The sequence below is a fragment of the Acinonyx jubatus genome, chromosome B2, assembly GCF_027475565.1.
Source record: "Acinonyx jubatus isolate Ajub_Pintada_27869175 chromosome B2, VMU_Ajub_asm_v1.0, whole genome shotgun sequence".
NCBI lineage: Eukaryota > Metazoa > Chordata > Mammalia > Carnivora > Felidae > Acinonyx > Acinonyx jubatus.
Window position 1 is genome coordinate 101,951,789 of NC_069385.1, and position 144,179 is coordinate 102,095,967.

The 144,179-nt window shown below is 38.6% G+C and overlaps 1 protein-coding gene across 1 annotated transcript; it reads right to left on the reverse strand.

Annotated features, from left to right (window-relative positions):
* Positions 1–41,939: 41,939 nt before the first annotated feature.
* Positions 41,940–99,981, reverse strand: TFAP2D (transcription factor AP-2 delta). Its single transcript, XM_027057587.2, has 7 exons — positions 99,115–99,981; positions 95,420–95,480; positions 85,242–85,407; positions 84,965–85,083; positions 68,798–68,939; positions 62,473–62,586; positions 41,940–43,809 (listed from the first exon to the last, which is right to left on the reverse strand). The coding sequence occupies exons 1-7, from the start codon at positions 99,661–99,663 to the stop codon at positions 43,590–43,592; spliced, it is 1,371 nt and encodes a 456-aa protein (XP_026913388.2). The 5' UTR covers positions 99,664–99,981; the 3' UTR covers positions 41,940–43,589.
* Between the last annotated feature and the right edge of the window lie 44,198 nt (positions 99,982–144,179).

Consider the following 144,179-nt stretch of genomic DNA (forward strand, 5'->3'; position numbering starts at 1 on the left):
TGTGTTCAGCAGGAGGGTATTTTGAAAGCTGGATTTGGGGATTTTTTAGGGCAATTTCTCTGTATTGATGTCTACAAACTTTTTTTTTTTTTTAAACTGTATCTCTGTCCAAATAGAACCAAAAAAGCCAGCTCACCACAGTGACCATTTCTAATATTTTTTGGTCATTTTGTCCTACATGTTTGGAAGCTTAAATACTGTATGAACACCTCAATCTGTCTTGTTTGTCATTTTAAGGGTTATTTGTGTGCATTTTCAACGAATTCCATGTGCCATTCTTTTCTTGGCTAGAGTCTCCACATTATGAAGTTTTGGTTTTTTTTCAGATGTTGGGAACAACACATGCAGACATTCACACAATCTTAATTTCGAGCCTTCTTTGTAGAGACATAGGACATTATATCTGCATCTGTTGTCTGTAACTTTTAAGAGGTTTTAATCATGGACAGTCAACAAATGGTCACCTGAACCTTTGGAAGATTTAAGCAGGATGTTCTTAAAAGAAATAGTGAAAAATATTTTAGTATGTATGGATTTTGTTTGTTTTTGTTCTGAGTGGTTTTTTTTTCCTTAGTGAGGTGAATTGTCTAGTTTTTTTTTTTTTCCAGAAGGAAAACATAAACAACAACAATAACAAAGTTAACCAAACCTTGAAAACGGGAGCCCTAAAAAGGCACAAGGTTTACGAATTTCATCCCGAAGCGAATACTCACCTCATTCCTTTTTCCCACCCCCTCTATTTTTCTACTCCCTCTCAGGGTACGGAAGGATTCCCACAGCCAGAAGGGAAATCCAGTGGAGGATCCCTGCCCCCGGGCAGAAAATAAATGACAGGAGGGAATGAGGAGGGACGGGGCAATTTGGGGTGGAAGTTATTAAACCTGATAAGAGTGAATCTGCAAAGGGCGATTGTCTGTAAATCTCACGACTGCTGAGCGCTACCGTGTGCGCGCGGGGAAGGACGCTCTTCCAGGAGAGGGCTCCGGACAACCGCGGTGGATTCGATAAAAACCAAGGACAAGCTCCATACAATCCAGACCCAACAATTCTGTAGGTTTTAAATTTAATTTCTTAACGATAAGTCAAATGAAAGGAACACCAAAAAAAGGTGCTTCAGAAAGAACTTCAGGAAATAAACCCTTTCTTCATTTCCAGTTGTAATTTTCATGTTCGGTCTTTCCTTTTCTCCCTCCTTCCTTTCCTCCCTCCCTCCCTCCCTCCTCTCTTCCTTCCACCCTGTTACTCTTCCTTCCGTCCCTCCTTCCTTCTTCTTTTCCTCTACTTTAAATATTAACACCTTAAACCATACAAAATCTATACCGATTTCCCGCTGGGAGCATGAGCCAAGATTTTCTTCTTTGCCCCCAGAGCTGGTTTGGACATGGGAAGGCATTCTTTCTAATTTTATTGTGTGGTAGGACTTGAAACAGGTTTGACCATTCCTTCCCACCCTTTCCATAACTAAAATCAGTCCCAGATCAATATTTTGCAAGACAAATATTATAGATTTGGAAATTCACGTGCTTTAGACACAAATTTATTAATGAGAATAATTGTCTTCTTCCTTCAAGTCAATAACTCCATTATCTATTTAAGTCTAAAGATCATTTCAACCCAAATAGAAAGCATTTGAAAAAAATCTTAATTTTTTCCTCTGAAACCTTTTAAATATTTTTTTGGTATGTCATTGATTAGTCTAAAGTAAATAAACTCTATAGCTTAAAACAAAACAAAACAAAAACCCAAGAAAGATACTTTATATGCAGAACTACTAAAAATATATGTTAGTGTATTTCATAGCCTTATATATGTCTAATTTCAACATTTGCATATGTAATTTTATTTTATGCTAATATTAGATATTTTTAAGATTAGGAACATCTTTAAATATTTGGTTAAAATTTATATAAATTCTTTAGGAAAACTGAAAGAAGCCAAATCTGGTTTATTAAGAATGAAGCATAAATTTAATAAATAATAAAGAATGAAGCATAAATATAAAGGGATACGCAAAGAAGTACATAACGATAATTAAAACCCGAGTCAATTTTTCAACATGGGCATTATTCAAAAAATCCTAGAAATTGCAAGGGAAATTTTTCCTTCGGAGTCTTCCGTAGGTCATCGAACGGGCAACAGCGCCCTCTGTCGGGATTTTATACAAGCAAATCCTGCGTGGCCGCTCGATTTCTTTTTTAGCGATTTCTTTCCATTCTTGAAAACCTGTTATCGCTTAAAGCATTTTTAAAGTTCAACTCTTAATATATCTACTAATTTTTGAAACCACTGTTTCAGGATCTAAAAAGTTCAAACGCCTCAAGAAATGTACAACTGAAAGCTCTATCACTGCTGAGACAATTTTCCTTACTTGAGCTTGCTTTTCTTGCTCTTAACTGTCTGTTGCATTTCGCTTTAACTTCCAGTCACATGGTGTAGGAAAAGATCTCCTTTTAATAAATGCAAAACAAAGCAAACGTAAAAGCAAAACACTCTGTTTTGGAATGGGAGATAAACGAGTAAAATATGCATTTTCATCATTTCACTTTTCATTTCGTCTTGCCTTATGCCTATATTTCTTTTTCAGGGCGCGCACACGCTCGCTTAGGTAAAAAGCTTGCTGGAGACATCCAAAATAGCTATATTCGTATTTTACCCTTTCACTTATATTTATTTCCGTTTATAACAGCGGAAAGGACAGTTAATAACGCCCTCCTCTTCTCAGCCTCAAACGGAGGATTATCCATAAATGTAGGAGGCGCTAAGGGAAAGCTAATGCACCTAGGATAGAGCCCTCTGCTGGCGGTTTTCGGAGTAGGTTTAAAACTTTTTTTTTTAATGTTGTTACCTAAAAACATCATTATATTAAATCAAGATCAACTATTAGTACTCTCATATTTTCTTTTTTCTAAAAACATAATTATGTATTATCTAATTTTCATAGACTTCCTTCGTTCCCTTATTCCTCACCTTGGCACCTACAGTTTAAGGTTCATAAACTATCTCCCTTTGCAGCTGCCTGATGGGCTACTTTTTCTTTTACACATTACATGGGCTGCCTGGGTTTCCTTTATTTTTATCTTCCACAAACACAAAAAATAATAAAATGGAAAAAGCAAAGACGTAGAATTAGGATTATTGTTTCAAGTCAAGACGCTGACCCTTATTCTAGGTGGTGGGGCCTTGCATAAGCTCCCTGTTGGAAAGCGGAGGTGGGAATCCCAATTCAGGTCTTCAACTATGTCCTCAGCACTTTGCTAACAGCACCATGATGCTGTCTTCCTTCCTTCCAACATTCCTTCTGAAATTAAGAAGACTTTATTTTTGGATTAAGTTTTTGCAGTTATTCTTGTCCTGGATTTACAAACAAGCAAAGGAAGAGAAAAGGGAGCATTGACTTACTCTGACATACCAGATTCTACCCCCACTTATTACCCATCAGAACCATTATTGTCCACTGAGTGGATTAATAAGACATGACAGTTGCACTGTTCATTAGTGACAGTCTGACTCTATTTTTCTAACATGTTTCTAGAAGTTTTTTCATGATCATATTCTTTCAAGAATCTTGCTTTTCTGTGTATGTGTATATATATATATTATGTATGTGTATATTATATATATATAATATATATAATATATAAAATATATATAATATATATAATATATATATATATATATATATATATATATATATATATATATTGAGAGGAAGAGAGTCAGAAGGTGAGTGAAGAAGGGGCAGAGAGATAGGGAGACACAGAATCTGGAGCAGGCTCCAGGCTCTGAGCTGTCAGCACAGAGCCCCACTCGGGGCTCAAACTCACAAACCATGAGATCATGACCTGAGCTGAAGTCAGATGCTTAGCCGACTGAGCCACCCAGGTGACCTTGATCATATATTTTAACATTGATTTGGAAAAATTACTGTCAAATGTGTGAAAACACAATTTAAGCACCTGCCTTTGGTTTATAGGACTTGGATACCACATAGGTTTCCATGATCTGAGTATGAGGAAACAAAATCGGAGGAGCTAATTCTTCCATAAGTGTTTTAAAAAATTAAATGAGGATGAACTTATCTGTAGATTGACTTTTCATGATCATACAGACTGAGGTAAGCATTGGAAAGGAAATAGTATTTCTTATTTTAATCATAATAGTAAGTCAGCGGTGCTCTTATGAATTTGTAAAGCGATATTTAGTTGAAATCACTTGTAAGGATGGAAATAACTGTGGCTGTGGAAACTCCTACTTTCTCGTGGACTTTTGAGGAGTAGTAGTAAATTCATCACATATTTTAGATGTTCTGAGTTTCTTTGGTTTTTCTGTATAATTGTGGGGGTATGAAGTTGCTGAGGGGACAGTTTTCAAATGTCTATCTCCTGGAGATAAAGAGGTTAAGAAATGGAAGGTGGGGAGCGGGGCAGGGGGGGGGGTTGGGGGTTGGAGTAAATGATGCAAATAGACACAGCACAGTTGTTCCCAATACCAATGGATATTTCATATACAAAATGTGAGAGGTGCGCGCTTTCGCTGGCGTGACTAATGCAGGAGGACAGGTATTTCCATCATTGTGGACATTTTTCATATTATTGCTTTAAGAAGGAGCAATCTCAAAGGGTGAGAACACTAAACAATTTGGTTTCAAAATGCAACCAATAGACCAATACATATCTGTGAGTAAAAATTTGCAAATAAAGACGTGGAAAGATGTAGAGCAGAAATATAACCTTTAAAGCATGAATAAACACATACAATGTATAACATCAGGGCTGAAATGTCTCTTAAGTACAAGGGACATTTGGGAGAAATTAACATTACCATGGAACTACTTCCTAAAATTCACATTTATGCATTTTTATAAAAATAGAAAATGATATTCATTTTATGACTTTTTATTTCCTTAACATAAGATGCTTCTTCCACTTACCATGTCACCTTGGGCATGTCCTTTGACCTTTCCAGATCTCAGTTTTCTTATCTATGAAATTAGACAAATTTATAGGGTGATATTCAAATTTCTTCTTTAGAAATGGACTTTATGAGATTTATGAAAGCATCTAATAGTAATTAATGAAAAGTTTAAAATAAAAGTGATCCTTTTTTTTAAGTTTATTCATTTATTTATTTTGAGAGATAGAGTGTGAGTGGGGGGGAAGGGAGAGAGAGAATCCCAGGCAGGCTCTGCGATGTCAGCGAAGAGCCCAATGCGGGGCTCGAATTCATGAACTGCGAGATCATGACCTGAATTGAAATCAAGAGTGGGGCGCTTAACCAACTAAACCACCCATGTGCTCCAAAATTGTTCCTTTTTTAACACATTACAGCAAAATCTCAACTCTCTAGAACTATATGTGGAGATAGAGAGTTAAGAGTTAGAGAGTTAAGAGAATTGACCCAGATCTTTTGATAAATACTAATTACACACATATACACTCACACACAGTTTTTAGGAATATCTGAGAAGAGAGAAAGCAAAGAAAGGATAAGAATATAGCTCTAGGGAAGAGGATATAATTTTAATAGTACCTAACAGGCACTTTGAAAGAGGTCAAGCATCTAAGTCTAGAGGAATTACATCCTAATGTACAAAAAGAGTTTGTGGTTTTGATATTGAAATTATGGTCACTAACCTTTGATAAAATATGCAAAAGGGAAGCAATGCCTAATAGCAGAGGCTGGAAAGCACTTAATTTTTCAGAAAGAGGGGAAAGGGTGGGAACCAGAAACCACAGGTGGAGACTCATACTATGTGTACCCAGAGAAATGATAGTTTGGGTTGTCAGAGTGGTTAGTCATGTACTCTGGAAGGGAAAAAGGAAATCCCTAGGAACCAAGATAGATTCAGGAAGAACAGATCATTCCATGTGTTCCCATTTCCTTTGGTTATAGGTTTACTAGAGTATCAGGGACATAAGGTATCTGGAGCTCACATAGACATTTCAAAAATTTCTCATTAGCTCCTGAGTTGAGCGATGCCATGGTATTTGAAAGCAGTTTGTCTTTTGACTAAGGACATGAGGTTCGGAGTGGGACAGATGTGTGTGAATTCCAGATCTGCCCCTTACTCTCTTGGGTAGTAGGAAAATTACTTAACCTCCCTCAGTCTCAATTTCCTTATATGAAACATTTGAAACATACTTCCATATATGAGACTTATTAATTATATGAAACATGTACATAGCAATAACCATTGCCTGGAGGTGGTCATGATGACTAAATGAGATAATACGTATAAAGTATTTATCACAGCTTCCAGAATAAGGAAAGCACTTGGTATGTTCTATCTACTGTTACCATCACAGATTTATAGCTGTTTGAATAATTCTTTCCAAAGCGGTTGATTGATTAATTGAAATCATTTGAGGCAGCCGTTTCAATGAGACTTTGTCCTTAATCTTATTCTAATATTTAAAAAAATATATATTGGAAGAAGAAATAGAAGACATGTTTGTTATTTTTCAGGTGCTAAACATGGTGGAGAATAGTCAATACATTTGACTACAGGATAAGGAATAAAAAATATTTTGACAGGCTAATAATATGGAGCTAATCCCCAAATCTGTAATTTTAACAAACGTAAAAGTGGCAAAAATGTAAGTGTAAAGTGGAAATCAGAAACTGACACAGGAAGGTAAGAAAATTGCCATAGTTTTCCACTGCTCAGGGTCCTTATGGTTTCCAGAGCACAATAATCACATCAGAATTCTATCCAACAACTTATTGAGACTGATAAACACAGATAGTGAGTGCTCCCAGGTTGCATTAGTAAAGTTCACGTGTTCGGTTCTGGAGAAGTTGCAATCCCACAGCCCTATATCCTGGTCAAACTGCATTTCAGGCATTGGATTCAACTCAAGTGCCTGGCTTTGAGATTGGCACTGGTAAATCAAAAGGTCTCTAAAAGAAAGCAATCAGATTCTAAAAAGTCCTGGAAGCTAGGTCATAGGACAAGGAGTTGAGCAAACTGGGGCAGTCCTCTTAGAACAGAGAAAACATAAGGATGCGAATTTTATATTCCAGTATTTGGGATTGGTCTTGAGGAAGAAGGGGTAGACAGAGGGGAAAGGAGAAAGTTGGTATTTGTCTTGTTCACTGCTATACAGCCAGCATATAGCAAAGTGGCTGGCCCAAATGTGCTCAGAGCATTTTAGGTGAAATAATTCTCTTCCTCTAATGATACAGGACAAAGATCAGCAGAGAGATGTTACTCCAGGAGGCTGATTTAACTCAGCGTGAGTAAAAAAAAAAAAATTCTAAAAATTGGAAGTACTTGACAAAGCAGCTTTGGTTGTGTTGAACTGACAGTCCCTGCAGGATTTGGACAGAGCCTGGATGACCTCTGTCAGGGATGGGGTAGTGCTGGGCAGGAGGTCTGCCTGTATAGCACTGGGCGGGAGGTCCATTACAAGGCCACAATCTTGTGATTCTACTCCATGTGCTCAGCTTGATACTGTGTTTCAAGTTTAGCAGATTAATAATTGTAAAGGACTGGCATTGAGAGATATATGTGGAAGATCCCATTATTTCTGCATCTGTATAAGTATTATCTGATTGGGGAATTGTACACATTTACTGAGCCCATGTTTCCATGTACTGCATATGTTATCTGATTTCTATTAGTAGAAATAACATCACAGTAATGATACTCAATAGCCTTATTGGTCTGTCAGTCTCTGTTTTGCTTCCGTCATTATCACTTTTTCCTCATATTTAATAGAGTTTCTGTGGGTGGCTTGATAGAATGAAAAAAAAGAAATTTATTTATTTAGAGTATGGATGAAGGGCCTTTTAGGCTTTCATTTGCAATCACTTTTTAGAAACATTTGTTTGATCCCTAAAAGAAATAAACCCTTTGTGGAAGATTTATCCAATGATCACACTCCAAGCCAGACTCCCTTTGAGCAATTTTCAAAAATCTTTAAACTATTATAGCTTTGTTGCTCTAAACAATGTACAGTAACTTTTACTTCTGGGTTCGTTTGTATAAACAAATCGTTTGCTCTCCATATTATAGTTACACTGAGTCATCTTAACTCATGGAAATGTATATTAAAAGAATAAATAATTTAAAAACAGCAATAACAACAAAAAAATCTTTAGGTGATTTAATAAACATGTGACACATAGAAAAATAATCCTTTCCAAAATTTCTCCTAACTGTAGGGAAATGTGAAGATTCTTCACAAAACTTTCACTATTATTTACAAAGAAATTATGAAGTATGTTCTTTTCCTGCTGTATGGTTAATTATTTTTATTAACTCCACTGTTACGACCTAAACAAAATGCAAAAAAATATTTTAAGGTCTAACTAAGAATGGGCAGTTTTTAATCCCTTTTCTCTCACTGATTTCCTTTAGAATTTTGGTCAGTACATGAAAGATGGACTTTTCAGTGTGAAAACTACCGGACAGCTTCCAGGGAATTGAAATGGGGACTAGAGTTAGGTCATATTTGCAGTTTCTGGAGTCATATGATGCTTTTCTGGGGCTCATTCTTTCAACAAATATGTCTTAAGTACCTATTTTCTTTGTAATGCATTACGTAGATCTAAAGATAAATCAGAGAAGGAACTTGCTTAGAATTAGTAAAGAAAATGAAATGGGATGGATGAGGATTTTTGATCTCAACTATGAAACTATATACATTAATTGGTATTTTGTTTCTAAGTTAAAGTTTCTAAGTAACTTATCACATTCTACCTAGTATTTAGATGTCCTATTTTTGACAAATTTTACTTTTTTTTCTTTTGTTTAGGAGTCTTGTTTTATTTTATTTATTTACATTTTTTTTAACATTTATTTATTTTTGAGAGAGAGAGAGACAGAGCATGATTTGGGGGTGGGCAGAGAGAGGGAGACACAGAATCGGAAGCAGGCTCCAGACTCTGAGCTGTCAGCACAGAGCCCAATATGGAGCTCAAACTCAAGAACCATGAGATAATGATCTGAGCCAAAGTCAGATGCTCAACCGACTGAGCCACCCAGGCACCCCAGACTTTTGTTTTGTTTTGTTTTGTTTTTAATTTTTTAATGTTAATTCTTTTTAAAAAATTTTTTTTAAGGTTTATTCATTTTTCAGAGACAGAGCATGAGCAGGGGAGGGGCAGAGAGAGGGAGACACAGAATCTAAAGCAGGCTCCAGACTCTGAGCTGTCAGCATAGAGCCCAACGCAGGGCTTGAACCCACAAACTTCAAGATCATGACCTGAGCCGAAGTTGGACGCCTAACTGATTGAGTCACCCAGGCACCCCTTGTTTTATTTTCACTAAAAATCACAATTAGTGATTAATAAGTGAAGTGTGTGTGTGTGTGTGTGTGTGTGTGTCTGTGTGAGTGAGGGAGGGGGGGAAGGAGGGTCTATTTGTTCCCTATCAGGTGCTAAGACCCAGACTCTTCCATTTTTTAATAGGAGAAACTTCCATATTCTGCCAGTGGTGACTTTGGCCTATAAAGTTTCATCCTGAGTGTTCCCAGGTCTTGATTTATGCACTTACCAGTGGAAGCCTATCTTTAGGACCACATCTCTATCACCCTCATAGCTTTTGGCCCTTGGCCCTTAGAAAACAAAGAGCATTAGAATGTGTACCCATAAGGAGGCAAGTCTTGGTCTGCACACCAATATATTATCTGGCTTTGGCTGGTCTTTTTATCTCTTTGGGTCTCAGAATCCAGGAGTGAGATTCTGTGACTGAGTGTGCTGGCATGTTGAATGACAGCTCATGGAGACATCTGGATTAGGCAGTGGTTAATCAGATACTTGGAGATGCTAAAAAAAAAAAAATGTTTTAGGACTTATGGCTTTATCTGGCAGAAACCCTTCTGGTTTTCACAAATCTGTAATGCAAGTCTGACCACTGTTTATTCTTAACCTGGTATCTTGGGGGAAATGGCTTTTTTTTTTCTTTTTGAATCAGTGAGCTTGATGGTATTTTTGCAAATACTTTTCATTTCAGATCTAGTCATGAGAACAGTCCCAGAAACTGGGAAACACAATTTTAGAGAACATGATGATAATGAAAAGTAGCCTTTTTTACCCAAGTGATTCCAATTAAAAACTGACTTTGGCTATAGAGACTGGTCTAAGGCCTTCCAAGCCATATTAGATCTGAAGGGTAGGAGCATAGCAGCTCTAGCATTTTGAAACCAGGGTGTTTCAAAAATTTTCTCTGAACATCATTTGGTGAGTTCAGTTATTGTTTCCAGCCAGTGTTTAATTTTATTTTTTCTTCAACAGAGGAAGGGAGCCATTGCTTTTGGAATGATTATTATATTAATAAATTCTAGTAACACCAGCTTACATTTGAGAATAAATGCAGGTTTTCCTATGTGAAATGGTCACATTACAGACAAATTAAATTAGCAATTTGTGGATTTAACTGGGCAGAAAGACTCAAAGGAGCACCATCATTAACTTTGCCCTTTTATGTTTATTTTCTTCAGACTGATTAGATACTACATACTTGAGGACTGACAATAATGTTTTAGTTTCTCTTATGAGCCATTCTACTCTTAAAATCTCTTCACTGTGATCAAAGTACAGCTCCCTTCTTTCTGGTAACCTAATATTACTAAATAATAGCTGCCATCTATTGAAACCTCACACTGTCCCATGCCTTAAGCTAAGCACATTTAAGTCTTTGAGCTAACTTAATCTTCCCAAGGCCCATGAGAAAGGCATTATTTCTGTAGTTTTTCAGATGAGGAAACTAAAGCCCAAAGAGATTAAGCAACTTTCCCAAATTGTCATAAAACGGGTAAATGACAGAAACAGGATTTGAGCCTAACTTTGACTTCAGGACTATCCCTTTAGCCTGACAGCTAAAGGGTGCTCATCAAGGCCCAGCGTCAGTTTTCTCTGACTTGCCCGGGGCCAGTGGTTTAGATAATTGCAAAACTAAATCACACGTATTAGAGACAGAAAAGAGAAAGGAGAAGAAAAAAAGGAGGAGAAAAAAGAAATCAAATAGAGAAAATGAAAGAAAGATGAATGGAGAAAGAAAGTAAGAAAATGGACAGAAAGGAAAGAAAACAGATACAGCATGTGGTAGGCTGTTGGCTTCCTGTCTGCGCCATGATCCTCAATGTGGGGGTGGGCTTCATCCCCAGGAGACATTGGGAAACATAGGGAGATGTTATTTACTTACTTATTCATTTATTTATTTAACTTAAACTCAAGGTAGTTAACATACAGTGTAGAACTGGTTTCCAGAGTAGAACCAAGTGACTCATTACTTACATATAACACCTAGTGTTCATCCCAGCAAGTGCCGTCCTTAACGCCTTTCAGCCATTTAACCTGTCCCTCCAACCACCCCCTCCTTCAGCAACCCTCAGTTTGTTCTCAGTGTTTAAGAGTCTCTTATGGTTTGCCTCCCTCTCTTTTCTTTTTTTCTTATTTTTCCTTCTCTTCCCCTATGTTCATCTGGTTTGTTTCTTAAATTCCACATATGAGTCAAATCATGCGATATTTGTCTTTCTCTGATGGACTTATTCACTTAACATAATACTCTAGTTCCAGGGGTGCCTGGGTGGCTCAGTCAGCTGGGCGTCCGACTTCGGCTCAGGTCACGATCTCGCAGTTTGTGGGTTCGAGCCCCGCGTTGGGCTCTGTGCTGACAGCTCAGGGCCTGGAGCCTGTTTCAGATTCTGTGTCTCCCTCTCTCTCTGACCCACCCCATTCATGCTCTATCTCTCTCTCTCTCAAAAATAAATAAACATTAAAAAAAAAAGACTGGGATCATAATACTCTAGTTCCATCTGTGTTGTTGCAAATGACAAGATTTCATTCTTTTTAATCACTGACTACTATTCCATTGTATACATATACCACATCTTCTTCATGCATTCATCAGTCGATGGACATTTGGGTTCTTTCCATAATTTGGCTATTGTTGACAGAGCTGCTATAAACATTGGGGTGTATGTGCCCTTTGAATCGGCATTTTTGTATCCTTTGGATAAATACCTAGTAGTGCAATTGCTGAGTCATAAGGTAGTTCTATTTTTAATTTTTGAGGAACCTTCATACTGTTTTAGAGACATTTTTTAAGTGTCACAATGCAGGGTATGGGGTGCCGGTGCTCTAGTGGGTAGAGACCAGGAATGCTGGTAAACATTAAACAATGCATAGGACAGCTTCCAGAACAAAGACCTAGCAAAATGCCAATAGTGCTGAGGTTGAGAAACCCTGCCTTAGAGTTTCACGGTCCAATCATTAAGATGGGACATTTTAATTCTCTAAATGATCTTTAATCATAATCTTCAAACAATCCTGGGGTACACAAAAACATGAGAGAAGCCTTAGTATTGTTAATCTTATTTCCCTGGAGGTCCAAGAAAGAAAATTCTATAATGTAGTTTTAGAGCAATATATTTTATATCTTTATAATGTTATGTAATATAAATTGCAATTCAGCTAAATTCACTCAACTGTAAGGAAGCAGAACTGGATTGAACAGTGTTCTACGTGTTCTTTGTGAGGACTTTAGAAGCCTAGCATTAGAACTGGGAGGAACATAGGAGCATTATGCCTGGCCCATCATTTTACAGAGGAGGAAGTTAGGGCTCAGAAAGGTGAATCACTTGCCTAAGGTCATAAGTGGCTGGGCTGGGACAAAACTCTAGTCCTTCTACCTTCCAATTCTTAGTTCTTCCCCTCCACCGAATTTGCTCCTGCAATTCATTAACACTCACTGTGGAAATGGCTGAAGCATCTTTCCCTTTAGCTCCCCAGGTCTGTTAGTAAGGAGAATGCAAGGACACGAACACATCCCTAACACACACACATTAACATTTACAGACTCTCATGAAATTTTTGTGATGATTGATAAAACATTTGCTCTTTCTTCTGAGGAATATAATAATAATAATAAAGTCCTGTACTGTTTTTGATTGAACCAGATTACAGTTTTGCAGTGATGGTAGTTTGTTAAGTTTTATAACTCACACTAATTGACAAAAACACTACTAATTCACTGCTGTTCTTCATTTAATGCAGTCTTCAAATGCATGTAACTTCCTTACAGTGTAACTTAACCATGGGAGAATGGAGCTTAAAATCTAGGGGTGCCTGGGTGGCTCAGTCAGTTAAGCGTGTGACTTCAGCTCAGGTCATGATCTCGCAGTTTGTGAGTTTGAGCCCTGCATCAGATTCTGTGCTAAAAGCTTGGAGCCTGGAACCTGCTTCAGATTCTGTGTCTCCCTCTCTCTCTGCCCCTCCCCAACTTGCGCTCTATCCCTCTCTCTCTCTCAAAAATAAATAAACACACACACAAAAATTAGATCTAATACATGAATGAACTGTGCACTGATACACAGATATTTGTTTGTTGCCTGTTACTTGCCTTCACACTTAGGTAATGATGATGGCTAATACTTATCAGGTGCTTCTCTGTGCCAGGCAAAGTTCTAAATGTATGTATTATATGTGTTGTCTCACATCTTGCACTAGCCACTGTACAATCTGGAGATGAGAAGACATTGCAGTAGGATTCCCCTGTCCTTTGGGAATATGTATTTAATTAGGGAAGCAATACATATGAGGATGAAACCCACTTATATATGTAAGCACTTGACCCTGTCTAAAAGGAAAATTGATAGGAGAGAAGGCAAGTACTAGTCACAATATGATCTTAATCGGAGAGAATTGCTGGGAAAAGGTGGATGCAAAGCTAAAACCTAAGGGAGGCAGCGGAGAAGAAAAAACAAAAAGAGGGACACAGGAGGAATGTGTGCTAGACATTGTGAAAGCATAAAGAAACCCCCTCCAAACTGCAAGCCTGAGAAACCAAGCTAATGATATTAGAATGTGCATTTGATAGATTGATATTTTTTTATGGTTGTATTTGAAGGTGGAGTTCTAAAGCTAATGAAATGACTCAAGGTGACTTGGATTCAAGCTGGCCTCCCTGAACGTGAGACCTGAAGCTTTTGTGTGCAAGGCCAGAGGGAAGCTGGCCAGAACTAGGAGAGCTTCTGAATAGAGACGCTCCAGATCTTTGGGGATGCAGACATAAATGGAGTTTTCTTAACAGGATTATGCTATGGAGTCAATCCACACCTCCAAAGTGCATCTAATAATTTGTTTCTTCATCTAGCCAACAATCTCACTCAATGGGAGTAAAAAAAAAAAAAAAGCCACTATTCAATTATCTAGGGCACCAGAAATGTGCATAGGATGATGGTGTAATTGGCTCACTGATGTAGTTGAATATTTTTGTTCTGCAGAGTAACTCACTCAAATATTATATACAGTGAATTGATTTAAAAAAAAGAACAGTAATAACACTACCTTTGTTTTAATAACACTACTTAATTAGTTTAAAACAACGTTCCAGGGAAATTGTAGCAAAATACTAAAGCCTAGGTATGAAATTTCATTATGTGGTTCATTAAAAATATGTTTAAAACACAATAATGGGAGGGAAGGAGACTACCTGAAGTTGACCTAATATGAGAGGGGTCTGGTTATCATCTCGTTCTGTAGGGAAAACAGCAGGAGTGGCAAAGTTAAGGGACAATCCTGAGCCCATGCTGTGAGTGAGAAGCATCATTTGGGTCATTAGGGAGGAGACCATTCTGTTTTGAAAGTAAATCTGGCTCTATTTTTACTTACTGATTTATGTTTGCTTTTACCTCTTTGATTTTTTTTTCCCAGTGGTTCTCATTTGCCCCATTCCCTAGATCATTACTCATGTAATCTTTAAAAGGAAGTTATTAGAAGCTGTTGACATTCTCTGTCCACAGGATTTGAAGTCAGGAAAAAATTATATTAAAAATCATATTTAAAAAGTTCTGTATAAAAGGACTTTATAATTAAAATCAGACATTGCAGATTAACTCCTGATATAAAATGAAAGAAACAAAATGAATGAAATATGGTGAAGGAAGATAAATAACAAATGCTGATAAAGAAAACATGTTTCTTTTCATTTCCATGTAGCTTGGGTTTCAAGAGGCATGAAACTTCATATGTCTCTGAAAATTTGAATTTTGGCACACTTTGCTATTAGACAATGGGAAAAAGATAGCTTTCCTTCTCTATGCAAATAATAGCAATATTATACTTGGGCACTCGTGGGAAAAAGAGACAGAAACTTCATTTTAACAAATACTTTAAGGTCTTTTTAAAATATTTTGATCCGAGTAAGAAGCCTAAACCAACTTCAGGAGTTGGTTCAAAAATAACACGCTGAGCAATATTCTGTCTTTCTAATTTTGAAACATTGGATGGGAACTAAATTTTCCCTTCAACTTCCCAGATTCTGTATCTACATATTTATATACAAAGAAATAGTGAGGACATAATTGGTTGGATACAAAGGGTGGAGGACATTTTGGAAGCTCTGAAACCCATATGTGAACATGAGTGAAAAGACATACTTGGCATTCTTTTTGTAGCACTCACCCTTCTTTTGCAAGTGATCTAGATATTAAAGCAAAGAAGGTAGTTCAACTCAGTATTTGTGACATAATTTCACATGGTTCATCATGCAATTACAACAGAGACAAGGGGAGCATGGAAAAGAAGTCATTTTGCTTCAATGGTTTTGGCATATTACAAGAAATAAAAGAATGACATTAGATTCAGCTAATGCATTTTTCGAAGGAATAGCACAGAAATTATGTGTTCTCATTGCATCATATCAGAAAGCAAATGATGTCAATCTGTGCTATGACTGGTGATATTAATGTTGATTGTTTGGCTCAAACGGTGTCTGCTGGGTATCTCTGCTGTAAGTCATGCTTTTTCACTTATGAGGGGGGAACACTGGACAAAATTTAAAGCCATACTACAAAACAATTGCTAATATCATAAAAGAAAGACTGAGGACCTATTCCATAGTAAAAGAGATTAAAGAGATATGACCACTGAATGCAATGTGAGATCTGATACTTTTCTTTTAGTATAAAAGACGTTGTCAGTGTAATTGCCAAAATCTAAATAAGGTGTAGAATTTAAATAGTATTCTATCAGCACTAAGTTCCTGATTTTGAGAACTGTGTTGTGGCTATATAAAACAATGTCTTTGAATTTAGGTAATACACACTGGGACAAAGCATTATGTATGCAATTTATTATCAAATGGATATATATAATACATAGATATCTATCTATCTATCCATCTCTCTAGCACATGAAGTACAGTGTTAATATTTGAAAAATATGAGTATACACATTAACACACACTTTAGCAATCTATAAGGCAGAAGAAAAGGCCCAGTTTTGGTAGGTGGTCCTTGTTTTGAATTCTTATCTAATCATAGGAAAAATACATAGACATCTTGTTCTTTACTCAGTGATCACTCTCATTATTTTTCACTGTGTTCTATTCCCATTGGTAAAGACTTTTTCAGACTTTCAAATGCAGCTACTTTATAGTCTTGGTGAGCTCAGTTTTTCTAGGAATAAACCTAACTGAAAGGCTATCTTTCGCAGGCTCAACTGATCATAGAGTCATATGATTAGTGAACCATTAGCACAGTGTGGTGTGACACCTCAGGAAGGGTGCTCAAAGATAGCTGACTTTCAGCCAAGGAGGGCACATTTAGTCTTTTCGCTCTCCCCCATCCCTCTTGCCTGCAGGGTGGGTAGGATGGCAGTCATCTTGGACCATGAATTGAATTGGGGCTCAGATGGTGGAGGAGAAGGATGGAAGGAGCCTGGCCATTGATGATCAGAATTACCATACCAACTCTGAACTGCTTACCTCTGAATTTCTTTTATATGAGAGAAACAAAATTTTATCTCACATAAGCCATTGATATTTTGGATTTTCTATCAAATCCTTTACCAACTGATGGACCACATTACTCTGAGATTATCAAGAAGATAATTTCTCCAGGCACGTACTATATTAAGATATCAAACCTATGTTAATAATATTTTCTGTAGGCTTTCAAATTTGGAATGCCTTATAGAAAGAGTGTATGCTGAAGACTAAGTTATTGCTCTTTAACTTTAGTGGAGGAAGATTGAGTTAAAACTTTTGCTTTACCTTTTGGATCTGCCCATGTAGGCACAGATAGAGGACCCAGAGGTGTAGTGATGATGGCTTTCTTCTGGTATGTAGGTAGTACATATGTTTCTCCTCTTATCCCAAGGCTTTAGAACCTCATTATATCTGGAAAATGAAGACTTCTGATCAATGGGAGAGGCTGACAATGTCAGGACAGGCCTGTTCTTTTTTTTTTTTTTCCCAATGTTTATTTATTTTTGAGACACGGAGACAGAGTGCGAGTGGGGGTGGGCAGAGAGAGAGGGAGACACAGAATCTGAAGCAGTCTCCAGGCTCCAAGCTGTCAACACAGAGCCTGATGTGGGGCTCAAACTCATGAACGGTGAGATCATGACCTGAGCTGAAGTTGGACGTTTAACCTTCTGAGCCACCCAGGCACCCCAAAGGTATTAAAAAAAAGCAATCATTTAGTAGGAAAGAAAGCTGGGAGGCTAAAAGAAGTGAAATAATTAATAGAAAATAAATTGGAAAATAGTAATTAGTACTTGTTTCCTGGATCTTCCTCTTCCATTAGGTAACACATGTTTGAATGCTAGCTCCATGAGTGCAGGGAGATTAGTTTGTTTCATGTGCTGATAGATCCCCAGTGCCTACAAGCGTCTCTGGAACACAGTAGGTCCTCAATAAACATTTATTGATTAACTGAGTGGGGGCCTTTGAGCCTAGACAAAAATTTGGCTCATTATTAAAAAGGACCATGGACATATCTTCAAGGAGGTGCTAGAAGAAGTTTAGTCTATTTGACAGTGAGAAGCAAATAGAAAAGGAAGGTGTAATTTATAACAAAGAAAACTAGGCATAAGTATCTATTAAGCACCTATGTCTTTCGTGTTCTTAGCTGATTTAATGAGGCCTCAATAAATAGGTTAGCAAAATTGTTATTTTTTTGTATTTGTGAAACAAAGCATATTTTTGAAACTCTAAAAGAAATCATTTTATAAAAAGGGAAACTAATAATTTATTTTAAGAAGTGAAGAATTCTGTATAAATGTGACTTTATCTCTCTATAAATTTGAAAAATCACATGACAGGTTTGCTTGAAGTGCTGTGAACTGATAATGCAGGAATGGGGACCAGATGATTTTACCTATTAACCATCCACAAACATCACACCTATATTAATAACATCCTTATTGATAGATGATGGGAATCTTGGAATTATTTACAAGGGTAGGAATTTAGAATATTTTTACAAATAGAGATATTGGGGTGCTTGGGTGGCTCAGTCAAACATCTGGTTCTTGATTTTGGCTCAGGTCATGATCTCATGGTTCTTGAAGATGAAGCCCTGCATGGGGCTCTGTGTTGAGTATGGAGCCTGCTTGGGATTCTTCTCTCCTTCTCTCTCTGCCCCTCCCCACTCATGCTGCTCTCTCTCTCTCTTTTGCTGTCTCTCTGTCTCTCTCTCCATCTCTGTCTCTGTCTGTCTCTCTCCCTCTCAAAATAAATGGATAAATTTTTTAAAAATAAAAAAAAAATAGAGATATCACATGCAGCTGGAATGTCTTGATTAGTATCATGGAAATTAACCTGAAGTTAAATGGAAACCCCTCAAATTTTCCCAACCTAGAGTTGTAAAAGCCTATTTCACCAGAGGGTTTATAAATGAACCATATAATATGTAGCTCACAAGTAAGGTATTAGTAACAACACCTTCCTGAGCAGCAGACACATGAGGAAAGATCTGAAGATTAATGTTTTGATCCTTTGGAGGAACCACATCAAATGGTGGAGGCAACCAAGGAGTGCAAATATTCTGTATAGGAGGAGACATTATGGAATGGTTACTGGAGTAACCAGGGCTGGAGACTTGATGCCAGGAAACAACAGATATCTCTCCTAATACCACAGAAACTGCAGGGAGAACACCTGTGTTGCCCAAGAGTGCTCTGTGAGTCAGGAATGGGAACTAATATATCTGTACTGTGGGCTCTGGATCTTACATGACTTCTAAACAAGCACTTGTGAGAATAAATGGATTCTCACTTGTTCAATGCATTTGGGACATGTAGGGTTTTTTTTGTTTTTTGTTTTTGTTTGTTTGTTTGTTTGTTTGTTTTGAGAGAGAGAGGGCACAAGTGAGCAAAGGGGCAGAGAGAGAGAGAGAAGTGGAGCCCACCCAGGGCTTGTGTTTTACCTAAAACAGGACTTGTGCTCACCCGATGCAGGGTTTGGGTTCACCCAAGGTGGGGCTTGAGCTCACCTGATGTGGGACTTGAAGTCTTGAACTGTGAGGTCATGACCTGAGCCAAAGTCAGATGCTTAACAAATGAGCCACCCAGGGGTCTGGGACATGTAGATTCTTAGATAAATAATTAGTAGGATTAGAGTGAACTTTCCCAGTCTAAGAGAATCATTGGATTGCCCTATTAGTTAAGAGGTGCGTGCTGGAAGTAGAAAAGTGTGATCTTCTGGTTGCATACAGAATTTCAGGTAGGGGAAGGAGATACCATCTTAGGGCTGTGTTTAACCATCTTGGTCACAGACAGGTGAGGGGAAAAGAAGAGCCAGGGATGTCATGGCACATGTGAAGTGTAGGGAATTTGTCTCTCCCTTCCCAATGCTCCATGGGGACTCCATCTTCTCTCAGCTTGTCACATTCTCATGGACCTCCACCACCCTCTCAATTAACCCTCCCATTTCTTGCTCCCCATCTTTTTGTTGGGTTGGATTCTCCGGCAGTGCTTGAGCTACTTGAGGGAGATTGGTGTGCTTTTATATGCTTCTTTCTGTCTTCTGATCCATTTTCTCAGCAGACTGCCCAGAGAGGAGTCCTTGAAACCCCCTAACCCTACAAAGTCCTGAGATGGCCTCATTCTATGTGATTAACTCGCCCCAAACTGCCTAGTGGTTTCCATGGAGATTTTGCCAGTGTTGGAAATGAATTATGATATTGAATCTAAATACGTTGTAATAAATGAAGAAATGTGATTAAAACCAACAGTCCTTAGCACACACTCATACACATTCATAAATACTGCTCTGAAAGTCATAGGGGTTTTCTAGCTTACACAGTTCTGATTTTTACCAAGGAAAGAAAAGGCAAAAAGGAGAGAAAGAAAGAGAGGGTTAAGGAGAGAGATATTATAGTGGATGGGGGTGGAGGGATGGTGGGAGAAGAGAAGAAAATTAGGAAATCAAAACAGACCCAGTCCTGGGGATGCAGGCATCAGAGGTGAACTTTGCTGCCTTCCCCGTTCTAACCTTAGTTCCCTATTCTAAGATAGTAGTTTTCAAACATGACGGTGCTTTAATGGGGAGCACACTGTTAATACTCAGGTTCACCCCTAAATGTCATGATTATGTAAATCTGGAGTAGCGCCTAGGAATTTTCTTTTTAACAAAGACTTCAGAACATTCAGATTCAGGCTGTCCTTTGAAAGCTGTGGGAGGGTCCGTGTGTGTGTGTGTGTGTGTGTGTGTGTGTGTGTGTGTGTGAAAGAGGGAGAGAGGAAGAGAGAGAGAGAGGGAGACAGAGAAAGATTATTTTAAATAAATGTGACCATACTGGAAATTCAGGGCTAAGTTATTTTGACAAAAAAGAAAGGATGTCCAAATGAAAGGAGGGAAGATGTACTGTAATTCTTTTTCTTTTTCTTTTTTAAGCTTATTTATTTATTTATTTTGAGAGAGAGATAACAATCGTGAAGTGAGGATGGGCAGAGAGAGAGAGAGAATCTCAAGCAAGCTCCACACTAACAGTACGGAGCCCAATGTGGGGCTTGAACCCACGAATCTTGAGATCATGACCTGAGCTGCAACCAAGAGTCGGACGCTCAATGGACTGAGCCACCCAGACGCCCCGGTAATTATTTTTCTGTTGACATCTGTGATGTGAGTAGATGTAGGGTCTTAGGTTACAAAAACCACAGCCTAGGCTTCCTCATAAAACTTTCAGAAAGTGGGGCCATTCAGACAACAAGCTATATTAGGAGAAAACAGAGTGATAGAAATAACCCGCCAATCTGACAATGAGGAGTTCTCGCTCCAACTTTGGTGCTGCTTGGGGCAAATTTTCTAAGTTCTCTAGATCATTATTCTTACCTCTAAAGTGAGTCTGGGAAAGAGGGTCTTTTGATTCTTTTCTAGCACTGAATTCTTCAGGAAGACTCTGCAGTGTTCTTACTGAGTGATCCATCACTATTAAAAACTGGCTGTCAGGTTAGTCCATAAGCACCAAGTTGTTAAAAGACAAAATACCAGCAACGATTTTACTCAGCATCTACCTGGTACCAGGATCACTGCGTCACCCTTAATGTGTATTTTCCTCATTCTTCCTCAAATCCAGCAACCTGGGTTTCTTTACTATCATTTTATAAATGAGGAAAATATGACTCAGGGAAAAGAGGTGGCACAATGTAGGTCTTGAGAGCAAGGATTCTAGAACCTTGAGCCCTGGTCTTCAATCCTGACTCCACCACCTATTAACTCAGTGACTTAAGTATGTAAAAGTTACTTAACACTCTCTGTGCCTTAGTTTCCTCATTCGTGAGTGGGGATTATAATCTCGCTTCCCTCAGGGGGCTCTTATTCATGGTACATACTATGCAAGTATTTGTTTTAACAGTTATTAAATGTTTTGTTAGAGCTGAGATTCAAACCCACACTTGTCTGAATCTGAAACCCATTCTGGTTTCTCGCCTAGGGATTGGAATAACACGGACATGCCACTGTCCAAGCCCAAACACAGCCCCAGTGAGTCAAGATGCATGATTCAAAAGTGAATGTCAACAGTAGCTCGCAAGGAAATGTACAACATGACCCCAAACTAGGACTGATTAAAATTTTAAGCCATTATGTTTCAAATAAACCTTCTGGAAACTTTGAATTACATCCATGGCTCAGATAAAATTATGGGATTAAATCTAACAACCGTATTTTAAGAAAATTCTCACATACACACAAACACACAGTGTTTGTCACCCTTGGTATGCTTGTAATGTTGGAGTAAAAATTTTAGAGGTGGGTGAACTAAGGCACAAAACCATGCAATTATTTACAGAATGTTCTGTTAAGTGCTCTCTAGGACTTTACATTCCAGTAGGGCTCATAAGTAAATAAAGAAATGTATTAAAAATTATGATGTTTTGATAAGGTCTTTACCCATTCATTTATTTATTACTTGACACCAATTTTCCTGTGTTCTAAACTAGATCTTTTCCCTTGACAGAGAATCTTCAGTTTATCAGTTATCTGGAAATTGTTTAGAATCATCTCCTTCTGCATTCCCTACCCATCAAATGCTTATCATTTTAAGTGTTATCCCAGTTTTATTTTGCTGGTTTGTAGAAGTTTAGTCTAGTTCTGTAAAGAGGCCTAATACGGTTGCAGTACATAGATACTCAGGATTGTCTCTCAAAATATTCTATCTATCTTTCTATAATCTATATCAGTTGAAACAATGGCTGGCAGGTGATAAATAATTTGTTGTTATATGAAATAAAGAGAGAGCAGCCATTTCTTCCACCGGCTCTAGCAATCTAGTTGATGGGTAATAACTCCCTTAATCTTCCAGCAGAGGGCAGTAGAATACGCTCTCTAGCTTGTCAAGGCCTTGGGAGCTACTGCCGATATTTTAAAAGGAAGCACTGTGTTCAGATAAATTTGAAGAGTGAGAATTTTTGCTGAAAACAGATTTATAGGAAAAGTGGGGGTTATAAATCTGAATAAAAAATTATTTCTCATTGTAACTTTCTTCTTCTTTAGGGAATTGGTCATTGGTACGGTGTTCAAAAGCATTCAGCACCACAAAATTCTGTACTTTTCAAGTATTTTTGTTAATTATCTTCTATATTCAAATAATATTTTATCTGTATTATATTTCCTTGTGAAATAGATTATAGGGAATATAAATCTGCCCCTAGAGTTACTAGTTTATTTAATAAGGTAAAGCTGCCTTACAGTTACTAAAATATTTAGTCAGATAAGTTCATTCATTCATTTGTTTATTTATCAGTTTACTTATTAGTTATTTAAGAAACTTTTAAAAATATCTTTAAAAATGTTTTCAGGCAGAGGTCATTTTCTAGAGCCCCACTCTATAGATAGTTTTGTTTTGTTTTGTTTTTCCCAAACTTTGTTCATGCCAAACCCATAGATGTGTTAAGATCTGGAGAAAGTTTTCTCAGGCTTCGCCTTTTGATCTCACTGCCTGTTTGATCATATTTTCATATTCTGCCGCTCACATGTACATATCTCTATCATCCACAAATACTCATACCTCCCTTGTCCTTCCTTCCACTGTGGTTATCGCTGACTGTGCAATTTTCAGTTAGGAAGATAAAGAGTAAAAGCAGTAAGACCATCCAAATGTTCCTGCAGACAATAGCTCCTTGAGGTATCCTGGGGTTGGAGACACTTAGCTGCTTCTTGGACATGATGAAGGTGGCACTGGAATTTGGGGAAAGATAGGGGTGGGGAAAGAGTGGTTCATAAAGAAGAGAAGGAAGGATTTGCTGAGCAAAGTCACACACAGCAGCTTGTGTCCTGGATAAGATTTAAAGGCTATTAGCTTCTCAAATATTGTATTAATTCTTTTTTTGTAAAGGACTAAGAGACTGGGTTGTATTCCATCGATGCTTCATTCCAGTGTCAAATTCTCTAAATAGCTTCTCTTACCTGAAAGTTTGTCTGAGTGGTCTCATGTAACAATCTTCATCAACAACTTTTTCTTCTGTCCCAGGCACTATAGGAATAAGATACATTAGGTCTCTGCTCTCTCGCAGACTTTACAGTCCAGTAGCGATCATAAGTGAATAGAGAACAGATAAAGAATAAAGAATTATGTGATAACAGATGGTAACTTAGACTTATTGTGGTGACCATTTCATAATGTATATGTGTCAAATCACTATGTTGTACATATGAAACGAATGTAATATTGTATATGAACTTTACTTTTACTTAAAAGTAAAATAAACTGCAAATACCCTTGGGTTTCCTCTCTTATAACACAACTCACTGCATGTATAGTTATCAAAGAATGATGCTGCCCCTCCATTTAACCTTTATTTATTTGACTAATGTTTATTGATGACATACTCTGTGTCAGGTACCTCACTTCCATGAAGACAGGAAATCAATCAGTAAACAAATAAACAAAACTTCACATAGTGATAAGTGCTATGAAAAAAGTAAATATAATAATATAATATGGATTGGATGGGAAAAGAGTGTGTTTGATTGGATCTAACTTTGGTTTAGAGGGTAGTTTTGGTATTAGTGAAGGATATCACAGAATACTTACCAAAGGATATGATGTGTAAACAAAAGTCCAAAGGATTCACAGGTAGGAGAGGGAAAGGGAACCTGAGGGAAAGGGAAAGAGGGCATTCCAGTGTGTGCAAGATCTAGGTACACGATTGCTAAAAAATGGTCAGCATCTTCCCATCTCTGAATGAGTGTGGTGGGTGGTGGGGCTCGAGAAGCTGGAAGGGCAAAACCAATGAAGGGTCTCTATGCCTTGTTAAGATATTTGGACTTGTCACAAGAGTAGTGGGAAACTAATATTCATTTAAATAGAATTGCTTCAAGTTTTGAGAAATATTTTCCAAATATGCTTTGGTACAGGGTGCCATTTTCTACCTTGTGAACTCTTACTTTGGGATTGGCAGTTTGTTTTTTTGTTTTTTTGTTTTTTTGTAAGAACCCTGTATTAATCCTGTATTAAACATGAGTTTTCCAACAAACGCTTTTTTTAAAGTAGGGTTTACCCCACCATGGACCCCAATGCGGGGCTTGAACTCACAACCCCGAGATCAAGACCTGAGCTGAGATCGTGTCAGATGCTTAACTGACTGAGCCACCCAGGCACCCCTCAAAAAACACTTTTAATTTCATTCATCTATTCATCAGTATTTAAGTGAATACTTCACATAAGGCACTGTTTTGTGTGATGGGGATACATCAGTGAAGAAAACATTAAATTTCTCCCCATCTGGAGCTTCATTTGAAGGTATAAATTGGAAGAGAATTCCTTAGGGAATAGTTTTGTCAAGAACTGCAAATGGTCTGAAATTTTACTTTGCTTGGAAACTAATAATTTAATCTGTGACAGTTTCACAGAAGCTGGCAGAAGACATGGGACTCCTAGGTCAGAGACTAAAGACTTTATTATTTATGGTAATAGCAGTAGCCAGAATATAAGTATGTAGGCCAGTTTCTAGTTCCCAGAGGACAATGTGAAGAGGGCCAGTTGATAACTATACATGCAGTGAGTTGTGTTATAAGAGAGGAAACCCAAGTTTATGAAACATAAACCTTTTATAAAGGGCAGTTTAAAAAAAAAAAAAAGTATGACTATCCTGTCCCCTAGCAGGACATTGTGGGTTCGGCTTTTGCCTTTGCCAGCAAAGCCGAGGACGGCAGAAAGGATTACTCAAGATTCCAAGAGAGGTGAGAGGGAGGCTAAGGGAAGTCTCCTGGATCTGTTGTCAAGCTTCCATATTTATTAAGCATATATTCAGGGAAACATTGCTCAATAGGTCAGTGGGCTACACCATTAAGAATGTATAGAAAGTGTGCAGAAAAACAAGGTGTTCCCAAGACTACAAAAGAGCAGATGCAGAAAAGCAGGGTGGAGAACAAGATAAGATATTCCATAGATAACATGGTTGAAGGAATTCTTGAGCACAGGCAGAGACCCAACCCCTACATACGCATTAACTAGATACTGGCCTGCTGTTTTCAGCAAGGCCAGAAAGCAGTGTTCTGCTTTGCAATATGTTCCCTATAATCTCCTAACCCAGGATATAGCTATTTCATTTCCCACGAGAGATATCATCTCTATTTGCCAAGGCTGTCGGCAAACCTGCTCTTGGTTCCAGAGGGAGACACTATCTCTGTTTTCCAGGCCTGTTCACAATATAAACATCCTTGAGGACCTAGTTCAGATGAAAGCAGTTAGTGCAAAAGACATGTGGAAATTCAAGGGAACTGTGCAGAATTGTCTCCCAACAGGTTTGTCTTTATTTTAGTCAACTTAAAGCATGGGCCACAAAATTATCATATGGCCAAAATAAGACTGAAAGTTTAACTGCTTCTTTTATTAGAGACAGTATAACTAGATATATCCTTAGTGAGTCTCTATAGGTGAGCTGCATAGCTGCCTCATTGCATTAGATCTGTACAGTTTAGTCCTGTCTACAGACATGGTCTCAGGGAGGCTGAGAGGTTTGAGGGTTCTATATACTCCTTTTCATGTCTCTTTTTACCCCTTTTAGCACACTTCAAGGGTGCCTTTTATGTTTATGTTGAATTTGTGTGCTTGTGTAAAATGATAAGAACTAGGTGTGATAAAAGGTATTCAGAAATAAATTTCTCCTCAAAAATTAATTTGTAAAATGGTCAAGGTGGTAGCTCTTAAGAAACTGTCATGAAGGATTTTCTGGCCAAATTTTTAATAGACATTTAAGATTGGGGATCCTCTTGATGGATTTTGCCAGTGCCTTTAAGTGATTTTCAGTCTTATGTATAATATTTTAATTATGGCTTATTATTTTTAACTCTAGAAGTCTAGTTAATTTGACATTTAATTTTACAATTTTTCCATGGAACATATTTAGTTCTTTATGCAACAAGAATTATGAATTTTTAAAATAAGAAATGCTATACTTGTGAAACACACAGAAACGTCTAAATTTTTGGGGTGCCTGAATCAAAGTATGTTTGAAATACTGTAGAAGACAAGACCAATGGCTTATTTAGGTAGTCATAGGATATTTTAGAAAATATATTTTAGAATATTTTAGAAAAGAGAAATCACACTTGAAAGATACATTTTGTTTAAAACCGTTGCTCAATCCAAAACAACATTTAACTCTACATGCTCTCTTTTTTGGAAAAACAATTGCATGGTAAATCTAGAAGACTTTTACCTCAAGGATTAAATGGGCATACTTTTCCATTTTTTTCTCTCAAAGATGATAGGGTTGGCATTTTATGCTGATGCTATGAATGCTTATATTTCTTGGTATCGGAGAAATACTCATAGTTTTAAAAACTAACACATCATAGGCTGGAGTTCCTCAGGCCAGTCTTAGGATTTAACTGCTTATTTTGTGCATCAATTTTGGTAACAATCTCTTACATGTGACACTATTAAACTTGGCGTGAGCCCCATGTTCTTAAAAAACAGCAATGGTTAAGAAATCCTCCCACTCTTTTGTGTTTGTGAACATGGCTTAATGGCAAGAAACACCCTTCTCCAAATGACTTAGATGCCCCCTAGTTGATCTCTGACAATGCCTGACACACACCCTCCAAATACCCATTCTTTGTCTTATTAATGATTCCTTGAACTGCTTATACCACTGACTAATCTGAACAAAGTACCTGCCTTGACCAAGCTAATCTCCTTCTCCAGGCCCCCAATTCCACCCCCCACCAACAGCCCTTTGAGAATCAGCTGACCCAAAGGAAAGACATTCCTGGAACAACTGTCCTGTGACTCCAGCCACTCTCCCACACCAGACTCTCTCTCCAGCCTGGTTACCATTCATATTGAAAACAAGTCCTTATTGGCTTGACCATTGACGCTCTGCAGACTTTGCAGGTGGAATGTTCTCTCTATTGCAACAGGACCCCCTTTCCTTCTTGCAATGATGCCTTTGAATTAAGATTTCCCTAAGCCCAGATTAGTTTTTTTTTTTTTAACACATGTTTAGTCTCCAATACTGTTCTCCTTTTCACTGCTCTGCAAGGACATTATGGACCTTGTCTATATGGAAAATTAAGTTCAGTTAAGACATATAGCCCATGTATGGTGATGGATATAACTAGGCTTATCATCGTGATCATTTTACAATATATACAAATATGGAATCATGATGCTGTATACCTGAAACTAATATAATGTTATATGTCAATTATATCTCAAATGAAAATAAAACAAAAACAAAACACAACTATTATTTCTAGAAATATTTGGAATGTGTCTAAAATGTCAAATTCATTTTTAAATAATTTTTAAAAATGTTTATTTATTTTTGAGAGAGAGAGAGAGAGAGACAGAACATGAGTGGGGGGAGGGGCAGAGAGAGAGGGAGACACAGAAACTGAAGCAGGCTCCAGACCCTGAGCTGTCAGCACAGAGCCCGACATGGGACTCGACCCATGGATTGGGGGCTCGAACACACAGATAGGGAGATCATGACCTGAGCCAAAGCTAGACACTTAACAGACTGATCCACCCAGGCGTGCCCTTCAAGTTCACTTTTCAAGGAATCTACACTGAAGATAAAAGATGTTGTAGCTTATGTTTGCAAATCAATTGGTTGTCAGAGCCACTATTAACAAGCCTCCTTCCAAGGAATTAGAAACCTTGGACACCAAAAGGAGTGGTTCTATGATGATCTTTCGTTGGGTGTCTTCACTGAAGTCTTCAGCGACCCTGATTTTTGAAGATGAGCATCATCTTGATCACATGTGTATCTCTGTGCCTGAGGGCTAGGGTGGGTGCTGAGGGCTGGGCAAATACTAGAGTGTCCCCTTGGGATCTTGCCAATGCTCCCTGTCCATCTGGTCCCATGGGCACACACATGCTTTCCTAATAAAATGTTATTTTATTTTTTAACAGTTTCAGGTGTATACAATTTCTATTTTGAGTTTTAGAATATTGCAATTTGTTTGGACTCGATGTGAATTACATTTACATCACAACCAATTCAAAATCCATTTCTACTCCACAGATTTTTTCAATTTGGTACAAACATTGCTTTTAGTATGATGATATTCTCAGAAAAAATTGTATTTGTGTTATTATTGAAAAAGTATTTAAAAACATTTATTTCCGGGGTGCCTGGGTGGCGCAGTCGGTTAAGCGTCCGACTTCAGCCAGGTCACGATCTAGCAGTCTGGGAGTTCGAGCCCCGCGTCGGGCTCTGGGCTGATGGCTCAGAGCCTGGAGCCTGTTTCCGATTCTGTGTCTCCCTCTCTCTCTCCCCCTCCCCCGTTCATGCTCTGTCTCTCTCTGTCCCAAAAATAAATAAACGTTGAAAAAAGAAATTAAAAAAAAAACAAAAAACATTTATTTCCAAGCTCCCCATATCACCCATCTGCTTTACAACTAGAAGCAAGCTGGAAGAAAAAAAAAACAAAAAAACAAAAAACCAAAGAGTGGGATAAAGGTCTAAAGAGTAAATGTTAAGAAGCATCAAGGACTGAAAACCTCAATTCGTTTCACCACTTTCTAGATTTAAAACCATCCCTATTGTATTTATGATGAAATACAGGATCTTCAGTGGGGCCACCCAGCCCAGAACATTTCTGTAGCCTCATCTTCACCCCCAATCCTGGCTCATCTGCCACTGGCTTGCTGTATGGCAACCTCACTGATCTCTGGCAGTTCCTATAAACTCCAAGCTCTCGCCCCACTCAGGGGTTTACACATACTGTTCCTCTACCAGAATACTCTTCCCTTCCCCCTTTACTACTCATCCATCAGGCCATCTTCCCATCCATGAGAGAGGTTTTCCCTATCTCTCTTTGTCTAAATTAAATCTCTGCCATTCTGTATTTGTTAATTAACTTTAATAAAAATATAGGTAAATGAATATTTACTGTGAGTCAGGCATATGCTAAGTACTTTACACAATTTATCACCTTTAATTCTCCTTCTAATATTTATTCCACCTTATACAACATTTAGAAAGGTTATGGAACTCCCGGGGCACACAGCTAGGAGTGGTTGAGCCCATATTCCAACTAAAGCAGTCTGACTCTAGCACCCTCCTCACTCCTAACCCTTTGCAAAATTGCCTCCAAAATAACTTTTTCTTTGCTACCCTCTCTGGTAAGCAATTTGCATGCATTTGTTCAGTTAAGCCTCACAATAATCTTGGAAGGTAATACTATTAGTATAAACATCCTCATTTCACAGGTAAGAAAAACAAGGCATGGAGAGTAATTTGCCTAAGGTTATATGCAATTTGAAATGGCATATTAGCACAAGTAAAGGACCTTCCTGAAAAGTGGCCAAGCCAAGATCACCACCCAGGCAACTTGATTCCAGGCTCTGCTTTAAGCCAGTTTTGTATATGACCCCCAGTGTTGCTCTCCCACTCTGGTTCCATGGGTGTCAATTTTATTTAGCATCACTTACCCAGTACAATGCTAAGGTCAGAGGAGTGAATCAACATATATTTGTCCTCTGAATGAAAAGATGGTGGTTAATCTTTTCAATCATGGCTGGAAATTTTGTTTGCTTAAATCATCATGTATTTTATCATCAGAAATTATTCTCCAAAAACTTACAAATACATTTTTTATATTGAGCTGTGAAACCGTTTCCTCCCATTGACCGTTGGTTCAAACCTGTGGCAATTCTGGAGCATTTCCAACAGACAAATCATTAGCTCACTCAGAGCAAAGGTCATACATCCTTCATTGGTCCCTCAGTTTTTCAAAAATGATGTCAACACATTTCTAGTATAACAGGTTTTTAAAAAATTTTTTTTAAATGTTTTTATTTATTTTTGAGATAGAGACAGAGTATGAGCAGGAGAGGGACAGAGAGAAAGGGAGACACAGAATCCAAAGCAGGCTCCAGACTCTGAGCTGTCAGCACAGAGCCCAACGCGGGGCTCAAACTCATGGACTGTGAGATCATGACCCGAGTTGAAGTCGGATGCTTAACCGACTGAGCCACCCAGGAGTCCCTCTAGTATAACAGTTTTTAATTGGTAACTATATCAGTTACACATTGCTGGGTAACAAACCACCCCAAAACGTAGTGGATGTTAACAGCAACTATTTATTATTTTTTTTAGTAAGTCTAAGGGTTCCCTGGGCCATCCCACTGATCTGGGTGCATCTCCACTGTGCTGGTTGGTCTTGCTCATGCATCTGGCTTGAGCAAGTTGGCATGAGCAAGTGATCACCTGGTAGGTTGGCTGGTAACTCACCTCTTTTTCCACAAAGCCCCTTCTTTTCCAGTATCTTAGTCTAGATTTGTCCTCTAGACAGAGGCAGAAATTTTAAAATGGTGGGGGGGGGGGGGAGAAAGAGAGAAAGGGAGAAGGAAAGGGAGAAAGAGAACAAGTGCTTTTTCAAGGCTCTGTTTGCATCAAGTTTGTTACTTTCACATTAGTTAAACTAAGCCACATGGCTAAGCCCAGAGTTGGTGTGGGAGGGCACCACCAAAGAGTGTGAGTACAGGGAAGGTGGCAAAATTAGACCATCAGTATATCAGTAAGCAAAATGTGAAATACTATTTACCTAGAAGGACAGTTTTGAAGTCACTGCAATCTGATACCCATTAGAACTTCAGCGGAGAGGAACAGTCTTCTTAAAGTCCTGATAGATATCAGTTAGCTGCTCTAACATAACCTGGATTTAAGTCAGGCCAGTACAGGGCTAAGTAACTGGACAACTATTCTGACCAAAAAGGGTCTTGTTTCTACCAAACTATGTTTTGATATAATGCAATTTGTCTAAGGAACAATCTTTCTCTTGTTGGATCTACTAAAATGGTTATTAATGATCAAAGCATAGGGGAGGGACTTTTAGCAATGTCTGGAGACATTTTGGTTGTCACAGCTAGGGGAACAGTGCTACTGTCATCAAATGGAAAAAGTCCAGGAATTGCTGCTAAATACTCTATAAAGCATGGGTCATAACCCCACAACAAAGAATTACCCAGTTAATATATCAAAGGCACCAAGGTTGAGAAACTCCAATCTGCTGAAAGAATGCTGTTCATAGATCTTTTTCCAAAGATCTTTTGAAAACATTTTTTTCCCCTCTAAGTGTCAGAAATAGTTGTATATCTGCAGAGTAATTGTTTTGGCTTAATGTTAAACACAAACACAGTGAATTGAATAAATAATCAACTTTTCCATTTTTCAATGACTATTAGAAAGCTCAGGGTTGGGGCACCTGGGAGTCCCAGTTGGCTAAGCTTCCAGCTCTTGACTTTGGCTCAGGTCATGATCTCATGGTTTGTGTGTCAAACTCTACATTGGGCTCTGCACTGACAGCACAGAGCCTGCTTGAAATTCTCTTGCTCCTTCTCTCTCTGCCCCTCTCTCACATGTGTGCTCTATCTCTCTCTCTCTCAAAATAAATAAATAAACTTTAAAAAATTAAAAAAAAAAAGAAAGCCCAGAGTTAAATTTGTTATACACCTGTATGTAGCAAACACTCATAATTCTAATCTTATTAGTCTCATTTTTGGCTCTATTTTATCACTTCACCATTTATTTGCCTCTTTATTTCTCAGCCATAGTATTTTATCATTTGTATAAGTTCCTGAAAGCTGTATTAAAGCTTATTTTTGAGGCTCTAGAAGCATAAATAAATAAACACATAAAATAAAATAAAATCTTTATAGTCTGTGATCAATGACTTACTCAAAAATAAATACATAATGAGAATTGCTACTTATAGCCAGTAGAAATAAGCATGAGCTCTCAGATCTAAGACTTGAAAGTAATATGAATCTTGAACAAGACCAATGGAAGCAAAGAACTGAAAAAGATTTAAAGATCCAATGCTGAACTTATTGAACATCTATTACATGGTTAGCATAGTGACTGATATATATTAAGTTCTCAAAAAATATTTGTTGAATGAATGAAAGAGTTTAATTGGTCTCCATTCTGATAAAAACAAAGAAAGGATTTTATTTTAAAAAATTCTGGGTTCTGGGAATGCAAGCTGGTGCAGCCACTCTGGAAAACAGTATGGAGGTTCCTCAAAAAACTAAAAATAGAACTACCCTACAACCCAGCAATTGCACTACTAGGCATTTATCCAAGGGATACAGGTGTGCTGTTTCGAAGGGGGCACATGCACCCCAACGTTTATAGCAGCGCTATCAACAATAGCCAAAGTATGGAAAGAGCCCAAATGTCCACTGATGGATGAATGGATAAAGAAGATGTGGTATATATATACAATTGAGTATTACTTGGCAACCAAAAAGAATGAAATCTTGCCATATGCAACTATGTGGATGGAACTGGAGGGTATTATGCCAAGTGAAATTAGTCAGAGAAAGACAAAAATCATATGACTTCACTCATATGAGGACTTTAAGAGACAAAACAGATGAACATGAGGGAAGGGAAACAAAAAAATTATAAACAGGGAGGGAGACACAACAGAAGAGACTAATAAATATGGAGAACAAACTGAGGGTTATGGGAGGGGTTGTGGGAGGGGGGATGAGCTAAATGGGTAAGGGGCACTAAGGAATCTACTCCTGAAATCATTGTTGCACTATATGCTAACTACTTTGGATGTAAATTTAAAAAAAAATAAAAAAATAAAACAAGTTAATAAAAAAAAATTCTGGGTTCAAGAAAGTCTTTATTGACTAAATCTGATTTGCCGCTGACGATTAGAATTTTAGCTTGACCAATTTGCAAAGAAATCTGGAAGGTCCAAAGTTAACACTATGTGTTCTAGGAATTATATGTCCACATGTCAATTAAATACATGCTTTCATATAAAGTAAGTTTACACAGACAACAGGGGGGAAGCATACACTATATGCTCTGAGTATAGGAGTGCTTTTTCCTCCATCTTCTAAGGAAGTTACAAGCAATCTTCTCCAAATCCCTTTCCATAAAACCATTACAACAGTCTTCTGTCTCAAAGCCATTATAATAGCTTTATAACCTCTAGGATAAAAGACTATAATTTCCCGTGGAATTCTGTCATTCATTAAGAAAACAAAAACTTATCCGCTCTAAAATGGAAGTTAACTAATTAGAGAAAACATTTATGAAGCCAGAAAGGAAATGCAGCCTTTCCATACCCTCTCAACTACCCTCAGAAAAAAAAAAAATCTCTACTGTGTTAGTAAATAGGCTTCAAATAGATAATTAGGATAATTAGGAACAATAAGCATTTATACCCATTTCAGTGCTGTTTGAGGATATAATTTGTGCAAAGAATGCTTTGCTGTAGATGAGACCATAAGTTGTCAGTTTTATTTTCCATTACTCTTGTATTTAAAAGTGTAGTTTTAACAATGTGCTTCTAGGATTTATACACTGGAGACTTGAGTGTGATAATGACTTTCTGTGTTAATGCATGAGATATTTTGTGCCTATCACTTTCTACTCTGAGACTGTGAATCTGAAAACACTCCTAGGGCTTCTGGCATTTTATGATTTGTCACCATTTCTTCCAGAGAGTGTTACATATTTTCTCTTTAGAACTTGGATGAGCACAGAATTTCATATTCATTCATTTGCTCATCATTCATTCCTGCCAGATAGGAATTTGCCAGGAAAGTACTGGGCTTGTTGCTGGAAATACAGAGATGGTCAAGATACATGGATTCCTTCTTCAAAACCTAATGATATTTAGTAGTAACAATTCCACATATGCAATAATATTAACAGCTAACATAATTTGGGCCCTTACTATATGTCTCAGGCACTATTATTATTGTTTTATATGGAAATTTTAATTTAATTCTTATAACAACCTGATGATGTAAATACTATAATTATCCTTGCTTTACAGTTGTGGGAACTGGGAATCATCTAATAGGAAAGATAATTAAGCAAATTATTAAAAGAAATCTGTAGGGGCACCTGGGTGGCTCAGTCAGTTAAGTGTCCTACTCTTGATCTTAGCTTAGGTCTTGATCTCAGGGTCATAGGTTCAAGCCCCACAGCAGGCCCCACAGTAGGCTCCATGCCCACTTTAAAAAAAATCTTTAAGAAGTGACATGCATAGGATAAACGGTGGTAAGGTAGCACAAAGGATAGAAAAGCAGCTTGATTTAGAGAATCAGAGAAAGACCCTGCAGTAGAAAGAATTCTAATGATGAACTCCCAAGATTTCCCATCTAATCCTGGGACTCTGAATATAATGTAGTGTCACATTCATAATTACATTACAACTTAGGTGATAAAGGAGTTTTGCAGATGTAATTAATGCTACTAATCAGTTGGCTTTAAGTGAATCAAAAGGGAGATCATCCGGATGGACACAATCTAATCATGTGAGCCCTTTAAAAGCAGAAGTTTTCTCCACCTGATAGCTGAAGGGAAAGTCCAATTCAGCACTGATTCAATGCACTGTCACTGGCCTTGAATATGGAGGGGGCCATGTGATAAAAAGCTAACAGTGGAGTCTGGGAATTCTGAGTGACCCTTAGCCAACAGCCAGCAAAGAAAGGGGGACCTTAGTTCTACAATCACAAGGAAATGAATTTTGCCAACCACCTGAATTATCTTGGAAGTGGATTCTTCCCTAGAAGCCTTAGACCAGAGCCCAGACTGATTGTTATCTCGAGTTCAGCCTAATGAAAGACTAAGCAGAGACCCAGTGGAGCCTGGCTGGGCTTGTGATTTATAGAAATGTGTACTAATAAATGGATGCTAATTTAAGCCACTAAGTTTGTGATAATACATAGCAATTGAAAACTCATATAGTTGCACTGAATTAGTGACTTTTAAGCTGATACCTAAAATATAAGTAGAAGCTGGCTTGGTGAAGGAGGTTAGGTAGAACCTAATGTTCCAAGTTTAGACAACTATACAGTCAGTCGTAGATCATGGATAGTGTCAGGAATTCCAAGAAGCTTGATGTGACTAGACCATGGAATGTGTATGCAGTAGGCAGGAGGAGGGAATGTGATGAAGGAAGCCCAGATACAAGATAAAGTTGGAGGAAGCTGGGGGAGGGAGCAAAGGCCAGGTAAGAAGGATATCATAAATCCTCAAGAAGAGTTTGACTTTAAAGGGTAGTGGCAAACCTCAGAGAGTTTTATTTAATATGTGGAAAGCAGAGTTGCTTTTTAGAAAGATTTTTCTAAAGAAGAGCAGAACCATAGGCAGGAAAGCCAGTTAGGAAGCTATTGCAATAATGCAATCATAAGTTGATGGTATCTTGAACTAGGAAAATGGCTGCCTCATACAGTCAATCACTAGGTCCTGAAAAATTAATTTATTATAATATTATTGTATTAGTTTTTCAGAACCTAGTGATTAGCTGTAGGAAGATGGTAGAGATAGGGAAGCACTTAAGATAACTCACTGGTTTTTGCCTTTAGGCTACTGTATACAGGCATCCTTAACAGAAATGGAAAACTCAGGATGAGGAAGATTACCTGAGATTGAGGAAGGGGATTGGGGTATTGATTAGAAGTCCCTATATATGTATATCTGGAGATGGTGTTTTTCATAAGGAGATACCCATAGAAAGTTGATTACATGGATCTGGAGTGCAGGAGTAGTTTGGGTTGAAGATATGGATTTGTAATTCATCAGCATTGTGTTAAGCTAGGCTAACAAATACTAGCAAATAGACCCTCCTGCCTACCCCACAATTCCAGTGATTTAACATAATAGAAGTTTAGGTTGAAGTAACATGTACTTCTCTTCCACCTGGTCATCTGGGGGTCCAGGTACTTTCCATCTTGTGTTTCTAAGATAGCAGTTCTTAACTAGGAGTGATATTGTCTCCCAGGAGACATGTGGTAATGTCTGAAAACAATGTTTTAAAATGTTTATTTATTATTTATTTTTGAGAGAGAGAGAGGAGGGGGGAGAGTGCACAAGTTGGGGAGGGGCAGAGAAAGAGGGAGGCATAGAATCTGAAGCAGGCTCCTGGTTCTGCACTGTCATCTCAGAGCCCAACATGGGGCCTGAACTCATAAACTGTGAGATCATGACCTGAGTCAAAACCGAGAGTCAGATACTCAACCTACTGAGCCACCCAGGTGCCCCATGTCTGAAGACAATTTTGATTGTCACAATTAGAACAAATGCTACTGGCATCTACTGTATCGAAGCTAAGAATCTGTTAAACACCCTACAACACACAGGGTAGCCCACACAATAAGGAATTATCTGGCCCCAAATGCCAGTAATGCCAAGGTTGAGAATCCTTGCCACAGGGACTCATTATCATCTCATGTAGCTGGGAGAAGAATTTGTAAACTCTGGAAGTATCAAATATGACTTCCACTCCCCCACTGAAAAGAACTTAAGTATATAGCTACAAACAGCAAGAAATGCTGAAAAATGTAATCTATGTCGGGGGTTAACAAACTACAGTCCTCAGGACCAAGCTCAATACCTATTTCTGTAAAGAAAGAGTTCTTGGAACAGTCACGCCCATTTATTTACATATTTCCGATAGCTACTTTCATGCTACAACCCAACAGGAGTAGTTGCAGCAGAAACCATATGGCCTGCATTACTTAGAATATTTACTATCTGGCCTTTTACAGAAAAATTTACCAACCCCTCATATACACGTATACCCAGGATAAAGGTGAAATGGACTTTGTTAGATTGTTATTGGTCTTTGCCACAAGTAAAGCCATGATACAAGATGATATTATCCAGGGAGAATGTGTGGGGCAAGAAGATGAAAGATCGCAACATTTATGCACATTATTAGCTGTTATTTGATGCAAGAGCATCCTCATTAGACCTGGAAGACTAAACATAACCATCACCTTAGTGCCCTTTCCCCAAATACCTCTTGACATGAAAGAAATAATTAAGGAAATACAATGTTAAAGGAAGAAGAGCTTTGAAACTTGCATCAGACTTTGGCAATGACTCACACATACACCTTTACTTATTTTTATTCTTTTCTGCCTCTCACGGGGATTACTACTTTAAATTTTCCTAAGTGTCTTGTTCTTTTTGAATTCTCTGTGATACAGATGGGAAGTAGCTGAAGTATCGTTTTTAAGTGTAGTAGGTATGAATGTCTGTCTGCCAATTCGGATACATGAGAAATGTCACTTCTTTTTCTGTAATGTGACATAATTTTTATATGCAAGACTTCATTTTAAATGTGGCAGTAATTTGATCTTAGTCCATTTAGGGTCTTCTTGGGTTGCATCTATGTCCCATAGTTGAGGGAGGGGGGCTTATGTAGAACCATGTTGTATGGGGAAACATGTGGTCTGAATCTTTGCGTATTTTTTTTTAAGTCTATTTTGGAGAGAGAGAGGGATAGTGAGAGAGCAGGAGAGAGGCAGAGAGAGTGGGAGACAGAATCCCAAGCAGGCTCTGCACTGTCAGTGCAAAGCCCAATGCGGGGCCAGAACCCATGAACCCTGAGATCATTACCTGAGCCAAAACCAAAGTTGGATGGTTAATCAACAGAGCCGCCAAGGCGCCCCTGGATCTTTGTCTATTGATGCTTCGTCTACTGGCAACTGCAGAGAAGCCCACTCTTCTGTATTGTGTGATGCTGGGGAGGAAGTGTGCAAGCTGTCTTTCTCACAACCCTTTGCCAGTTGGCTTCTAACTGGACTCTGACAATGGGAGACACTGGTAGAAAATGGGAAACACTGGTAAAAATTTGAAGGAAGGAGGAGGTGAAAAGGATGCTTGCTCCACTTATTTCTGGTTTCTGTCAACCTCCCTTGAGCAGAAGCAGAAGGTTCTGACTCCAGACTCCAACTTCTTTTGCATTCCCAGAGCTAGCCAAGCTCTACCCCCTCAGAGGTATCACCAGCCTCAGTTTCTTAGGTTCAAGCAGCAACTATGGAGGGAAGGATGTCCCACCAGTTCCCAGATGCAGGTATCCTCACCTCCTTCCTTGTGTTCTGCCATCTATAGGGATGGTCGCTGCCTTTTCAATTACTAATATTTGGGTGGTTCAGTGTCTCATTTTTCACTCTTTCAGCCTTCTAACACCTGTTCAACTTACTTTTTTTAACAAATCCTTTCTTCTTGAAATCCCTAGTGGGTTTCTGTTCTCCTAAATGGACTCTAACTCGTATGCCTAAATTCCCAGCTGGTCTTTGGCATCTCCACTCTCTCCTGCGTGTACTTGTGTCCAACCTGTGAGGACTGTGTGCTTGTCAACTACGTGGGTTGTCACTGGGTGCTTCTAAAAATCCCTTTTGCTGCTGTATCCCTCCGCAGTGCAGGAATTGCTGCAGCTTTGTTTTCTGCTTGTACCCATAAATCCTGGTACCTCAGGTACCATGTTGAAGAGAAACTCCTTGGGAGAAACACTGCGAGGCTCTGAACCATCTGCCTAAACACATAACACATACAGTTCCCGGTTCTGCACTCTGCTGGGACCTCTTCCTTGCTGGGCTTTCCTCTGGGATGGGGACATAGTTGCCTCTGTCTCCAACCTCACCCTGAAGGACATAGCCCATTCTCTGAGAGATCAATGATAGCTGCACTTTCTTTTTTCTCTCATTCTTTCCCCAACACAGGGACTATATTCTGTTCTCCGGTATGTGTGTGTGTGTGTGTGTGTGTGTGTGTGTGTGTGTAGGGAAGAAAAAGGTCCTGACTGATACGCTTTTAAACCTCAATTCCTCCTTTAGGGCCTGAGATTTTAAAACTGAAAACTTGTACAGAAGTTCAACTCTTTTGTTGCCTGCATTCCACTGGGTCACATTCCTGCCTTGAGGCAGTAGAGACAAAATGTTAGCTGCTCCAAGAGGATGAGGAAGGTAGGAATAACAAGAACTACAAGGTAAATCTGTTAGTTTTCAAAATAGCATCCTGCCCCAAATGTTTTGAAATCACCCAGAACCATAATGTCCCTCTTTTCTTGATCACCTTTCTGTTTCCCTGATCATAACCCCCATCTCCCACCCTCTATGCTCTCCTCTCCAGTTCCCTGGAAGTTACTTTGGTTTGTGTTGGGGCAACTTGTGCACATTTTCACTATGATACCATGTTCTAATGGCTAGAGTCTTCACAGGAGACTGTGAGAAACTTGAAAACAAATGTTCTATTCTACTCTGTATTTTCAGCCTCTAGGACAGAGCCTGGCATATAGAAAGGGTCCAATAAACTGAAGAGAGACTGATATCTAGATTTTAAAAATTGCTTGTCCAAGCTAAGTACTAAAGACACTAGCTAACACTCACACAGCACTAACTATGCCCCTATTTGCTCTTAACAGATTAGATAACATTAATTCTTTAGTTCTGACAGTAATTATGAGAGTAGGTACCTATTAGTAGCCTCGTTTTACAAACGGGGAAATGGAGGCACAGAGAGGTTCAGTAGCAAGTGGGAAAAGCCATGATTTGAACCAGGTAATTTGGCTTTAGAGTCTATACTCTTAGTCACTACGCCATGCTACCTGTCACATATTGACTTGGATTTTGTAAGGACACAGCACGCTCCTTGTGTAAAGGATTCTGATACATTTTAAAAATTACATTGCTCTAAAATGCTTCCAATGAGGCATAGAAGGAAGAAAATACAGGAAAATGGGATTATACTATTTTACTTATCATTTACAAGGTTATTTATTGACACATTTATCTTGAAAGCAGCAGGTGACAGAAAGTCAAATTCTTAGCACTGTCACAGTAGGGTCAGGGGGTTCCTGGGTGTGCTAAAGGGTCATACTCTGTCCTAGACATTGAAGAGAATATGCCTTCCAAGAAGGAAAAGGAAAAGGGAACTGCAAAGCCAGAAAAAATTATTCCTATTTTCAAAGCATCTGAAAAGAAGAGAGCAGGAGAATGGGCTAGGAACCTTCCAGTGCTGATCTTTCCAGAGGAGAAAAATAGAGTAATTCAGAGTTTCATTTATTTTTCTAGAACCACCAAATTTAAGTCTAATGAGATAGCCATGGAGGTGGCATTTAAATTGGTTATTGAAACAGCCTTAGACATTTCTTTTCATAGGAATTTGTCTTCATCTTTCAAAAGTTTAAATATAAAAATTTTACATTTATTATTAATTATGAGTAAGTATGAGAGATTTGGACAATTTTTCTGGGCAATAATCTGAAAAAATTTTTCATTGCTTTATTACTTAGTATAACACTGAAAATCAAATAGATTTTTGTGAGCTACCTTCACTATAAATTATGATACCGATTATAATTTCACTTTTGTGAAAATTCTGATACCTACCTAGTTTTCTTTATTGTTCTATATTAAATATATCTACTTGAAACTAATGTGATACAGTGGAAATGTGATCTTATTCAAATAAAAAGAGTTATTTATAAATTACCATGGAAGAAGCAAGCCAGATTGAAGCACTGAGTATTGAGGGAAAATAAAATATAAATCAAAAGTAATAGGTCCTTTGGCCCATTTTGGACAAAGAACACACACACATTCATTTACTCATTTATTTAAAAAGTGTTGAGTACCTATTATATACAAGGCAAAAGTTGGTATGTTAACAATGTCTATTAGAATATGATAATAAATGACTCTAAACATGACCAGTCCATCAATTCATTTATGGCCTAATGGCTGGTTAAGTTAAACAATGGGTGCTGTCCATTTAAGGCTCTTAAGACACCCAGAATCCTGGTAAATAATATGCACTGTAGTTTTTTATAGTTATACTTTTGTTTCCAAGGCTAATAAATAATACCACCCCATTGAAGTGTTAAGAACCCCAGCTAGTCACAACTATGGGTGGAGAAGGTGGTACTGTAAGCCAGATCTAATTTTTCATCTGATTATTGGTGAACATTTGACATGGTATATAACTACATTAAGTATCTAGCAGATATACATATCAAAATGCCATATTAAATACATATGTAACTGTTAATAATAAAAGGAATAAAAGAGTATTAATGTGGAAATTTCATTAAGGAAATGTTAATAGCCCACATTATCTGTATATAGCCTTCCTACTACTTATTAAACTGAAATATTCATTTCTGTTTCATGTGTATATTTTACAATATGGGAAATTTCATGTAAAATGGAATAATTCATTTTGTGATGAAATTTGGAACTGCAGCAGAATTCCTGCTTTATTCTATTTTATTTCAAAAAACTTTTAATCCATGAGTAATGGCAAAATTTAAAACATGGAACTAGGTAAACACATGAAATCACAACTCATTACTGTTACATTTATTTTAAGCTCTTCTACAGTATAACTATAAAACCCCTTTATTATAGAATGCCTTAGTAGTGTCTTCTGTTAATTGAATTTAGTCTAGAAAATTTAGATTTTCATTGATTATTGTTCTTCTTTTCTGTACAAGATTGAAGATAAAGGTCAAATAACTTTAAGAATTATCATTAGGTAAAAATATCTTGTGTGCTCTACATGAAAAATCTTGAGCAATTTCTTCTCAATTAAAAATAATAGTAATATTACCCATGGGATTATAATACAACAGAGACTTTTTGAAAGTAATTGAAATGTGTTAAGAAGAGGACAATATTTTCATGCTAACCTTAGTATCAGGAGTCCACATATTATTAAAATAATTTTTTTCATAGACGATGACCTACATCTTTATTTGCCTAGAAGTTTGACAATTGTTAACAATAGAAAGGTCAGTACAGTGTGGTACGAATCAGGTTTCTTGACACGTTCAGGTTTAAATGGACCAAACTTTCATTCAATTAGCCCCTGGCCTTTGCAGCCAGGAACCTCGTTTTCAGTGTCTTAACTAAAGGACAATGAAGGTACAGAACAAGCTATAAAAAAAAGGAGGCATCTTAAAAGCAAAAGTCTTCTCTGATCATTCTGGTTTTGTTTTCTTTATTGAACACAGACCCGAATGCTTCTGTGCCTCTAAAGGTTTAGAACACAGCCATCAGGCATGTAGAAGAAGCACAAAGGTAGAAAAAAACGGTTCATATTTTAACCATACAATCATTGACCACCAGCACTTCAAGGAGCCTCCACTAGTCCCTTGGGCTCCTCTCCTCTCTCTGAGGGGCAAGGATTCCTGGAAACATCACTGTTCTTATTTCCATGCTTTTCCAGGCAACACAATACCACTGCTTCTCCTTCAGGAGCCAAAAGCAGCAAAGCTACCCTTTCCTTTAGCCATCCTGCCAAGAGCCACTAAGTGCAGTCTACTTCCTTGAACTCTTAGGCTGGGGATGCAAAGAAAATGAATGGAAGAGTTCATCTCTTATCTCTTCAATATTATGCTGTGTCTTCTTAGTTATGGAGTGGGGGTAGATCTTAGGGTGGGGTGGGAATGGTCATACATAAAGAGGGCAGAGTTTTCTGGAATTTTGAAATACCACCAAGGCACTGGTAGTTAAGTGGGCTTAACCAAAATATAAGTGGGGTGACCAAAATTTTAGAATTTCTGTCAATTCACAGGACAAAGATTCATGACTGCCCTTTTCAGTTCCCAAAGCATTTATTGATGGATTGATTGCCAGACTGGTCTATTTAATGGAAAGAGGCACTCTTCTGTTACCAGGGAATTAAGTGAAGAAAGACTGGAACTGTAAGCACTGGTGATGGATTCCAGTTGGTCATGCTTTCTAATCCCTAACTACATAGTTGGATAAGAAAGTGCATCCGTTAGATGTGAAAAAGCATGTGCTGCCTCTCCAGAGTCCAGAAGTGCTTAAAAACTGTGATGTTTATAATCCGGAACAATAAATTACGTGCACAAAAAGTTTATCATAACATAAAATTAAAAAGTGACAATTTCATCACACGGTTACACTGCTGTTTTCCTTTTTTTTTCTTTTTTTTGGGGGGGGGTTGTCCTTTTTGTTTCATTTTTCATTTCCATTTTTATTTTTTTTATGGAGGGTTGGGGGAGGGTAGAGATTTGGTCCACTGAAGATTAATCACCCTCAATGATATATATATTAGAAAAAATATCAGCAGCAAGACTCTCTAGAAATAGATTCTGTTTGATGTAGCTAGTCTGTCTTTTCTGTTTTGCCCTCTTTCACGGCAGCCTCTGAAGTTTTCCGCAGGGGGGCTTTCTCCGAGTTGGCATGTCCTTGGCCAGAATCCGCCGCTCCGCCATTTTTGTGGGTAGTGTGTTTTTCCAAGTAGTTCAGCATTTCACTGAGGACTGTTTGGAAAGTGCTTAGGGCTGCACATATTGCTGGAGTCCCAAAGCCATGAGTGATCAAACTGGAAATGAGAAGTGGTAGGAAAAAAAGAAATGAACAACTTACAGTATGATACAGAACAACCACTTAACCCAGAACGTTCAATTAAACAGGCATTTATTGTGGTCCTAAATAGTGTCAACCATAATGAAAGGCAGAACACAAGTCACTGTATTGCTTTTGACCATAAGAAATTCAGGATGCATCTAGAAGATTTGTCACTGATAGACTTGATATACATTAATGATTAGCAAGTCTAGGTGTTTAATACATGATTTAGCTCTGATTCTCTATCTCATTAAGAAATGAGTGCTTGGGTGGCTCAGTCAGCTAAGCATCTGATTCTTGATTTCATCTCAGGTCATGGTCTCACAATTTGTGACTTCAGGCCCACAACTGGCTCCACGCTGACAGCATGAAGCCTGCTTGGGATTCTCTCTCTGCTCCTTTCCCTCTCTCTCTCTCTCTCTCTCTCTCTCTCTCTCTCTCTCAAAAGTAAATACATAAAGATTTTTTTAAAAAAAGGAAAAAGTTGGGGCACTTGGGTTGCTCAGCCGGTTAAGTGTCCGACTTTGGCTCAGGTCATGATCTCACGGTCCGTGAGTTCGAGCCCCGCGTCGGGCTCTGTGCTGACAGCTCAGAGCCTGGAGCCTGCTTCAGATTCTGTGTCTCCCTCTCTCTCTGACCCTCCCCCATTCATGCTCTGTTTCTCTCTGTCTCAAAAATAAATAAACATTAAAAAAATTTTTTTAAAAAGGAAAAAGTCTTAAGACTTCATTTATTTAGAAGATAAAAATAGTCAGTGCTTAGACAACTATGCACACCAAAATTTGAAATATAAGATATCATCATAGTTCAAACATCTGCATATCTTTGCTATAATATCTTGCATTGCTGAGTGGGAAAACTGACTTCAGGTCCATTTCTCAATGAGATAGCTAGAAAGGAATCCATATGCTTTAAGGTCTATCAGGGAGTCTGGACAATAAATGGAATTGATTGGAGCAGTAGAAGAATTAATCATGGCTGCATCCACAAAAATAACTGAGTGAAGATATCCATTAATGTCTAAATGTTTGGCTCTGATTACAAACTGCCTCTCTTCTCATGCTTTCTTCCCGTTTAGAGCTCTTTGTACCACTGGATGAATTTTATTTTCCTCTATAGTGCCATGTTCTCTTGGTTGTAACTGCCCTCTTTATCTATGGAAGAGTATGCAGAATTTAGTTTCACTAGGTTAAATATTAAAGTTAATAGCCAATATTTGAGTTCTGAATCTATACCAGGCCATGTTCTATGTGCTTCATTCTGTATCACTGTATATAATTCTGGAAACAACACTAAAAATGAGGTATTATTATTTCCATTTTACAGATGAAGTAATGCCCAGAGAAGTTGGGTAATTTGCCTGACAAATCTAACATTCTGTACTGCCTCTGTGCTTATGTTCTTCCCAGGATGTGGGTATGTGTTACTCTTTTGTTTGTTTGTTTGTTTTTGTTTTTGTCGTCGTCGTTTTTTTGTTTTTTGGGTTTTTTTTTTTTTTGAGAAATCACATTCTATCGGCAGTTTTAGCTTAGTTTCTCAAACTTTGAGTTCAAACATCTGCATATCTTTGCTATAGTATCTTGCATTGCTGAGTGGGAAAACTGACTTCAGCTCCATATCTCAATGAGAAAACTGGAAAGGAATCCATATGCTTTAAGATCTATCAGCGAGTCTGATAGATCTTATCAGACTTGTAGTCCTGGAAGATGATCATTCTTCTTACTCACTTGTTCTGTCTAAGATCAAGGTTTTTAAAACTCAAGAACAAAGTGGACAGGCCTATATAAATGTGGAGAAGAGTTGTCACCATGATGAACAGTTTTTAAGCTGGTCTCCTTTCTTGGCAGATGGCCTTTCTTGCTTCTATAATATGCAACTGATCATTAGCAGGATGCGTTGTCACCTTTGTCCTGCACTGAGACCCAAATGTGCCAAGTCTTCACTCGGGCTCTGACTTTAGGCACTTTGTGATCTGGAGGAAGTTTTTTAGCTTTGTAAGATGATAACAGTCTTACTAAAACATCTGCAAGTTTCTTTCCAACCCTAAGCCTCAGTCCACAGGTACTAAAGCTTAGGATGCTCTCCTTTAAACCCAGGATATGGACAGAAGGTTATGGAAATTGGAGCTCAATAGAAGAACCTAAAATTGATTGTAGAATCTTCAACATGAGAAAAGGTATTTCTTGTGTTGTATACCCAGAACTAATATAACATGGTATGTTAATTAGACTTTAATAAAAATAAATAAATAAAACTTAAAGAAAAGTAACTGTTTATAATGTTATCTTTCAACATGGAAAAATATGTTATGTAAATTGTGTTCATTCCTTCATTTAACATTACCTGCACATTAAAAAACACACAGGGCAGACTGCATAGGATGATAATAAGTATAAAAGATGGCTTCTGTTCTAGCAGTTTTCAGTGAGGTTTATAAATCCAAATATTTCAAGTAATGTAATGTTGTATTAGAATAGCACACAAAAAAAGTGTGAAATCACAGGATGATTAAAAGAAATTTCTGGAAACATCATGCTATTCTGTTAGCACCAACCACTCCGGAAAAAATAGGTTTATATTTCATTCATAGTGACATACAAAAAAAGAGAAGAGGAATAATGTAGAATCTACAGAAAAATAAAAGTAAAAACAGAAAGGATAAGGCTGACTTTCAATCCTAGACAGAAAACAAACTAAGGTGATCTGTTAGTCAAATCCCCAAAATCTTTTACAACAGAGATCAATTTTTGCCTTTGGAAAATAATATTTTCAGCCACAGGCTTAATATTAAAGTTATACTTGGCATTTGCATATATTTTCATCAGATTAATCTCAGAGAGCATTTCACAAACAAATATTACTACCTGAGTTAAACAGTTGCCATGGCGGTTTGAAGTAGATAGTCAAAATGTAAAAGTTCTAATTCAAATTCATCGAAAAGTTTCTCCTCCCGAACCAGACAAGTGAAAGAGACAGCTAGCACTGCGCTCAATGTGTCATCTTCATGCCACATTTTCAACATTTTTGCTGAAGGTGGCAGACGATACAAACACCGCATCAGATTTCATATCATATTTGCATTTCTCAGGCCTCCTTCCTCCACCCTTTGTGATCATGTATTCTAGTTCTTTATTTTGAAAGGCTTATCTCAGGCTCTAAGCTTTTCTATCCCCAAACCTGTGATGGCCATTCCTACTTGGGCACCTTTGTTTGCCCTCCTTCTTCTCCTCAGCTGATCCAAAGTCCACCCACCCATCAAAGCTCCTTGGATGATGTTGAAAAACATGTGCCAGTTTCCTGGTCCCATGATTAAGAAATAGAAGGTGTGCTCCTGCCAAAGAGTAGACACTCGCCAAAGTTATGAGAGGACTTAAAAAGAATTTTGAGGAGAAAGGAGTAACATACCCTCCAAAATTGTAACACTAGAGCCTGGCAAGACCATGGGACGACAACAGACAGATGAGGGTAAGATCTCAGTCACCAAAGTAAGGAGGAGGACTGAGAGCTATATGGGTGACCTCAGAGCCCAAGTGATAATCAAAGTACACCAGATCTTTCTTTTTTTTTTAAGCTTATTTATTTTGAGAGAGAGAGAGAGCGCACGCGCACAAGCAGGGGAGGGACAGAGAGAGAGGGAGATAGAATCCCACTCAGTCTCTGCACTGAGCCGGATGTGGGACTCAATCCCAAGACTGTGAGATCATGACCTGAGCTGAAATCCAGAGTTGGATGCTTAACCAGATGAGCCACACAGGCACCCCAAAGTATGCTAGATCTTAATGTAGTGGCAAATAAGATGTTATCTGTATCTCTAAAACTTTGCGGTTTGAGTTCTTACTATAAATCGGTAATCAAAAGTTATAGTCTAATCTTAAAAAAAAAATGAAGAGTTGTCAAGATAAAAATAAACCACAAACGAACAGCAACAATGAAAACAAACAGGGCTGAGATGCGACACTATATTCAACCCGTATTTTTCCTGACATTGCCCACTGTCAGCACAGTGGCTTCTGGTGACCTCCTGAGGCAGCAGCCCCTGGGAAGAGAAGGGGCTGGGTACCTCAGTGTCCAGAATGATTGACTTAACAGAAGGCTAAAGTTCCATGATTTCATTTGGGAGTCTCTGAAGCCCAGAGTAGTAGGATGTAGTTTAAATTTCTGTTCCAAGACCGAGGAAGAGGAACACTGCAGAAAAGGGCCCAAGGTTTGGAGGGAACACAGTGCTATGTTAGCATATGAAAGATTAAATGGTAAGTAAGATACTTTGCTTTCTTTTCAGAGAGTTTAATCTTTAAAACTGGCAATGGTATAAGGAATGGAGTTGAGACTTTTCTTTTTTTTAAGTATAGGAAACTATTTCAGGATAAAGAAAACATGCATGTGTTTTTGAGACACTGGAGTTGTTAGGTAATCTTTGAAAATTCCTGGAAGATTGGAGAGGAAGCATGAAATAGAACAGAGTAACCCGCCTTAATAATCAGAGCAAGGGATGGGGTGCCTTGGTGGCGCAGTCAGTTAGCCTATGACTCTTGATCTCGGCTCAGGTCACGATCTCACGTTCCTGAGTTTGGGCCCTGCATTGGCCATGGCACTGATGGTGTGGAGCCTGCTTGGGATTCTGTCTATCCTTCTCTCTGCCCCTCCCCCACTTGTTCTCTCTCTCTCTCTCTCTCTCTCTCTCTCTGTCTCTCTCAAAATAAATAAACTTAAAAAAATTTTTTTAAGTAATCAAAGAAGGGAAAAAGAGACAGAGTTCAGAAACTCTAGCATATTTAATTACATTTAACTCATCCTTTAACAAGGTTCTTGTAATGGGACATTTTTTAAATCACGTACATTGAGGTTAAATTTATGTAGGGGAATATTTATCCTTTTCGGGTATATGGTCTGTTGAATTTTGATGAACTCATACACTTGTGTAATCACTACAGTTACCCAAAATGTGTTCTCATGTTCCTTTTCAGTTAATATTCCCCTCTTCCCCTCCAGCTCCTGGGAATCAGTGCTTTAATTTCTATCCCTACAGTTTTTCCTTTTTCCCCCAACTGTCATATAAACCAAATAATAAAGTCTATAGTTTTCCCCAACTGTCATATAAACCAAATAATAAAGTCTATATAATAAGTCTAATAAAGTCTAGCTCTTTTCACTTCACATAATAATTCTGAGATTCTTCCATGCTGTGTTTATCAATAGATTATTTTTTTATTGTTGATTAAGTAGTCCACTGAATGGGTTTATCACACTTTGTTCATATGATGGGTTCTTAGAATTCTGAAGTATTAATATTTTAAAAAGGGAAGTGACCACAGAAGTGCTGCATGGGTTCAGTGGCGAGCCCAATAAAGTAACTGTATTTTTTTTAAGATTTTTAAAAATTTTTGAGTAATCTCTACACCCACTGTGGGGCTTGAACTTACAACCCTGAGATTAAGAGTTGCATGCTCCATTGTCTGAGCCAGCCAGATGCTCCAGTAACTGTATTTTTTTTAAAATAAAAGTGTTATGAAAGGACTAACAATGTACTTTACTATAGAATTTTACCAAAGCATCTGACAAAATCTCCCCAAATAAGGAGAGGGGGCAAGTGAGCTAAATGAGGGCAACTTAGATAGACTCACAGCTGGTTGGATAATGATGCCCAAAGTGCAGACTGAGGGCATTTGTCAACCTTGAAGGGTGTTTCCAGTGGAGTTCTGCAAGACTCTCCCATTCATCACACTCTGCTTGCCATGTTAATTGACAATGTGGTTGAAGGCATCATAGATTTAAGTGCTGGCATGAAAATAGGAAAATTCCTATGTTGGATAATGGAACCAAAATTTTAAAATACCTTAATGTGGTAAAAAGTGTAGGTGGTGGGCCAAAACCAATGGTGTGAAATTTAGGTGAGATTAAGGGAAACATACCCACTTGCAGTATACTGACAGAGAGATCTGCACCAAGAGCAATTCTCAGAGAAAGGCTCCCCAAATCAGTAAGTCTAAACTAAAAAAGCAAAGGTCAGAATTTGAGGTTTAGATCACAGCTAGTCAGGCTTACAAGCTATATTTACCTTCATCTATTCCCTCTCTCTCTCTGTCTAACTAGATAGATTCCAGCTCATTGACTTCATTTTCCTATTACTAATTTCACACTGAGGAGCAGGAAGGGTCTGACAACTGACTGTGAGCAATACAATTACCTGCTGAGAAAATCCAGACTGCTATCATTTATGGCACCTGATGTTAGAGAAAATGTAACTTCTATTTAATAGTCATTTTCTTAATTTTATTCATGGTTTTAAAAACTCCTATTCTGCTAGGTCCCCCCAATTAACATTCTCAAGAGCATCTTTCTGCAATATAAACCATCTTTTCAAATTGGCTCAGCTCAGGAAGATAGTAACTATGCTGGATCCAAAAGGTAATGTTCTACTTTGGACTTTCCCCCTGAGCGTTAGGGTATGTTCCCATTTCAGCAATTGGAGGGAGAGCACAGGGTTAGAACCACCCTTTCTAAGGAGGGAGTATGTCTGTGTGTGCATGTGTACCTGTGGACTTATACTGCTTTTTGTCTTTTTATAGGGTGTCATCCTAATCTCTTCTTGACCAATGGGCTTGACCTGAATAAGTTCTACTGATGATAGAATTTAACTTTTTAAGGGAAAATGTACTGCAGCAGTTCAAACTCTGTTCTCTATTAGTAGGGTTAAAAATGAAGAAATTGAGACAGAAATGCAAGAGGTAATAATAACAGATGGGATGGGGTCCCTGGGTGGCTCACTCCGTTAAGGGTCCGACTTTGGCTCAGGTCATGATCTCATGGTACATGAGTTCGAGCCCCGCATGGGACTCTGTGCTGACAGCTCAGAGCCTGGAGCCTGCTTTGCTTTCTGTGCCTTCCCCTCTGCCCCTCCCCTGTTCATGCTGTGTCTCTCCCTATCTCTCTCTCTTTCTCAAAAATGAATAAACATTTTTAAAAAATTAAAAAGAAATAGCAGATGGGAAAGAAGAGATTGCTATTTGAAAGAGAATAAATTAGAATCCTTTCTTCTTTTTCCCTGTGTGATTTTGCTAATAAGATGTTAAGAACAGTCTATCTTTAACTCAGTGTTTATACTTATAAACTACCTGACATTATTGATGAGAACCTATCAGGAAATTTGCATATAATAGAAATTTCACAAACTTCTCTTCACACCTTACGATCTCTGGGTAAGTGCATTTTTTGCTTCTGGCTAAGGCCTTATATGTTTATCTTGAAAGTCTCCAAAGCTTCAATGCTTACTTGGAATATAAATTAACATAGGATTCTCAATAGATAACTACCTGAGGAACAAGAGCTATTTTACTTTTCTAAATCGAAGTAAATATGGTTTATATTCCACTAGCTTTGTTGTAGGCCAGAGAAATGTTACAAAACTTTTCCCATATTGTTCTAGCTGTCCTTCAGAAATACACTATCATTACTTTAATTGATTTGTCTAAACTAATTTAAACAAAACAGCAATTAATAAAAAAATAGCCTAAAGCAAACTCCTATGGAATCTTCCCCCGAATTCTTCCCATCTTGGCAACAGTTGGACCTAGGATTCAGCACATTCTTTCTAAAAAATAAGCAAATACTGAATTAAAATATATTGAAAGGGTGGGGGGCCTGGCATGCTACCCTTGATGTCTAGGTCTTGAGTTCAAGCCCCACATTGAGTGTGGAGCCTACTTAATAGAAAAAAAAAAAGTAAAAAACAAAAAAACAAATAAAATGCATTGAAAAGGAGATGGAAGCCTCATTAGTATTTGCCACTGAAGACTAGGTCACTCAGGTGTGTCTGACAACCATGGATGGATTTTTTTAGCTTTCTTGTGGGACACAAAAAGATGGATATAATAGATACTATTATGCTACACACTGGAAGACAGAGAATCAAGAGAAAATCACCCCCATCATCATTCAGGTAATTAGAGTAAAAGCTAATTTCATTTTGTCAAATTCCAACTTTCTACCTGGAAAATGTTTGACAAGCAAACTTTGCTTTGTAAAGGTTGAAACAGTCTGGATTATTATTCTCATTATTTTGTTATGTTGCATCGTTCCAATAGGTGTTTGCTATCATAGATCTTTGATTTCCCAAATTGCATACAAATGCCACTGTCACCAGCCTCAGTTTTTGTTTTTTGGCCTCTAGAGGCTGCAGGCAGCAAGGTTTAAAGGGAAGACAAGCCTCCTCTTTCCCTCCCGGATTATTCAGCTACTGCAGGTTTAGGTCCAAATGTAGCCTGAGGCTTAGTCCCTACTCCCCACTACAGTTTTAGGTGACAGTCAGCAAAATGCCTTCTTCTACTCCTGAGAACAGTCGTGAGGCAGATGGCTGGGAACCAGCCCCTGGAGAACACCAGCAAAGGATTGTGGGGCTTTTCTGCAAAACCTTATTTCTTTTCAGGGCTGTGAGGGTAAGGCGCTTCATCTCTCTGAGGTAGCACAAACCCTGAATATAGGCCATGGACAGAGACCTCACCCAGAGGAAAGTAGCTGGGGCTTATCCTCCCAAAACTTGATGGCATCTACCCTTTGTAGCCTAACTGGCTGCAGATATAGAGGAAGAGAGAAACTGTCTGATGGAGCTGATTTTCTACATAGATTATATTGTCCCATGGTCCTAAGTGCTTTTAAAATGGAATTTAATTAAGGAGCATAATTAAGGTATATAGTTCTCTGGTGGTGACAAGTTACTGAGATGTACTCATTAGCAAGGCCTTACCAGCACTCACAAGTGCTTCCTTCAGCTGGTGGTATCCCCAGATACAGCTACCAAAGTCCACCCAGGGAGCTTCTTAAAAGATACCAAAGTGCGGGTCTGACTCCAAAGATCCTGATTTAATTATTTTGGTATAGGTCCAAAACATTAGTATTTTTTAAATGGTACCTATTCAATTTAAATGCAACCAGGGAGTTGGGTATGTGCCCCTAGCACCAAGAAGTAACACCTAACTACCATGTCTGCTATCCTTCCCAGAAAAAGAGAATGAAGAACTGAGCATTTCCCCCAAGAACTTCTGTAGAACCTGAGTTTCATGGGATGTGAATAGTTATTCTGAGAAAAAAAGAGTTCCTGTGATCGCGTTTTGGAAACATGGGGCTAAGCATTTCTTCCATTCATAAAGGGTTCTGGGAGCTTTTGATATGCTAATGTGTAACTGGCATACTTCAAGGAGAGTATAATAGGCAGGGTTTCCTGAACCATAAAACACTTGACCATGAGACACTTTCAAGGAGCATCTCGCGAGGCTAATGTTCTACAAAACTCACTTTGGAGAAGTGTATTTATGACATCCCTGAATCTCTGCCAGACTGGGTGATGTGTTGCCCATCTACCATCATAAGGTCTCATTCTTCCTGCTCTTCTCAGCCACTTACTCAGGTCCCAAAGGGGATTGAGTCCTTGTGATTCCATTTTACTTCAATCCAGCTCATTAGCAAAGGAGGCTAAGGATATGATCATTGCATGTGCATTAGGAAAGACCCAAGTCAGTCCCATTCTAGTCAACTCTTTGAAGGTGAAGATATTTTTGACATCTGCACCCTATTTTTGCATGTAAGAATAGAGTTTTTAGGAATAAATTAACCATCTCCTTATACTTCTCCCTATCAGGCAATTTATATTTTCTATTTAGAATAAGGGAATGGAAATGCTAAGCTTAGGGCTCTGTGCTTTCTTAGATGAATTTTATCCAATTGTCAACTTTTTAAAATGAACAATTTTCTGAAACATAAAGAGAAAAAAATGAGATCATATGGGAACACAGAATAGAATAATGATTTAACAGTGAGCAGGAAATGGAGAATAGGGTAAAAGATCATTGGTGTAGAATGAACCTTAGGGATCATCCAACTTAAATGTATTAATTTATAGATGAACATGCAGAGGCCAGACTGGTAAAATGTCACCTCTAAAACCATACTATCAGCTGGAAACAAGACGAGACAGAGTTAGGTCCCTGAAACCCATCCTGAGTGCTTCCCACAATCCTGTTTTGTCTCCCCAGACCCTCCCCAAATCCAGAGCTCAACAAAGATAGAAATTATTGAAATAAAAATGTATCCAACTTCTTTACCAACTATGCACTCCTGAGGCAATAATTCACATGTGTTGTTTTTACAGGGCCATGTTTGCGACTTGCAGTTGCCTCAGGGGGTGCCTGGGTGGCTCAGTTGGTTGAGTGTTGGACTTCAGCTCCCGTCATGATCTTGCAGTTTGTGGGTTCGAGCCTCGCATTGGGCTCTGTGCTGACAGCTGAGAGCCTGGAGCCTGCTTCAGATTCTGTGTCCCCCTCCCCTGCTCATGCTCTGTCACTCTCTCAAGAATAAATAAACATTAAAAAAGTTTTTTGAAATAAAAAGGAAACAATTTCTTCTGGTTTCTATTGTTTGAATTACTAGTTTCCTATGTGCTGACCCTAAAAATCCATTAAATTGCCATCAAGTGACCTTCAAGGGATGCTTTTTTTGTATATCTCCTGCGGCATTTGCTTTGGTGCCATGCAGCTTGTGAAGTATGATAAATATTGGCAACTGATTTAACTCTTAAATTTCTTGCCCAATGTTAAGTTAATCTAAGTAATTTAATGTAGGTTCCTACAAGAAGTTCATCATGGTTCCACCTGTTTGCTAAGGAAGTGAAATTGTTTACTTTTTACTCTACATTTTATTTTTACTCTACATTTTTACTAGGAAATTTTTTACTTCAAAGGAGACTATTTTTACTCTTATGTAAATAGAAACTGTCCTTATTTAACTAGTGAATAAAAGGTGACCACCTACAGTTATGTGTTGCTTTCTTTGCACATGGGAATTGTCCTCAGTTTCTTGAAGTTTAAGCTAAAGTTTTAAAGTTTAATTTCAACCTTACATAAAGGAGCTTAAGTTTGGGAAATATAGGACTTTTATTCTTCACAATTTGGGCCCATTATTTTGAATATTCTTAATTTTTTTAGTTTTTTTAAATGTTTATTCATTTTTGAGAGAGACAGAGTGAGTGCAAGCAGGGGAAGGACAGAGAGAGAGGGAGACACAGAATCTGAAGCAGGCTCCAGGCTGAATACTAAATCAGCACAGAGCCCAAAGTGGGGCTTGAACCCATGAACCATAAGATCATGACCGGAGCTGAAGGCAGGGGCTTAACTGATTTAGCCACCCATGCATCCTTCATTATTTTGAATATTCTTAAATAAAATGGTCTTGAAAGACCCCTTGAACTGGCAGAACATCCTGAAGAAGGCTTAATAATTTAACTTCTTAAATGCCAATCCTAGTTGTATAATTTCATGGCGTTTTCTCTTTTGAAATTAGACATTTAATTGAAATGCCTTCATTTCTCTTGTGACATGCAAGAATGCTTTCACAAGATTAATAAAATCATCCACTGCTGATTACCTTCCCTAACACTTTTCCATCCCCCCCCCCACCCCGCCACCTACAAAATGAGAAAAATAAAAACAAGAAACAAAACATACACACTTTGGGAGTTTCGGTTTCTGGAGAAAACCAAACATGTCATGTTTAAGTAGAGACACACATCCTCTCTTGAGGGTGTTGCAGAGAAGGTAGTCGAGCTGACTGGAATTCATGTCATATGTGGAATACTAAAGCAAAGGGGGATGAACAGCCCAGAAAGAGAAAACTCAGACACCAGAGCTGTCTTTAGAAATTGGGAGAGAAACAGAACTAAACTGACTCTGGAAGGCCCCCAAGGAGTGGGATGTTAGGGAGACAGACATTGCCTCCATGGAAGGAAGGCATTTCAAATAGAGTTGGTGGAGATAGAAGGGATGTCTAGGTAATAAAAGAGCAGTCTATCATTGAAAGTTTTTAAGCCCGGAATGGGTGACAACCTGACAAGGATGTTGGAGACAAGATCCAAATGTTGAGGGAGAGTGGGAAATGTAAGGGGCCTTCCAACATTGAGAATCAATGAAGAAAATGTAATCACAAGCAAAATACAGTTATCTGGGACTGCCTATACATTTCTTATTTCCAGGAACTATGGGAGTAGTAGAAAGGTCTATTTCTGAGAAGGTGTGATGTCAATACACTTTTTGACTCAAACAGAAGAATTAAGCACATTGATAATTTCATTTCCCCAGCCCATGGTTCAATTAAAACACCATGGCCTTGGGAATAAGCCAGTGGAGAATACATCCAAGACCTAATAGAGATATTATCATAATCTACATTGATTAACATATTTATTGGGTACATGCTATGTGCTAAATACTATGGATAGATAGATGAAAGCCTTTCCTAATCACCCCAGGTAATTACCTCTACTGTGCTTAATCCTTCATTACAAAATTTCTCATATATTGCAAGTCTTTGTAAGTAATTTTCCTCCACATTACAAGTTCCCAAGGAATGGGACAATCCTTTAGTTCCAATCTTTGTACCACTGGCCATTACCACAGTAAAATACAAGAAACAATAAAATTTCAGGCAAGGTGGGAAAGAAAATTTCTTCATTTTTCTAATAGGCTTCTCTTTCAGAACTGAGCTTTAAAGATAGTCTAACTTCCTTCCCTTATTTACGTTGTTAGACACACTTTTACTGGACCTTAGATTCAAGGCAATTATGAGAATGTAAGAGACAAAGAAGGGAAAAGTTGTTAAGATTTCCTAAGATCGCAAAGAGGGGAATTCCTAACATTTCAGAAAATTAGGCATCTAGGTTTCTGTCTGAGCTGAGTGTGTTCTGTCCAGAGGCCCAATGCCACCTTGGTCTAATTGCCACCACTCTTCCTGGGAATTGTATTTGCAGGGTCTTCTGCAGATTTCAATCAATTCTCGTCCCCCTTCCAGTAGGTATTATGGTGTCTGCTGTCTTCTCCACACTTTTGATGGTATTCAGTAAACTATAAATAATGAATAAACCTGCCTCCTGTCATTTTGATGGAAACAAGCAGCTTTCCAGGGTATGAATTTGGAGAAGGTCACTGCTATACAGTTACCCAGATCACACTAATATGTCAACTACCACAGAAAACTGGAAGTAGTTATCTGTGCTTTATAAGGTCAGATCATTCCTAGTTTTACCTGGACACATTCAATGTGCTGAAAGTAAGCCACAGTTCTCAAGGTACCAAATCAGCCACTCTGTAAGGTGTAATTCAAGTGGTCTGCATTGGGAACAGTATTTTGACCAAGTAAAATAGCACAAGTTGATGTTACTAATGACAGCATTCTCTATGCCTATTCAACCATGCTGTATCCTTACTTGTTTTCCACCCAGAACTCAGCAAAAATAGTAGAAAATCAGACTACTAATGGACTGTTTTCAAAGTTGTGTTATGCTTCCTTTCTAATTCATTTTTCTCTTGAGCTTATACTACTATCAAAATTAGAGTTACTGCTGTCAGTTGGAAATTATGAAGGAGACACATTCTATGCTGACATATTTTTACCCAGAGTATTAGAAGAAGAATAAATGTAGAATCCTTTTAACACGTTAGTATACAAGATAGAGCTTTATACAATTCTCAGTGTCATTTTAAAAATGAATTAGAATTGTTTCTCTTCCAAAGTTAAAAAAAAAAGTTAATAGTCTAGAAACATCCTAGGGCTCTGTTTCTTAAAGATGTCTAACTATCAGAAACAACTTCAGAGCTTTGCAAACAACCCAGATGCCCAAGTTCAATGCTAAACTTGACCTATTAAATTAGATCTTTTAAAATGTGTTTGTGTCCTTGAGATTTTTAAAAAGCTCCAAGAAAGATTTAAGGGCTTACTTAAAAAGCATGAAGTCTTTTTCAAGGTTAGGCAGCAAGCTGACCTTTACTGTCCTATTAAGCTATTCTATTGAGGTTTCTTTTAATAAATGCATAATAAAAAAATACATACATTTAAATTTGCTCTACATTGGGAGACTTCAACTTGGGTTTTAATTGGAAATGTCAACCACGTATCTTTTATTTAAAAGGACATAGTTTAAGACATGCAAAAAAATGGCCACTTATGTTATACCATGTATAAAAATTAACTCAAAATGGATCAAAGACCTAACTAAACTTAAGACCTACAACTATAAAACTCTTAGAAGAAAACATATGGGGGAAGCTTCATGACTTCGGATTTGGCAAGGATTTCCTGGATATGACAGCAAAAGCACATGCAACAAAAGTAAAAACAGGCAAGTTGAACAACACAAAAATTTCTGTGTATTGAAGGACATAATCAGCACAATAAAAAAAGACAACCAACAGAATGAAAGAAAATATTTGCAAATCATATGTCTAAAAGGTGCTAACATTCAAAATATATAAAGCACTTCTACAACTCAACAACACAAAAGCAAATAACCAGAAAAATGGGCAAAAAAACTTGAATAGGCATGTCTCCAGAAATGACACATAAATGGTCAACAAGCTTATGCAAAGATGCTTCACATCATTCATCACTGGAAAAATACAAGTCAAAACCAAAATGAGATATCACCTCATACCCATGAGGATAGCCGCTATCAAAAACAAAAACAAAAATAGTAAATAATAAGTATTGGCATGGATGTCGGGGAATTAGAACCCTTGTACACTGTTGGTGAGAATGTACAATGGTGCAGTCACTGTGAGAAAGAATTAACATATTTATTGGACATACTCTGTGTGCTAAGTACTGTGGATTGAAAGATGAAAGCATTTCCTAATTACCCCAGGTCATTACCTGTGCCCTGCTTAATCCTGTATGATAAAGTCTCTCTCATATATTATAAGTCTATGGCAGTTTCTCAAAAAATAAAAAAAATTAAAAATTACTATATCATATAGTAATTCTACTTCTGGGTTTATATCCCAAAGAATCGAAAGCAAGATCTCAAAGGGATAGTGGCATACCCATATTCATAGCAGTATAATTCACAACAGGCAAGAGGTAGAAGCAACCCAAGTATCCATTAATGAATGAATAGATAAGCAAAGTGTGGCATATACATACAATGGAGTATTATTCAGCCTCAAAAGGAAGGATATTTAACACACGGTACAACACAGATGAACCTTGAAAACATTATACTAAGTGAAATAAGCTAGTCACAAACAGACATACTGTATGATTCCACTTACATGAGGCATCTAGAATGACCAAAATCACAGAGACAGAAAGTAGAATGGTAGTTGCCAGGGACTAGCGGGAGAGGGAAATGGGGAGTTGTTTAATGGTTATAGAGTTTCAGATTTGCAAAATGAAAAAGTCCTGGAGATTTGTTGCACAACAATGTGCATATATTTAACATTGCTAAACCATACATTTAGAAATGGTTAAGATGGTAAATCTTACATTGCTTTTTTAAAAATATTTTTTACTGTTTATTTATTTTTGAGAGAGAGAGAGAGAGAGAGAGAGAGAGAGAGAGAGAGCATGAGTGGGAGAGGGTCAGAGAGAGAGAGGGAGACAGAATCTGAAGCAGGCTCCAGGCTCTGAGCTGTCAGCGCAGAGCCTGATGCAGAGCTTGAACTCACAAACTGGGACATCACGACCTGAGCTGAAGCCAGACGCTTAACTGACTAAGCCACCCAGGTACCCCTATAATTATATGCTTTTTATCACAATAAAAAATATACAATTTAGGAAGTTTGCTATAAAGCGGATTTTAGTTAAGTGATTTCTATCATCCTTCTACCTTCCATTATGAAATCAGAAGATGTCATTAAAATAAGTAATCTGGAATGTAGTAAAGCAAAGTAAATGAAAAATCTAACAAATATTAGAAAGGCATAATAAATAGGAAATCACAGGAGCACCTGGGTAGCTCACCTGGCTAAGTGTCTTGACTCTTGATTTCGGCTTAGATCATGACCTCACTGTTCATGAGATGGATCGCTATTAGCATAGAGCCTCCTTGAGATTCTCTCTCTCTCTCTCTCTCTCTCTCTCTCTTTCTCTCTCTCCCAATAAATACATAAATAGGAAATCACAACTTTATGATAACAAAATACTCAATATATAAATAATAATACCAAAATTTTAGGGGCGCCTGGGTGGCTCAGTCGGTTAAGCGTCCGACTTCAGCTCAGGTCATGATCTCGCGGTCCGCGAGTTCGAGCCCTGCGTCGGGCTCTGGGCTGATGGCTCAGAGCCTGGAGCCTGCTTCCGATTCTGTATTTCCCTCTCTCTCTGCCCCTCCCCCGTTCATGCTGTGTCTCTCTCTGTCTCAAAAATAAATAAATGTTAAAAAAAAATTAAAAAAAATTTTATATATGATACCATGTGGTATTAAATTGTTTTAAGGTATGGTTGTGTGTTTCAAATTGTTGTGATTGAGAATCTGCAGCCATACATAATCTTAAGAGTTTTGCATTCAAAATATAATGCCTTTTTTGTTGAGGATGGGGAGAGCCATTTTCAATATATTTATCCCTTCTCTGGCCAACACCAGACTAGCTTGTTACCATATTCTGCATGAGGAAAGATAAGCAAGAGCATATAAAGCCCACATAGGAAACACTCAGCTCAAGTTTAGAAGTGAAAGTTTTCTCTAAGGAGTTCTGTGGCATTAAGTTGGCAACTAACTAAAGTGTCAACAAATTAGCAGATTGTGCCTATGCTGAGCAAACAAATGGTTTGCCCATTTATTTCACACTGTCGCTAATATTCAATTTACACATTGATGCTGTATTTTGTTTTGAGCCTGAAAAAGGACAGCTCACTGTCTGATGAAGGCTGTGGCACCTGTAACTGGAAATAACCTGGTAGCTATCATATAAAATCTGAGTTCTCCAAGTTTTAACAGTATGTTCTTCCTTATAGTATATTGGTAACTTAACAAACCTCCTTAAATTGAGAATTGAATTTGTATAAAAATTTTTATTAAGCTCTGAATTGAACTTGTATAAAAATTATACAAATACAAATAAGGTATATTTGTATTTGTATTTTATACAAATAAAATATATAAAGTATATAAAATTTGTATTTTATACAAATAAAAATATGACAAATATTGGGGCACCTGGGTGACTCAGTTGGTTAAGTGTTCGACTTTTGATTTCGGCTCAGGTAACCATCTCAGGGTTTGTTGGCTCGAGCCCTGCATCAGGCTCCACACCGACAGTGTGGAGACTGCTTGGGATTCTCTCTCCCCCCACCCCTCTCTCTGCCCCTTCCCCTCTCTCACTCTCTCTCTAAAAATAAATAAACTTAAAAAAAATGAAAAAAATATATCTGTATGGATAGGACAGTGAAGCAAACCATACCTTTTAAGTCTGGATCAGTGGTAAACAGTACATTATTTACTAAATGCTTATTTATATTCATTATCTTATTTTATCTTATTTTATTTTATTGTTTTTTTTTTAAAGTAAGCTCTATGCCCAACGTGGGGCTTGAACTCATGACCCCAAAATCAAGAGTTGCATGCTCTACCAAGCCTGGTGCCTGTGTCTATAATCATTATCTCACTTTAGCTCACTACCACCATATAATACATGGTTCTTATTCCATTTAAAGCTAGGGAAATCAAGGCTTGGAAAGAATGCATGTTACCTCAAAACAACCCAGCTCACATGTATCAGGGTCCAGATTTGAAGATGGTTCTACTCCAAAGCCTTTTTCTCTTAACTTCTGGGCATTGCCATTTCTACCAGTTTTATTACACTCACTTTCACTAATCCAACTAAGTGGTAGGAAAAAAGTCCTGTGAGATATATGTTTGGTACATCTGGTGCATTGTTAGAAGATAAACCCTAAGTTTATTCTTCAAAGATGTATCTATTACATCTTGAGGAGCCTTGTGGCATTATACAAAATAAAATATTCTATTTAAAAGCCTCTGATGTTGCAGATAAAATTCCAACTCATTTAAATACCCATTATTTTATATAATGGAGTATCTTCCTCAACAGCATTATAATCAGTGAGAGGTACTGAAAACATTTTAAAATTTAATGTGTAATGTCTTTGCTTAGCATTGTTTTTTAAACTAAATGATAATTATTAAAAGAGGATAACATATTTTTTACACTGATGAGAAATATCATGAAAGACATTAGAATTTTAGAGTCTTAAAACCGGAAATTACCTGAGTAGTTAATATATTCCTTTCCACATTGCATCTAGGGCATAAATTATCTAGAAAAAAAAATTCTACTATCTTCCAAAGAAACTCAGAAAATAAAATTTGAATATGCTTTCAGTAACACATTCCAGAAGGTTTAAAATACACTTGTGTGGTCTAATTTAAGAACCATTTGCAATTTCTAATTGGGCAGAAATTAACACACGCCTGTAAAATCAGTGTATGATATCCCATTAATTTGTGTCATATCATCTGTCCATTCAACAATGTGCCTCACCAAGATAAAGTACTATTTAAATGATTTCAGAATCCTCATTCAAAAGTACCATTATTTGAAATAATAGTGTTCACTTTCAAAGTCACAATTTCCTGAAGATCGCACAGACACTAGATTTTCTGATCTAAAATGCTTCATGCACTAGTTATTTTTATAATTTGACCTTAGATGTTTGCAATTTCAAAAGATTCAGTCAGTCACTATATGAATATATAAGTGATATCTCTAAACGGAACTGTGACATGAATATAAAAATGCCTGGGCTAATAAGGATGGTTTAACAATTTAAAAAGAGTCTGAGGAAATTGGAAAACCAGTCTTACCTGAAATGTGTTAAGTGTCTCTGGATGTCAAGGTCTAGGATTGGAGTGGGTCTGGAGGATCCCAGTGGTGATCTATCTTGGCTCAAGAGGTCTTGGAATTCTTTACAAATTTGTCTAGAATAAAAGATTCAACACTGAAGTTGAACTCAACATGAGGCTTTAATTTCATCCCGTGATATTTTACCAAAGGCTTGTTTTCTCATTTAAAAGAGGAGTAAACTTTCATAAAGCAACCTCCAAAGTTCCATCTATAACACACAGGTAAGGTTCACAATAGCAACTTTGTTTTCAAGCACTACAGGATGATTGTAAAATTTTTGACGTGACTCACAGCCCACGAGCACTGACAAAACCAGTGTTCATTTTTAAGGTGAATATTCATACATTAACCTCAGCATAAGGAAAAATCTATATGAAAGGATCACACTTAATCATTGCTTTTTATAAAATTAAAATATGATTTTTGGAAGGGATATCACATTTATAAATAAGTTTAAATCAAGTTATATAGACTTCTTTCAGAGCCATGATTCAAGTGGACTTTGGAAAATCCTGTTTCCCAGCATTTCATTATAATTCAGACTCCTGTGAACCGAATTTATATTTTAATATTTAAAGTATATATTTATTTGCCACAATTCAGCCCACTAGCCTCAAAAAAAAAATGATTGCTATGTCCCATGTAAGATGGTTCCTTGCAAAAGGTACCCTTAATAGCATTTTCCTGCTACTTTTCTTAACATTAAACAATCGTGATTTCTGGTCACTGGTTTCACTTCTAATTACCACATTCCTGAGTATGTTGACTAACAGTAAAGCTTTTGTGAAACGTAATAGAAATGCTGTATTTCTAAAGAAGCAAAACATATGAAGAAAACAGTTCTTTTTTAAACAAACAACAAAACACTAGATTAATACAGTAGCTGAAGAATGAAGTAAAGGACAGCCAAGGAACTGTTCAAAAGAACACATCTAAAGTGATGCTACTCCATATTCAAGAGATAATGAGATAGCGATTAGTCCTTTTCTTCTGGGTTTACAATGGGTAGTCATAAAATCTAACCATTGGCCATGACTATAATTATCAATGTAGCCAAAGACAAGTACAAAAGAGTCCAATTATTCCAAGTGAATGTCCCTCCATGGACCCAGCCACTAATTCCTCTCCAAAGCATTTGTGTCATTAACAAATAACTACCAAAAAGTGACAAAATGTCTTGTGGCACAAATAATTTATCACTGAGTTAAAACCAGTGGAGTTTTATTATTAGGTGCCTAAAATTTCTTCTGAAGATCATTTGTGATTTTTTTTATGAACAATAATCCTCAGGTTTATTGCCAGCATTATTTTCATATTGTGTTATTTCATAGAATTTGCCTTTCATTCTGATTACAGCTGAAAGTAAAAGGGGCCATAAGGAGACGAAAAACAAACAAAAAAACAGAGATAGCCCTTACCTGCTCCAAATCAAACAGGATTCTCCATATCCTCCAGCTAATGTTTTAGTTGAATCTCTGAGATGTAGCATCTAAATGCACGCTTTGAACAACTGCATGTATATACTTTCATTGAGGATACTTGATCTGAACTTCTCCCTTTTTCTGTTCTGAGTTAGACTTAGCTGATTGACTGCCAACTGTACTGCTTATGTTTTAATAGATGAATAGCAGTATTAGACTATTTTATGTTGATCGGTGGCATCAAAAAATGCCATTTGGTGGGGCATCATTATCTGTTATGCTTTGTGTTAGCTTTATTTTTAGGAAATTTCTAACTAAAATTTTAAATACAGACTCATGCTATCATTTCTCAGACTGGCAATAGAAATTACTATGTGGTAGATGATCAGTGTGATCCATTATTACAAAAAAAAATACTGGAGTTGTTTAAAGACAAGTATTTAATTTTATATCAGATTAAAATATATTTAAAAACTAAAATAAAAGTTGAAACATTGCTTTAGTTCTTATGGTTAGGATTTAGGAATTATTTGGATAATTGAATAAATCAATTTATAAGTTGGTAAGTAAACTTCCTTACCATATAAACATTATAGCAAGTTACAATAAACCAAAAGTCGATGAAGAAATGAGGAAGAGGCAAAGGGTGGAAAAATTTAACTCATGCTGAGCAATTCAGCTACACCACACAGGAAGCTGTATCTGGAGAAGTTCCAGAATTCTCAACCTCTGGTATTTGATTCTGCTGCTTAACTCACTGACTTAGCCTCTCGACTTAAAAACAGATGACAATTTTGTAGACTCCCCTTAGGCAATTATGATCATCATCTCATTATGACAGTTATGGGGCTATTATTTTTATGACTAGTTTCATCCTTATTTAAAATTTTATTTATAAAGCTACAATAAGAAATACTTCTCAAAACAAAATGTCACATTATGAATTATGTAACACGATCTTTGGTGAATCATAAATTCTAACTTTATCACTTACGTCATTGTCCTTAAGGACATAATTTTTAAGCTGATGTCTGAATTTCAAGTTGGTGTTTCTCCTTTTGATGATTATTGTAACGGTAACAATTAAAACTTGTTAACAATTCTGCTTTACCCTAATGCAGATCAAATGTTAAGCATATTTAGTTATAAATTCAGTGAAGAAGTTTAAATGTGTTTTTCCATATATCAAATGTTTTGTGTGTACATGTTTGAATTAAAAAATTGTCTAATTCAGTTTCTATCCCTCATATATAATTGTCTAATTACACCAAAATATTTGGCTAATCAACAAAACATAAGAAATTAAGAGGAATTAGGAGGCTAGCCCCTTAGTCAATGGGCCCTTCATATAATTGTACAGTTGGCAACATAATTAAATAGAACTGAATTTGTTTATTCACAGAGGTAAAAAAGAAACATGTGAGCCAATCCAACAATGCAGATCAGCTATTGGATCTCTCATCCGAAGATTTTGAATTTCATATGAATTTTTGATGCAATTGTCATGGTCTTACGAACAAAGGTGAGCTAACTAGGATGTAATGAATACCCACGTAGTTGACCATTTCAATGTCGAGCATTTTAATTGAAAATATCCAATGAGTTACCTTTGGAAAACAAGAAACTGCTCAGAACACACGTTAAATGTATCTATACATTGCAGGAAAGGCATGTTATTCCTACATACCCCTTAACTCATCTACTTCTATTGATGACTGCTTGTATTGTGTGTGCTTGTATGACTGCATTGTCTCTGATTCTTTAATTCTCATTTCACATTGTCTAATAGGAAGATGGGATGGGTATAAACAACCAAAAAGACAAAAAAATTATACAGGCTATCTCCTAATTTCTAGATGCTTAGGCCTCTTTACACTTACATAAAATAAGTTATTTGGAATCAGTGAACTCAATTCTTGATATTTAATGGTTTGCAAATGTCCAGCTATGGGCAGAAGGATCAAAGGAAAGTACATGTCCTTGCAATATTGTATGAAACCACAATATCATCAAAAAAGAATTCACTACTCTAAAATAGACATCTCAGCATTACTTTGACAAATATGAAAGTATTTCTCCTAATACCGGAAAGTGCTTCTAACACTGGACTTCTGTGAAAATGAAATCTCCACATCAGTTTGAATGCACGAACATTTAAACAGAGTTACGGGAATTCACAAGAAAATAAGAACCTCTATTTCAAACGTTAATGGTGGTATTGCTGCAGGTGGCAAGGGTGGGCAGCTGTGGAAGAATTCCTGGGGGAAGGACGACAAAAAGAAGGATTTCTCTAGATTATGGAGTGAAGGTCTTAGAACATGCATGATGAGGGGAGCTTGGGTGGCTCAGCCAGTTAAACGTCTGACTTGGGCTCAGGTCAAGATCTCACGGTTTGTGAGTTCGAGCCCCGCATTGGGCTCTCTGCTGTCAGCACAGAGCCCACTTCAGATCCTCTGTCCCCATCTCTCTCAGCCCCACCCCCCTCTAACATAAATAAACATTAGAAAAAAAAAAAAAGAATATGCATGATGAAACCTCAAGCAACTAATTTTGAGGTAGAAAATATAAAGGTGTTTTTTCTTAGATAATTTGTATTTGGGGATAACTGTCATTCAGAGCTGTCACATGAGTGCACATATTGGCAAAATCAGTATAATCCTGCCAGCCCGAATGATATCATGCTTTGGGAACACCTGGAGGATACTACCTAAATCCTAGCATTGTATTCTCTTTTAAAAAAATTTTTTTTGAATGTTTATTTATTTTTGATAGAGAGAGAGAGAGACAGAGAGAGAGAGAGAGAGAGACAGAGCATGAGTGGGGGAGGGGCAGAGAGAGAGGGAGACACAGAATCTGAAGTAGGCTCCAGGCTCTGAGCTGTCAGCACAGAGCTTGACGCAGGACTCAAACTCACGAGCTGTGAGATCATGACCTGAGCTGAAGTTGGACACTCAACCGACTGAGCCACCCAGACGGCCCTAGCATTGTATTCTCTTGATCTGTAATATGTCTTTATATTTCTCCCAAGACTATATCAAGGATTCAAACTGACTACATGTACTTTCAGTTCCTTCTGGAGAAACTGAAATCTTACTGATGAAGACCCCTTTGGGTCTTCCCTTGGAAGAGGGCAAGAGTAGAAGCAAAACAGAAGTAAATATCCCCCAGGAGATACACCACACAAAATAATCCAGATCCAGCTTGTTCTACCAAGAAGTTTTCAGGAGCTTGCACAGAACAAGGTTTCCCAAAATCTTAAGTCCACATTTTATAACGGTCTTATAATTTTCTTTCTCTGCTATTCCTTTCTGCTTCATTTCCTTGTTTTACCTTTTTTCTCCTTTGCCAGCACCTTTTGTTTTCCTTCTCTTTGGGGGGAGATGAATCATCTGAGTTACTGTCCTAAACAAATATATCCTAAACCCAAACAGTGCCAGCCACAAGCAGCACAAATCCCTAACAAGAGACTCAAGTATCTTGGGCTAGCCTGTTGGGTGGCAGGTGTCCCATTTAAACCCTTAAACTTGTAAAAAATAATAATAATAATAACTGTGTGACATTAGAAGTTGGTAGAAGAAGAAATATTTAGTTTTGGTTTTATGCATTTTGAGCCCATTTAAATTTTAGCCAATGTGATGGGAAGTCATGTTTCATCAGTTTCTAAGAAGCAATGTCTTTAACACTGTCTACCTTATACTATCTCTTCAGAAGTTTTCCCCAAGGGGCACCTGGGTAGCTTAGTCTGTTGATCGTTGGACTCTTGATTTTGGCTCAGGTCATGATCTGACAGTTCTGAGATCAAGCCCTGCACTGGGCTTTGCACTGACAGAGGCAAGCCTGCTTGGGATTCTCTTTCTCCCTCTTTCCCTCTCTGCCCCTCCCCCACATGCATGCAAGTACATGCACTTTCTTTCTCAAAATAAATACTAAAAAATATATATAAGTTTTCCCCAAGTAAGAGACTAATTTAGAAATAATTTGACCCACCTGGGACTATTAGTTCTAAAATCTGATCATAGAGTTAGGAAATTAGATAAAATTATTAATCATCTATTATGTACCAGAACTTAATTTAATAAAGAAAAGAGCAAAAATTTGCTAATGCCTCAAAGATTATTCTCTAAAAATTTCAATTTACTGTTCTGTTCTGTTGGGCTTTCACACAATAAATGGCATTCTTCCATTCCTTATCAAGGAACATTTTTCAAGTTTGAGGGAATTTGAAGTCATCTTATGCATAAGCTTCCCTTTTCCTACATCATCTCTGTCACTATTTTAATTCACATTTTTGTTGGGCTTCTTACAATTTTCAGAAGCTTTCTCATACATACATTATACTTTTCCTTTTCAACAGTATCATTATTGTGGGTAGAGCAGTACAGGCATTATTTACCTAATTACACCCAAGAAAAGATGAGAGTACTGATGGTGATCCTTGGTCCCACAGATCTCCCTTTTACCTCTCACACATTTCGGTCCTCTTTTGTCACATTCTCCAAACATTCATAGTGTTTTGAGATCTTCCCCTCTTGTGTACCAAGGCACAGTGAGTGGTTTGGGTTAAATTACATAGCAGCTAATGACATACTTGCCTGGAATCTACATTTCCTAAACCTACTTTTCTCCTAGGAATTCCTGCATATTCTGGAGAGGTTTTCATCAGTGTCAATGATAGCTCCTAACCAAGGGCAGTTTGTAAGTCTTGCTACGGACACAAGGCCAGGAGTGGGGAATGTCCTTGTATAATTCATCTAGCTACTGAAGTGTGAGACGCCGTGTTGTAAAGAGCTGGTACTTACTAGACTCATTCAAAGAAAATGGAAAAATGGAGATAAGGCACATAGAGACTTCCCATTCTGCTTACTTGGTCGCTAGGATCATCTTTTTTCTTGCTGTCTGTTCTTTCTGTTCCATATGTTGTCTGGCAAGATGTTCTCCTACAGCTTTGGCTGGAAACTCTGTTTCACAAGTGTAGCCAAAATCCCGAGCCAAGTGCAAAGCTTCCCCTGTTGGCAGAAAATAAAAGTCAGTTTTCCACAAATGTCTAAACTCAGTAAGAGTAACACTTTATATTTTCCTCAAGCCTCATTCCTGGTTGTGGTCTGATGGATCACGGTTTCTATTTATTCTAAACAATCCTAGGGAAAGGACTCTTGGGGGTGGAGTGGGAATGGGGTAGGATGAAGAGAAACTGAGAAACAGAAGCTACTTACCAGGCAGGTGTATGTGAAAAAGTAAGGGGGAAAACCAGAACCACAATCTGGGAGTTTTGACTCCCCTAGGGGTTCTGGCCATTAAACCAGATTGGCTTCTCAGATCCTACACGTCAATGCCCTAAGGAAAAAGCTCCGTGGGCTTGCCATTCCGTTGTTGTTCACCCTCCCATCTATTCTTAGTATATCCGACATATTCAGATATCTTTCCCATGAGATCTATCAAAATATTGGCAAAAGGTCCACGTAACTTTTCAAAGAAGCTGAAACACTTTGGAAAGGGGAGATAAATGGATTTTATCAACTTCCTACCATGATGTTGCCAAAGACACTATATTGTGTGATTATACTAACAGCATTATTGGGCTTTCTGGCAGGCTTCAGTACCTTTTAGTGTATGCACAATGCTTCTTAAGTACATTGTTAAAAATACAATCCTTTTAAGTATAATAAAATCATAAAGAAATTTTGGTCTTTCACAAAAATCTTAAACCTGAGTAAATTTTTGAGAAATGAGGTAAAAATGGCTTATCAGCAAAGTAAGGTTTGGCAATGTATTTCAACCTCGAAAACAATAGTACTTTCAAAGCTCAAGCCAAATTTTACCTGAGCAATAAACTAAAAAAAAAAAAAAAGTGAGCTTTCATTGCGTGTATACTGAGCACATATTTTGTTTAAGGTGCAGTGCTATGTAGGAGTAATGAGGGATTTAAAAAACCATCCCTGTTCCTAGGAGGATGGCAATTGTCCCAATAATAGTAGCAAAAACACCTTAATAGTACTTTATAATTTATATTGCAACCTATATAAACGCTATAATCTGCTCATGTTTACTGCCTTTACATTGATATTATATATAACACAAGCTTCTGTACTGCAAGTACCAAATGAGTGTTACAGATAAAATGTTTTATAGAAGTTCAAAGGAGAAGGTGGTAATCACAGGGAATTAGATCACATTTTGTGAATTACCGATCATGACTTCCATCCCCTCCCCCCCAACTCACACACTGTATCAAAGCAGTAGCAGGTTTTTAGTTAAGATTTTTATATTCACTCGGTAGGAAACATTCTAAATAGGAAGATGACATAACTAAATGGAAAGGGTCTCTTTACTGATTAGTCTGAATAGTGCTAGTTGGTGAAGGGTGACAGTTTTAGATAAAGTTGCAATGTAAAAGCAATATTTTTAAAGTACTGGTTACCAGTACGCTAACCGATTAGGAAAGAAAACGTGTGCACATATGACAGAACAATGGCACCAAGTTTTTTTTTTTGTTTTTTTTTTTTGTTTTTTTTTTTTTAAGGATCTAGTAATGCCATATAGGATGGTCACTTTTGCTAGAAAAATGATAGAAGGGGGATAATTCAAGACCTTTCAAATTTCAGGTATAAAGTCTAAAAGCCTGATGAAACAGTGGCAACAGCACGTGACAAAGGATACACTCATGTGAACTTAAGACTTATAAGCATCTCGCCTGGAACACAATGACCCATTCAGTATCATCTTTGTACACACAGCATGTTGAGTTATGTATCCTGATAAGTCTGTATATTGCAATATTATCACAGGAAGAGATATTTAGATACCATTCTCACAGAATGGTATATACAATATATATTTGTGTCCCCCCCCCCCCCGCCCCCGCCAGTGCAGTAGTGGGAGAAGTGAAACAGCACAAACAGGAGGGTGGCAGCATGTCGCCTCAATTTTATGCTAAAACCTGATTCTGGCCCATTATATGCAAAGCTCTCACCGTGTGGTAGTTTTAAAAACAGTTTGAATGGAACAGCTGCTATTTACATTTACACTGACAGCCAGATCCCTCCTTGCCTTAGTTCTGTTTACTGCTTTCCCTCCCTTGCAATGTAACATTGTTACTGGATGTATAGCGATGCTACATCAAAAGAAATGGCAAGTGAAGACACTCTGATAAGTAGTTAAAATGTGTGTATCATGCCACAAAAGCTTTGTGTGTGAGGGCCCAAGAATGAATGAAAGAATCCGTGAATTAACATACACATGATACTCAGTAAGGAGAACAAATCTATAGTTAAATCCTGTACGGGAGGTATTTTAGAGTCAACAAGTTTGAGAAAAATAGAAATTTTAGGATCAAAAAAGCATGTGAATAAGGCTCTCAGGGATCTGACTGATCCGTGAAGATAAAGATCAATGAGCTTCTCTGTCTCTGTGGAGGGACAAAATGCCCACGTGAACAGCAAGCAGGTACAGTAATCTGTGGTGGAACAGTGATCCAGGAAGGGCCGGGAATGTGTTTCCTTCTGTTTCCATCTGGCAAATACTGCTATGTCACCTCCTATCTTTGTAAGATGAGGGAGGACGCCCTAATTCTTTGTTTGCAAAACAGGTTTAAGCCTTTTTAAAAATTTCAATGCATTGTGCCTCTTGACAAACCAGTATCCCCTTCCCCCCATTCATTTTTATACAGCCACCAAAGCAACACCCCAACTTTGGCATGTGTGACCATTTTATGTCATGTCATTTCAAGAATATTTTAGAAGTAGGGTGGATGTTGGGGGATTAGGGTTATTGCTTGTGCAGGAGTATTTTAAGTACAGGGCTTGACGGTCTATAAGCCAAGTAGTGCTTACTGCCCTTCCAAAAGAGTAGAAACCACTAAAAGTATTCAGCTTTTCAAAAACAGCATCAGCAGTGGGTGACTCATACTGAGTAACTCTCAAAAAGCCAACAGAGGTCAAATTTCAGAATCTGAGAAGAGCATAAAAAAGGAATTTGCTCCCAGTTTCAGGACACTCATTTTTCACACTTGAAAGCAAAAAGTGAACAACTAGGGGAAAATATTAAGAAAAGTTTCAATGTCCATCACTGATGCAGCCTAGAAGTGGAAAGTTAATGGGAAAATGCTTTCTGGACCACTTGTTTTACTGAGTTTCTGGGCTCCCACATTATTTTACAAAAAGAAGATCTAAATGTATTTTTAAAGAGAAATAAATACACCCGATTTTTAACTTTTATAAGTCAGTAAGGATTTTCCTTCCTTTAGAATTATTGTTTTTTGGGGAAAATGTACTTTAGACAATTAAAAATCAACATCTAGTACACTAATTTGCACTAAAAGATACTTGTACATTGTTATCACTAGATAATTCTGGTCAACTGTCACTGTAACAATATTGCCTTAAAAACAATTTGTCTAACTTAGTATTGCAATACCTAATGTTATTAAATAAAAGCAACAATTCATATGTGTTAAATTCCAGTCACATAGCTATGATTTCAATTTTATTTATATATATGGAAAACTAGTACATTCAAATCTATCTTTGGGATTATTCCAAGAAGTACCGATTAGAAAGCAAATTTGAGGAGCACCTGGTTGGCTCAGTTGGTAGAGCACACAACTCTTGGTCTTGAGATTGTAAATTCAAGCCCCACACTGGGGGTTGTGATTACTTAAAAATAAATTCTTAAAAGAAAAAAAAAAGCAAAATTGAGAATATTTTTAAACCTGAATAAGATATTCTACTAAATAGGGGTGCCTGGGTGGCTCAGTCGATTAAGCGTCCAACTTCCACTCAGGTCTTGATCTCACGGTTGGTGAGTTCAAGCTCTGCGTCACACTCTGTGCTGACAGCTCAGGGCCTGGAGCCTGCTTCGAATTCTGTGTCTCCCCCTCTGCTGGCCCCTGCTCGTGCTTTGTCTTGTTCTGTCTCTCAAAAATAAATAAACGTTAAAATATTTTTTAAAAATTTAAAAATTTAAAAAAGATATTCTATTAAATAAATTGTCTCATAATATCAAGCTATAGTAATCCCTAGAGCTGAAGGACAAAGTTAATATATTATAGGGTTCCCAAAGTATTCTGAAATGAATGTACTCTATATATGATATGCTACGTACACTACATATCATATAATCTACGATATGAATAAAGGTCTTATAATGTGGTAGTTCCCTGGCTTAATGATAATTTTGTTTAAACACCAACACTTTGTTTTTTAAAGTGATAATTCTGTTACCTATTCCACACGTTACACTTAGCACAGCACCTGATTCATAATAAGTACTCAGTAAACATATGTTAAGTGAAAAATCTTTCAAATATCTTATTGGTTAATTATAACAATAGTCTTGTGAGGCACTCCTTTAAAGAAAATAATGAAAAACTAGAGCAAAAGAGAATTTCTAGAAAGAATAAACTGTATAGGAAATCCATAAAAATAGAGTGTATCATTATATCAGCAGAGCCATTTTATAAAATAAGTCTACTTATACTTTGCAACACTTGCTGCTCCCATAACCTGGGTTTTTTTTGGTTTTGTTTTTTTGTTTATTTTTTTAAATGTTTATTTACTTTTTGAGAGATGGAGAGAGAGAGAGAGAGACAAAGAGAAGTGGAGAGGCAGAGAGAGGGAGACAGAAGATCCAAAACAGGCTCCATGCTGACAGTAGAGAGCCCTATGTGGGACTGGAATCACGAATCACAAGATCATGACCTGAGCTGAAGTTAGACACTTAACCTTACTGAGCCACCCAGGTGCCCCTATTTTTGTTTTCAGTGTGTGGGTGTCACCCCATATCAATTAACCTCTAGGTATGTGAATGTTTTAAAGCTCCTAAAGTAATAAATATCAAGTCAACATTAAGAACTACTGTCTTAAGGTGAAGGGAAAGTATTATGTAGGGATGAATGATACATCTTCAGAAAATTCAAGAATTCTGTGGCTTATACAAAAGGAAGGCAATAAATTGCACTAAATAAATACATTTTAAATTGTAAAGACCTCTATCTGGGCTCTTGCATATAGAGTTCTGCCTTATTTGGCTGATAACAGTATAAACTCTAAACACAAAAACAGAGGGGTGGATTAGTTGGTAGAGCTGGCTAGGTCATTAGAGATGCAACTCTTGATCTCCGGGTGGTGAGTTCAAGTCCTACTTGGGCATGGAGCCTACTTAAAATAAAAATAGAAATAAATTTTTAAAAACCCAAAACATAAAAAAGGAAATGTGGTGGTAGACGTAGAGACAGACAACATTGCTAGGGAAACAAAGTCATCAGTCCACTTAAAAAAAGTCTATTTGTATAGAGAGATTTAGTGTAAGATGAAGCCTGCTTTTCATACTGGTAGGGAAAAGATGGATTTTCAATAAAAGGTGTTGGGACAACTGGGTGGTCATCTGGAAAAAAAACAAATAAAATTGGATCTATACCATGCATCTAACAACAAAATAAGGTCCAGATGGATCAACAATTTAAACATCAAAAAACAGGACCGCAAAGTAATTGAACATTGGAGGATTCTTTTATAGTCTTGGGATAAAACATCTTTTAAAATATTACAATTAAAACTAAAAACCATGATATAAAATATATGAGACATATGATTATATTAATACCAAAAAGTCTGTATGGCATAGACCTAAACAAATAAGCAAACCAACAGAAAACTTAACAGCAAAGAGACAAACCAAAGCTAGTGGTGGGGAGGCTTTGCAACTCAGATCAGAGACATACAGCCAGTTTTCTGTTTTATAATGAGTACTTACCAATCAATAAGAAAACAATTTAAAATTACCCCATAAGGACAAAGTAAATGAACAGACAGCAAAGTTCATTAAATTCTTCTAGGAATACTCAACTCAACCCAACGTCCTTCATAACCAAGGTAGCCTTTTTGTTTGTGTGTTTGTTTGTTTAACCAATAAAATTAGCAAAGATCAAAAAGTTGACAACACTCTGTTTGGGCTCAAGTTCAGGGAAGTACTGTCATATGCTCCTTAACCCCTTTGCTGATGGGATTATAACTGTATGACCACTATGGAAAACAATCTTCCAATAATATGCTCAAATCACAAATGCTAATATCTTTAGACTTTGCAACATCCCTAGAAATTTATGAGTGGATGTACTTGCACATCTGCAAAATTATTTATGTAAATTTGAAGTTATTCATTGTAGCACTATTTATAATAGCTGAAGATTGAAAACATCTATATGATATTTAGCAGGGAACTGGTTAAATAAATTATGAAACACTCAAATAAGGGAATACCATGAGTGTTTAAAAGAATGGAAGCACTTGTAAGCACTGAAAAAAAAAAACACTATTATAAGGCATGGGGAAAAAACCCCAACATGCAGAATAATGTGTAGAGAATACCACAATTTCTTTTAAAAATTAAAAAGCCCATGCATACACACATATATCCCTGGAATGAAATAGAGAAACCATTTGTTTAACAAAACAATTGTTTTCTTCCAGGAGGGGAACTGAACAGCGAGGGAATAAAGTGAAAAGGAGATATTTTACTCTATAGTCTTCTGTAGCTTTTAACTTTTTTACTATTTGAAGAAATTATCTATTTAAAATTTTATTACTTCTAAAGTAAAATTACTCTCTGACTCTGTTCTCAGAGAGACTTAATTCTAAACTCAAATATTTGTTGTAAATTAAAACACAGGCAGTATGAAAACTGCCATTGGTATTCTGTAGGATGTAGACATTGATAGGAATAACTCCCATCCAGGGGTGCCTGGGTGGCTCAGTCAGTTAAGTGCCTGACTTCGGCTCAGGTCATGATCTCACGGCTCGTGGGTTCAAGCCCTGCATCAGACTCTGTGCTGACAGCTCGGAGCCTGGAGCCTACTTCAGATTCTGTGTCTTCCTCTCTCTCTGCCCCTACCCTGCTCATGCTCTTGCTGTCTCAAAAATAAACATTAAAAAAATTTTAAAAAGGAATAACTACCATCTGTAATTTTATTTAAATACCTACGAATTTTGTTAAACGGAAATAAAGCAAAAACTGAGTGTTTGAAAAGCACATTAGTCCAGGCATATATGTTGGAAGAGAGAATAATGGAAAGAAGAAAATCAAATCACCAGGGAAGTCATGCAGAGACATGATTATTTTTTAATTTTTTTTAATGTTTATTTATTTTTGAGACACAGAGAGACAGAGCATGAATGGAGGAGGGTCAGAGAGAGGGAGACACAGAATCTGAAGCAGGCTCCAGGCTCTGAGCTGTCAGCACAGAGCCCGACGTGGGGCTCAAACTCATGGACTGTGAGATCATGACCTGAGCCGAAGTCGGACACTTAACCGACTGAGCCACCCAGGCGCCCCAAGACATGAGTTTTTAAGTGAGCCCAAAGTGGACAAGGGCAGGACTGAGCCAAAAAGGCTTGGATACACTTGCTTTTTGCAATGAGTAAAAACAGTAATTTAAGGCCACTCCAAGCACATAGGCAGACACAAAGGCATATGGATAGTAACTTATTTCCTCTGCCCCTACATGAAAAACAACTTTTTTTCCCTGAAGGTGAATGAAATCATAAGCTGCAGATCAGGGAAGTAATATTAGGAAGCGTTAGTAAGCAAATAATTTAAAAGCATATCCCCTAAGATGGGGTCTGCTTGTCCATAACGTATGCTACGATCTCTGGGTCACTGAGATCAACTATTGAAATTCTGGTAAGTGCTAGTTCTCAGACACAATATCTAATTACCAGTTATCAAAGCAGAGTCTCTCAGAAACTCTTCCATAATTTAGAATAAGAAATTTACAGTTAAGATGATACTTATTAGTCGGACAAAACAACAACAACAACAACTTTTCCAAGACAGAGCTTAAAATGAGTAACATAGGCTCTCCTAGCATTTACTTTTTTAGCTCATTTCCACTGTCAGTTCTGAAATGCAAAAACGGTGCCCAAGACATTGTCAAAGCCATAGAGTTTGTGTGCAAAAGGGAACACCAGGGTCTCCTAGTGATTGCACTGTTCCATGTGATTGTCTGACCAAAGTGAGCACCAATTAGAGCTATTATTACAAAGGGACAATTTATTATCCTTTTTATATCACATACAGTTTTAGAAGAAAGCTGGAAACCTTTATCCTGAAGGAGGGACTAAAGTGGGAATGTGAGGTGTGGAATGGCCAGCAGAGGAGTTATTTGGGGATGAAGGTCCTTTCAGACTGATAATCATGCCGTGAGTCCCCAAAGGCTGGCCTTAAGCTCCACATTTCCACAGAAACCCACTGGGGTACCGTGTGAAGGCAATGAGAATATCAGTTTTGTCCTAAATTCCATGAGAAGAGCAACTAATACTAAGCATGCCCTGTTCATATATTATCACTAATACTTGGCAAAAGGATTTGGTGTTTGAATCTTATAAGCCTCAAGCAGTGAACAATACTTCTTCCTAAAATAAAAAGCCATTGACTAAACACATCAAGAAAACCTGATATATCTAAACTCACTCACTATACCTCATCTATAGGAAAGAGTTCATCGCCAAATCAGTCCTAGGCTATGCGAGTCTATTTAATCCAACAAAAGACATACAAGACAGATGCGGCAGAGATGAGTGAGGGACCTTGTCCTTTCTTTATATATTATAGCATTGCTGCTGAGAAGACTCTGCCCAGCTAGAGACTACATTTTCCAGTATACCCCACACCCACCTCTGGAATTGAGTGTGGCTGTAGTTCTTAGAATGTGAACAGTAGTAACGTGGGTCACTCCCTGGCCACGGAGGTAAGAAGCTGCTTACTTTTCCATCCTGTCTCTCCTCATGGTGAGCTGAATGAATAGGACTCCTAGGACCTACAGAAGGGCATAGCTACAGAGGGAAGGACTCTGGGCCCGTGAATGAAACTGTGAGAAAAGACCCCTGGTGAGGAACACCCACATCAGACTACAGTGAGAAATAGCTTCTATCATGTGAAGCCACTGAAAATTTAGGTATTAACTGCTGTAACAGCTAGCATTCTCTCAACCATTATAAGTACTATTATCTTTATTTATAAATTAAGAAAATGAAGCTAAGGGACACCTGTCCCAATTCCTGATTTTGGCCCAAGTCATGATCTCACGGTTCATGAGTTTGAGCCCCATATCGGGCTCTGTGCTGACACTGCAGAGCCTGCATGGGATTCTCTCTCTCCCTCTCTCTCTCGCCCCTCCTATGCTCTCTCTCTCTCTCTTTCTCAAAAATAAAAAAAAAAGATACACTTAAAAAAAAAAGAAAATGAGGGGCACCTGGGTGGCTCAGTTGGTTGGGTGGCCGACTACGGCTCAGGTCATGATCTCACAGTCTGTGAGTTCAAGCCCCACATCGGGCTCTGTGCTGACAGCTCAGAGCCTGGAGCCTGCTTCCGATTCTGTCTCCCTCTCTCTCTGCCCCTTCCCTGCTTGTTCTCTGTCTGTCACTCTCTCTCAAAAATAATAAACATTAAAAAAATTTAAAAAAGAAAAAGAAAATGAAGCTGAGTCAGGTTAAGTAACCAGCTCAAAGTCTGACAAAATGTCAAAGGCGACATTACTGGGGGGCGGGGGAGGTGGTACTAGCCCAAGAGAGAATACATTTTGCAAGTGGGACAACTGTTCACATGAAGTAAGAAGTGCAGGGCAAGGTCTGGAAGTTTACAGTGTTTAAAACTAAAGAAGGAAACAACAGTGACAAAGGATTCAAACTTGAAAACTCAATGGAGATAATATATAACATTTGTAAATAGTCCCCTTTCTTTTCCTGATGTATATTCACATCCTTCTCTGCTCCACTGTTTTTAAATGCAAACACACACACACACACACACACACACACACACACACACACAAACACACACACACACACACACACACACAGAATTTGACTCCCTGTCACAGCAAACTACAAGCCAAGGTATTTATGTTTAAGGACTCAAACTGTGCTTCCAGAACTCCTGGTGTTGCCTGAGAATGTTATACCAACTTTTGCAAATTCAGCAGAACTGTCCCAGGAAAGCACCCTACCCCAGGGAACAAAACTACCCTCCAGCAACACTCTGTAACCTTGGCCATCTTGGAAAACCTCAAGTGAGGAGGGAGCAATGGGCGGGAACAACTAGATCATTGACTCTTCATGTTTAGCAACTACCAACTCTGCAAAGATTGTTCTGGAATAAAATACAGAGGAGGCTACTAACAGAAGCTGCTGATTCATAAATAATAAATATATAGTAAGAGTATTAGAATGAGAACAATAATATTGGCCAAATTCTCTGAATCTCCAGAGATAGAATTATTTCCACTATAGAAGAGTCTGGGATTATCCTAGGATCTCCTCAAGAAGATCAGGGTATTGGGTTAAACAACCCTAATCCACTATATTTTCCAGAGAGTAACATCTCTCTGATGTCATAGATAACAAGGTGAGACAATTAAAGGGAATAGAATATCAAGTTTATGATAAAGTGGGGAACAAGAAATCATTATCAACCACTATTTATATATCTAAAACTTATTAGATGAAGACATGTGGATAAAAGTGGGATATGATCTGCTATTACATTCTGGGGACTCTGGATTCAAAAATTCATATCTCATTCTAGGCCAGATATATCTGTTATATGGACGAAAAAAATCCCCACTCAACATCTGCCCTACCAAAATGTTCACTTTTCAAACAGCTTTGTGAGGTGAAAAGATATCAGTCTCAAGTTCTTCATCTCATTGGTTACTAGTTGCAATGATATGTGTAACAGAAATGTTGTGAATTATACAAATATATTACAAATTTGTATTAAATAGCCCTCTCCTTTAAATTCCTAAAATAATCCCTAAAATAATGACTTTAATATGTTGATTTGAGAACAATGTTAGGAAGGCACTATTAATTGAGTGACTCAATTTAAAAGAAATACAGGGGGAAATTATTATAAAACAAATACAAACAGAATGATTGAAAGCCGAGGACAAGCATGGAAACTTGGAATATCCTGATGAAACTACCATTATGTCAGTGACAGGGGTAGTTTTTGAAAAACAAATGTTCATTTGCTGATTTCAATCCCCGTTATAAGGCACCTTGCTCTTCACTGATTGGACCTTTAGAAAGGTTATATCATCTCTACATGGAATGCCTACGAGGGTTTCCATACACTACTTTTTTTTTGTTTAATTTCTATCAAAATAGAAACAGTGGCAAGGCTATATTCAAATCTATCCCCAGAAAGGGGCAGATACAAGTACTATAACATGATGGAAAGTTGACCTTCGTGAAATTTATTACTAAATCTGGCCTATGAGGAATAAAGCCAGTTAAATATTATCTCACTTGTGCTTAAGGATGTGTTATTGAATGCCAATAATATATTGAACCATCAGGATGTTTGAGAAATAACTATATAAGAGTCTCAATCAACAGTCTTAAGAGACATTTAAGATATTTCAAAATAAAAAGCTTTTGCACAGCAAAAGAAACAATCAAGTATACTAAAAGGCAACCTACAGAATGGGAAAAGATATTTGCAAATGATATATCCAATAAATTGTCAGTATACAAAATACATAAAGAACTTATAAAACTCAACACCCAAAAAAGAAATAATCCAATTAAAAAATGGGCAGAGGATCTGAATAGACATTTTTCTAAAGACATTCAGATGACTAACAGATACATGAAAAAATGTTCATCATTTAGCATCAGGAAAATGCAAATCAAAAGTACAATGATATATCACCTCACACCTGTCAAAATGGCTAAAATCAACAATTTAAGAAACAACAAGTATTGGAATGTAGAGAAAAAGGAACACTCATGCAGTGTTAGTGGGAATGTAAACTGGTAGAGCTACTGGGGAAAACAGTATGGAGGTTACTCTAAAAACAGAACTGCCCTATGATCCAACAATCATGATACTAGGTATTTACCCTAATTCAAAGGGATATATGCATCCCTATGTTTATAGCAGTCTTATTTACAATAGCCAAGATATGGAAACAGTCCAAGCGTCCTTCAATTGATGAGTAGATAAAAAATATGTGGTATGTATGTGTGTGTGTGTGTGTGTGTGTGTGTGTGTGTGTATATATATATATATATATAATGAAATATTATTCAGCCATAAAAAAGAATGAAAATCTTCCCATTTGCAATGACATGGAAGAAGCTAGAGAGTACAATGCTAAGGGAAGTAAGTCAGTCAGAGAAAAACAAATACCATATGATTTCACTCCTATGTGGAATTTAGGAAACAAAACAAATGAGCAAAGGGAGAAAAGGAGAGAGAAAAACCAAGAAACAGATTCTTAACTATAGAGAACAAACTGATGGTTACTAGAGATGAGGGGTTGGGGGGGATGGGTAAAATAGCTGAAGGGTATTAAAGAGTGCACTTGTCATGATAAGTGCCAAGTATTGTATGGAAGTGTTGATCACTATGTTGTATACCTGAAACTGATATTGCACTGTATGTTAACTATCTGGAATTAAAATAAAAACTTGAAAAAATAAGCCACTTAAGAGAAACTAAATTACTAGGTATTGTTTTTCAAATATACTGTGGGTTATTGTAGAAAATCTGGACAATAAAGGGGAGATATCAATAAAAATGGTAAGAAAAATACTATTCCTCCCCACAAGACTAGAGATTTATAGGAAAGCTGATGGACCATTTTTGATGACTAATCTGAAATGTTGCTGGTGCTTGCAAAAAATGTTTGATGGAAGGAGTAAAGTATCACCCAAAGACATGGTCAATTCAAAGTCTTACCAACACCAATTGTAGATATGGTGAAGTTTTAATTTACCACTTAAAACTGGAAAATCAAAACAAACCTGAAAGAACTGAATCAGACCCATGTTAGCTCAAAAATAATCAAGGTCCCAAATGTACTGAAGAGAAGCATTCACTATGTAAATCTTCCAGGAGCTTGATAAATCAGAATTGAGGCACTATTATTTTGTATCCTATAGCATCATCTATAGGATTCCCAACACTCTGAGCCTAATGTAGAAAATGGCATCTTGTTGGCTGGAAAGAGTCATCAACTGTCATCACCAACCCAACTAAAATGTGGGAATAAAATATACAGTAGAGTCCTCAACAATGAAACTGCTGCTCTGCTTGTCAGCTCAGGAATAAAAGGAAGCCTATTTTAATTTAGATTGGCATGTCCTTGTTCTTCAACTATTAGGTCCTCTTCATATCCTAAGACAACTTGTACTTTTTAAAATTTCCTTACTTATTTTTAAATGTTTATTTATTTATTTTGAGAAAGAGAGACAGAGAGAGATAAAGAGAGAGAGAGAGAGAGAGAGAGAGAGAGAGAGAGAGAGAGCGCATGCATGAGCCAGGGAGGGGCAGTGGGAGAGGGAGAGAGAATCTTAAACAGGCTCCATGCTCACTGTGAAGCCTGATGCAGGACTCAATCCTACAACCCTGAGGTCATGACCTGAGTAAAAATCAAGAGTTGGGCATGCAACTGACTGAGCCCCTAACTTGTAATTTTTTTAAACTGTGGGTCATGACTCATGATCCAGCATGAGTCCTGAAGTAAATTCAGTAGGTCTATAATCAGCATTTAAAAAGAACACAAAAATAGGAAGTAGAATAAAAATCAGAGAACACATGGTAATGAAACTTCTAATGTGTGTGTGTGTGTGTGTGTGTGTGTGTGTGTGTGTGTGTGTGAAAGAAAGAGAGAGAAAGGGGAAGTGTGCATATGTAGTTTGTGGGTTATAATATGTGAGGGGTTGAGGGATATAAAACGTCCCTTTGCCTCTAAATACCTTTTCCTCAGTTCCATCACAGTGCCTGGAATTCAACAATAAAAGATTTATTTCTCTACAGCACAAAGATTTGGGGGATTCCAAAGCAGCCAATTAAAGTACCTGGAAAGAATAAAATCTTATGTTTCATCAGCCAAGGCTGATGTGACTCCTCCATGAACACAAACCAAATGAATAGAACACAGTTAGATACTCCTATGGTAGGACAGTATGTTGAAAGAGTAGATGGCAAAACCACAAAGATCATCCTAGGAGTTCACATATTTAACCTGCAATCCTTCTGTTAGTACCATTGACGATTCCCACACAGGATACTTCAGTGGTTGGCCACCATAAAAATCAGTAAGAAAAATTGTGAATATACCCTTTTATGTATGGCTCTTCAGTTCAAATTAGCCAGTATATTCACAGACACCATGGGAAAAGGTCTTTCATAGGGCCTTTAATTTTCACACCAGTTATAAATTTCATGAGCATTCATAGTCAGTCCTTCAAAGAAGTGGAAAGAATCTAAAGAAACATTTAGACCAATGATCCCTTAAGCCTCATTATACATCAGAATCACTGGGGATGTTTAAAAAATATATATGTACCTAGATCATATCCCCAGAGACTGAGTTCCAATTGGTTTAGGGAAGGGGCCCAGGCATTTTTTAATAAACCTCCTGAGTTCATTCTCCTGCAGAATTGAGTTTAAGAACTAATCAAGTCCTACCACCCATATGATTCTTTAAAAAAATTTTTTTTAATGTTTATTTATTTTTGAGAGAGAGAGAGAGACAGAGTGTGAGCTGGGAGGGTGAGAGAGAGAGGGAGACACAGAATCCGAGGCAGGCTCCAGGCTCTGTCAGCACAGAGCCCAACATGGGGCTTGAACTCATGAACCATGAGATCATGACCTGAGCCGAAGTTGGGTGCCTGACTGAGCCACCCAGGTGCCCACACTCATATGACTCTTGAATCCACTTCATTATATTCTGAACAAATGTTTTGTTCTATTACTAAATAGCTATAATTACAATTATCTTCTTACTTAAATTGAGCAGCAATCTGTCTCCCTTTAGAATCAACCCATTAGTCATTTTTTTTCTACTTTGTCCTTTTCCCAGTACCCTCAACCCATATGTGTAGATGACAGGTCAACCTCCTCTATGATATGTCAGTTCTCAGTAACAGCACACACAAGCAAACACATCACAAAACACAGAACATAGTAACAGTAACACTTACTAAATGTTGGTGACCAATAATATTATTGTTGTTGTTATCATTATCACAATTAGGGAACAAAGCAAAGGTAACTATTAGTAGCAAAATTAGCAAAGCAATTTTGCTAAAACAAATGTCTAGAACATACTGCTTCACAAAATTGTATGGTAAATGGTATGAAATGATAATCTGGAAAGAGGCAAAATGTTTGTTTTTGTGTTTCCCTTACTTTTCACTTCCTACAGTGCCTTATAAAGAAGAAAGTAACAAGTGCAAGAAAAGTGTCACAGGTATGTTCAGGTGAGTCTTGGTAACAAGGCCTCTTTGTTCATATTTAAGACAATAGCATTTGACATTCAAAAGCTCTCCCACAAAGTTAAAAATAAGTCTCTAGTAATACCTCTTCTTAAAAGAAGTTTGAATAAGAATATGTAATTTTGTCCTCACAGAAGAAACAAAAAGGAAAAGGTAAATTGGAAAACAATAACTTCTGGGAATATATTTTTACTTCTGTGTCTATACCACTGGTTAGCCTTAACCCTTCTGTAACTCATTTTATCCACCATAAAGCCATAGAACTTCACCGTACTTTAAGAGATGTCTACTAGGATTAATACAATATGCTCTCAGGCTTGGTATCATGTCTCAACTCCTGTGAACCCTCTATAAAGGATTACTATTTATCCTGTAGATCATGTTGCACTGAATTATAATGAGGTAAGCCAGATTTATCTGAGCTCTAAAATAAACAATAATAAAAATGACGATAGCACAGCCAGTTTTTTTGTTGCTGTTACTTAGGAAGTACCAGTGAAATACTTAAATCTTGCATTGTCTTCTGTATTTTTGCCAAGATCAGTAAATTAAACATTTTATGAATTACCTAAGCCTTATGTTGTCTAATTTAATCATGTATGTCATGATTAATTGGGAAATTCACCTGCAACTGTTAACTGTCTTGCTTAATACTATAGACAAAAAATGAAACAGCATAATCTAACAAACCTGAGTTCCAGAGGATTGCTAACTTCCCATCATTACTTTGCAGAGCTGAAAAATCATACCTTCAACTAAGGAAGTAAGGAGGGTAACATTGGCTGCTTTCCGTCTTCCTGCTGGTAAATTCAGGCCAAGCCTATCCAGTTTCTCTCTCAGGCAGCGACCCCCATTCTTGGATTTTGCTCTGTCCAGAAACAAATAAAAACTAAGTTTTGAAAGTTCACATTCTGAGGGAAATGATAAGGCGATTTGACCAGATGGGGAATTCAACATGAGATAGGAGGTCTACGGACTGAGGGTTGAGGAATATGGTATCAGTACAGCCAGAAAACAATGTCTTACCTTCTCAAAATGCCTCCCAACAGTGAAGCATTGAGGCATTCGGGTGGTGAGAGGCGCCTCTTCACCTCAGCAATGGTCACCTTGTATTTGGAAGTTGAACTGAGAAGGGACAAACGGCCAGGGACAGAGCAAAACAAGTCTGTGGGGTTGACCACACAGGTGCCACCTTGGGGGGGGGGAAGTATATCACATATTAGTGACAGTGAGAGGAGATCATTGAAAGACAGTTAATATCAAGCCACTACTTGGGATTTGGGAATACATAGCAACAATTGCTCCCATACATACACCACCAGGGTCATCTCAGAAAGCTGCTCTGAAGATGTCCTTTCAAATAACAAGGCTTCATTTTTCAAATATCATACAGTACATGTTTGTGGGGGCACTATTTTTTTATTTTAACAAAAACCAGCATTCTATACAGTGTTGACTGGCCCACCAGTGCTAATGTTGACATCATACACACCAAGAAACACTTCAATTAATAAAAAAAACCCCAAATCCATCAGTGAACCCCACAGAGGGTATGTATTGTTTTTCCATGGCTCTGTGTATGTGTGTGCATAGATGTGCACATACATACAATGGATGGATATATTTTGTCTGTGACTTGTTATATAGACAAAAGTTTGAAAGCTCTTTTCTAAATTATTTGAAAACTTCCTTCTCTTTTCCCTCATCCACCTGCCAACTATAGGTACTTGAGTCACTCAGTTCCCAGGTACCACCAAAAATAATTTTCCTATTGTCATAAACTTTCAACTCATGTCGGGGGATGATAGGTCACAGCTCTCTACCATATGTCAGCTGTCAGGATTGGCACACACAGTCAAATACAGTGCAAGACTTAGAACATAGTAACAGTCACATTAAATGTTGGTGGCCAATAATATTGTTTTGGTTGTTGTTATCATTATTACTATTAGAGAACAAAGCAAAGATAACTGCTAATGGCAAAATCACCAAAGCAATCTTGCCATGCTGGGCCTCCCGGGGCAGAAGACTTTGTCTCCAAGCTCCAGAAAGATCCTTGAACTTTGCTCTCCTCCAGGACACCAGAGTACATTCCCCAACCCCAGGTACCTGAAGTAGACTTGAAGACCCAAGATGGTCATCGCTGAGAAGAGTTTCCCTCTGCCCAATCCTCCCTTACTGCAAAAATCCTGAGCTAATATCCATATTACTAACACTGTGCTAAATAGCCTTGGGGTCCAAGGCTGCCTCCTTGTGCTTTGAGCAATCTGAGGACATAGTTTTTAAGGTTCACTGGCAAATTCAAATTCAAGGTTTGCTTTCCTGAGCATACATTTGATTTCTTCAGCTATGGGAGATCTTAAGACTCATCTCCCCAAAAGTCAAGTTCTATGAGAGAAAAGAGGAAGAAGTAGGTGGAAGAAGACAAACAGGCAGGGGAGCGTTATCCAAAATCTTTCTACTTGAAGGATATTCCTCAACTGGCAGCACTGGCATCTCCTAGGGGCTTGTTAGAAATGCACACTCTCAGGCCCAACTCCAGACCTTCTGAGTCAGAATCTGTATTTTAACAAGATCCCCAGGTGGTTAATGTGCATGTTAAGGTTTGAGAAGACCTGGTCCAGGACTTACCACTTGCCTCCTACATAGGTCCTCACCTCCTTTACTAAGCTGCTCAGGTGAAATGCTGTGTTGCTAGAGTCTCTGGCATTCAGATTTGGGTGTGTTCTCTGAGCACAGTGGCTAAGGAACCTGGGAGGATGTTTAAAAAGGCAAAGGGGTCCTGGACCTGGGTGCAGAGAACAAGTTAACTTTACCCTACTGTTAAAGCGTTTCTACCCTTGTACTACCTGGAATTCTTCCAGGTTGTCTTATTGTCATCCAAGCTTCCCCTGAGAGTACTGGGATCCATGTCTTTCTCCTTAAGCATTCTGAGGCTGGTGATCATTCTTAATGACCCCTCAAACAGAAGACAGGATATTGAGAATATTAAAGTAGCCAGACCTCTCCAGACTGGGAAATGAGTCCTGTATGCTTGGCTAAATTTCCAATGCTAGTGCCTGGAAGCTGGTCCTTAGTTTGAAATCTGAGAGGTCACAGTCTTAACTGTCAAATTGAAATCCTTTTCCTAGAGGCACCTGGGTGACTCAGTCAATTAAGCATCCAACTCTTGATTTCTGCTCAAGTCAGGATCTCATGGTTGTGACATTGAGCCCCATGTCGGGCTCCACTCTGACAGCTCGGAACCTGCTTGGGATTCTTTCTCTCCCTCTCTCTCTCTCTCTCTCTCTGCCCCCCCCCCCCCATAGCATGCTCTCTCTCTCTCTCAAAATGCATACATACATATATACACACAAAGTCCTTTTCCTGGCGTTAACCTTGTGGTCAACATATTGGAAATCATGCAAATGTTTGTCTCAGGAGCTCGAAACACAAACTCACCTGTGCTTCCCCACTTTGCATTGTCATAGAGAATTTTATTTTATTTATTTTTTAAATATTTCATTTTTAAGTAGTCTCTACACCCAATGCAGGGCTCAAACTCATAACCCTGAGATAAAGAGTTGATTGCTCTGCTGACTGAGCCAGCCAGCTGCCCCTGTCATAGAGAATTTTTAAAACTAATCATCATCATCATCATTATCCCCAGATTTGGGGTCCCAAAACTACCATCATCCTTTCATTGATGCTCTCTCCTTTTATACCTTTAGATGCAAAATGCATTTTACAAACAAACTCTTAAGTGACTTCTCAAATGTTGAGATGAACAGGATATCAATGAAGCTGGCTTTTAGCATCATACTGTGAGAATCAGGATCCCCAAAAGTTAAGAATTTAGGCCATTATGAGGTCATCCAGAGCAAAAAATATTAAGAAATCATAATATCTACATTCAAAATTCACAGAGCTCTCTCCCAAAAATAGGCCTCCACCCATGGTCATGGAATCATAAGTAAATTTACATTCTTACATAAACCCCCTCCTCTTGTAAAATAGCCAATACACAACTGAGGACACAAGGAATCTCACCCAATAGGTCTCAAGTCAATTATGAGAGAAGAGTGTTTGTGCATGTTACTTTCCCAGCCGGTCAAGGGAAAAGAAGGACAAAATTTTAGACCTTTCCTATCTTTACTAGTCTACAGTGGGTTAGAAACCTATTTTAGGGAGATGCAGAAGACTCTAAAAGATTGTTTTTTTTAAAAAAAAGTTAAATCAGGCTTTCTCCACTTGGAAAATCACCCCCTTTTAGCAAAATGAACCCCATGCACTGAAAGCCAGCTGCTCCCAGAGAAGTCACTAGATCTGCTATGTGGCCAAGTGCTATCTTCCTGGGCTCTGGGTCTTTCTCTCCTGCATCCAGCCCAGGTTGGGCTTCTGGCTTATGCTCAAATAAGCATTTATTAGGTAAGTTACACAGCCGGCATATTAAGAGTATTCTTTATGCACACACAAACTGCCTGGAGGATTTATTTTGTATTCAGGATTAGCCATCAACTCTAGAGTCTTTTATTTTTTATGTCACAGCATCTTTAAAGGGAATTTCTGTTGCTTTGATAGTTGGCATTGCTGCAGCCTTGGGGAACTCTCTCGTCCTGGCTAAAGATTTGGCAACTTGTAGAGTTTACAGCAGCATGGGGAACCTGCTATCTTTCTTCCCAGTGGTTTATTTGGGGAGGGGGGAGGAAGAAAAGGGTGATAGGTCAACATAACAGATGTTTGCATTTAGAATGAAGAACCAAGGAGGTGGGGTTTCATTCTGGAGATCCAGACTACAGATAGCAATGATGAGATTTCAGAGGAAAGACATGAGAGTCAACCATACCAAGCCATTTACAGTATTCATCCCCAGTATTACCAGTTGAAGTTCCTCATGGTGCCTGTGTTGCATGTCAGCTCTTATTGAAATGATGTAACTTTCATTCTAGATCCAGCACTCCAGTTAGAGGTGTCTCTGGTGCCACAACCAAGGTATTCATGCAGAACTTCTCTAGAGTACATCTCTTTTCCATTCATAGTGCACAGAAGCAATACTTCCATGGAGGGCACTATTTTTAAAATTGAAATTTGGAGATGGGGCTTCCTATTTCCAGTGATGCTCAAACTCAGATCTGTAGCTATAGAAACAGCATAAGAAATCAGGGACTATCTATTTAAGGTCACTTGTCTAGAACATGACTATCATAAAAGGGATAACTTTGCCACAGCTACAGGGAAGTCAGCCAAAGAATTACTGTGCTGGGGACAAAACCAGGCATGAGACACACAGACACAGATTCTTCGGCTGCCAGACCTTGTTAGATCCCATGAGGCAAGAAGAAAAACGGGGTTGGGCTGCGCCATTCCTGGTATGCCTGGAGACCTCTGGCCCTGTGTGTGCAAGCACCGCGTGGGGGGAGTGGAAAAAGTACAGGGCTGCAAGTAAGAGGTTGGCCAACTAGCGACCCATGCAACCTTAGATGAGTAACAACTCTGGGCCTTGATCTGTCCATCTGAAAAATGGGGATGTTCACGCCTGCTCAACTTATTTCCCCAGCTCGTCAGGAGGTGCAACAGGAAATGGATGCACATGTGCTCCGCAACCTAAGTAAAGCCCACCCAACTCCACCACTGTGTCAAACAACTACCGCGTCTCAGGGCGCTACCTGTGCAGCGCAACAAGACCCCCACCCACCTTTTGCCGGGCTATCGGAGAGAAAGGCTGAGGTCTGAATGCGCTTTTTCCCTTCTCATCCAAGGCAATTAGGGCAGAGGAAACAGTCTCGGCAGTCTCCAAGGAACTGTGGCTCTCCTGGCGCCCCCAAAGCTGCCTCTAAGCGACGCGCCCCCTCTGGGTGCCTTCCTCTCTAAGAACAGAGCTGCTGATGGCTAGAGGCCCTGTGCGCTCTCCAGGTGCGATCAATACTTCCTGGCTGGCTTCTGGGCGCGGGGCCCCTGCGCTCAGCCTCTCCGAAGCCGAAGCCGCAGCGCCGCCCCACTCCCTGCCGCTTCGGTGTTGACATAATTAGACCAAATCTTGAGAGCAAAATAAATGTTCTGTTCGCCTTACAGCCAAACAGATGTTTACAATTCAAATGAAAGAAATACAAACGGCAGGGATTTTTTTTCTCCCCTTCTTCATCTCCAGTGATCGCTCGTTTTTTCTGACACATTAAAAATGTGTAAGCGATTATAGGAGTTTCCTGTCCCTGTTTGTTCTGCGAGTGCATTTCTGCGAGGTGCGCGTGGAAGCTGGATGGGGTAGGATCATTCTCGGCTGCTTCCTCTCTAGCCCCTCGCCCTTCTCAATCCCAAATCCCTGGTGTAATACCCTCCTCGCTCCTCTCCTCCCACAGCAGATATTAATTGTAATCAAACGGCAAAGGGATAGTGGTTTAATTGCAATCAAATAGGCCTCAGATGAGGCATCAGCTGCTAACTGCCCTATTTCAGGGAAGGATATACCCTTACAGGTATAAATGGATTACCAGGTTTGAAAGCACTTCTTCCCGTGCAGATTCGAGGCAGAACAAAAGAAAGGGATGTCTGAGCGGGGAGACCTACTGATTTAATGTGGCTGTGTGTGTGTGTGTGTGTGTGTGAGAGAGAGAGAGAGAGAGAGAGAGAGAGAGAGAGAGAGAGAGAGAGAATTAATCCCCATTTCCCAATGCAGGGAGTGCTCTGGCTTTTGGTGATTTTCAAAGCAATAAAGAAATTAGAGAGAAGACAGTAGGCTATGGAAAAAGATCTCCCCTTGCCAGCAAAAAAAGATTTCCAAGAAACCATGCCTATAGACCATTTACTATATGAGTTTTAGACTTCATATAAAGGAGACTGGATTTCGACTCTCCAGCGTCTGTATTTGGGGACTAAAGAGGCAGGCAAGGCTCCAGGTGTGTTTCTGGCTCTATTTTCAAAATGGATGAGCTGTAGAGATGAGTTTGGGCGATTCTCATAAAGAGAGATTCTGGGGGTTCTGACAAAAGAGAAACAAGGCTTTCCACCCCACTCCAATCTTAACGCGTTCTGGGAGCTGCTGAAAGAGCCTTTGGCTCTTCCAAAGTCGAGTTCCAAAGCTCAGGGCTCTCACAAAACTGAAGGAGCAGAAGCAGCTCATCCCCTTGGCCCAGGCAGACTGTGGGCAGCCAGGTGGTCGGGGGGGCAGGGGTCTGTAGAAGGGGACAGCAGGCAGGTTCATCTACCCCATTATTGGCAGGCTGGGTGATTGATGCTAAACTCCATTTCACAGAAGCATTTTTAAAAAATTAAATCAGATCTGACAATGTTTGTACCACAGCGTAACTGCCTCCTCCTTGGCGTGCCAGTCACCTCTAAGCGATCTGACAAACTCCAGCTCTCTTAAAACGTGCAGAGTTCAGATCATATTAATTCCCCAAAAATGTTTTGATTCAAAGTAGTTTGTATTTTGTGTAGCCACGGGCAATCCAGAAAGCGCTCCTGCCTGCCCGTGGCCTGGTCCGCTCTCCCTCTCCGCGTGGCCCAGAGGCTATGGCGGTATTTAAGCGTCTGAAATTAGCCTGGGGCTGCAAGGCAGAGTGATCACAAAGCGAAACAAGGGCGCTTCCCCCTCTTCACTTTTTTTCATTTTTTTCTTTCTTCCTTTTTTTTTTTTTTTTTGAGTTTGCCATCCTGATTTCTCAAAAAAGACCAGGGCCAAAATGTCACTTTCCACCCAAATATGGGAAAGCTGGGTCTTCTCATCTCCCCTCCATCCTCTTCTCAAGGCCATAGCCCCCTACCCAATTGAACCCCTAACCTCTCGATTCCAATCTGTATCCACTCATTATTAGCATCATCATCATAGTCGTCGTCATCATCAACATTGTTCTCCTACTATTAAATTCTCAGAACAAGAAATGAAAGGGACCAGCACCTGACAAAGGGGAGGGGGCCATGAGGGAGCCTCAGAAGATTCTTGGGGAAAAGAAGAGTGGGCTTTCCTTTCTTTTTAATGATTAAAAACACAGACGACTCCTGTAAATAGAAGCCTCATTTCTTCAAGATGCCTTTTGAAACCCAGTATCTGAATATTCAACGAAGGCAAAGCCCCACTCTGTACGTACAACATTAATATGATCTCTGCAGAATTTGCTACTCAGAAATATTAACATATCAAAGCCCAAGCCGGAGGCGAGAGAAGCTATCGATACTCAAGTACAGGGTAAAGTAAAGATTATTGGTTCTGATGGTTGGAGTAGCGGAGCTGCGGGCAAAATCGCGCACACCATTAAGCGAGAGTGAGCGTGCGGGAGCGGCACCTCCGAGGCGGTGGCAAATATTTTATCTAGGTGGTAATTACCTCGTTGGTGCCCCTCTTCCGGGCTTTCTTTGGCTATCCGGCCTTCATTATAGGCAAAAACAATGTAACTACCACTTACTGAAGTGAGTCAGAGAAATGGTATTTTGTTCTTTGCTAATAGAAGTGGCCAAATTTAAACAACTGAGTGCTCTTCCGTCCTCCAACACACACACACACACACACACACACACACACACACACACACACACAGAGCAAACCAGGACAATCTCTCCCTGGTGAACTCATGTGGGGCACTTAGGGATCTTTCTTCTAGAAGAGCACTTTAGGAGTCTTTGGAAATGAAATCTGTTTTGTTCCTCCCACAGTAAATTCTGGAAATTGTCAGAAATGTAAGTTTATCAGAGAACTTAGCAGGGGAGGAAAAATGGCAAAAAGTTGTGCTTTTCAAGAAATCATGTTTCCTGTGGAGAGTCACCTCGAAAGTATGGATTAAAAGAGAAACAGGCATTCCTATCTAAACAAAACCATTACAGAATATGGCAGAGTGCTTGACTTAGTGTCCTCCTGATTTTTGATGAACAAAGGTGACTTGAGTTGTTTATATTAAGAATCCAATGCACTACCATGACAACAGAGAGAAGGGGCTTCCTTAACTTTTCTTCAAAAATGGGGAGTCCTGAGATTTAGGGCTGTGTGGGATCCAGCACGATGTACACAACCTTTAGGCAAAACTTCCTTGTTATCCATTTGTAAATTGTCATCAACATTGATTGTTTCAGAGTAACACACGCACACAGACACACACTTGGTCTCCTGGGCTCAACCAATTTAACTGGCTTTTCTCTTAAACATGTGGAAATGGAATAAACTCAGCAGCTAAATTCTGAATTCCTTCGCAGGGGTTGAGGGAGGGAGGACTAGGGTTTAGTCACACAATACAGACAGAAACCCCAAGTTACCTCCCCTTCCTCTTTGAAGCCATGCTATTCTCCTAAAAGATCAATATTTGATTTAAAACAGCAGGCTCCACCTGATTTTCAGGTGATACGGAGTGACACCAAATTCTACAACAACAATAAAACATCACCTAAGGAAGACCATTTATGTGCCTGTAATAGGACCGGACCGCAGTTCTCATTTTATAGTTACCCAAGAGCGTTGACCTTTCTTTGGGGCATGCTGCGGAGGTGTCCCTTAAATCTCTCTCCAAAAATTCAACTAATTACACAGCCACCTCCCTTCCAGCTCCCGCCCTCGATCTCAAATAATTCCCGCCCTCTGGCAGCTATTGTAAGATCTGATGCAATTTCCAGGCATTTGAGAAGGTGATCTTGGAACAAGTGCGGACCTGAACGCGTCGACCGCAGTAGCGCCAGCCGGACTCTGGGAGGAGCCGGCTCTGGGCGCTAATTAGTGGCGCTGTCCTTCAGCACCACCGACATCTCCATGCGCCCTCAGTGTTCAGCCTCACCTTTAGTGTGACCGCCCCAACAGACCCAGATCAGCACACCTCACCTGACCCCTCTTTCATCGTGCATTTTTAATCCCTCCCTTCAACAGTATGTGTATTTCATTTCAATTTTCTCTAGTCTGGGCCTATTTTATGTCACTTCAATATGGCTGAATATTAGCCTGGCTGATAAGCATAATATTGCTCATTTTAAGAACTCCTCATCGAGCAACACTAGTAATTTTTTGAAAAACCTCTATGGGGTGAAACAACAGAGTTGAATGTCTATTTCGCATTTAATGGAAGTTCCAAGTACCCACTATGACAATCGTCAAGTTCCAAAAAAAAAAAGCAATCTTTCTTCCTCAATTTAAATGGAATTTCACATTGGACATTGGGTTCTAAAGCCTGCCGTTTAAACATGAAAGAATCCATTGCTTTCTTTGGAAAAGCACTGGAATCTTTCAACAAGCTTTGAAAGAGATGGACAGGAACTGAAGGACATTTATTTGGTGCCATCAGAAGTGACTCAGTCTTTAGCAGTTCAGTTACTAAAGACAACTGTGACCCTGGAGCTGGAATTAGTCCTGGTGAATAGGCCACATCTTATTAATTCGTATGAAGTTGGGATAACAGCTGGTCCCCTTGCCTTGTGTGCTCCTCGGGTTACTCAGCTTGCTGGGAAAATGAGCTTCAGAGGCTCTGGGTACAGTTAAGTGGGGAGGCCAGCAAAATCTGCACTGCCTTGAGGCCCTTAAAATGCCATAGTTCAAAACCTTTTGTCAGAATGGAACATCTGAGATGCAGCCCCCTTCAGTGTCTGAGCCAAAATCAACAGCTCTCAACTCTGGCCTTCCCCCCCCCCCCCAACCTTCCGATTCCATGGGTAACTCTGGATTCAGATGTTTTCCTCAACAGATGGGAACAAGAAAGCTTTATCCGGTACAGTTAACACCACCTCCTCCTCCCACCTCCCTTAAAGAAAGAAATGTTCTGGACACTTAGAAAAATAAGGGCAGCTACAATATTGGTGTTTCATTAGCCTTCCCTGAAGCCTCAACGAATCTAGCCTTTCACAGTATCCTTCAAAGCCTCAAGCTAACACCATCACCTCAATCACCCAGGCGGTGGCTGGCACATTTGGGGCAAAAAGAGACCAGAAATTCTGCTTGAGGATGTGGTGATGGGGAAAGGAGGTGTGACAAGGATTTTTTCCCTTTCTTTTCTTTTTTTCTTTTTTCCCCCTTCTGACTTTGATTCTGTCATTGTTCCATGAGAAACAGCAAATCTCTTCTTTTGTAGGTCTTTTGGGAAGAGGCTAGATCCAAGCCTCAATGGAGAAAGGGACTATGCCTGTGTTGGACAAAAGTAATTGACCAAGAGTAATTGTTTTCTTAATCATCAGACAAGTGTCTGATGGTTACAAGCACCACCAGATCTTCAAAACAAAGTATCAGATGAGAGAAGAATGTTTCATTTTAACATGTCACTTACCTCTTCTTATCACTCCACCTTGACCATTGAGAACAAGCCCACACTGGGCTTCCACGGAGCCCTTAATAAAAGAAAAAGAAATAAAAGCACTCAAATAGATACTAATAGGTGTGAACACATGAGTTAAGTCTTTCAATCTGCCCCATTCCTTGAACCCCCATATCCCAATAACCCTGTAGTAGACATTTAAAAGCAACCATTGAGCTGGAGCAAGTTTGGCAGCACACGTGATTTCAAGGGGGAAAAAAGTGCCAGAAAAACCACAATCTAAAAGTTGTATAAATCTTAAGGTATGCATTTTGCAGCACCATACAATATTGCACTTCAAAGCACCTGAGTGCCTTTCATCTTGGCATAAGGGAATGAGAAGCCCTTTGAGTCCCCATCAAGGCACATAGCATATATACAGACAGTTTCCACGGCACTTTCTGCGTGGAGCAAATTACACTGAAAGTGTCAAGTCTGGCACTGTGGGTTTCTTGGGAGCTCAGAGGAGCCATTTCAAGTGCAGGCTTCAAGATATCTGATGTTGGTTCTGCTTTACCACAGAGTAGGAGTATCCTACCCAAAATATGCCTTAGAGAGGAAACACCTTCAAGTTCACTCACTGTAGGTCTTCAGGCTCCTAATGGATTGAGGGATCATTTGAGCTGGGAAGAAGGAAAGGGTTTGCTGATTTTTTATTAAGAAAAATAAAAAATTTCTCTCTGTCTTTTTTCTCCTGAGTTGAAATGTGTTAAAGGCTCATTTTCCTTTACAAACAAACGAGGTATTGGACATGAAAGAGGCCTTGAAGGGTGTTAACCTACCCAACAGCCCGTGAAGAGTTAAGTAAATGCGGAGAGAGTCGGTGCATAATAAAAACCCACTTTACAAAACAACCTTTACAGCCCTGGCTCCCTTTCGCTTCCCCATTTTCACCATATTGAGGCAGGCCTGTAAGACCCCCCTTTTCAACCTACTCACGAGCTCTTTCTTATTTTAAATGTTCTGCCTTAAAGTGATTATCAAATCAATATGAAAAAAAAAAACTTGGAGACTGAGCATAAATTAAAGCAGTGATGGGAAAAGGTGTGACAGTTTCCTTTGTTGGCCATAGCAAATCTTTTTAGGGGACTCAAAGATGGAACTGAAGCCACAAGACTGTTTGCATCTGTTAGGCAGACTTAGACCGCCCTCCAAACCATTGGACTTTCACTTAAAATTCTGTGCAGGGAAAAGTATATTTACATTTGTTGCATTTGAAATGAGGCATATGCTGATGAATGTTTTAAAAAGGAAGAAATAAAAGGAGAGAGACGGGTTTCTCCCACACATCCCCTCCCTATTTCTCTTTTTAAAAGTAGCTATTACTTTTTTTCTCTTTCTTTTTCATTCTGCCAACTACGTCCAGGAGGAGTGGAAGAAAATAACTTGCCAGATTTACAACTTGCTTTATATATATATATATATATATATATATATATATATATATGGCATGTATCTACATACATAACAATGATATATACATATATAGATGTGTCTATAGACATAGATACATAAATATGTCATATATCATACTCCTCAAATTCTTTTAGTATCTTGGAGTATATCCCTCAGTATGAGCAATAAACTGAAAAGAGGAAACCAAGAATATAAAAAAGATATAGACTTTAAAAAAGGTCTCGAAATATCTGAAATGTAGAAGGTAAAGGGCCTTGAAGCTCTCCAAGGGAGTGAACCGCTTTCTCTCCCATTCTCTGGCACACTGTTAAGATGTTTATTTCCTTAGAAGAAACGAATCTTGGTCTCTACACTTAACAAACTTTTCCCCCTCATAAGTAAAACATGTTGTTTGGTCGGATGACATTGCATAAATGACCAGTTGAATGGCACTAAGTCGAAAATTGGATAAACTACGGTGTTCTTTTGCACGGGATTCGCTCTTTGTCTGGTGCTTGCAAATGTTCTAATCCCCTCTTTTGAAAAATGCCCGGCTTTGTGCCTAGCACAGAAAAAAAATTTGTACAGATACAAAAAAATCAGCAGCAGACGCGGCTATTAAAAGGAGTAAATAGGTTTTAGTTGAGCTAAGCATTGAATGGCAGATTTTTTCCCCTCGAGACATAAGGGGATCCTTGTGAAAAATGTAAAAATTTTCTGAGTGTATAAAATTATTTTGTATATACAAGTGGAGAAAGTCAAGGTTTATGGAGCCAAATCTCTTTTCTTGTGTGCCGATCTTGCACCTATGGTTCTTTGTTGGGACTGTAAGGGCTTTCACTTTAATTTCAAAATAATCCCTTGGTCGGAGGTAAATGAAGGGAAAAGATTTTCTGTGCGCAACAAGGGATCTCTTACGTCTCCAACTTGTGCTCTTCCCGTATCTTCCCTTTCGTTGTGGAGGCTGTGGAGAAGCTGGCCCCCTTTGTGCGGACTGAAAAAGTAGGGACTCATCTACGGCTCCTCTTTCAGCCAAAAGAAGATACAAATTCATGTCTTCTAAGTTCTTTTTTAGATATTTGTGGGTTTATTTGCTTGAAATATGGCTGGGGGCATATGTCTGCAAAATTATAAATTCTATTGTTGGCAAAGAATGTGCAAAAATACATTGAGGAAGAAAATAGGAGACAGATATATCTGATTGATGGCCTCCACAGTATCTGTATTTCTCCCTCCCTCCCTCCCTCCCTTCCTCCCTTCGGTCCTTCTTTCCTCTCTCTTTTTTCCTCTTTCTTTCTTCCCTCCTGTTTCTCCTTTCCTCCCCCCCTTCCCTTCTCTCTTTTCCTTTATTTCTTCATTTCCTTCTTTTTAAGGAGTTGCATCTTATGTAAAAGTTAATAACCTGGTAAGAAAAATAAAGTTTGTGAATTACCCAACTGGGTGGTGGTTGGGGGTTGGGGGGAGGGCTCCTTAGAGAGAATTAGGCTCAAGTCCACAACCTGGTAAACGGCGTTGTGCAGATTTTTTTCCTTGGGGTAAAATTTTGAGAGTTGCATTTGCGATTCTTTACTTTCCACAGCAATCTAGTATATTCGGGGAAACTTTTGCTAGAGCTCAACAAAGTCGCCAGAACAAACCAGTTCCCCAATTCTTAATAAGTTCCCCATAAGCTCAGTCTGGGATAAACACCTGACACAGGCGAGTAGACCCAGCAAAGCGCAGAGACTGAGGGTGCGATTGGTCATCAACTTATCGGGTCTTACTCTGAGTCCCGATGGCTCAACCAGCCACCGCGATCTCCTTCATCCCATCCCCTCAGGGACAGAAATGAGGCTTCACAACCGACTTCGGTGCAGACCGACCGAAAGTGGGGGCCCGCAGCTAGCCAGACTCCCGGGCGTCCAGGTGAAATGCCTTGATCCAATGAGAGTGACAGAATGGCACACGCCTCCTCTAATTGTTTTGATAACTTTCCATAAGTGGGGTGTGAGTCTGTGTGTGTGTGTGTGTGTGTGTGTCTGTGTGTGTCAGAGAGAGAGAGACAGAGAGACAGAGAGTGGAGAGGAGAGGAGAGGAGAGGAGAGGAGAGGAGAGGAGAGGAGAGAGGAGAGGAGAGGAGAGAGGAGAGGAGAGGAGAGGAGAGAGGAGAGGAGAGGAGAGAGGCGAAGAGAGGCCGGGCGAGGCGAGACAGCTTACAGTCAGAGCTTTAACGGAGCGGGAGGGGGAGGGCGAGGAGGGGAGGGCGCAGACAAATTCGCTGCATGCTTATTTACCTGCAAGTCGTCTGCTCCCGCGGCGGCCAGCCCCAGGCTGGGCCCTGGCAGGAGTCTTTGATCTGGATGCATTCCATACTGAGAGCCATGGCTCATGAGGGACAGGTCGTGGCGGCGGTAGGCATCGAGGCAGCCCAGCTCCCGCCTCTGCTCGTCCAGGCAGGACGACTTGAGCGCCCGCGCATTGTGCAGGTTAATAAAGTCGGTGGGCTCCCCGTGGTGGATCTGCTGGTAGTACTGTTGAGAGTGATGGAGCGAGTTCAGAGAGTAGGCGTCGGGGGTGACGGCCGGGTGGCTGTGCTGAAATTCGTAATGGAAGGACTGGTGGTGGAGCGGGGTATACTGGTGGTTAGTGGAGAAGTAGGGGGACGCAAACTCTGTGCCGGTGGTGGAGTAAGTTAAAGGAGAGGAGGAGGAATAGGCGACAGTGGAATTGGCTACGGACTCCAGACAGCCAAGCTGCATCAAACGGTAGCTGTTTGATCCGTCGTGACGTATCTGGAAGGAAGAGGGGGAAAAGGGAGAGCAGAAAAACTTGAGGTTTGTCATTTTGCAACCGAGGCGCCGCTCCCCCGGAGCCAGGAGCTTTCTCTGGCTCTCCAAGGAGAGCGAGCACGCAGGGCTGGGGCCGAGCCGCAACCCCGGCTCAGCGCCTTTGCCAAAGAGCCTTTGCGAGCAGGAGAACTGGGGGTGGGCGGCCTCGTCCTCACAGTCGAGAGGGCGGAAAAAAATCCCCCACCCTATATAGGTGCGGGTGACACCACACACACACGCGCGCACACACACACACAGACACACGCGCACACACACAGAACCCCTGCCTAACTTGCACAGGGAGCTGGGCGTCGGGAGCCAGGTTTGCGACTGACTCCGGGGCCACGGGGAGCAGAACCGGAGTCCACACGCACGGAGCGCGGGCCGGCGCCTGGCCGCCGCAGCCAGATCCCAACACCGACATTCCGCGGCTGTCCATGCTGCGATGTTCCGCCAGAGCTGCTCAAAATCATTATCCATATATTTACAAAATCCAGTCTGTGCAAATCGTTCAACTTGCTCATTTCCTTAACCATTTGGGGCAAGGAATCCTACCCCCCTCTTTCTGCTACACTTTCCTAGAATAAGCCCATTCCAAAAGGGGTGCGTTGTTCCCCACCCCCTTGTCCACCTACCGCCCCCCCCCCCACCATCAGTCTCTTTACTTTGCCTTTCTGACTATCCTTTTTCCATCTCTATCTCTTTCTCCTCACCCCCCCTTCTTTATTATTAGGATTATGTTTTCCCCCTCATTATGGCAAATGTTTCTTAACGTGGCAGAGAGTTGCCCTTCCTGGCGACAGATGTCATAACGAACTTTCTCCCCTTTCCTTCCTTAACTTCTCCCGAAAGCCAGATTATAATTAAATGTAACGGTCCAATATAGATTAGAGACAGGGAAAGCTGCCACCGCCGCCGCCACCGCCGCAGCCGCTGCCACACACACGCGCGCTCAAAAAAAAAAAAAAAAAAAAAAAAAGTAATAATACCTCGGCATCGTGGACTAGTCCCGGAAAGGTAGTTGACATGTTGGGTTTCTCCGAAAGCTTACGATGCAATTTCCCCCTCCAAAAAAAGAATCGGGAAAAAAATCCAAACTTCTTGTATTTTCCAATTTTTTTTTAAGGAAAAAAAAATGTTCTATAGATAGAGATCTAAATTGTAATGGCTTTGCCCGGATCAGATAGCTCCTTGCCTCGTACCAACTTAAAAACCTGTAGGAACAAAATTTTCCCTCTGCACAAAAGCAGCTCCCTGGAACAGATTTTGTACTTGCTGAGTATTTCTTTGGCTGATGTCGTAGGTCCCTTGGTAATATAGAAGTTTTGAAAATTAAGCATCAGCACTGAGAACTGGGAGGACAATAGGCAGAAGAGATTTATCCCAGGAGACAAGGAATAAATATTGTATCTTCGCCTAATAAGGAACTGGAGGTTCTTTCAACATTTTTATCCATTTTTTCCAACCTTTATCATGCTTTTCTATACCGACCGAGGTGGGGACTCATCTCTACAGAGAGCATTTGCACACATTTTATTGGGAAGATAAAGATCTAGCCTCGATATGTGTATATTAGGGATAGAAATATATATTAATTAAAGCTTCCTTTTACATGAGTAAGTGTTCATTCCTATTGGTTCCACTTTCTAGATGCTGAAAGCTGCTTTTTCCAACAAGCACCCAAATCAATTTCACCCAGATTGGGGTGACTGCCTTTGCCCAAGTGGAAACAATACTGCTCTTTCCATATTTACATCGAATTTGGGTTCTTTTTCCTTTTTTGAAAGGCAACACCCTGCGGTAGCTTACACTTTCAGCAGCTTTTAAAATAAATAGGCACGGTGGACAGCCCCAAGTTTTCATCATAAAGAAATGGTGTAACTGGCAATATATTTAAGAAAAATAAGAGAGAATAAAGACGTGTGACAAGATTCTACATTTAGGTAAAATGTTGTCTTTCACTCCCCAACCCAACCCATTTCCCCCCTCTTTTGTGTTTTCCTTCTTCCCTTTCAGAGACAGGGCTGGTTGGGGGTTGAGGGTAGCAGACCATTTAGCAGTGACACCAGGTATTTGAACACTATTACCCCAAAATAACCCTCAAATGTTTCGAAGTTATATTTTACAGAGAGGACAGGAGGCAGTGCACACCTATCTCTGTCTCTCTGGTGGATTTCTTGACTTTCAAACAGTATTTGAGCTTTACTTCATTCAAAATTCAGTTTCCTGCACCAGGTGTTCTAGCACTTGGAGGGGCTAGTGGTGGCCACATGCCCACAATACTGAGGCTTTGCAAGGTCCCCTCTCCAACCGTGTCTATCTCATAAGAACTGGCTGGCCCCATAGACTCATCTCAGAGATAGAAGGGGTAATTTAGTCTTAATTGCCATTTCATTTGGTTAGCTTTTAAGTGTTTAAGCTGAGAAGGTGTCTTAATAATAAGCCGCAGGCAAACAGGCATGTGGCTTTTTTTTTTTTTTTTAGGTCGGGGTTTGGGAGGGTTTATTAGGATCTGCTCATGCAGGCTAACTGGGGCTGTCACTCAGCGCTCTTTGCTTTATATAAATGGACAAAGGCACATGACAAGAATTGAAATGCACTGTCTGAAATGGAGATCCGTGATGCTTCAGCCCTGCACAAGGGTCAGCAGCCAACACTTGCTCCCTTTTTCAAGGTGTGCAAACGTCCCCTCCCCCACCCCCAACTTCTTGAAATTCTATATTTTGGTCTAATGAAGTCAGGAGAATGTGAGCCCAATGAAGATGAAAAGAAAGAATGGTCAACTTGATCTTTAAGTAGGAGCGTGTAAGATGAGTGCCCTTGGCACTGAGGGGCTGAATCCCAAAATGCTTGCAGCGGAATCTTTTGTTTGCCAGGACTGAGTGAGGCCTCTATATTCCACCCACAGACGACATAAATAACAGTCTGTGGGAGTTAGGGCCTGCCCCCACGACCTAATCCCAGGCACCCCCACCTCTGAGAAGGCACAACATCCGCCCCCGCCCCAACGTGTAGAGCCCGAAGGTTATCTTGGGAATTGCCAGACTCGCTTTTCTTGTTGGATGATGTTGGTTTCCCTGTGGGTCCTAACTGAACTGGAAAAGGATGGCCCCTTCTCAGAAGAGCCGCAAACCCCTCCCCCAACTCCCCTACTGTCAGATACGTCTTCATTCAAGGCGAAGGGACCTTCTTTCCCCGGCTTAGGTCCAGGCAGCAGAAGTAAAACCTTCTCCCCTGGGAACAACGAGAAGGCTCGGGACTGGGGACCGCCTGCTCGGCCCTGCTGGTGCCAGCGCGTTTGGCCCATGTGTTTGTCTCCGTCGGGGAGAAGATCCACATGCAGCCCCCGCATCTCTGCTACTCTTGGTAATGAGCTGGCCTCGAGCTGAGTACAACCACAGAATGACCTCTAGTTGTCTCGTCCCTCTAGATACTTCAAGACATCACGGAAGCGCTGGCAATCTTAACTCTCCATTCCACTCCCTATCCCATTCTGTTTTCCCGAGTGACTTCCTGATACTAAGACAAAAGGCATCCAGGGTTCATTTAGTGTTTCTTGAACCCCTGTGGAATTAGAGGATACTAAAGATCACGCGGAATGAGGAAAAAACAAAAAACCACTTGTATTTGTATTTAAAGGAAATTAAGCCGGGAGGGTAAAGTACGTCTCTTAGTTTTAAAGGGTCGACTTTGCCAGGACCCACATCTGCCTTTGAAATCTCTCCTTCCACTCAATGTCCCAGCTTCCCACACCAGCGTCTGAACTGTAGGGAAACTCCATTTGGCCAACTGCTCCCTCTCGCCTCATCCCAACAACAACAACAAAAAAAAGCTGTCTGTCCCTGAAAGAAAAGTTGGGGAAATCATCCGCACCATATGCACATACTGGTCAGCGCTCCCTTCCATCTGCTCTGGGGTTGCTCGGCGCGCCCCTTTTCTAAAGAAACTCATCGAGGCAGGTGTGTGGCTGTGCTTGGTGTGTGTGTGTGTGTGCGCGCGGTGAGCGCGCGCGCGCGCGCGCAGGATTTGTTTCTGTCAGACAGTCCCCCCGCCCCCCCCACCATCTTCCCTTCCCATCCAATTAATAGTCTTGAGCAATTAATAAGTGCCATCCTGCTTGACCCAAAGGCTGGGCTTTTCAGCAAAGCTAATTCCTCTTTCTCTGCTTTGCCCCTTTCAGGGAGAGCGATTGGCCACACATTCTCCAGCGGGCGCGTAATTGAATTAACTGGCCACGGCAAGTTGGAGACACGGTGACAATCGCCTGGGGCTCCCTCCCTCGAGAAACCTGTAGTGAGCATCCCAGCCTGAGCCCAAGGCCCCGCCGGCTTCCGCCCACTTGAGCTAGCTCTTAAAAGCCTTGGAGAAACCCCGCCAGCCCCGCACCCTAGAAGCTGAAGACTCTCCCTTAGCACCCAGCACTTCTGTTCTGCCTTCTGATTCCATGCTCCACACTCCAGGAGGGATTGTTCTACCGCAGTCGCTTTAGGAATCCGTAATCTTTATATCTATCATTACTGTTTTGGTTAGGATCCAGGGCTAGAAAAGAGAGTTTATTAACTGTTTCCTACAATTCAGATGCTGGCATGGGAAACTTAGGTCCCTCCCTGAGCTTCTAGGCTGGTACCATACAAGTCACCCCAGTTTTCATCCAATCCCAAACAACTCTACTGAAAGGATGTGCCACCCACTGTGTGTTTGAAGTGGGTGGACAATTACTAGCAAACAAGTGTCTACCCTAACTTTATTAAACAAGCGTTTCTCCTTTCCCTTCCCCCTCCTCCTCTTCCTTCTTTTTCCTACTTGGGATTTCCTTTGCTCCTCCAAATGGATTTTGTGTGTTTTCCTGTTACCTAAATAGATTTCCCCCACAAAATTGCCTACATAATGCTAAGTGAAATGGAGTAGACTAATTATTTGGATATTTTTAACCAAAATTATGTTCTTGGATATATTCAAACCAACCAGAGTATCTTCCTTCCTCTCTCTCCTTTTTCTCTCTTCCTCCCTTCCTTCCTTCTTTCCCTCCTTCTCTTTAGAAGGTAGAGATGAGATCGAATCTATTAAACTTATGCTTTAACAGAGCAAGTGTGTATATTATCTAATAATGAAATTTAGTATGTTCTACCCCAGTGGAGCATGAAGTTCCATAACCCAGACATGAGTTTGCATAATAGGAGATCATTTTCATGATTACAAAGACCCTGGCTTTGGAAGGGTAATTGTATGGGGAAACAGTGGAGCACTGAAGATGCAATATAGTAGGCAGATGTTTTTTCCACAAAGCAAAACCAGAGGTATGATCTGAATATCAGTACCTCTCTTAACCCTTCCAATCCTCTTTCCTTCCACTCTTTATTTTGGATGCACATAAAGAGCAGAGGAGCCTTTAGAGAGCCCAAAGACAGCCAAGGACTGCAGCATCCTTACTTTCTTCTTAAGTGAGCTCTACACCCAATGTGGGATTGAACTCAGGGAACTCAGGACCAAGAGTCACATAGTCTACCAACTGAGCCAGCCAGGGGCCCCTGCTGAGTCCTATCCTAGCAGTATCTGGTTCTACCCTCGCTCAAGCACCTTCCACCTCTTCTTGCGTGCCTTGCCCTCTGAATGCCTCCTCCCTGGGTGGATAAGCTTCTAAGCTCAGCCTGGGGACTCTAAGAGCCAACAACAGAGGAAGCTCTCAGGACCCTATGGGGGCAGGCGGGGGGGGGGGGGGGGGGGGGGGTTGGTGGTGGTGATCAGGGGGAGAGGAAATGGTTCAAGTTTCACAATCTCTCAAGATTTTAATGACAATGGAAAGGTCTTATCCAAGGACCACTTTCGGTGTGAATCCTCTAATCTCTCCCACTTACTGCTCCTCCCGGCAGTACTTACTCTCCCACTTACTGCGCCTACCGGTAGGCGGGTGGGGACAATCCTTCAGGGAGCTAAAAGGCAAATGTCGACCACACAGTATCCCAATCCCTGGTTCATTCATTTTTCCTCATTAGTGATGTAAGATGGAGAGAGAAGAGTGTTCCATATACCAGGAAAATTCTAGTCAGGAGCCAGGAAACTAAAACTTGGCCTAGTTACAAGGGCCAGGATAGTTCAAGAGGAAAGGTTTGGACAGCATGGGCCTTTATGGGGAGGGACTCCAGGTCAGACACCCGTTCCCAGCCAAGAACGAATTGCTTGTCTTTCCTATTTCTATCAGCCTGATGCTGACCCTGAATGTTTTTGGAAAGGTTTCTCCATCCTTTTTCCAGTGATTATGTGATAACTTTTCTACTTTCTCTTGGTATTCTCTCCCCCTACCCCAATTCCACTTTCAACAACAGAAGGGCCACTTTGCGTAAAATGTTACCTAATTCCAAACGAGAAAAAGCAGACCAGTTTATAAAAGAGCTTTGGGATATTTAGGGGAAATTAACATTTCTGACAGACTCTCCAGTCATTTCAGTTTAAGGGTTGTCATTGATTTTTTTTTTAATTCCTTTTTCTTCCTTTCCTTTTTTTTTTTTTAAACCTCCTCCATCACGACCCTACCCCGCCCTCCGCGCTGTTTGTCAAAAGCCTAACGCGGATCTGTATTCCGCTTTAGCCTTGCAGCCGACAGGCAACACGGATTCCATAATCGTACAGAGAAGATGCATTTGCAAGCAATTAAAAAGCCTTGCGAATGTATTAGTCGAAAATTAAATAGAAGAACTCTCGTCTGAAGTCTTGTCTTTGATAACAGTGAAACTTGGAGCTGAGGCCTCATCTGCTAGGGCAGACCCCTCGCCCGCCCGTGTGTAGCAGCTGCCGAGTTGCACCCAGGCATGGCACGGGCTCGCCCACCCTCTCCCGGGGCACCGATAGACCCAGCCTCGCCAGCCCTGCGGAGTCAGAGGGCGCTCACCCCGCTGCAGCCGCGCGAGCCCGGGAGGGCGCTCTCGGGGCGGGGGGGGGGGGGGGGGGGGGGGGCGGGGGGAGCCGGCTCACTGGCTCACTGGCTCACCGGCTCAGGCTTCGCTCTCCCTGGGGAAACTTCCTCCTTTCCGCAAAGAAACCTGTGAGCTAAGGAAGGGCCACGCTCTGTCCTCTCCCGCCTCCTTCAGTGTTAAACCTTGTAGGGCGTAAGGGGTTTCTGAGGCTTGAGGGTCGTGTATGGAGCCCTGCTGCACTAAGCACTTTCACTAGGATTGACTCATTTGGTCCTGAGAACACTCCTCTCCCCACAGCGCAAGTAGGGAGGATTTGTATAGTTATGGCTTTGTTTTTACAGAGCAAAGAATAACAACAAATAACAGCAAGGATTAGCATTTGTTGAGCACTTACTATTGTCAGGCTGCTTACAAGCACTGTATCGTTTGATCCTGAAAACAGTCTTCTGAGGTAGGTATAGCTTGTACTAACAATTGTTTGAAGTAACGGGGGTCTAAGTGCAAGAAGGGAAACTGCCCGACTCTCCCTCCTCCGGCAGGTAGGCAAGCCTCCAAAGTGAGGCTTGAAAAGGTAGGAGTAATGGCCAAGGGGTCCCTAAATCTTCTGGCCTGTGCTGTTCGTACTGAAACTTTTCCACGTTTTAAATTGCCTTCTTTGTATCTCTTGTCTCCATTCTTTTCTGGATGCCTGACAGAAATCCCCCACCTGGAGGCCCGGCCCAGGTTTTTTTTGTTTTTGTTGTTGTTGTTTGTTTTTTTGCAGTGGACGTCTTCCAGTGGAAGTCTTCCGGACTCCAGAGGCCTCAAATCCAGTCTCCCTGAGCCTATCCCTCTCTTCTCTGGTGATGACTGTGTGCCCGGCGTCCAGAGCCTGTTGCCTGCCCTGGTCTGTCTGTCGCGGGCCCTACCTCTGGGAGTTGGTGGCTAGCCTGCCGCAAAACTGCTGAACGCCGCCAGAGCCAGGCCACAGGCGACCGGAGGTTTCCACCAGTCTACTGCAGCACCTGCTCCCGGTGGGTCCGGTGGTGTCCACCTGTCTGTGGATCCAGCCCTAGATTCCAGGACCCCCTTGTAACCTCTGCAATCACAGGGTCTGGGCTTCAATCCCTATTCTACCGTAGCCAGTTATTTCATTTTTGACCTGTAAAACGGGAAAAAGACAATGAACTCTTAGCTTATCAGGATGTTGTGAGGCTCAAGGGAATATATATATTCCTTGGCTGCAGGGAAGTTCTTAAGAAATGTTGGGTATTATTATTTGAAAGGATGGGGGTTGCTAAGGAGGTTAACTGAAGAAAGACATTATTAGCAGGGCACGCTTGCTTCCCTAGAGTTGGTTTTTGTAGCCCTGGACAGATGGCACCAAAGAAAATCCAGCTGGGGGGAGCAGTAGGAGGTCATTAGGTCCTACCCTTTGCTGAATCAGACAGCTAAGCAAGTGACAAGGCCAGGGCTGGAGCTGAAACTCTGAAAGTTGCATCCACTCAGTCCAAAGCCTCTCACTCAGGATCCAGGGAAGGGACAGCTCAGTCCTCCTCCCCCACACCTCAATTCCTTTCCCTTTATGGCTAATTACTTCCAGTATTTGCTCCTGGCTTAATTAACATTTTGGTCTTTTAAATTTTAGAGTTTCATTTTTTCTTCTTCTCTCCCTTTCTTCCCTTCCCTCCCTCCTTCCTTCTCCCTCTCCATACCCTTCCCCTTCTCTTTCTCTCCTCATCCTTCTTGTTCTCCTGGCCTCCCACTCCCTCATGGGATTGTGCTCTGGTCTAGCTCCCTTCCTTCCAATGTCCACAGGTTTCTGTCTCTCTTTTGCTTCCATATCTTGGGCATCTTCTCAGTGACATGGGGGCTGTGAGAGTGTGTGCTTCTCCATTTTAATACTTCAAGTTCTTGTCACCCTAGTGCTTTTCTCATCACCTACCTTCTAACTGACCCCTGTTGATGTGTCTGGTTGCTGACCCTAAGCCCCTGCCTCTTCTCCCTGTTAGTAGCCTTGAGGAGCTTTGAGGCAATCAAGGCCTCCTGTTCCTTTTTTTTTTTTTTTTTTTTACTAAAAGAGCTTTGTCTTCCTCTTCTGTCAATTACCCCAGCAAGCCTCTCAGAGGTCCCGTTTATTTTTCCATTGACCTTTTCTTCCTTATGTACTGGAACAATGCCTTATTATTTTATTTATCTTAATCTCTGGTGCAATCGCCCTTTATTCTTCAACTTGGCTGTGCTAGTGTTTGCCTTTACACTTTCTTGACTTCATTATGTAATCTTGCCGAATCTCCACGCTCTGTGCATGCTGTTTAGACCTCACGTCTGTCTTTTACTTACCCTTGAATAGTTTTGTTTTGAAACTCCTGGTCCATCCATATTTACCTTGTTCCTTTGTTTCCTCCTATCTGCTGCCTGGAATGTTCAGGGACATTGTCCAGAAATTTGTAACAGTTCTGCTTTATTACATATCTTACCTAACAGGACAGTCCATTACAATTTTTTTTCCTACTTTGGCCTGCCATTTTTGGTGGCCTGAGGTAATGCCCCTTCTGCCCAAGTCAGTTCTGGTTATAGGCATCATATGGGCATTAGACACAATTGTTAGGATGAACTGATCTCTTTTGATTTCCCTTTGAACAGTGGAGGATGGTGAAGGATGTGTAAATTCTGCCACTGACTGGCTCTGTGACTTCAGGCAAGTCACTTAACCACTCTGCTGTCTTTCACAGCCAGGTTGTATTAAATGGGGATAAATATATATGAATCAACTTTGTAATTGTTAGTGTGCTTTACAATGATTAGGTAAGATTTATTTCTGCAAATCACCTTCTTGCTTGTAGAACAACCCTTCTCCTGGGTTTGTATCAATCCTAATAGTGATAAAGCGTATTGCTTCTCTTCCATGACCCCTCCTTTCCAACATTAAATTCTGCTTTCTCTGTCTTCAATGTAAACATTTCTACTGATTTCCATGTCAGAGCACTATCTTTTGAATTTTAGATTCAGAAGGGACAACTTTGCTTATTCTCCATTCTGGTATCATGAACAGCCTTGAGGGAATCTATAAGCATACTCCTGAATTCCCTGTCTTCCAATGTTCTCTCCAAAGGATGGAAGTAGAAATCCCAGAAACACCGTATCACCACTACTGCCCTTTGGTAATCCTCTATTAATATTTTTTCCTGCTCTCAATCACTCACTCCCTTTCTCTCTCTCTGTCTTCAGATAAAGCACCTTTACTGAAGAAGTTACTGCAGAAGGGAAGACAACCACTCTAATGATTCTTGGAATCTTGTCCCCTTAGGCATATCCTGCCACTCTGGCTGGGAATGAGTCATGTCTTGGAATGTCCATTTTAGGAAGTTCGGTGAAATGGGGACGGTATAGGTTAATGTAAATCTTCAGATGTAAAAATAACACCTCTCAAGCCCTCCTTTTTGGAAAATTAGAGACCAAATCTAGCATTGAGACTTCTCTCTAGTATAAGACACTGGAAACACATATAGACTGTGATGTATTAAATATGTACTACATATTAGAAATACCTGTAATGAATGCAGACATTCTGATAAATAATACAGTGTAAGGTTCTTTGTATGATTGAACACTATCTACTTCTCATATATTTGTGTGCCAGCAGTGAAAGAGAACAGGTTTCTTTCCCTAGTTAAACACGTTGAAACAGCATTAGGTCTTTTTAGGAGTGTGTTCCAACCTGAATGCTAAGATTTAGATGATGAAAAAACTAAGCACATGTAGATGCTGTTCTCTGGCACATCCAGTTTTGACTTAGAAGAGGAAGCTCTTTCATTAATTATCTAGACTCTGGCAATGGAGGAGGAGGAGTAACGCAGAATGTTAGAGAGACCTCATTCTAATGTACTTTTAATTTACAAGGTCAAGTGTGTCTCAGGTACAGTTGACAGCAAAGTTCAAAATCCTTGAGATGCAGAAATTGTATACCTTGACAATGGGTTAATTTACTATTGTATAGATTGTGGTGGCCAGAATAACCCAAGAGCATTATTTTAAAAGGTCTGGGATTTTAAGTTGTTCATTCTAACATTTTTTCTCCCTTTTCAAAATCAGCAATCCAAAGATCACTCCAAAATCTGTGATTTTCCATAGTACACGGAACTTACTCATATTTCCACAGAAAAATAAGACTACTGGCCTATTAAGAAATAAGTGTAGAAAGTTCATCTTGTCCCTTCCCAAGATGGTATATCTAGCATGAGACAGAGGCTATTTTATGTTTCTTGCTAGGTTGGGAAGAATGCCACTTGTGTGGCTTTGAATGACAGAGTTAAAGTTCTTATGACACCATAATGTCTATTCTCAGAAATGATTCACTGATTGGAAACAAGAAATGTTAAATGATAGGGGTGTCTTGGTGACTCGGTTGGTTAAATGTCTGACTCTTGATTTCGGCTCAGGTCATGATCTCACAGTTCATGGGATTGAGTCTGAGTTGGGGTCTGCACTGACTGTGGAGCCTGCTTGGGATTCTCTTTCCTTCTCTCTCTGCCCCTCACCCCTCATTCTCTCTCTCTCTCTCTCTCTCTCTCTCTCTCTCTCTCTCTCTCAAAATAAATAAATAAACTTAAAAAAAGAGAGAACGGTTAAAGGATGGAGGGGAGGGTCATCTTAACACCTAATTACAGAACTGTTTACCATGAAGTCAGTATGTTACATTATAGGGATAGGACATAATGAAAAGAGTGACCAAAAAAAAAAATCCAGAGTTCCTTTTAGCTGTGAAACTTGCATTTTTTTAATTCTACTGAGAAATGCCCCCAGTCAGTGTGTCTCTAGCAAATAGACACAATCAATTTCAAGTTGTCTGTAACTGTACGGTGCTATGCCTAGGTACATGTGGCTATTGGGTACCATTTTGGACTGAATTGTTCCCTCCAAAATTCGTATATTAAAGTCATAATCCCCAATGTGACTATATTTGGAGATGGGGCCTTTAAGGAGGTTATTAAGGTTGTATGAGGTCATAAGAGTGGGGCCCTAATCCAATATGACTCATGTCCTTTGAATAAAAGGAAGAGAAACCAGGAATGTGTACCCACAGAGGAAAGACCATGTGAGGACACAGCAAGAAGGTGGCCATCTGCAAGCCGAGAAGAGAGGCTTCTGGAGAAACCAAACCTGCTGACCCCTTGATCTTGGACTCTAGCCTCCAGAACTGTAAGAAAACAAATTTCTGTTGTTTAAACCTCCCAGTCTGTGACATTTTGTTATGGCAGCCCTAGAAGACTAATCCAAACACTTTGAGAAAAAGTTATACTAAACTAAACCACCCCCCTAACCCCCAAATAGTTTCTGACATCCAGGAGTTGAGCTAGCATTATCCACTAGGCCATGGTATTGCTATAGGCTGGCCTAACTCACGGTCAGGTCTTGGTGTTCTGTTGAACACAAGCCATCTCACAGAACATCAACATTACATAGGGCCACTCTGTGACCATGGTAGATGAAGATGAAAACAAGACTACTCTGTAATCATATGTGAACATAGACAAGACATGAGCATTTGTTCACACCTGAAAACACCCAATATACTCCTTTCTTGGCTAATGTGAGTTACTGCTGCTTCTTTACTAATTACAGCTTTGCCTTTAGTCTTCCCTCAATGTAAAATGTTTATCGTGAACCCTAATCACAAAGTTTCCCCCTCTTTCTGAGAACACTCAATCCAGTGAACCTCTGCTTCTTGCACCATTCCTGAAATCACCTAACCAAAGTTAAAATCCTATAAATTTTTTCTAATGCACTTTGTAGAAAGTTTCCATGACTTCCCATGGTGTTCATACAAGTTATAAACCCATTTTCTTCAACTACAAGTGTGTGTTTGGTAATTTTTGGCTAAAAGGCATTAGCAATTTGAAATCAAGCTAGTCCAAATTGAGATGTGCTATAAGTATAAAACACACACTTGATTTTCATACACTTATTTAAAAAAGAAAAGTTAAATATCTCATAATTTTTGTATTGACTGCAATGATAATATTTTGATATATTGATAAATATATTATTAAAAGGAAATTTACTTGTTCCTTTTTTTCTTTTTAAAATATGGAAAACTTAAAATGACTTATGTAACCTGCATTTTATTTCTGTTGAACAGCAATTGTTTATAATGTCCCATAAAAAGTGAATCATTGGCAATTCTGAGCAAGAGAAGCTTACTATTTATTTTTCTTTACAGGATTTATTAGTCAGATTAGAACATGCTGCACTGTGGTAACAAATAGCTCCCAAATCTCTGTGGCTTAACACAACAGAAGTTTATTATGCTCAAATGTACACTTCATTGTGGATTTGGACACCCCACCAAGGCTGCTATCCTCCATATGGAGGCTCAGGCATCTAGTGAGATCTTTATCTGTGCACTATCACAAGGTGGAGGTTGCAGAGGGTTCTGGAGGTTCTGGCACAGGTAAACAAGTTCTTTGTTCCAGAAACACATTGGCCAGATCTAGTTATGTGGCTGTGACTAACTACAGGCCAAGGAAAGAGTATAATCTTCCTATACACTCAGAAGAAGGAGAGAACTACAGATAAGGAGCAATAGTTATATCTCCCAGATGAGGAGAAATGTAAACAGAAATGCATGTTCTATGTCTTAGTTTAACAAAAATGTGTGATATATGCCTAATGTATTTTATTTTGACTCATATTTCTATGAAAACATCTTAATGTCTCAAGGTACTTAATGCAATGTGTGGTTACCAATAGTTCACAATTCCTTACATCTTTTTCTCACACTCTGATGAACTTTAAAACACAGTTCAAATTTTGTTTGAAAGCAGTATGCAATTGGAATAAATGGAAGAAATTTTCAAGATCAGCGATATTTTTAAGTTGGTTAATCAGGCTCTATGTCCATCTATATCTATTTCCATCTTTCTATAGATACCTATGCATACTTGTATATACATGCACACACACACACACACACATATATATATATATATACATATATATGTATATATACATATACATATACATACACATACACATACACACAGGCCTGTATTACTTCATTTAACAAGGTTTCATAATATTCAAAACAAATGTGATCCTGGAGATTTCATTAGTTGGAATCCTCCCATCTGCAGAAGGGATTCCTAAAATGCAGGCGAACTTGCCTTTATCTTCAAAGGTTTCCTCCTAGCATCAGAAAAGTTGTTTGTAGTAAGCCCAGGGGAGGGAGGAGGGTCTGACAAGCTTTCTCCTCCCCTTTTGTGGCTGAACTGAGAAGCCTTCTAGTATAACTAATTTTACCAATATAGATCAGTAGGTTAATTTCTGAAGGAGGCAAGCCTATGGCTGTGTGGGGTATAAGAAAGAAAGAGGTGGGGGGAGTCAGCACTTGATTTCCTCTCCCGCCCTCTTTCTCTCCTCTCTCTCCAGGGTCTGCCACTGCCCTTATAGACTTCTAGCCCCCAGCGCACAGCCTAAGAGAAAGGAGCTGTCCGTTCAGTACCAGGACCACGTGCAACCTGCCCGCCAAAACACAAAGAACTGAAATATTAATTAAAAAAAGCCAATCTGCTCAATCCTCCGCCCGCAGGCAGGCTCTAACGGAAAACCGCATATGCTTTCCCTTTCTCCTTAATAAATCTTCATGTGGGCATTAAAATACCTAAAAGGATTAGTCATTAAATGCTTGTACATTTGGCTTAATTCGCAAGAAACTGTATGTCACAGGGTTACATCAGAACTGCAGTTTAATCTAATTTGCAGTATTTGCGTAAATGCTCTATTTCTTCTGCTGATTGTTACAGAGGATAATATTAATATCCCAAGTGTCCAGAGGGAGAAGGTTAACACACCAGTACGGAAATGAGCTGGATGCTGACTGATGTACAAAAATATCAAAGCTTCTTTTAAGGTAAAACACAAAAAAAGAATAAATGGGAGTGTGGCTTTTCCTCCTCAAGCTGCATTTATTATTATTATTTATTATTTGATCCTTGGGTAATAAGGAAAATGCGTTTTTTGAAAAGGATTTTTGCGCTTCAGTTGGATATGCTGTCCTACATATTGGGTTCAAAAGCTGTGTATATGGAGACAGTGAAACAACTCTTCAAAGGATTTAATTGCAGAATCATTCTTACGTTCTTCTCAGACATTGCTCTTGTAGCAACAACATCCAGTCCAGTTATATGAACCATCCCTTTCCCCACCCTCTTCCAAACATTTCTCCTTTCACTGAACTACTTACTGGACGATGCATTGTTGTCTGTATTATGCATCTACATCTGGCCCTGATAATTTATCTTTTGGTGTTCCTACTTATTTTTGTGCATAAAATAATTCTAATTTTACTGGACAGTAAGTCCCCAGGCAAAAGGGATCAAAACCCTAACATCTATCTAGAAAAATAATTTTATTCATTAAGTACATGTTTATTGATTACTCTGTGTAGGCACTCTGCTGGTTTTCACTGATAGTATATTTTTTGAAATAATTTTTTTATTACATATTCAGGACACATCTCAAATTAATGAAAGGAGCCCTTAATTTGGGTTAGTTCTTGCTTTCTTTTGCCAGAATGCTCATGCCAGAATACAATACAAGCTAATATATTTATTAAAATGCATTTAAAAATCAAAGCTCACATTAATTTTAGTAGAATTAGTTGTTAATATATTTGGGGCACCTAGATGGCTTAGTCAGTTAAGCATCCAACTTTGACTCAGGTCATGATCTCACAGTTCATGGGTTCAAGCCCCGTGTCAGGCTCTGTGCTGATAGCTTAGAGCTTGGATTGATAGCTCATGCTTCAGATTCTGTGTCTCCCTCTCTCTCTCTGACCCTCCTCAGCTAATGCTTTGTCTCTCTCTTTCTCTAAAATAAAAACATTAAAAAATTTAAAAAAGATATTTGAATATGAATATCAAATATGAAGTCAACATTTGATTGCCCCAACTTTATCTATTGGTGAAAAGCAGCCTCAGACTGGTAGAGTCCATTGCAATTTAGGTTTTTCTCTGTCCATGATGTAGTGTATGACATAGACATTTGATTAGCAGGAAATACTCTATTGGTATATTGTACAGGTGGTGAAAAAAAAGGAGATTAATGGACAAGTTGAGGCATTCCTTGGAATAGAAGAAGTTTTTTAGGGGATTCAAAATAACAGTATTTATAATTGAGCCAATATACATTATTATACATGATGAGTGAATGGCTGTCCATGGTGGTAAAAGGGGCACTTGTTTTATTTATTCCTGGTCCAGTCACTGATTTTCATACCCATAGCAAATCTCTTGGTCTCTAATCCTCATCTCTTATGTTAAGCAGTTATATCAGGCATCTTTAAGACTTCTTCATGCTCTGACCTTCTAGGAGTCTAACTGAACACCTTCAACTTTTGAAGTTTTTATTCCATGTCCTATTGTGACATTTGTTTTTAAGTAAAAGGTGTCTTCTTTTTTTTTTAATGTTTTTATTTATTAAACATTATATATGTTTATATATATGAGAGAGACAGAGAGACAGAGCATGAGCAGGGGAGGGGCAGAGATAGAGGGAGACACAGAATCCAAAGCAGGCTCCAGGCTCTGAGCTGTTAGCAAAGAGCCCAACTTTGGGCTCATGAAGTCTTGACCTGAGCCAAAGTCCTGGCTACGCCACCCATGCGCCCATTTAAAGGTGTCTTCTTTGGGGCACCTGGATGGCTTAGTCAGAGAAATGTGTGACTCTTGATCTTGTGGTTGTGAGTTTGAGCTCCATGTTGGGTGTAGAGATTACATAAAAATAAAATCTTAAAAAAAATTGTCATCTTTGAGTCGCTTTTTAGTTTGTTTCAAATACAAATAAATAATATGGAAGATATGATCAACAATCAGAGCTGAAATCATCAGATTACTTCAGCTTTTACTTATTTTCTCAATTTATGGTTTATCTGTTATTTTCACTCCTATCTCCTTTATCTTGTATTATTACTGAATAATTAATTCTTTGTTAAAACATGAATGATTATCATTGCTTTCTTAATAGTTAATAAGGGTCATGATGATTTATTTATCATCAAAATTTTGTTTTTATTTGAAGAAACTGATTATACAAAATCAAACTGATTCTGATACTAAATTCTTGTATTTTGCCCTCTGTTACATGTAAGTTTAACATGTTAACTTTCAATAATTTAATTAAATTAAAAATTCATTAGCAAATACCTATTTTATTTATACCTAATACTTCATTAGATAGCGAGGGAGGCATTAAAAAGTGTATAAAGCATAACTTTCAGTATTTGGGGAACTTACAATCTAGTTGAGGAAGTAATATTCCCATATTTAAAAAGTTAATTAAGAATACAAAATCAATTATATGAATGGCAAAATGTAACAGATATGATATCATAAAGTGGGCATTGTGGTTTAGGTTTGTTTTCTGGGACTTGGTGGAGAGGGAAATTCTAACATAACATAGTCATAGCCTTAACATTGATATATGGCATTAAAAATCAAAGCCTATAGGGGTCCCTGGGTGGCTCAGTAGGTTAAATGTCTGACTTAAGCTCAGGTCATGATTTCACAGTTCATGAGTTCAGGCCTGGCATCAGGCTCTGTGCTCACAGCTTGGAGCCTGGAGCTTGATTCAGATTCTGTGTTTTCCTCTCTCTCCTCCTTCCCTACTCATGCTCTGTTTCTCTCTGTCTCTTGGAAATAAATAAATGTTAAAAAAAATCAAAGTTGTAGAATCATAATAATTTATTCACATTTTCAAGCTGTAACTCTTTTTTGACAGATAATTTTTTCTCCCACTTTTATATTAAAACATGAGTATCATTTCTTTTTTAATTAATTAGTTTTTAAATTTATATACAGGTTAGTTAAGCATATAGTGCAACAATTTCGGGAGTAGATTCTTCGATGCCCTTTACCCACTTACCCCATCCCCCCTCCCACAACCCCTCCAGCAACCCTGTTTGTTCTCTATATTTAAGAGTCTCTTATGTTTTGCCCCCCTCCCTGTTTTTATATTATTTTTGCTTCCCTTCCCTTATGTTCATCTGTTTTGTTTCTTGAATTCCTCATATGAGTAAAGTCATATGATATTTGTTTTTCTCTGATGGACTAATTTTGCTTAGCATAATACCCTCCAGTTCCATCCACATAGTTGCAAATGACAAGATTTCATTCTTTTTGATTGCTGAGTGATACTCCATTGTATATATTAAAACATGGGTATCATTTCTGTTTTGTTCTTTACATTAAGCCTTGTTCTTTCCAGGAAAATCTTATGTTTTATTTGCTCTAAGAAGGGAAATGATGCTCACATTCAAAGCATAAACCCCAACTTCCAAGGGATTGCTTGGAAAATAACTGGATAAGAGAATTACATTAGGGCAGAAGTATGGGTCATAATCGTATCACATCAAAAGTTAGAGCCAAGTTTGGTGAATTTTGTTTGTATAAAGTCATTTTCAGGCCAGCTCTACAATTAGGTTTCCTTAAATAAGGATAATATCTTGTCACTGAACAATAAATTGAGTTTTTTTAAGACAATACTCTAGCAAATAGAGTACCATAGAGCCAGAAATTAGACTTGATGTGGAATGAATTGAGATAAATAACTCCTAATTAAAATAATGACAATTCAAATATGTGAACCATAAAATTGATTGTATGAGCTTTTAGGCTAAGGATATTGCTTTTTAACAAGTGCATCATTTCTAATGCACTGATAATTCTAGGGAGGGAAGTTTTGTAGAAACATCTACAAGACTCTTTAATATCATCTGTCATCTACAAAAATACATAGCATTTACATCTAATTTGTATTTTTAACAATTATTTTGAGAAAGTTCTTGCTATGACAAACACTTTTTTGCTAATATATTCTGTCTGTTACATTTGATACACATTTACAAACTCTGAAAAGAGAATTTAGGGTAACGGATGCCATAATAATTTAAAAATATGTACTATGTGCTATATAATGGCTTTGTTTAAATAATGTTTAAACTGTAGTTTTAAATTTCAAAATATGGGGTATGTTCAGTGTAGACCCAGAAGATGTATATAAAAACTTAGGACCTAAGTCCAAAATATAAATATACATCATATGGAGTTTTTAAAACTTGTCTGCAAAATCTTTTACACTTTTTCCATCAAGAAGTGTGTGTGTGTGTGTGCGTGTGTGTGCATGTGGGCGTGTGTGTATTGCTTTTCCTTGGATCTAAGCTGACTTTAGCTATTGTTTTTAGCTAACAGAATGCTGTGGAGGTGATAATGCATGACTTATAAAACTAGAAAGGCTTCCACCTGTGGGCTTGGATTCTTGCTGTGGAGCTCTTTGTTTTCTTATTCAGCCTAAGAATTCCTATAGTATTCTTAAAAAATGTTAAAGTGAGGAAGAAACAATAAGTGATGTTAGAGTTTTGTAATATTCTCCAGACAAAATTTTATAGTGCAAGGTATCATTTCTTGTTTCTTCCTGTTTTTGCATGTTTGTGTGTCCATCTTTTTTGATACTTTCCACTAGATATATTAAAGTCCTTATACCGTTCTCAGTCTAGGTGAAGATGAACAAAAGAATGCCTTAAAGCTAGTTGGTCTAACAGCTGACTGAAGTGGTGACTGCCATGGTGTCTGACTCTAACCTGCTTTCCTTGGGAAATAAATAGACCTACTTTGCCTTACTCAGTCCCCACAGAAATGTAGTTCTTAATAATGTTTGGTTTGGCATATAATATATTCTGGATACTGTGCTAACTACTTTATATATATTGTCTTTTTATTCATCACCAAAATTCTGTGAAGTATTCATTATTGTTGTCCATGAGGAAATTGGCTTAAAACATTAAGTCACTTTCCCAAGATGACTTGTATTGTAAGGACAGCAGCCAGGATTTAAACATAATTATCTTCCTCCAGAGTCTGAGATTATTTCATTTCCTCAGAATCTTGTCAAGTAACACACACACACACACACACACACACACACAGCCATTGGTAGAGCCATTAAGAAAAACAGCATAGAGGTTCCTCAGAGGAATAAAAATAGAACTACCACAAGATCTAGTAATTCCATTTCTGGGTGTATAGCCAAAGGAATTAAATTTTTTTTTTTTTAGCGTTTATTTATTTTTGAGACAGAGAGAGACAAAGCATGAACGGAGGAGGGTCAGAGAGAAGGAGACACAGAATCTGAAACAGGCTCCAGGCTCTGAGCTGTTAGCACAGAGCCCAACGCGGGGCTCGAACTCACGGACCACAAGATCATGACCTGGGCCGAAGTCGGCCGCTTAACCGACTGAGCCACCCAGGTGCCCCTAGCCAAAGGAATTAAAATCACTACCTTCAAGGGGATATATGTAGTTTTATGTTTATTATAGCATTATTCACAATAGCAAGATATGGAAACAACCTAATGGCTGTCAATGGGTGAATAAAGAATGTGGGGCATGTGTGTGTGTGTATAAAGTATATATCATGCAATTTTACTGTATATATTCCATTACTGTATGAATTATAATTCTTTATGAATATTATATGTATATAATGGAATATTATTCAGTCTTTAAAAAGAAGGAAATCTTGTCATTTGTGAAAATGTGGATAAACCTGAGGACATTATGTTAAGAAGATAAGCCAGACATGGAGAGACAGATACTGCATTATCTCACTTGTATGTGGAATCTGGAAAAAAAAAATTGGAAGAAGAAGAAGAGGAAGAAGATAAAGAAGATGAAGAAGGAGAAGGAGGAGGAAGATAAGAAGAACTCATAGTTTCAGAAAGTAGAATGATGGTTACCAAGCCTGGGGGGAGCAGGTCATGGGGAGTTATGATTTAATGGGTACAAAGTTTTAGTTTTGCAAGATGAAAAGTATTTTGGAGATGGATGATGGTGAAGGTTGCACAACAATATGAATGCAATTAATACCATTGAGCTGTAAACTTGAAAATGGTTAAGATACTAAATCTTGCTATGTGTATTTTAACACAATAAAAAAATGGAAAACAATTAAAGAAAGTTGTGCATTTACTATGTTCTTGCTTAACCATTCCTATTGTAGTCATCACTCAGCTTCAACAGAAGAGAGAAAAACATTATCCCAAGTGTAAAAGAACAACAAGATGGCAAAAATCTTGGTCTTGAATGGCCACACTAAACAGACCTGTCCCACTGGTGTGAGCCACCTTTTATCTGGATTATTATGTGTGAGAGAAATAAACTGCTCTCATCAAAGCCATTGTATTTTTATATTTATTTGGTACCACAATTTAGCCTATAAAACAATTAATTCAGTCTTCTAAGGTTAGTTTTATTACTCAGAAGTTAAATTATCATTCTGAGATTACACAGATCTGTTTGCCTGTGTTCACATTCCATGCTTGTTGTACTGCAGCACACTAGTTCCAGACACAATGGGAGGAGTCCTAGAAGCTACAGTGAAATAGATTTTTGGGAGCTCACTGAACATTAGACAAATATAGTCTAAATGTGGAAGCTGTTTGGGGGCTTTCTTTGCACACTGAGTCCAGATCTATCCAACTATTCTGAGAAATTTGTGTGTGATAGGCATTTTGCTAATCATTGGAATTAAAAGATGAGTAAGATCCAGCCTCTGTCTTTGGACTGCCATGTCAGTCAGTATTATGACAGGAAAGATGATGCCAAGATGATGCAAATAATGAGACTTTTATGAAACAACTATTTATAAAGATGTGATTTAGGTTAAAGGAATGAAGGATATTGAGTTACCCAAGGAAAAACAATTGTAGGAGGCCACAGTAGATGTAAAAGAAGGAGATCTCTACTAGGACTAAAGGAGAAGATCGAAGAAATACTGTTATTAGAGACTGGCGAGAGCGGAGTCAGACCTAAAGGGGTTCTGGACAGGAACTGAGACACAACTTCTGCAGAAGACACTGTGCCATTGTTGTCACCCATTGACCAATCCAAAGGGAAAAAGTGGTCACAGAGTCCAAATGATACAGATTACAGGGTAAGCATACTGGGGTGCAGAGAAGAGCATAGTACGGTGGAGAATAATCTTTTTATACCCAGAGGAAGCTAATTGAGAAAAACTAGATTGTTTTATAATCTACTTTAGGAGGTGGGAATGGGTCAGTGGCCATATGTGTCGATAGACAGAATATAATTTTAGGCATGCATTTTAAGTCTTTAACTTTACCTAAAATCTACCCTGATTACTGAATAGAACAGATAGGTAACCTTCCATGGCCGATTGGGCTCAGTCAATCATGGTGGAAGAAACATGTCAAGGGAGACCTTTCCACTACCTATTTAGTTTAATGTTAGATGACCAACTACTACTATTTTATTAAGGTAATCACAACTAAGTGATTGTATGCCATGGTTCTTTCAAAGATTGCCAAACACCACAGGCAGCATATTTCACATCTTGATATCTTTCCTGAAAAGCCCTAGTTTTCCATGGTGTAAATAGATAAGAATCCTTGTAACAATCAACCCAAACTGATTTTGGCTCACTATACAGAAAGGGAAGTGATTAAGAAGACATTGAGTGGCTCACTGAATTGCCAGAAGACTGGATAAATTGACTTAGAGAACAGATAAGGTAAAGGAGCCAAGAAGTGGGAACCTCAGGCATAAATCATAGCTTAGAACCCATTCTGCTGAGGGCAAGACTACCTCTGCTTGTTGAACACGAGAGGCCATCCTGAACCACTGTTACTACCTCCAGCATGCATCCTCCACCATTCCTGAATTTTGTTCTATTAGAAGCTCTGGGAACCAAACCTGGAAGAGCTGTGTCTGATTGGCTAATCCTAGTTCACGTGTCCTGCTTAGCTATAACAGAGGCCAAAAAAGCAAGTATGTAGATTTTTCATCCCTCTGTCCCCCAAGAAATAGATTCTTCCTACCAAGATCTACAAAATAAAGAATTCTTAAAATATAGAAAGAGGATTAAAATACTGGGAGCAATACATATTAATTTCACATGGGTATACATTTGTATCTATATCTTGTATATAATAAAGCCTAGGATATACATATTACATATACATATACAATGATAAAATGACCAGATGATTCAAAAAAACTCTATCTTCGGGGAAAAGACACTGACAATTACTGACTGATGTTCTTCCCACTCTAAATGTAATATTGACCTTCAATTATAAGTTATTTAAAAGACAAAGAGGTAACACTGGTGTAGACTAAATGAAATCATTTAACACTTATATGAGTTCGTACATCTAAGCAAAGAGAGAAATATAAATCAAGCATCCCAAGTCTTAGAAGGTCGCCACATGGTTAATAAAGCTTTACATAAATTTCATATTAAATCTGCAAGTTGAGTAAACAACTGTATTTACTTTTAGACCAAACACATTATATAGTCCCTACTGTTTACATTTCAGCAGCTATGCCTCTTACAAGGACCTAATTATCAATACAACAGCAAAATTTAATTTGTTTTCCAACTCAAAATAATTTATAAAGATGTAGCTTTTCCTATGTTATCTTACAGGTTTAGGACTAAAACCAGGACTTGGACTTCATTTCAATGTTCATTTTCCTTTTGATCTGCTTGAGGAGTAATTACTAATACTGTTTTTCTCTATCTGAAGAAGGAAAACTTGAGTTACATCCCTCACTCCTTGCAGTTTGGCTATGATCATAACCATAAGAAAATCTGGTGTATTTTGAATAGGGGAGACAATGCTAGGATTTTTAAATTTCATTTTGAGCTGACACTGAAATATACGGAGAGCAGCTTAGATGTGGACATAACATGTCAGAAAATTTTCATGTTTAATTTTCATGTAGAGTAACAAGGATTTTTGCTTTTGAATTCAGGAGTGATTTGCTGATTGGAGACACAATATGCTTCAAACATATGTTATTCAAGATTGGAACAATTTTCAGAGTCCAGTCTTAAATTATTTCTGAGAATGTCCTGTGGAAGGAAAATGAATTAGAAAGGATCTGATAAGGGAAATTCATTTGCATACCACGTACAACAGAGAACCTGTTGAATGACATTTAAAAGAGGATTAAAGCTGATTTCTTACAAGCTCTAGGATAATCAGATTTCTAAGCTAAAGCAGAATTAGGACTTCTAATTCATTTACAAAGTAACTGATGTCATTGACCAGAGGCTTCATGATGCATTTGCTTCTGGACATATGATCCCTCTATCCTTTTATCTCTTTTAGGACTTTGCTTTTTTCCAAAATTTTTTAATGAGGGGGGGTTTTGTGTTGCTGTTTTGTGTTGCTGCTGTTATTAATATGCAAACTCTAAAATGGTATTTTATAGTCAAGACAAATTAGGCCATGCCATAGTTCCTCAGGCTCAATTACATTTACTTGAACAGCAGAGACACTTCCTTTAATAAATATTAATTTAAAGACATCAGCGCATTGTTGAACAGAGAATATTCTTTAAGTGAATAACAATATGACCATTTTCATGTTGTCAGTGCAGTGTGCACCTTTGAGATCAGGCCACTCTCCTTTTGGAAGCTCTAGATACTGAGACCTATATACTGGATCTCCTTGGGAGTAGCCTGATGTTCTCATATTTTCCTTCTCTGTATGTCAAATTTAACTCTGTTCATTGTACAGTGAAAAACAGATTTTGAGTATGATTTCTATCTAGGAGAGACAATGAGAATCTTTCCCCATACTATTCTTTTTCTTTAAGTTGAGATATAGCATTGCATTAGTTTAAGTGTACAATGTGTTGGTTTGATACATTTATATATTGCAGTGTGATTGCCATGCTAGCATTAGCTAATACCTCTATAAAGTCACATGATTATCATTGCTGTTTTGTGATGAGAAAAGTTAAGATCAAGTATCTTGGCAACTTTGAAGTTTATAATATAGTATTGTTGACTATAATAACTGCTGTGCATTAGATCTCCAGAACTTATTTATCTACTAGTTGAAAGTTTGCACCTTTAAGGGTTGTACTTTACAACCTGAGTTGTGCCACACCCCACCCTATGGTAACCACCATTCTATTCCATTTTTACAGATTTAGCTTGTTTAGATTCCACGTATAGGTCATTTATAGCATGTGTCTTTGCCGGACTCATCTTACTTAGTCTAATGCCCTCAAGATCCATTCATGCTGCTACAAATAGCTGGATTTCCTCCCCACACTCCTCTTTCTTTTAAAATCCTTCTCACCTTCGATGTCAGCTGGTGTGATAGGATTATTTTTCAACAGATATTTACTTTCTTCTCCTCTTACTGAGAGTAGAATATGCTTGACTATCCCATTTAATGTCATCTTTGGCCATGCGAGTTGCTTTGGCCCATGGAATGTTATAAAAGTCTAAAACATGCTATCATAATTTTGCTTCGCTCCTGGACTTCTGCCATTTCCATGAGAATATGTCCTGGTGGCTACTGTCCCTCAGCTTGACCCCAGAATCAGGCTCATGGAACAGGTTTGACCTAGCCCTTGCCCTAGAGCCAAGTTTGGCTGAGTCTGGCTGAGATCAGCAAATCTTCACCTCCTGTGAATAAGAAAAACAAGTACTTGTTGATATAATCCATCAAGAATATGAGGTTATTATGCAGCATTATTGTGGCAGTAGCTGATTAGACAGCGGGTAAAGTCATTGATCAAGACAAGGAAAAAGAATTCCCAGTGTATAATTGAATCATTAAGAATACACTTGGTCTATCACTTTATTATTCTGAGAGTAAATTGCTTATTTCGCATTATTATGAATGATACTTAAAATGACTTGAGCATTTGCTATACATCCTGAACTGTGCTAAATGCTGTACATGGAATATCTCATTTAACTTTCACCAGAACTCTGAGAGATGGGCCAGGTTATTACTATTTTAGAGCTATGGAAACAACTGCAGTAATTTTACTGTAATCCCTCAGCTGGCAAGTGATGGATCTAGGATTCAAGCATAGAATAGGCAAGTGGACTCAAAGGACATACTCTTGACATTGACATGATAAAGAAACACTTCTTGGAGTGAGACAAACAGCCCATTGTGCCCAGTCCTGACACATTGACAGGAAGGCAAAATAGTATTTTGTGTGACAGTATCACAGCCTTTATTTACTTTTACTTAAAAAAAAACAAACCTCAGAAATATATAACTAGATTTGCTTTATCCAGTTCTATGTTTATTATTTTGATCTCTTTTCAATGTATATGTCTATACCTCTAGTTTATGCAACTACTTGATGTAATCTGTATCATAAATTTACTACTCATGAAGGCGAGCAAAAATATCGCCTTCAAATTTCATGGTTTAGTTCCTGGCTGTGAAATTTTCATCTTTGGTGAAAATCTAATCGATCTTATTCATAGCTTTTGTACAAGTTAAAAACGTTTGTACCTTCTCAAACTTTATTTTTCTAAGATTCTCCCATCTGTCTAGTTAGTTAGTTAGTTCTTTCTTTCTTTCAGGGAGTAGTCCTTATTTTCCACCAGAGTTAAGTAGTACTTTCACTTGTGTTTCCGGTTACCCTTCTGGAAGATTTCCAGGATTTTTCTGAACCTTGAGGACTTGGCCTTATCATCTTCACGGACGTGCTTTCTTTAGACGGACTTCAGCTGAGCTTATGAACTATTCAGCAGCACTTAGGCCACATTTCACCAATACTTTATTTTTCCTAAAATAAGTTTTCTGTCAAATTACAGTGAGTCAATTTTGTGGTTCTCTCTGGTAAGAATGCTCAGATTACAGCGAGATGTTGTTGGCTTGATAATGCAAATACGGAGGGAGCATCCATTCATATTATAGCTACTTTTGAAACATCCCTGACAAATGCCATGTAACAGGAGGATTGTAAGCATGACTTTGCCAAAGTGTATGTTTGGTGGTTGTGGTGGTGGTGAGTTGTAGAATAAAAATGAACAGTGTGCTTGTCTACGATCTTCTTTTAGCTATGACAAACACAAAAGGGGACACATAAATATCATGGCAGTAGTCATGTTTACTCATGCCAATCAAAAACAATTATAGAAGATTGGGGTGCCTGGGGGACTTGGTCAGGTGAGTGTCCGACTCCGACTCAGGTTATGATCTTGAAAATTCGTGAGTTCGATCAAGCCTTGCATCAGGCTTGCTTCTGTCAGCGCAGAGCCTGCTTCAGATCCTCTATCCACCCCCCCCCCCCCCCCGGCTTTTCCTCTGCTTGTGTTCTTGCTCTCTTGTAAAACAAAACAACAACAACAAAAAAATACCAACATGAAAAACAATTATATACAATCTAAAGCAGAGCAAAATCTAACATATAGGTTGGGATGGGGGATGGGATTTGGTTGAGGACAGGATCAGTTAATTATGGTCTATCTGACTTCTCATTGCTTCAGTGGGAATGTGTTGGATAGTTGGCATAATGATAAAGTAGGCCTTCCAAAATGTATGAGTAGAAAGTAACAATATATACACACAGACACATGCATAGCACATATACCTACCTGGCCCATGATCCCTGTCAACTGGACTATGAATTATTACTTGGAGCCAAGTTTTCACAAGCCTGTGATTTGGGTGGGGCCCAAATATTTAAGACCAATCATGTGATAGCATCATCACTCTAGATAGATTTTATTTTCACTCCATTTTTGGCTTCTCACAAGGGCAAACAGACAGACTAATAAATCTGAAAAAATCCATTTTCATCCATCTGAATGGTAAGTGTAACTTTTACATTTAATATTTTATATTCTTTTTTTTTTATTTTTTTAACGTTTATTTATTTTTGAGACAGAGAGAGACAGAGCATGAATGGGGGAGGGTCAGAGAGAGAGGGAGACACAGAATCCGAAACAGGCTCCAGGCTCTGAGTGGTCAGCACAGAGCCCGACACGGGGCTCGAACTCACGGACCGCGAGATCATGACCTGAGCTGAAGTTGCAGGCTTAACCGACTGAGCCACCCAGGTGCCCCTAATATTTTATATTCTTAAGAAAGGCTCACAGACCTCTATGAAAATACAGGGGATGTGACATCTATTATATGGCATGGAATGGAGGCTAGTACAATAGTCCAAGGTTTTTACCTCATCCACCAGTGGAAATGCACAAGGATATTACCACAAGAAAGAAAGGAGAAATTACTTCTTCTATTCAGAAAAGGAAGTACCACAGAAGTTGGAGAAAAGATTTTCAGCGTGATTTTTAGTCCTGTTCTCATTTTAATTGGGATTGGTTTTGGGTGTAGTGAGAGGTTACATACGTATAATGATGGTTTTTGTGCAAGGCTATGTAAAAACATTCTTATACTGATTTCCTTTTCTTGGAGCAGCAGGGGCCTTGGATCATCTTTTCCCTGTCACTCAGGTTTATGACTAACTAGAGAAGAAAGCTCTGCAGGAACTAAAGGGACATTCTTCTCCCTTCCTCATCTCTCCAGGGAGACCTTCAAACAGCAGAAAGTCAAAACCACTGGATATCTACTACTTATTTTTATAACTGTGGCTAATTTCTGCCTGTGACCATCGACCTTATATCCTTCTTTTCATCTTCCTGAACGCACCCCTGGACAATACTCTGAAAAGAAGGAGGAAGGGTGCTTTGATGGGTAAATGAAAAACCATCTACTAAACAATAGATTCAGCAGCATCTTTGAAAGAGGAATACAATGTCCGGAGGAAGGGTAAATCACTAAAACAAATAGAAGTAGCAAGTGACTTTCTGCTTCCTTAAAAATTTCAGTTGGCAACCCCCATTTTGAGCAGCTCTACTGTGGTTCAAGAGCTCATTTGAAACCAGGAAAGTTTGGCCCTCTGGATTAAGAACTAATTTCATAGTTCTTTTTTTTTTTTTTTTAAACCATCTTTCTTTGTTTTCCTAAATCTCTCCAGACTTTGCTGAACTTTAGTTCTCCACTGTCATTCTAGCAGCTCATATTCAGAAGCTTCCCTCCAGGCTAAGAAATCATCAGAAGGTGGCCAAACATCTTTTTCCTTCAAAAAAAAATAATGATTGCATTCCTTTTTATTTAACGTTTACTTACATTATGTGATGAGACGCTACTAACCAAGTTACCACCGTCTGGATCCTTAATACCCAGGATACAGTTTAAAATTTGAATTCAGCTATTATTGCGTTCATGATTTTTGGTTCTTAGACATTTTATGATTTAAAATGTTTAACATCTACAATAGTAATTAAATAAGATGATTCATGAAGGCACTATCAATATAGCAAATATCCTTCCCTAAAAAACAGTAAAGTGAACAAAAAGAAAGTCATAAGTTTTATTCTACTTAGTGACCAACTCTTTTTCTTGCAGAAAGTTATATATGTGGGAAAAATATTTTCAATTGCTTAAGAAAATACTGTGATTATGATATGACAAACAGTTTAGAGAGTAAATTATAAAAACACTTTACAAAATAAATATAGTACACTATATTTATATAGTACACTAGAAAATATATACTAGAAATATATTATATATACTAGATATACTATATATACTAGTATATATATATATATATATATATATATACTAGAAAATATATACTAGAAAATAAATATAGTACACTATATATAGTACACTAGAAAAAGGGAATTTTCATTTACTAATTCCCTACTGTGTGTATATAGGTAGGCACTATATGTTTCAGTGTGTTATTGAATTTTATTTTCTTTGTTGGTGAAAATAAAATTCAAATTAGATTTATACTGCTTCCTCTTTTTCCTACATCTTCCTACAACAGAGAAATGAATACATTCCCGCTTGTCTGTAGCAAAGATGAACAATCATTAATTCTGTGAAATTTTCATCTGTTAATATTCTCATTCCGAGATTTTTTAAAACTATGTTAAGTATGTTAGTAGCACCCAATTGCTTCCAAAAATGAACATTACGAACAACTCTTATTTATTAATTGTTGAAAGACTTCAGAGGCCTCTCTTAGGCAATGCTTCATGAATGTTTGAGGCATTTGAAAGTAAGTTCCGTTTCTCAAAAATTATCTATGATACTGACTGTTATGCTTACTTCCTTTCTTTCAGTTCATTTACTAACTCTATCAGATCCTACTATGTTTCAGAATAGAGCAGGAAAGGGGGTTAGAGACTGCTAGATGTTGGTGCAGAAGGGTTGAAAGTCTCGGTAAGTAGGACATCTGACTAAAGACCTACAGAAAGGGAGAGAGCAAGCCATGTGGGAGAGGAATGTGGTAGGTAGTGTAAAATGCAGGTGCACAGGTGCATAGAATAGAAATGTACAAGAGGAGTTCTAGGGGACATGATGATTTCGATAAGGTATGTTATTTATTTATTTATTTATTTATTTATCTATCTATCTTGTCCTTTTACTTTGTGCGAGATGAGACAAGATTGCAGAATTCTGACCTGATTTGACATAGTGGGATCGGACTGGCTGCTATGCTAAGAATTTTCTTGAGGCAAGCACAGGCAAAAGAGTTAACTATTGCAATACTTCAGATGGGAGATGATGGTGGCTTGAGCCAGATTGTTAAAGGTGAAGGTGTTGAAAAATGGTTGCATTTGTATATATTTTATTTTTTAAATTAAAAAAAATTAATTTTTATTTATTTATTTATTTTGAGAGACGGAGTATGAGTGGGGGAGGGGCAGAGAGAGAGAGAGAGAGAGAGAGAGAGAGAATCCGAAGCAGGCTCCACGTGGTCAGTGTGCAGAGCCCCATGCAGGGCTTGAATTGATTAAACCGTGAAATTGTGACCTGAACCAAAGTTGGACGCTTAATGGACTGAGCCACCCAGGTGCCCTGGACATAATTTAAAGCTGTATCTGATAGGATTGGATTAGAGATGAGAGAGAAAGAATTCAAGGGTGACTCCCAAGTTTTTTTTTTTTTTTTTTTTTGCAATTGGAATTGTTGAGTTATAATTATTCATGATGGAAAAGCCTAAGAGAAGAATAGACTGAAGCAGAAATTTGTGATTTTGATTTGAAGATGTGCTGACTTTTGGAGGCCTATCAGACTTTATAGTGGAGATGTTAAGAAGGCAATTGGATAAATGAGTTTGGATATTGGGAGTTTGGTTTGCCCTAGAGTTATAGCTTTGTTATAAATTTTGGAATTATAAGCATTTGGATGATTTAGAAACCCATGGATCTGGCTCAAATAACACAGAGAAATAGAAAAAGACAAGTCCAAAGCCTCAGCCCTGGTGTCCACCACTGTTTAGAGTCTGGGAAGAAGAGGAGCGATCCACAAAGAAAGTTGAGAATGAATATAGTGAGGTAGGTATGGATAGGGAAGCAACTTTAGTGTTGCCATTTGCAGCAACATGGATGAACCAACAACATGGATTTCACTTAGTATAATAAATGAAATAAGAGAAAGACACACCATATGATTTAGTGATATGTGCAATCTAAAAAGCAAGACAGAGGTGCCTGGGTGACTCAGTAGGTTAAGCGTCTGACTCTGGCTCAGGTCATGATCTCACAGTTCGTGGGTTTTAGCCCCTCATCAGGCTCTCTGCTGACAGGTCAGAGCCTGGAGCCTGCCTCGGATTCTGTGTCTCCTTCTCTTTCTGCCCCTTCCCTGCTCGCACTCCATCTCTCTCTACCCCTCTCAAAAATAAATAAACATTAAAAAAATAAAAAATAAAAAGCAAGACAAATGAAAGAACAAACAAAAAAAACCAGACACAGACTGATAAATGTAGAGAACAAACTCGTGGTTGCCAGAAAGGAGGGGGTAGGAAGGATGGGTGAAATAGGTGAAGTGGGTTAAGAAGTACAAACTTCCAGTTATAAAATAAGTAAGTCACAGGGCTGAAAAGTACAGTAGAGGGAATAATCAAAAATATTGTAAAAATGTTGTATGGTGACAGATGATCACCACACTTACCATGGTGAACATATGGTAATGTACAGAACTGTGGAATCACTATGCTGTGCACCTGAAACATAACAGAACATTTTATGTCAGTTATACTTCAATAATAAATTAAAATATGAAACAGGGCAATGTTTACAAGAAGAAGTGGGTTCAAGACAGCAGTTTTTTTTGGTTGTTGTTGTTATTGTTTTTGCATTTGTTTTAAGATGAGAGAAACAATAACATGTTTGTACACTGATGGAAAAGATCCAGTGGAGAAAGAGAACATGGGATTCAATAGAGTGAGGAGAATTCCAGAAGGAATGATTGGTCTTGTATTGATCTGAGTGTATGGATCTGTTGTACAGGTGGATTGGTTGACTTGCCCAGGAGCATAAAAAGTTCATCTTTAGTAGTAACAGGAAGACATCATATGCTATAGCGGCTGATCGGGATGCATATGGGAGCTGGTGAATGTTCTCTTTTGAAGCAAGTATGAGGTAGGAATTACCTAAAAAAGCACACTGACTGATCTCACTTCCTCAGGGGTCCTCAGGAGGATTAGAGGATAGAGGATATTAGAGCCTGAAATAGACTTCTGTAAGTATAGCCTGGATGAACAAAGGAGATACAGTATGATTTCCAGACAGCACTGAGGACCCCATTGAGGCTCCTGGTCATGCCTTGGAAGTGAGATCAGTCAGCATGCTTTTTCTTCCACATACTTTTCTCCAGCCTGGATGAGCTGTTCAGATTAATTATTAAAAACATTTAATTTTTTCATGCTAAATACCATGTACTGGAGATATAAAAATGACTAAGAAATAGTGCTGCCCCAGAGGAGCTCACAGTCTACTGAATAGAAAGGATCTGTAAGCTGATAATAAAAAAGTACTGTGACAATTTCTATAGTAGTTGTACAAATATGTTCACACCTTACGTTACACTGAATGGAACTCGGTCTTTTACATACCAATTGGTCACAGCAAAGCTTAAAAAAAGATCTTTAGGGAATATTTATTCACTTTGATATTTGGCATGTCTGTGTGAAATGTATCCGTCGTATTTGTAAATGATCGCAAAGTATATGCTTTAGGGAAATTGTTAGCATTATGGAAAATCAGAGCTGGAATGAAACATAACTCAGTCCCTGAATTTGACAAATGAAGAAACTAGATCTCAGACAGGAATAGCAAATTGTGTAGAAAGATGTGCCTGGTTACTCAGCCCAGGGCTCTTTCTGCCTTGCCACTTCACTATCTCCAGACCAGGACTTTGCTCAACACAAGGCTCTGTGGCAATTCTTACTTATTATTCTAACTGGATGTGGCACTAGGCTTTACTATTTTGTAAGACTTTCCACCCTTCTGTAGTTTGATAATAAAAATTTCTCATATTTCAGAGGCTAAACTCAAAAAAAGGTAAAGGAACCCAGAAGTGAAAAAGAGATAAAAGAAAAAAGAAAGTAAAAAACTCTTCAGGGAAGTTACTACAGGGGATTTACATTTTCTCTAAATTTCTGCCTTTTCTTAATATAACATGGAATTGGTGAAGATCTATTATTTATCATCAGGCATATGGAAAAATATAGAACGTCCAAACCTTTGAGAAAATTAACATCGTTGGGCCAAGAGAATTTGCTTTTCCCTCCATTCTGTCTTTCTTCCTGTTGTGGTCTCCTCCATTCATAATCCAGACTTATAGAAACTCATAAGTCAAAGGAGGCATTCTGTGTAATGAAACTATTGAGCATCTTTCTCCTTAAATTTCTGAAAATATCAACTAGGTTTGGGTAACAAACACATATAGAAAAGAGGAAAGACTTTTTTTCCCCTAAAGGACATAATAAAAACCATAGTCCAACCAGCCAAGTTATTCAATTAACTAATTATTAAATCAACATTTGAGTATCTATAATATTCCCTGATATTTTGAAGGAGAGAGAGCAAGTGGGGGATGGGCAGAGAGAGAGAGGGACACAGAACCCCAAGCAGGCTCCATGCTGTCAGTCCAGAGCCCTATGTGGGGATGGAACCCATGAACCGTGAATTCATGACTTGGAATGAAACATAACTGAGCCAAGATCAAGAGTCAGGTGCTCAACCAACTGAGCCACTCAAGAATCCTGACAAGGAGTATTTCTTAAAAAAAAAAATTTGTGTCTGTATACTTAAATAAGAATATTTGTTTTCTATTTTTTGTTGTCAGATACTACTTGCTAGTAAAAAGAACATAAGATGGAAATGTGTGTGTGTGTGTGTGCGTGTGTGTGTGTGTGTGTATGTGTGTGTATGTACACATGGTAAAGGAACAGTGACAATGTAGTCGATGACTTAGTTTGGTGTTTGGGGGGTGAAGGCTACTGGAAGTTAGAGGGCATTAGGGCAGAATGGAGTGCACAAAATCCCTTTTTAATGATCATAAACAAATAACTGGATGAGATATTTATTATTATTATTTATTTTTGGCTTGGGTTTCCAAATTTATAGTCAAAACAAGAAAATTGGAAAACCACATCCATCTTGCACCATTATTCTTGCTTTTTCCTACTGGTGAACAATCTTCCCTAGTTCTCCATTCCTTTAATTGGTCCTTGGAGAGTCCTCTCAAACCTTTACAATGACATTCAGTGAACATTTCTGAGTGGTGTCAAGCCAGAATCTCTGTGATAGCTCACAAATTACAGATTGAACTAAAGCTGTATTACTTCCTTTTCCGATGTTTAATGCATGAGTTTTCTTATTTGGTATGGCTAAGCTGATGACATACATTCTTTTTTTTTCTTCTTAAAGCTTCATGAATTTCTGTGAATATGGTTTAAAATGTATTCTTTAAAAATGATTACACGGCAAACCTTTCCTCCTATTGTTTCCTCTGCACTTGGTTTGAAGCCAAATGATTACGCATGAACGGTATATTTCTGAAAAAGTAGAAATAGTCTGTGGAGATGGATTTAAGATACTTAAAAGTCAGACTCTACTTTGACAGTTCTACATAAAGAAAAGTGAGTTTTAGAATACCTGAAGATCTCGTCAACATCTCATAAATGAGATGAAAGGCATATTTTGGTGGTTATAGTACATCAGCTTCAAAATATTTTCAGTATTGACCAGATAAGCTTTAGGTGTAGGAGAAAATTATAATAAGTTCTTTGATATAGAGGGGAAAATTTTCAGAATTTACTCATGGGGAATTTTTGTCTTCTGTTTCCCTACATTTCAAAATGGAGTGTATCGTGCATAAAATGCAATAAATGTTACTTTGAAAACATTTATTGAGTCATTAAGTACTTCACTTCCATCTCCCCTATATTCCTTCTATCCTTCCTTCCTTCCTTACTTAGTACATAACATTTTCAGACATAATGTGATGTGCAGTAATTTTTATGTTTACTGCTTTTCTCTAGTGATTAGAATGAAAGCTCCAGGAGGTCAGGGATTTGGTCTAATTGTGTTCACCTCTGTATCCCCAGCATCCAAAACCTAGGCTTAGGAAAAGGTGAGGTCAGCACTAGCTAAACAACACACAAAGATTTTCCATTGGAAAAGGGGAATTTTTTTTTTCCAGGAAGTAAGAGCTGCTAGACAGATAAAGTAACAGTCTAGTATATTTGACTTACTGCTTTCTTAAACCCTCAAGCTAAGACATACATATTGCACACATACAGTTGCACCTGTGTGCTTTTTGCCATTTATGATTTTAAGAGCCATCTCAGATTGCAACTAAAAATATACTCACTCCTCCCCAGTGGGAGACACGTGTCACTTCTTGCTACTGCATCTAGTCCCAATTCCAGATGATGTGTTTTCCTGGAGGTTGGGTCCAGATTTGGCTCCACATGATTTGACAATGAATCAATTACAAATTTCACTGTCTCTAACACTCTCCTGGGCAGGAAAAACGAGGAATCTCTGCCTTGGCAGGGGAGATGGTTTCTTGGTGAACCCAGCAGAAGCCTCTGCCTTGTTCATTGTTTTCCATAACCACCACTGAAGTAGACAGAGAGCGATTTTTATTCTAGAAGCTGCACCACTTGAACCTCTTATCCTCTGTAAGTGTGGTTTGTTGCAGACAGCAGGTAAAGAATTCTTTGCCTTGCTACTTTATTGAATTTCTTTTCCACGCTGTCAGCTATTCACCAATCTTGGTGTTCCTAAACAGTCATGGTCCTTGAATGTAGACATCCATCAAAATCTTCACTTTTGCCTCCCTTTGTGGTTTCCATTCTTTAGCAACTGGTTTCAGAACTCTGTCCATTTCCCCAACACTCCTAATATTGGCTTTAGTCTGTGCCTGGTCCTTAGATCAATAGGAAAGAACAGGGTTATAGCTCCTGTCCTTAAGCTTCTTCTCTGTAGACAGTGTTTATAATGTAGATAATTAGTACTGTAGTCAGGCTGGAGAACCCTGCAGAAGAATTTTGGAGGGACCTGTCAGATCATGCTCCCTCATTGCACTGAGCCATAGCACAGCTTAATTTTCCCCACATACTCCGCTTCTACATAGAACTTCATTTGTGCTTACACTTTATTTGGCTTGAAATTGTCTACCGGCTTTTGCAAATTCTGAAAAATGCATGATTAATAAGACCCACAGGAGTCTTGAATTTCTTGGTCTAGGTGAAAAAGATTTCTTGTAACAAAGATTCTTGTTGTTTACCTTCTCTCTTTTCTAATTTCTTTAATGCTTATTTTTTATTTATGAGTAAGAGAGAGAGGGACAGAGCGCAAGCAGGAAAGGGGCAGAGAGAGAGGGAGACACAGAATCTGAAACAGGCTCCAGGTTCTGAGCTGTCAGCACAGAGCCTGACGCAGAGCTTGAACTCACAAACTGGGAGATCATGACCTGAGCTGAAGTCAGACGCTTAACTTACTGAGCCACCCAAGTGCCCCTAAACTTCTCTCTTTTCAAAGGATACTGTATCAGTCTGAAGAGTCTCTTTTTGACACCACCTTATTTCAATAAGCCAGCACAATTTAACTTCACGATATTTTTCTACCAAATTGCTCAAATCTCCAGTCTAGGTATGAGCATGAGTTACAAGATACAAAATTTTATAAAATATCTGGAGATAAGATTATCCCAAAGCTAATTATGCTTCTTCTGGGCTTAGTAAAAGAAGGAAAACGTCATATTTTTTTTAATGAAACAACTAGCCTGGCAAAAATTGTAACAAAATGAAAACTATAGATTATTAATGCCAAATTTATAACTCAGAAATTAGCAAACAGATTCCAAGAGCACTAAAAATGTATAATGATCAAGTGGAGTTTACTTCAGGAATACAAGGGCAGTTCAATAATAGTAGTGCATTAATATAAGTTAACAAATTATTAATAGAGCTAAGGAGAAAAACACTTTATCACTTGACGAGAAAAAAATTTGACAAAATTCAACAGTTTTTCATATTAAAAATACACAATCAATTATAAATTGGAAGTTACTACCTTAACCTGATTGTATATCTAAATTGACATTTACCCATATATACATATGTACCTTAGCCCTAGGTAGTCAGCATCTTTCTTAATGGGAAAATACTAGCAGCCTCTTCTCTCTGCTGAAGTTAGGAAAAAGACAAGGGTGGCTGCTGTGTACTATTTAATACAATATTACTTAATAAACTTAGATAAGAGAAAGCAAGTAGAAGCATAAAAATGTGAAACAAGGAAATACAACTTTTTTCTACATAGGAATAGAATTACTTATTTGGAAAAGCAAAAAGAATTGAGGGAAACACTACTACAAATAATTAGTCAAAAATATCATTCAACAATCAACAGCCTACATATATTCAAATAATAACCAGAGTAAATAGTGAAAAAATTGACTCCATTTACAATGGCGAACATAAAACATCTAGGCAGAAACTTAATAAGAAATCGGTAAAAGCTATTCCAGAAAACTATAACATATTCCTAAAAGGCCTAAAAAGTAGAGTTGAAGGAATGGAAAGTTATCTCTTCTTCCTAGGTAAGAAGCTCAAAACATCGCAAGGAAGTTCATTTTTGTTAATTTATAAAGATGAAGCAAATAGAAAAAAAATGACATAATTTTGTTATTGCTTCTTTATTTTGATGGGCAAATCTATTTAAAGCTTTATTTGGGAAAATAAATAGGCAAGAGTAACTCATTACCATAAAGGAGAAAGGCAATTTGGAGAGGAATACTAAACATACCATATATTAAACAGTAAAAAAAGAAAATTTGAGTAATTAAAACACTGTAATATTGATGCTTGATGAAAACCAATGGAGCAGGATAAAAAATTACACAGGGAAATTTAATGATAGATGTGGAATCTGAAATAAGTTGGGGCAACTAGATAAAGCATATGGAAAAGATTGAAATTTGTTTTATTCTTCATATTGCACACTGAAATTAATTCCAAAAGAAAGATCTAAAGGTTAAAAAAGGACAATCTGGAAGAAACCTTAGATGAAATCCATTAAGTGGGAAAAACTTCCCTATCTATGACTTGAAACATAGAAACTATTGAGAAAAGACTGACACATTTATGTGCCTACATGCAAAAACCATTTTGCATAGCAAAACAACAACAAGCAAGCAAACATCTAAGCAAAACAGAAAGGCATAAATATTTGCATCTTATAACATAGACAAAGGGCAATTATCCTGGCATAAAAATGCTTCTGAAAACTGAGAAGGCCAAAAATTTAACAGAAAAAATGGGTGAAACATAAAAGTGCAAATGGCATTAAATATATGAAAAGATGCTTACTGTTGCTCATAAGAGAAATACAAATGAAAACTACAATGACATATGATATCCAAAAGTTTGAGAACACACTCTGTCGGCAAAGATGTGGGGAAATGGGGACTTTCATATATTCCTGAAGGGAATACAAAATTACATATGCATTAACCCAGTGACCAAGAAGTTACTTCTAAAAATTTATCTCACAGATAAACTGGCAAAACAAAACAAAACAAAAAAAGGAAAAAAAATGTCAGTTCAAGGCTATTCATTGCCACAGTATTTGTATAGCAAAAGACTGGAAAACACTCAAATGTCCATTAATAAGGGACTGCTAAAAAAATATGGCACATTCACACAAAAGAGTACGCTGAAAGCTGTAAAAAGGAATGGGAAAGATTATTTTATTTTTTAATTTATTTTGAGAGAGAAATAGAGAGCAAGTGGGGGAGGGGCAGAGAGAGAGGGGGACAGAATCTTTAGTAGGCTCTGTGCCCTCAGCACAGAGCCCAGTGCAGCGTTGGAACTCACAAAACGTGAGATAATGACATGAGCCAAAAAATCGACTGAGCCACTCAGGTGCCCCAAGATTTCCACAGAATATATAGTGTCATAAAAAAAAAAATGCAACGTGAGAATAGTGTGTATAGAAGGTTTCCTTTTGTGTAGGAAAGGGGTGGGGTATGTGCTGTAAATACTCTAATATGACCCTAAAGACTGTAGTATGACCTTGCGTCTGGTATTCATGCCCTTGAATGTTGGTGAGAACTTGTTTGCAGCCTGTATTATATGACAAAGGTGATAAGTTGTCACTTCTATGATTATATTATTTTTCTTTACCTTATTAATGTGTGGGGATCCTTTATGTTTTCTGGATTACACCTATACTTTTTATTCTCTGAATTTTATTCTTTTTGATGAACAGACGTTTTTAATTTTAAGGAAGTCCAATTTGTTAATCTTTTCTTTAATGGTTAGGCTTTGTGTGTGTGCATGTGTGTGTATTGATTGATTGAGTACCTGAGTGTATGCTTTTATTTTTATTTTATTTTTATTTTTTAAAAGGTTTTATTTTTAAGTGATCTCTCTACCCAATGTGGGGCTTGAACCAACAACTCTGAGATCAAGAGTTGCACGCTTCACTGACTGAGCCAGCCAGGCACCCCTGTGTGTGTTCTTTTAAAGACATCTTTGTATATGTGAAGGTTATGAATATATCCTCTTATATTTTATTCCAGAAGTTTATATTTTAACTTTCACATTTAAGTTCATGAACCTTTTCAAACTAAGTTTTGTGTATGATATATATTAGAGATCAAGATTTACTTTTTTCCCGTAGGGATTCCCATGTGCCAGAGCCATGAATGGAACACATCATACTTTCCCGATATAACTGAAACAATCTCCTAACTGGTTTCTTTGCCTCTAGTTTTGCCTCCTATAGAGTCAGTTCTTCATGTAGGAACCAGGGTGATTTTTAAAAACTGTGCTCAAACCTCTCTAATAATTTCCCATCACACTAAATAAAATTAAAGAATCCCGCGACAAACAAGAATCCATGTTACCTGGTTCATGCACAAACCGTCTCCATATCTGACCTCATGTTCCGTCACTCTATCACTCATGCTGCTATACTCATACACACACTGGTCCCTTGCTGTTTCTTGAACTCTCCAAGGCCTTTGTTTTTTTATTTTACTATTTTTTTTCTTTTCAACGTTTTTATTTATTTTTGGGACAGAGAGAGACAGAGCATGAACGGGGGAGGGGCAGAGAGAGAGGGCGACACAGAATCGGAAACAGGCTCCAGGCTCCGAGCCATCAGCCCAGAGCCTGACGCGGGGCTCGAACTCACGGACCGCGAGATCGTGACGTGGCTGAAGTCGGACGCTTAACCGACTGCGCCACCAGGCACCCCACTATTTTTTAAAATTTTTATTTGAGAGAGAGAGAGCACGCGAGCGGGGAAGAAGGGCAAAAGAAAAGAGTATCTTAAGCAGGCTTCGTGCTAAGCATGGAGCACCATGTGGGGCTTGATTCCACAACCCCAGGCTCATGACCTGAACCAAAATCACAAGGTGGAGGCTCAACCGAGTCACCCAGGCGCCCCTCCAAGACCTTTAACCTAGTGTTTCCTGTTACTCAAAATGCCTATCTCCAGATATAACTCACTGTACTACAGCACCTCCAATGCCATATCCCAGACAGGCCTCCTCGGAATCATTGTTCTAAGTGGTCTGTAAGAGTACTGTTTTTCTATTGCTGTGCTGCTTTATTTTTCCTCATGGTACATTTCATTACCTGACACTATACTTGTTTATTGGCTGACTCTGTAGTCTGGCAACTGGTCAGTGTGTATATGACTACAGCAGCATGAAAAAAAAAATTGGGTTCAAATCTTGATTCCATTATGTACCAGTGCTGTGATCTTTGAGACTCTCTGAGCCTCAGTTTCACTGTAAAATATCAGTGCCTTGCTGATATTTGTTAAATGAGTTATTAAATGCATGAAAAAATAAAAGTTGATGCCAATGATGTAGAAAGACATAAAAGGATGCAGAGAGAAGAGGGGGTTTGAAAATGTACTTCTCTCTTTCGTTTTAACTTTTGATTAAATTTGTATTGTGATACTGTGCTTCTGACATGTACCTTTGCTGTTATTCATTAACAAAATGCAAAAAAAAAAAAATTGGGTTCAAATCTTGATTCCATTTTGTACCAGGGATGTGCTCTTTGAGAGTCTCTAAGCCTCAGTTCCTATAAAATGGGAATTAAAAATACCTGCTTTGCTGTGTCATTATTGTCAGCATTATAAACTATCCATGTAAAATGCCTACTCAAAGGTATACATGTAGGATTCCAAAAATGGTAACTATAATTATTATTATTATATAATTTCCTCTTTATAAATTAAATGAGGGTATTGTTAATTAAAAAAAAAATCTCTTGGTATACTTCATAGTCACCAGTGGAATTTTTGCATATATGAAGAGCACAATAAATGTTTTTGAAAAAATGAACAGATGCAGACAGGCTCTTAAGAACCAAAATCCAACAAGAGTCTATTTTCTTCTTTCTCTCTGTATTTACATTGATTTAATCTGATTTACATAATATTAATCTGTCGTTGGGCTAATTCATTAGAAAATCTCTGGAGGAAAAAAATCCCCATTTTACAGTCTCTTAGTCCTTACAAAATATTTTTGACTTTTTATTTCTTCTCTAACTTCAGAGCTAGACCTTTTTGATTCTTTGGTATGCACAATTGTATATTTTAATGATTTTTTTCAGTAGGCAAAATACTTCTCCCTCTTCCCTTTTCACTTCTAAAACCTCACAAGCTGTTAAAATGTCCATCCCTTCTGCTCCATTTCCTCACCAAAATCCTATCACATACCATATGAATTTTTAACCCTAACACCTGTCTACCCACATGGTTCCAGAGGGGTAAATTAAAAACAACAACAACAATAAAGCTCATACATATCCCTACACAACTAGTCTACAAAGTCTATATAAAACAGTTTGTCAACACTGATTACCTAACCACAGGGACCAGAAGAATCCAAATTATAGGTATAAAGGTCACCCCTTTTCCACTTTCCTTAGTTCCTGACCAATGATTGTGTTACTTGTAAATTTGTATGGCTTCAAAACCCTTGGATTTATGGCTTTTGTCTCATTACCCAGGTGCCAAACAGTCCTCCAGGCTGCAGAGAAAGCTGTTCTGTGAGATCTGCTTCCGCTTCAGGGTGTGGTGGATAGCAGAAAAGAACAGGAAGGAAGTGTGTGACTGCCAATTTTAATTTAATTCATTAATTACACAAATGCTTGATATTCACAATTTACTTAATCTTATATTGAATGTGGGTAGGGAAACCTTTCACAAAAGCTTCTGTATGAAGCTGTAGCCCTGTGAATATTTGGATTTCTATATACTGGAAGTCAGTTAATGCTTCTGAAGGGTACTTGGAATGATTGACAAGCTTCTTCCCCAAGCATCCTTTATGGTCCTGTGCCTCCTCACATTAACCTCTTATTTATTTATTTGTTCATTCATTCATTCATTCATTCATTCATTCATTCATCTGATGATCCAGTTGGGAACCAAGGGGAATTATGTGTAAGAGCAGCCCACTGTGGCAAGGAGTATTACACTGTTCAGAACTGCTAGTGGTATATGGTGACATAGAAAACTAGACTGATTTTTAGTTGGTTTTATTGTTGTTTTAAGATTTTCAACAGACAACATAATCTCTTATGGCTGGCACCCAGAGCGTATCATTTGCATCCCTTTCCTGACATAGCTTGGCACAGTTGATGTCTGAAGAGATACTGAGGTATGTTTTCGGGAGTTTGATTCAGTAATTAGAAGATGACTATTTTGATGGAAAGAAGAGAAAGATCTATCATAATCTTATTCTATGTTAAGTATTTTATTTAGGGAATTTCATTTAGCTGGGGTGGGGTTATTCCTCTTTTTTTCTTTTTTATTCTTCTTGTTTTGACAAGTTTCATGCTTAAGGATTTTGCTGGTAGGGCATAGGAGTCAATTTATGAATTATTTAAGCAGCCTGGTTTATACTTTACCCCCTGCTTTAAAGGTCACCAAGAAAGTAAAATAAAAACAATAAATTTGGCAGAAGGCTTTTTATGTGAGAAGAATACTTTTTATCATTCAATATAATATTAATGAGGCCAAGTTGGGGATTCTAAATCAACAATTTTGTGTTTTATAGTCACAGAGCACAGCTCAGTTTCAATCTTGATTCTTTATCTTGAGAAAACATGCCCTCTTTCGTAAGGTGTTCTGGGGCTATAATGTGTGCAGATGCCATTGATTCTATTATCAATTTGGAAAAACAACTCAAAAGCCATGTCTTGTCCAGTGATGTACCACATTTTGTTGTATCTAAAATGCCTTTGATTATTAAGATGACCCTTCATGTCATGTATCATAAAGAAAGAAAAAATATGCCAACTATGTATGATACAATGCTTCCTTATTTCTTAAATATTTATTTTATATGTATTGAAAACAGTTTTTGATATCTATTTAGACACAAATTTTACATTTTATCACACTTGGGCATGCAAATAAAGGAGAAATATAAGTAAAATGAATTGTTCAAGATGCTCTTAAACTTTTTTCATACTTAGTCTATTCCATTTGGAGTCACTTTTAAACTTAGAGCTTCGATATCTGTTTTTTCTAAAAAATACTGTCTTGTGTGTTATCAAGAGTTTTGATGACTTAGTCTTTCTTAAAATAATATCCTACTATTATTGTTAGGATTTTTTTCAAGCTAGAGATACCCATTCTTCAAATTTTGATAATGGTGCTCTTTTCGTCTTATTGAAAAATGTTGAATAAGCAGAAGCAATGATAGCTGCATCATGACTGCTAACTTTCCAATGGGAATTGTAAGATAAATTGTACGGTCTACTATAAAATGAATTCCAATTGCAAGTGTTTTAAAATCAATAAGATGTGCTATATCTTAGTTGATTAGAATCTCACCCAATTAGCTTCCTGGTAAACCAGCAAAATAAAATCTTTATGGTTGTAGTGTAGGGTAGTATAGGATACCGACTAAAGAGTATGAGACTTGAGATGAGAAAGGCCTACTTTTTCTCTATTATTGTGTAAACTTGGGCAATGACAATCTACCAGAGTTTCAGGTTCCCCATAAGTAAAGGGAAGATAATATTACCTCAACTTTATTATAAGGATTAAATGAGATACTGTATGTCACAGTACTCAGTGTGACTCTTAGAAAATAAGTATTCAATAAATGGTAGCAGTGATGATGAGGATGATGATTTGATCTGCAAGAGACACATTTGTAATGCAAAAACTCAATCTTAAGGTTATGGAACAAAAAAGCAAGAAGGGGCTTTTTGCAAAGTTACCTTTGAGCATGTGTGTTAATCTTGGCCATTAATCAGAGTATCTGACTACATCAGACATAACAAAACTTGAACAACTTATTACCAGCAGATCCTCACTGCAAGAAATATTGTAGCAAGTTCTTCGGGCAGAAGGGAAATGGTATCAGATGGAAATATGGAAAAAGGAATGAAGAATATCAGGAATGATAGCAACATGAATGAACACAAATTATTTTCTT

Excerpts from the sequence above, each read along its gene's own strand:
- TFAP2D (XM_027057587.2), bottom strand. The coding sequence starts at position 99,663 with ATGACAAACCTCAAGTTTTTCTGCTCTCCCTTTTCCCCCTCTTCCTTC. Across the intron at positions 95,481-99,114 it reads CGGGAGCAGACGACTTGCAG|GGCTCCGTGGAAGCCCAGTG; the intron begins GTAAATAAGCAT and ends TCTTTTATTAAG. Across the intron at positions 85,084-85,241 it reads TTGGGAGGCATTTTGAGAAG|AGCAAAATCCAAGAATGGGG; the intron begins GTAAGACATTGT and ends GTTTCTGGACAG.